This window comes from Tachypleus tridentatus, chromosome 5 (assembly GCF_004210375.1).
Source record: "Tachypleus tridentatus isolate NWPU-2018 chromosome 5, ASM421037v1, whole genome shotgun sequence".
NCBI lineage: Eukaryota > Metazoa > Arthropoda > Merostomata > Xiphosura > Limulidae > Tachypleus > Tachypleus tridentatus.
In genome coordinates, this window is record NC_134829.1 from 57,120,334 (window position 1) to 57,254,097 (window position 133,764).

General features: G+C 34.6%; 1 protein-coding gene across 1 annotated transcript; it reads right to left on the bottom strand.

The window, feature by feature from the left end:
- Positions 1-21,278: 21,278 nt before the first annotated feature.
- On the bottom strand, positions 21,279-104,371 carry LOC143251222 (uncharacterized). The gene is made up of 4 exons (XM_076502667.1): positions 104,165-104,371; positions 83,532-83,737; positions 32,110-32,245; positions 21,279-21,822 (listed from the first exon to the last, which is right to left on the bottom strand). Exons 1-4 carry the CDS (start codon positions 104,208-104,210, stop codon positions 21,680-21,682), a joined length of 531 nt encoding a protein of 176 aa, XP_076358782.1. The 5' UTR covers positions 104,211-104,371; the 3' UTR covers positions 21,279-21,679.
- Positions 104,372-133,764: the final 29,393 nt, after the last annotated feature.

A 133,764-nucleotide genomic window follows, 5' to 3' on the forward strand; every position in this document is an offset into this window, starting at 1 on the left:
CTCCGAAGAGCGGATCTCTTTCCTATGCAACGAAACGCAAACCACGAACCTTCCGGTTTAAAGCCTAAGTGCGCTGCTTGTCATATCACACTCTGGCTATTTAGATTTAAAGATGTTTTTCGACATTTTTTTAAGTAACTAAAATCAGTTTCGCTTTTTGTTGACCGACCGACTAGATTTTAACTCTGCTCGAGCTAGTGGTTGGTTGGTTGACGTCACGTGTATCTCTACTGCTCGTCAAAAGCTACTAAAAAAAACCGATTAATGACGTAAGAGCTTTAACTAATGTCACATTTTCGTAATATCATTTAAGAATTATACACAGAAGTTTCTGGAATGTTTTTAAAAACATGAAGTGAGTTAAAGGTCAAGAGAACTGATCAGAAACAAGCGATTAAAATTAACCGAACTTCGCTTGATAACCTTGTTCACCTAATACACAGTTTCAGTACAGCCGGTTTATCATTTTGTGTTTAAATACATGAATAATTAGAATAAGCGGTGAAGTTATTTTTAAGTTATTTTCACTTCTGAACTACACATCATTTACCGCACACGTTATCAGATTTAAAAAAATAAACCTAAGATAAGAAGAGAAAATCGTGTGAATTTCAGATGTTCTGAGACAAAATAAAATTGAAACGCTTTACCAGTTTATTCGAAGTTCAAAAGTAATTACCTTGTAATGTTCAGAAATGTTTTACAACTAACAAGCGAAGAGATTAAGACATGAAGCGACCGTTAAAAATAACACCGAGAGATATAAAATAATAAAGGAAAGAACCAAACAAATTCATCCCTCATTAATAAGGTCTGTACACCAATGTTTCGGGTTTAGATTGACCAACTGCCATATGTATTAATCACTATTGCTAATTTGCAGCTTATAGGCCTCATCGCTAAGAGTTAATTATCTACCGTCAAGGGTTTCATGGGTCATCGTTGTACACAAATCTTACGGATATATAGCTTTACCATATTAACATGTTCAGATTAAAGTAGGTTTCGAATATTACTACCTGCGTGCTTAAGCGAGAAACTTCCCTTTCAACCCCAAATACGTATGTAATTTATAATCAAGAGAAATTACAAATAGACACATATCTAGATTTGTATTTATAGCAAAGTTGCCAGAGACATTCGGTCAGTAGCAACCGACTACCAACCATTCACGCCAAGAGATTGTTTGTCATACTTATAACGCACCTATAGCCGACTCATAAGTTCAGAAATCCAAAGCTTTATCACGGGGCCAAACCCGCGCTCAAAGCACAAATGCAGTTTTGTCATTGTAGGGCACACTCTAATTGTTCATCAAAGTGACATTTTAAATATCTTGTCAATAGACCATCAATACCTTTACAATACTATAGAGTGTTTATTTTTATAACAATATCTATGTAATAACAAGTTCTGGAATGTCTTTAACACTCATAGAAAAACGTTTATTCTCCCTAATTCCACTTATTTTATATCACACGATAACTGAAATAAACCAAAACAATAGTATCAACCAATTCCGCTAAGGTAACGTACTTACAAACAGTTTTTATAGGTATTACTAACTGGTAGTAATTTAAAAATCATAACTCTGGTGAAAACGATGTTACCATTACCCCTTGAAGTTTGCTTTTGTACAGACATGTAATGTTCCTTTGAAAAGCTTGCTACAGGGTAAAACAGGAATTACCAGCCAATAATAGATAAACGATAAATATCATAATTGAAATATCATTGTGTTATAAATATAACCTTCCTATGTCTATTAAAACACTTCATTAAAAATAAGCAAAGAAGTAAAGAAAACTTTTTATAACAGGAAGTGAACAAAGGATGGCTAACATCAGTCTTTCAGAAACAATTAAACAAGATGGAAGACATGGCAGAAAGTGAACAAAGGATGGCTAACATCAGTCTTTTAGAAACAATTAAACAAGATGGTAGAGATGGCAGGAAGTGAACAAAGGATGGTTAGCATCAGTCTTTCAGAAATAATTAAACAAGATGGTAGGGATGACAGGAAGTGAACAAAGGATGGCTAACACCAATCTTTCAGTAACAATTAAACAAGATGGTAGGGATGGCAGGAAGTGAACAAAGGATGGCTTACATCAGTCTTTTAGAAACAATTAAACAAGATGGTAGAGATGGCAGGAAGTGAACAAAGGATGGCTAACACCAGTCTTTCAGTAACAATTAAACAAGATGTTAGAGATGGCAGGAAGTGAACAAACGATGGCTAACATCAGTCATTTAGAAACAATTAAACAAGATGGTAGAGATGGCAGGAAGTGAACAAAGGATGGCTATCATCAGTCGTTTAGAAACAATTAAACAAGATGGTAGAGATGGCAGGAAGTGAACAAAGGATGGTTAGCATCAGTCTTTCAGAAATAATTAAACAAGATGGTAGGGATGACAGGAAGTGAACAAAGGATGGCTAACACCAATCTTTCAGTAACAATTAAACAAGATGGTAGGGATGGCAGGAAGTGAACAAAGGATGGCTGACATCAGTCTTTTACAAACAATTAAACACGATGGTAGAGATGGCAGGAAGTGAACAAAGGATGGTTAGCATCGGTCTTTCAGAAATAATTAAACAAGATGGTAGGGATGACAGGAAGTGAACAAAGGATGGTTAACATCAGTTTTTCAGAAACAATTAAACAAGATGGTAGAGATGGCAGGAAGTGAACAAAGGATGGCTAACATCAGTCTTTCAGTAACAATTAAGCAAGATGGTAGAGATGGCAGGAAGTGAACAAAGGATGGCTAACATCAGTCATTTAGAAACAATTAAACAAGATGGTAGAGATGGCAGGAAGTGAACAAAGGATGGCTATCATCAGTCGTTTAGTAACAATTAAACACGATGGTAGAGATGGCAGGAAGTGAACAAAGGATGGTTAGCATCAGTCTTTCAGAAATAATTAAACAAGATGGTAGGGATGACAGGAAGTGAACAAAGGATGGTTAACATCAGTCTTTCAGTAACAATTAAACAAGATGGTAGAGATGGCATAAAGTGAACAAAGGATGGCTAACATCAGTTTTTCAAAAAACAATTAAACAACATGGTAGAGATGGCAGGAAGTGAACAAACGATGGCTAACATCAGTCATTTAGAAACAATTAAACAAGATGGTAGAGATGGCAGGAATTGAACAAAGGATGGCTATCATCAGTCGTTTAGAAACAATTAAACAAGATGGTAGAGATGGCAGGAAGTGAACAAAGGATGGTTAGCATCAGTCTTTCAGAAATAATTAAACAAGATGGTAGGGATGACAGGAAGTGAACAAAGAATGGCTAACACCAATCTTTCAGTAACAATTAAACAGGATAGTAGGGATGGCAGGAAGTGAACAAAGGATGGCTAACATCAGTCTTTTAGAAACAATTAAACAAGATGGTAGAGATGGCAGGAAGTGAACAAAGGATGGTTAGCATCAGTCTTTCAGAAATAATTAAACAAGATTGTAGGGATGACAGGAAGTGAACAAAGGATGGTTAACATCAGTTTTTCAGAAACAATTAAACAAGATGGTAGAGATGGCAGGAAGTGAACAAAGGATGGTTAACATCAGTCTTTCAGTAACAATTAAACAAGATGGTAGGGATGGCATAAAGTGAAAAAAGGATGGCTAACATCAGTTTTTAAAAAAACAATTAAACAACATGGTAGACAATGGCACTCGACTCGTGATCCGATGATCGCGGATTTGAATCCCCATCACACCAAACATGCTCGTCCTTTCAGCCGGTGGGGCATTATAATGTGATGGTCAATCCCAAGCTTCGTTGGCAAAAGAGTAGCCCAAGAGTTGGCGGTGGTGGTGATGACTAACTGCCTTCCCTCTTGTCTTACACTGCTAAATTAGGGACGGCTAGTACAGGTAGCTCTCTGATAGACTAGAGGAAAGGTATACAGTCAATATCTTACATCATCAACACGTAGGCTGCTCTTGTCTGATGGGATATTGTGATTTGACTATCACTCTTATAACACTCCAACAGCTCCGAAGAGCGGATCTCTTTCCTATGCAACGAAACGCAAACCACGAACCTTCCGGTTTAAAGCCTAAGTGCGCTGCTTGTCATATCACACTCTGGCTATTTAGATTTAAAGATGTTTTTCGACATTTTTTTTTAAGTAACTAAAATCAGTTTCGCTTTTTGTTGACCGACCGACTAGATTTTAACTCTGCTCGAGCTAGTGGTTGGTTGGTTGACGTCACGTGTATCTCTACTGCTCGTCAAAGCTACTAAAAAAACCGATTAATGACGTAAGAGCTTTAACTAATGTCACATTTTCGTAATATCATTTAAGAATTATACACAGAAGTTTCTGGAATGTTTTTAAAAACATGAAGTGAGTTAAAGGTCAAGAGAACTGATCAGAAACAAGCGATTAAAATTAACCGAACTTCGCTTGATAACCTTGTTCACCTAATACACAGTTTCAGTACAGCCGGTTTATCATTTTGTGTTTAAATACATGAATAATTAGAATAAGCGGTGAAGTTATTTTTAAGTTATTTTCACTTCTGAACTACACATCATTTACCGCACACGTTATCAGATTTAAAAAAATAAACCTAAGATAAGAAGAGAAAATCGTGTGAATTTCAGATGTTCTGACACAAAATAAAATTGAAACGCTTTACCAGTTTATTCGAAGTTCAAAAGTAATTACCTTGTAATGTTCAGAAATGTTTTACAACTAACAAGCGAAGAGATTAAGACATGAAGCGACCGTTAAAAATAACACCGAGAGATATAAAATAATAAAGGAAAGAACCAAACAAATTCATCCCTCATTAATAAGGTCTGTACACCAATGTTTCGGGTTTAGATTGACCAACTGCCATATGTATTAATCACTATTGCTAATTTGCAGCTTATAGGCCTCATCGCTAAGAGTTAATTATCTACCGTCAAGGGTTTCATGGGTCATCGTTGTACACAAATCTTACGGATATATAGCTTTACCATATTAACATGTTCAGATTAAAGTAGGTTTCGAATATTACTACCTGCGTGCTTAAGCGAGAAACTTCCCTTTCAACCCCAAATACGTATGTAATTTATAATCAAGAGAAATTACAAATAGACACATATCTAGATTTGTATTTATAGCAAAGTTGCCAGAGACATTCGGTCAGTAGCAACCGACCACCAACCATTCACGCCAAGAGATTGTTTGTCATACTTATAACGCACCTATAGCCGACTCATAAGTTCAGAAATCCAAAGCTTTATCACGGGGCCAAACCCGCGCTCAAAGCACAAATGCAGTTTTGTCATTGTAGGGCACACTCTAATTGTTCATCAAAGTGACATTTTAAATATCTTGTCAATAGACCATCAATACCTTTACAATACTATAGAGTGTTTATTTTTATAACAATATCTATGTAATAACAAGTTCTGGAATGTCTTTAACACTCATAGAAAAACGTTTATTCTCCCTAATTCCACTTATTTTATATCACACGATAACTGAAATAAACCAAAACAATAGTATCAACCAATTCCGCTAAGGTAACGTACTTACAAACAGTTTTTATAGGTATTACTAACTGGTAGTAATTTAAAAAACCATAACTCTGGTGAAAACGATGTTACCATTACCCCTTGAAGTTTGCTTTTGTACAGACATGTAATGTTCCTTTGAAAAGCTTGCTACAGGGTAAAACAGGAATTACCAGCCAATAATAGATAAACGATAAATATCATAATTGAAATATCATTGTGTTATAAATATAACCTTCCTATGTCTATTAAAACACTTCATTAAAAATAAGCAAAGAAGTAAAGAAAACGTTTTATAACAGGAAGTGAACAAAGGATGGCTAACATCAGTCTTTCAGAAACAATTAAACAAGATGGAAGACATGGCAGAAAGTGAACAAAGGATGGCTAACATCAGTCTTTTAGAAACAATTAAACAAGATGGTAGAGATGGCAGGAAGTGAACAAAGGATGGTTAGCATCAGTCTTTCAGAAATAATTAAACAAGATGGTAGGGATGACAGGAAGTGAACAAAGGATGGCTAACACCAATCTTTCAGTAACAATTAAACAAGATGGTAGGGATGGCAGGAAGTGAACAAAGGATGGCTTACATCAGTCTTTTAGAAACAATTAAACAAGATGGTAGAGATGGCAGGAAGTGAACAAAGGATGGCTAACACCAGTCTTTCAGTAACAATTAAACAAGATGTTAGAGATGGCAGGAAGTGAACAAACGATGGCTAACATCAGTCATTTAGAAACAATTAAACAAGATGGTAGAGATGGCAGGAAGTGAACAAAGGATGGCTATCATCAGTCGTTTAGAAACAATTAAACAAGATGGTAGGGATGGCAGGAAGTGAACAAAGGATGGCTAACATCAGTCTTTTAGAAACAATTAAACAAGATGGTAGAGATGGCAGGAAGTGAACAAAGGATGGTTAGCATCAGTCTTTCAGAAATAATTAAACACGATGGTAGAGATGGCAGGAAGTGAACAAAGGATGGTTAGCATCGGTCTTTCAGAAATAATTAAACAAGATGGTAGGGATGACAGGAAGTGAACAAAAAATGGTTAACATCAGTTTTTCAGAAACAATTAAACAAGATGGTAGAGATGGCAGGAAGTGAACAAAGGATGGCTAACATCAGTCTTTCAGAAACAATTAAACAAGATGGTAGAGATGGCAGGAAGTGAACAAAGGATGGCTAACATCAGTCATTTAGAAACAATTAAACAAGATGGTAGAGATGGCAGGAAGTGAACAAAGGATGGCTATCATCAGTCGTTTAGAAACAATTAAACAAGATGGTAGAGATGGCAGGAAGTGAACAAAGGATGGTTAACATCAGTCTTTCAGAAATAATTAAACAAGATGGTAGGGATGACAGGAAGTGAACAAAGAATGGCTAACACCAATCTTTCAGTAACAATTAAACAGGATAGTAGGGATGGCAGGAAGTGAACAAAGGATGGCTAACATCAGTCTTTTAGAAACAATTAAACAAGATGGTAGAGATGGCAGGAAGTGAACAAAGGATGGTTAGCATCAGTCTTTCAGAAATAATTAAACAAGATGGTAGGGATGACAGGAAGTGAACAAAGGATGGTTAACATCAGTTTTTCAGAAACAATTAAACAAGATGGTAGAGATGGCAGGAAGTGAACAAAGGATGGTTAACATCAGTCTTTCAGTAACAATTAAACAAGATGGTAGAGATGGCAGGAAGTGAACAAAGGATAGTTAACATCAGTCTTTCAGAAATAATTAAACAAGATGGTAGGGATGACAGGAAGTGAACAAAGGATGGCTAACACCAATCTTTCAGTAACAATTAAACAAGATGGTAGGGATGGCAGGAAGTGAACAAAGGATGGCTGACATCAGTCTTTACAAACAATTAAACACGATGGTAGAGATGGCAGGAAGTGAACAAAGGATGGTTAGCATCGGTCTTTCAGAAATAATTAAACAAGATGGTAGGGATGACAGGAAGTGAACAAAGGAACGTTAACATCAGTTTTTCAGAAACAATTAAACAAGATGGTAGAGATGGCAGGAAGTGAACAAAGGATGGCTAACATCAGTCTTTCAGTAACAATTAAACAAGATGGTAGAGATGGCAGGAAGTGAACAAAGGATGGCTAACATCAGTCATTTAGAAACAATTAAACAAGATGGTAGAGATGGCAGGAAGTGAACAAAGGATGGCTATCATCAGTCGTTTAGTAACAATTAAACACGATGGTAGAGATGGCAGGAAGTGAACAAAGGATGGTTAGCATCAGTCTTTCAGAAATAATTAAACAAGATGGTAGGGATGACAGGAAGTGAACAAAGGATGGTTAACATCAGTTTTTCAGAAACAATTAAACAAGATGGTAGAGATGGCAGGAAATGAACAAAGGATGGTTAACATCAGTCTTTCAGTAACAATTAAACAAGATGGTAGGGATGGCATAAAGTGAACAAAGGATGGCTAACATCAGTTTTTCAAAAACAATTAAACAACATGGTAGAGATGGCAGGAAGTGAACAAACGATGGCTCACATCAGTCATTTAGAAACAATTAAACAAGATGGTAGAGATGGCAGGAAGTGAACAAAGGATGGCTATCATCAGTCGTTTAGAAACAATTAAACAAGATGGTAGAGATGGCAGGAAGTGAACAAAGGATGGTTAGCATCAGTCTTTCAGAAATAATTAAACAAGATGGTAGGGATGACAGGAAGTGAACAAAGAATGGCTAACACCAATCTTTCAGTAACAATTAAACAGGATAGTAGGGATGGCAGGAAGTGAACAAAGGATGGCTAACATCAGTCTTTTAGAAACAATTAAACAAGATGGTAGAGATGGCAGGAAGTGAACAAAGGATGGTTAGCATCAGTCTTTCAGAAATAATTAAACAAGATGGTAGGGATGACAGGAAGTGAACAAAGGATGGTTAACATCAGTTTTTCAGAAACAATTAAACAAGATGGTAGAGATGGCAGGAAGTGAACAAAGGATGGCTAACACCAGTTTTTGAGTAACAATTAAACAAGATGGTAGAGATGGCAGGAAGTGAACAAAGGATGGCTAACACCAATCTCTCAGTAACAATTAAACAAGATGGTAGGGATGGCAGGAAGTGAACAAAGGATGGCTAACATCAGTCTTTTAGAAACAATTAAACAAGATGGTAGAGATGGCAGGAAGTGAACAAAGGATGGCTAACATCAGTCTTTTAGAAACAATTAAACAAGATGGTAGAGATGGCAGGAAGTGAACAAAGGATGGCTAGCACCAGTCTTTCAGAAACAATTAAACAAGATAGTAGAGATGGCAGGAAGTGAACAAAGGATGGCTAACATCAGTCTTTTAGAAACAATTAAACAACATGGTAGAGATGGCAGGAAGTGAACAAAGGAATGCTAACACCAGTCTTTCAGAAACAATTAAACACAATGGTAGGGATGGCAGGAAGTGAACAAAAATGGCTAACACCAGTCTTTCAGTAACAATTAAACAAGATGGTAGAAATGGCAGGAAGTGAACAAAGGATGGCTAACATCAGTCTTTCAGAAATAATTAAACAAGATGGTAGGGATGACAGGAAGTGAACAAAGGATTGCTAACACCAATCTTTCAGAAACAATTAAACAAGATGGTAGAGATGGCAGGAAGTGAACAAAGAATGGCTAACACCAATCTTTCAGTAACAATTAAACAGGATAGTAGGGATGGCAGGAAGTGAACAAAGGATGGCTAACATCAGTCTTTTAGAAACAATTAAACAAGATGGTAGAGATGGCAGGAAGTGAACAAAGGATGGTTAGCATCAGTCTTTCAGAAATAATTAAACAAGATGGTAGGGATGACAGGAAGTGAACAAAGGATGGTTAACATCAGTTTTTCAGAAACAATTAAACAAGATGGTAGAGATGGCAGGAAGTGAACAAAGGATGGTTAACATCAGTCTTTCAGTAACAATTAAACAAGATGGTAGAGATGGCAGGAAGTGAACAAAGGATAGTTAGCATCAGTCTTTCAGAAATAATTAAACAAGATGGTAGGGATGACAGGAAGTGAACAAAGGATGGCTAACACCAATCTTTCAGTAACAATTAAACAAGATGGTAGGGATGGCAGGAAGTGAACAAAGGATGGCTGACATCAGTCTTTTACAAACAATTAAACACGATGGTAGAGATGGCAGGAAGTGAACAAAGGATGGTTAGCATCAGTCTTTCAGAAATAATTAAACAAGATGGTAGGGATGACAGGAAGTGAACAAAGGAACGTTAACATCAGTTTTTCAGAAACAATTAAACAAGATGGTAGAGATGGCAGGAAGTGAACAAAGGATGGCTAACATCAGTCTTTCAGTAACAATTAAGCAAGATGGTAGAGATGGCAGGAAGTGAACAAAGGATGGCTAACATCAGTCATTTAGAAACAATTAAACAAGATGGTAGAGATGGCAGGAAGTGAACAAAGGATGGCTATCATCAGTCGTTTAGTAACAATTAAACACGATGGTAGAGATGGCAGGAAGTGAACAAAGGATGGTTAGCATCAGTCTTTCAGAAATAATTAAACAAGATGGTAGGGATGACAGGAAGTGAACAAAGGATGGTTAACATCAGTTTTTCAGAAACAATTAAACAAGATGGTAGAGATGGCAGGAAGTGAACAAAGGATGGTTAACATCAGTCTTTCAGTAACAATTAAACAAGATGGTAGGGATGGCATAAAGTGAACAAAGGATGGCTAACATCAGTTTTTCAAAAACAATTAAACAACATGGTAGAGATGGCAGGAAGTGAACAAACGATGGCTCACATCAGTCATTTAGAAACAATTAAACAAGATGGTAGAGATGGCAGGAAGTGAACAAAGGATGGCTATCATCAGTCGTTTAGAAACAATTAAACAAGATGGTAGAGATGGCAGGAAGTGAACAAAGGATGGTTAGCATCAGTCTTTCAGAAATAATTAAACAAGATGGTAGGGATGACAGGAAGTGAACAAAGAATGGCTAACACCAATCTTTCAGTAACAATTAAACAGGATAGTAGGGATGGCAGGAAGTGAACAAAGGATGGCTAACATCAGTCTTTTAGAAACAATTAAACAAGATGGTAGAGATGGCAGGAAGTGAACAAAGGATGGTTAGCATCAGTCTTTCAGAAATAATTAAACAAGATGGTAGGGATGACAGGAAGTGAACAAAGGATGGTTAACATCAGTTTTCAGAAACAATTAAACAAGATGGTAGAGATGGCAGGAAGTGAACAAAGGATGGCTAACACCAGTTTTGAGTAACAATTAAACAAGATGGTAGAGATGGCAGGAAGTGAACAAAGGATGGCTAACACCAATCTCTCAGTAACAATTAAACAAGATGGTAGGGATGGCAGGAAGTGAACAAAGGATGGCTAACATCAGTCTTTTAGAAACAATTAAACAAGATGGTAGAGATGGCAGGAAGTGAACAAAGGATGGCTAACATCAGTCTTTTAGAAACAATTAAACAAGATGGTAGAGATGGCAGGAAGTGAACAAAGGATGGCTAGCACCAGTCTTTCAGAAACAATTAAACAAGATAGTAGAGATGGCAGGAAGTGAACAAAGGATGGCTAACATCAGTCTTTTAGAAACAATTAAACAAGATGGTAGAGATGGCAGGAAGTGAACAAAGGATGGCTAACACCAATCTTTCAGTAACAATTAAACATGATGGTAGAGATGGCAGGAAGTGAACAAAGGATGGCTAGCATCAGTCTTTCAGTAACAATTAAACAAGATGGTAGGGATGACAGGAAGTGAACAAAGGATGGTTAGCATCAGTTTTTCAGAAACAATTAAACAAGATGGTAGAGATGACAGGAAGTGAACAAAGGATGGCTAACACCAATCTTTCAGTAACAATTAAACAAGATGGTAGGGATGGCAGGAAGTGAACAAAGGATGGCTAACATCAGTCTTTTAGAAACAATTAAACAACATGGTAGAGATGGCAGGAAGTGAACAAAGGAATGCTAACACCAGTCTTTCAGAAACAATTAAACACAATGGTAGGGATGGCAGGAAGTGAACAAAAATGGCTAACACCAGTCTTTCAGTAACAATTAAACAAGATGGTAGAAATGGCAGGAAGTGAACAAAGGATGGCTAACATCAGTCTTTCAGAAATAATTAAACAAGATGGTAGGGATGACAGGAAGTGAACAAAGGATTGCTAACACCAATCTTTCAGAAACAATTAAACAAGATGGTACAGATGGCAGGAAGTGAACAAAGGATGGTTAACATCAGTCTTTCAGTAACAATTAAACAAGATGGTAGGGATGGCATAAAGTGAACAAAGGATGGCTAACATCAGTTTTTAAAAAAACAATTAAACAACATGGTAGAGATGGCAGGAAGTGAACAAAGGATGGCTAACATCAGTCTTTCAGTAACAATAAAGCAAGATGGTAGAGATGGCAGGAAGTGAACAAAGGATGGTTAACATCAGTCTTTCAGAAACAATTAAACAAGATGGTAGAGATGGCAGGAAGTGAACAAAGGATGGCTAACACCAGTTTTTCAGTAACAATTAAACAAGATGGTAGAGATGGCAGGAAGTGAACAAAGGATGGCTAACACCAATCTTTCAGTAACAATTAAACAAGATGGTAGGGATGGCAGGAAGTGAACAAAGGATGGCTAACATCAGTCTTTTAGAAACAATTAAACAAGATGATAGAGATGGCAGGAAGTGAACAAAGGATGGCTAACATCAGTCTTTTAGAAACAATTAAACAAGATGGTAGAGATGGCAGGAAGTGAACAAATGATGGCTAGCACCAGTCTTTCAGAAACAATTAAACAAGATAGTAGAGATGGCAGGAAGTGAACAAATGATGGCTAGCACCAGTCATTCAGAAACAATTAAACAAGATAGTAGAGATGGCAGGAAGTGAACAAAGGATGGCTAACATCAGTCTTTTAGAAACAATTAAACAAGATGGTAGAGATGGCAGGAAGTGAACAAAGGATGGCTAACACCAGTCTTTCAGAAACAATTAAACACGATGGTAGGGATGGCAGGAAGTGAACAAAGGATGGCTAACACCAGTCTTTCAGTAACAATTAAACAATATGGTAGAGATGGCAGGAAGTGAACAAAGGATGGTTAGCATCAGTCTTTCAGAAATAATTAAACAAGATGGTAGGGATGACAGGAAGTGAACAAAGGATGGTTAACATCAGTTTTTCAGAAACAATTAAACAAGATGGTAGAGATGGCAGGAAGTGAACAAAGGATGGTTAACATCAGTCTTTTAGAAACAATTAAACAAGATAGTAGAGATGGCAGGAAGTGAACAAAGGATGGCTAACATCAGTCTTTTAGAAACAATTAAACAAGATGGTAGAGATGGCAGGAAGTGAACAAAGGATGGCTAGCACCAGTCTTTCAGAAACAATTAAACACGATGGTAGGGATGGCAGGAAGTGAACAAAGGATGGCTAACATCAGTCTTTCAGAAACAATTAAACAAGATGGTAGAGATGACAGGAAGTGAACAAAGGATGGCTAACATCAGTCTTTTAGAAACAATTAAACAAGATGGTAGAGATGGCAGGAAGTGAACAAAGGATGGCTAACACCAGTCTTTCAGTAACAATTAAACAAGATGGTAGAGATGGCAGGAAGTGAACAAAGGATGGTTAGCATCAGTCTTTCAGAAATAATTAAACAAGATGGTAGGTATGACAGGAAATGAACAAAGGATGGGTAACATCAGTCTTTCAGTAACAATTAAACAAGATGGTAGGGATGGCAGGAAGTGAACAAAGGATGGCTAACGTCAGTCTTTCAGAAACAATTAAACAAGATGGTAGGCACTCGACTCGTGATCCGATGATCGCGGATTTGAATCCCCATCACACCAAACATGCTCGTCCTTTCAGCCGGTGGGGCATTATAATGTGATGGTCAATCCCAAGCTTCGTTGGCAAAAGAGTAGCCCAAGAGTTGGCGGTGGTGGTGATGACTAACTGCCTTCCCTCTTGTCTTACACTGCTAAATTAGGGACGGCTAGTACAGGTAGCTCTCGTGTGGCTTTGCGCGAAATTCAAAACAAATGAAAGAAACCAATTTGACCTCTCTAATACTTATCTCAGAGAGAAAAGTTTAAATACAAACAAACATGCACGGTATTTCGTAAAATAAGTAAATGTAAATATTTAATACCATTATTCCAAAAAAGTTAAATAGTATTACAATTTTTTTTAACCTGCTTTATTTCTACATATGTAGAAAATTTTAAAAAATAGTTAATTGATTATATAAGAAACTCTCACGTAAATATGGCGATGCGTCCTTACAGAGAAGCTACACAATGGGAATCGAATCTCTAAATTCAGAGCTGAAAGTCCCCTAAGTTACCACTGACTCAAGGTTTCATTTAAAGGAAAACAAAACCAAAACCAAAACAAAATGGTTCAGGAATGTTTGAGTACCTTTAATAAGATTTTTTTAAACGTGTGAACTTAAGTAGTTCAAAATATGATACAAAAGCTTCCTAAATAAGCCACTAGGTAATTTTATTCGGTTTGCGTTTCGGTTTCCGTACATCTAGTTAAATAATTTAACTAATTATTTCAACCAATATTTTGGTTATTTATTAGTAACATTATGCATAACGTACATTCTTTGGATTACGACATACATTTATTCTGTTTTACTGTGGTGACTTATTTATCATTATTCGGTACGGAAAGGAAGGAAAACTATTATTATGAAAATATTTACCTAGATAATCACTCCAGTATTATCCTATCGTACGAACTGGCTTAAGGAAATTTTACTTTACTCTAAAATATAACTTTCAAATATCTTCCACTAACAGAGAAACCAAATCCTTGGGCCTCCAGTGCAATATTGTAGGCTTATCTTCATTCTTATGAGACTTTTCTCAAGATACTTAGCTTCAAGTGCATTGATTTATCAGCTATCAAGACTTGCAAATGTCAATAAAAGTACAGGAAGGCGGATTCTTAACCATAAGTTATGTTTGACGAAGTAATATTCTACAAATTTTCATCCCAAATAAAACGAAAATATATGTTGTTATATTTTCTGGCCGCCAGATTACAGTTCTTAATGCAGTTTTTTTAAAATCTCATAAATTATATCTATTTCCTCAAATTCCACTGTTCAGTCGTCTTCTTTGGTGGGTTAGTGTTTCATGAGATTCTACTAGCCACATGCAGTTCAAGTCACTATCAAGAGGGAAAACTTTAAAATATCAATTTGAATATTTTGGGGACCAATTCTTGTGAATGCATACGATATTTTAGTTCATCGTTTTACTTTGTTTGCTAATAAAAAGTCTAGTAGGTACATATGTGTATTTCTTATTGTTATGTAAGGCTTTCCGTTTATCACTAGAGTTTTTTATAAGGCTTAACCATCATGAACATCATGTTTGTTTTGTTTTGAATGTCGCGCAAAGCTACACGAGGGCTATCTGCGCTAGCCGTCCTTAATTTAGCAGTGTAAGACTAGAGGGAAGGCAGCTAGTCATCACTACCCACCGCCAACTCTTGGGCTGCTCTTTTACCAACGAAGCATGGGATTTATCGTCACATTATAACGCCCCCACGGGTGAAAAGGCGAGCATGTTTGATGTGACGGGAATTCGAACCCGCGTCTTTCGGATTATTAGTCGAGTGCCTTAACCACCTGGCCATGCTGTGCCCTACATCATGTAACTCACGTTGTTTTAGTGAGTACGTAATATGTAGTTAAAACTTGTGTTTTCTGATTGAAATTAAATTTAACTGGTGACAAATAATTATTGTTAACACTAAATAAAACACAGATCCGGGTCAAGTAACTTAAATCAAAATTACTATTCAATTTTTGAATCCTATGGAATCTGAAAACCTCTGTTCGTATGTGTCAACAAATATTATCAAATTGTACAGCAGTTTCAGTTTTTATTATATCAAGTCATTACATTGATAAAGTTGATTATATTGGGTGTTCTCTGTGATTAGGACCAACTTTTGAATTATGTAAAAATCAAATAACATCGATGTAAAATCTGCCTTATGGAAACACATTCCGTTAATGTGTGCGTTTCTTTCAGCAAAGCCACATCGGACTATCTACTGAGTGCACGGAGGAGAATCAAACCCCTGATTCTAGAGTTGTAAATCATTAGACTTTTACTGCTGTACTAGTTGGGGCTATTCCGTAAGTACTTGAACAGTTAGGAGCTATTGTCGTTCTGCGAAATGCGTGTAATGATAGATTATAGTTTAAAAACGATAAAAGCAGTTCACGTGATCTCGTGATGATAGGCTTTCACCGTGATTTAAAAATGATTTTGTTTGAAATAAATAAAGAATTGTTAGTTAATGAAATGAGATCAGTGAACACGTAGCGACATCTAGGTTAATAATAAGATTCATATGAAACTAAGTAATCCATAACCAATTCTTGGGTGACATACAGTTCGAAATGTTTCAGGCAGTGAGTTATTGTATACTGTGTTCCTTTAATTAAAAGTCGTTTAGCTTCTTATAGTTTGGTTTGTGCAGAACACGAATCTGTGACAGATTGTATTGACACCGTTTATTCGCACAGATCATGGTTGAAAATTAATAGAAGTTTCAGGGTTATTTGACTACGTTCTAGGAAATTTTCTCAGTCCTAATTCAGGCTTAAGTAGGTTATTAAAAAAACATAAATATTAAATTATATAAGTCTTATTCATTCTTTTTTTGTTTTAATAAAAGAGAGAGGAAAAATAAAACTATCTTCTCATATAATTAAATAAATTTATCTCTCTTTGTTTATACAGTTTGTTTTGTAATATTTGATTTTTGCTAAGCGTAAAGCCAAACATTATGCGCGTTATGTCCACCAAGCTGATCAAAACTCAATTTTTTGTGTTATAAAACATAAGCCCGTTGACCTGTAGATGAGCCACTGGGAAGCCGTTTCTTAACGTAAGAAAAGGTATTCCCATTGGCTACCTAGCTAGTTAGGAATATAAGACAAGGTGTTCCATTGGCTACCTGGCTAGTTAGTAATATAAGACAAGGTGTTCCATTGGCTACCTAGCTATTTAGTAATATAAGATAAGGTATCCCATTGGCTACCTAGCTAGTTGGTAATATAAGACGAGGTACCGCATTCGCTACCTAGCTATTTAGTACTAAATGATAAGGTATCCCATTGGCTACCTAGCTAGTCAGTAATATAAGACGAGTTATCGCATTGGCTACCTGGCTAGTTAGTAATTTTTTATTCACTTTCCATATATTCCGATCTGAGTGTTGTAAGATTTAGTTAATTTGTATTTATGTCGAAATATATGCGTTTTACATACCACATTTACCAGTAGGTGGTTTCGAACCTCGTCTTTATGAAAGAACTAATACAATGATTGACAGAATTCGAATCTCATGGGTTTCATGTACGAACATCTAAGGTCACTAAGGTCTAATTACGTTTCCTTTTATTCAGTATCTCTTGGACGTGACCCAAAGATGAAAACGTGACATTTTTTGAATGTTTGCATGGCAGATAAATAATGTTTGTATATAGAATGCTACCTAACAAAAATGCATCCACACGAGAGACAGATAAATAATTCGTCACTGACGTTTTTTTCTGAGCTACGGGACGTTTAGATAACTTGGTTTTGTGCAAATTGTTATTTGAACTTACTCATAATGTATTGATTGATTAACCAAAGTGATCTATTTTTGCACGTGCAATAATCAGCAACACGAATTGGTCATCTTTCAAAGACAGAGCTTACACAAAAGACAACACTTTCTAATTTATATCATTAGCACATGAGTAACATTTAAATTAATTAACTGATTAAAAAATGTTCCGTAGCTCGTGATTTTGTTGTGTATACTGTCGTAGTAAGACCACTTCGTAGCAAAATCGCTAAGCCACTCCACGAAATACTTGACATAGCACAATTCAACGTGACATGGAGCTCTCCAGAAAAAATCACTTTCGTTTAATAATTAGATAGATAATAGGAAGGAGAGATAGACAAACAGTCGGAGGATACACAAATAGATGGACAGAAGGAAGGACGAGTGAATAGACAGATAGACAAAAAGGCGAATGGATGGACAGATATTGAGACAGGAAAAGTACAACCTTAAGGACAGAAAAATAGGCACACGGACCGTTAGATAAACTGATACATGGATAAAAGAATAACAAATATTGGCGTTACTTGTGGATACCTGGAAGAGAACGTTGTACCTTGACTGAAAATGTCATAGTTTTCTGATTGGAGGTTTCCTCCACAGGAAAACGGAGTTATTGCTTCCTCATATGTTTGCTCCATTAGCTGCAGTTTTAGTTTTTCCTGTTTTCTACGAACATGGGTAGGTTATTCAGTATGATCACTTATGCTATTTTCTTATTTTAAAAAACAAATCCCTCGTTATGCCTGACTTCTAGTTACTTTACGATCAGTATATTTCTTCAGTAGTGTTGGCACGAATAAAAATTAAACCTCGTTTGAATATTCAGACATGTACTTAACTAGAATATTCAGACATGTACTTAACTCGAATATTCAGACATTTACTTAAGTTGAATATTCAGACATGTACTTAACTTGAATATTCAGACATGTACTTAACTAGAATATTCAGACATTTACTTAAGTTGAATATTCAGACATGCACTTAAGTTGAATATTCAGACATGCACTTAACTTGAATATTCAGACATGTACTTAACTCGAATATTCAGACATGTACTTAACTCGAATATTCAGACATGTACTTAACTTGAATATTCAGACATGTGCTTAACTTGTATATTCAGACATGTACTTAACTCGAATATTCAGACATGTACTTAACTTGAACGTATTTGAATGGGAAATGGTTTAAACTTTAAGTAATTTGGGTTACGACAAGTATTACAATGTCATTATCCGTTTTTAGGTATACGTTGTCACTTCAAAACGTGAGTAATTGAGTAATTGCGTAAACTTCCTCAAATTCATTCTGAAAAAAACATGAAAGACAGATTAGTAACACGCTATTAGAACGTGTCTCAACTGATAGATGGTTGATAGTGTCTTGTATGTTTGTTTTCTTCACACTTTCCTTGGAGAAAAACGTCTTTATTGTTCCTTATAAATTCATTCTACAAGTATTTATAATCACAGTAAGAGGAAACCGACAAAATCGTTACAACTATTTCTTACAAGGTGTATCTTTACTCAATTGGTTTTAAGTCAAAATTAAAGGAACAATGTATTCCATTTAGATAATCGATCTACTATCATCGCTCTTTGTGTCTTTCATAGAAATATTTTGTTTTTTGCTGTATAATAGTGAGGTTTAGATATTTAGACAAAAAAAGTTAAAGAATAGAAAACACATGAATGATCTTTTACTCTCCAGGTGGTAATAAAACCTTTTATTTCAACGTTTCGCCATTTCGGTTTCATTAGGGCATGTAGTCAAAAAGCGTTTGATATGGAAATTTTGTTTTTGATTCTTCTAAGAAAAGCAAAATTAATTATTGAGCCAAAAAACATTTGTAACGCACTACGTGTGTTTCACGTTCACCACTCGCGCACTTCTAGAATCAGTAATCTGGACAGTAACTTGTTATTTACATCAAATATATGAAATGATTAAACTAATTATCATGCACGAGGGGTGAGGAAAAGGGTGGATAAAGTTTGTTTGTTTTCAAATGTCAGTTTCAATAACAACCAAGATAGGTAATCTTCAACTGAATAAACTGATTGTAAATCAAGGATAAAACATCAATAATTAGTATGTTTACAAGTTAAACTGTACGTATTCGTCACAGTAAATTTTGTCTGCTTACTATATTAAGTTTGAATTCGAGGTTCAGGGGCTGCAACCTCTCTTTGGCGTCACACCACGTCTTGTTTATTTAGTAATCTTATTTTCTAGTTCAGTTAAAGTGTACAAAACACAACGATAACTAATGTTTATTAAATAAAGTTTTCCTTCAATCTTCACTAATATGTTGGAACATTCAAGAAACAATTTCATATACGAAGCTATGAACTATGTTTTCAATTTCCAGAAGAAGGAAGCTGAGGGCTGTAGTTTCACTTCTGCAGTAAAAAAAGTTAAAAACTGTGGTTTGAAGTTCCACGTGTAGAGATTTAAGTACTATGTTTTAAAATTCCTTAGATAAACATTTAGACACTGTGTGTTAAAGTTCCATGTAGACATGTAGGTACGATGTTTTAAAATTCTCCATATCTACATTTACGTACTATACTTTCAAATTCAAAAAGTACACAATAAGGTACTCTGTTCTAAAATTCTACAGATAAACATTTAGGTACTGCGTTTTAAAATTCTACATATAAATATTCAGGTACTGTGTTTTATAATTCTCCATGTATACATTTAGGTACTGTGTTTTAAAATTCTACATGTAGAAATTTAGGTACTGTGTTTTAAAATTCTACAGGCATACATTTAGGTACTGTGTTTTAAAATTCTGCAGGTAAACATTTAGGTACTGTGTTTTATAATTCTACATGTAGACATTTAGGTACTGTGTTTTATAATTCTACATGTAGACATTTAGGTACTGTGTTTTATAATTCTACATGTAGACATTTAGGTACTGTGTTTTATAATTCTACATGTAGACATTTAGGTACTATGTTTTATAATTCTACAGGTATACATTTAGGTACTGTGTTTTATAATTCTACATGTAGACATATAGGTACTGTTTTATAATTCTACATGTAGACATTTAGGTACTGTGTTTTATAATTCTACATGTAGACATTTAGGTACTGTGTTTTATAATTCTACATGTAGACATTTAGGTACTGTGTTTTATAATTCTACATGTAGACATTTAGGTACTGTGTTTTATAATTCTACAGGTATACATTTAGGTACTGTGTTTTATAATTCTACATGTAGACATATAGGTACTGTTTTATAATTCTACATGTAGACATTTAGGTACTGTGTTTTATAATTCTACATGTAGACATTTAGGTACTGTGTTTTATAATTCTACATGTAGACATTTAGGTACTGTGTTTTATAATTCTACATGTAGACATTTAGGTACTGTGTTTTATAATTCTACATGTAGACATTTAGGTACTGTGTTTTATAATTCTACAGGTATACATTTAGGTACTGTGGTTTGAAATTCATTGAATAAGAAGGGTTTTTTTAAGTTTTGCAGGTATGTAGTTAGGATCTGTGGTCCAAGATTCTACCTTTATAGTTACTAAATAAGAAACTGAATATTGAACTTTAAATTATTAGCACTCGCCAGAGATAATAACTCGTGTTAAAGATTGGAGTATCTGAGCTCGATAGTTTTACTTCACTGCTTTTGTTTGAATGTAATTATTTAGCAATAGAAGTGAGTGCAGAGGGAGTAAGACATCACGGGAATATCTTGCGAAGTTTTTTTTTGTTTTTCCTATTACTACAAACTAAATAAAAATATGAAAGTAAATAACGCCTATTTCCCTAGAGTTCGAACCCTGATCTTCTGTGAAGCGTGCAAGTCGGTGAACCGGATAAAAGAACATGGGTAATGATTATTCAGTAGATCAATGTCCATGAAATACACAAAATCGATTTCAAAGCTGGCATGTTTCCCTTTTGTGTTCCAGTTTCCAATGTGGTTTCAATTGTAAGCTTTTATACAAATATATCATGTGAGAAAGTTCACTAAATACACGAAAACAGAACAAGTTTTCATAATGATTTAATTCTTAAACAAACATCCTAAACTTACAATCGATAAAGAAGTTATACAGCAAGAAACACGTAAGCCTTTCATTCACTCGTCGGTTTAAAGAGCATTATTTCTGGCATTTCAATTTCAACTTAAAATGAAAATCCAACATAGATTTTATTCGTCTCTTACGTTTGTTGTTCATTTTTTTTCAGCTTCTCTCTTGGATTCCGGTGAAATGAACAACTAACTATCTGCTTTGGCCTCATGAGTCCTTTAAGAATGTGAGCCACGCATTCATAAACATCCACACGGATAAATAAATCAATTGGTATTTTTCAAGCATTATAAATCCATGTGATAACACAGAGTCCACAAACTCTTACTTCTTAGGGACTGGATGATAGTGACTTAGGAAACACAACAGCTCTTGAGATACCAAGGAGAAGAAGTCAGCAGAACACACACGTTTCGTAGTTCTAACAACTGCCACATGATGGACAACAAGAAGAGCGTGGCACTGGATTGTCGTTTGCCACTCGCTCGAGAGTTTGCTATGTATATAAAAGAAAAGATCAAAAGTGAAATATTTATTAAGTATTATTGGAAAAACCACAATAAAACAAAATAAAAATTACCCCAAACTAATTTATTTTATACACAAAAGAATACTTAAGTGTACTCTAAACCATATGTGCTCTGAACCAATGGCTGCTAATTCAACTCGTATTTGGCAGCAAATATGTATGTAGTTTTGATTTAAGTTTCAATGAATGTATACAAAACAAGATATTTTTATATATTTTGCTTCTCTGTATACTCTGTGGTAGCAAAACAAACTTTTGATTTTATGTGTTCGAAGTTATTTTGTGAATTCGATAACATATCTTTATGGATTAAAGATCGGTATGTATTATCTCCGTCTTCATCAGGAGAAGAATCAGTTCTGTTGCTTACATCAGTATGTATTATCTTCATCAGGATAAGGATCAGTTCTGTTACTTACATCAGTATGTATTATCTTCATCAGGATAAAGATCAGTTCTGTTACTTACATCAGTATGTATTATCTTCATCAGGATAAGTATCAGTTCTGTTGCTTACATCAGTATGTATTATCTTCATCAGGATAAAGATCAGTTCTGTTACTTACATCAGTATGTATTATCTTCATCAGGATAAGTATCAGTTCTGTTGCTTTCATCGGAATGTATTATCTTCATCAGGATAAGGATCAGTTCTGTACTTACATCAGTATGTATTATCTTCATCAGGATAAGTATCAGTTCTGTTACTTACATCAGTATGTATTATTTTCATCAGGATAAGTATCAGTTCTGTTACTTACATCAGTATGTATTATCTTCATCAGGATAAGTATCAGTTCTGTTACTTACATCAGTATGTATTATCTTCATCAGGATAAGTATCAGTTCCGTAACTTACGTAAGTATGTATTATCTTCATCAGGATGAGTATCAGTTCCGTTACTTACGTAAGTATGTATTATCTTCATCAGGATAAGCATCAGTTCTGTTACTTACATCAGTATGTATTATCTTCATCAGGATAAGTATCAGTTCTGTTACTTACATCAGTATGTATTATCTTCATCAGGATAAGGATCAGTTCTGTTACTTACATCAGTATGTATTATCTTCATCAGGATAAGGATCAGTTCTGTTACTTACATCAGTATGTATTATCTTCATCAGGATAAGGATCAGTTCTGTTACTTACATCAGTATGTATTATCTTCATCTTCATCAGAAAGAAAATTTAATTCTATGTGTTATGAGATATGTAATTAGATTCAGAGGTAAACGGTGGCCATTTCGGTTTTCTACTTTTGTGGGTGAAGAAACAACTGGCAGACAAGAGAAACGTTTCGATTCCGCATCCTAAAATTGACCAAATTCAATTATTTGCCATAAATTAACCACAAATGTTTGATTCGTCTTTTGAAGTATCTTTTTGCTTTTGGAAAAAATGAACCAGACATGATGGTTTGATAAATCTATATTGACAAGTTATAGTATGGTAACAATGATACATATATAGACAGACTTAAAACCACAAGAAAGGTTTTGAAATACTTATATAGCAACAATAAAATACGTTTTGACATTATTTCAATAATGTAAGTAGAAAAATCACATCATGTCAACTAAGGCTGTTAACTGTTGAAGTTTTACTAGCCTTAGGTTTACTGCCCTTATACCATTCACTTTGTCATCAATGAAGACTAAAAATATCACTTGATGACTTGTCATAATGCATAATACTATAATCTAGTATCCTCTATATTACACTGCAGAGTAAGAAAGACCTCAAGAGTTTTGTTTACAAAAATACTAAGGAAGAAATCCCGGAAAAGATGTTACGTTTAAATAAGCAATTAGAAGAAAGCATGTTTTTGTGTTTGTTTCAGATATTAAAGGAAAGGAAGCTTGTCTGAATCACCCACCGCCAACACTTTTGGCACTATAATCAAGTTTGTATATTTTACCATCACTCATATCTTACTTACGGACCATAGTGCGAAGAACTGATTAAATGGAAGGAAGCTAGTCTAAATCACCCACCGCCAACTCTTGGGTTACTCTAATCCAATTTGCATACTCATAACGTACCAAAGATAAAAGTGCGAAGTGCTGTATTTTGGCAAGGGACGTGATCCGTACGCTCATTAATACATAGTTTAGCGAGCTGATCATTTGGCGATGTCAGGGCAAGATAAGTCAGATACTTCAAGTTAAAATGAGTATTTATTGAAACAATCCCGAGCTAATTAATATTTCGATTAAAACTATAGCTGCTCTGGTGGTATTAATCGAAATGAAAAAAGCCAGATGTTGTAACCTTAAAGTTATAGAAAAAACAACATCAGTGTTATTAATATTATGAACAGCACTGTCATCTGTGATATTTTTGTTGACGAACTTGGAAAAGAAATCAGATTTTATACAAATTTATAGAATAAAAACGTGATTAAAATATTCATGTGTCGAATGAGAGCTCGGTTTTGATCTGAGGTGTACATTTCATGTTCAGTAATTACAATAAATTTCATCAAGAAGTCTAATATTGAGCACCAAGCCACCTACAAATGTGTATATTAAACACCAAACCACCTACAAACGTGTATACTAAACACCAAATCACATATAAACGTGTATACTAAACACCAAACCACCTACAAACGTGTATACTAAACACCAAACCACCTACAAGCGTGTATACTAAACACCAAACCACCTACAAACGTGTATACTAAACACCAAATCACATATAAACGTGTATACTAAACACCAAACCACCTACAAGCGTGTATACTAAACACCAAACCACCTACAAGCGTGTATACTAAACACCAAATCACATATAAACGTGTATACTAAACACCAAACCACCTACAAGCGTGTATACTAAACACCAAACCACCTACAAACGTGTATACTAAACACCAAACCACCTACAAGCGTGTATACTAAACACCAAACCACCTACAAACGTGTATACTAAACACTAAATCACATATAAACGTGTATACTAAACACCAAACCACCTGCAAGCGTGTATACTAAACACCAAACCACCTACAAGCGTGTATACTAAACACCAAACCATCTACAAACGTGTGAAGTAAGCTTACAAATGGATTAAACAACAAATCACCTACAACTTGTAATATTAAACGCCCACCCACCAAAAACTAGTAGACTAAACACTAAACCACCTACAAGTTTCTATTATAAAACATCAAACCACATATAAGCTTGTAATATTAAAAATCAAAAAACTCCTAATTTGTAGATGAAACGTCAAACCACCTAAGAAAGCTTATAGTGAAAGACATCAAACCACCTAAAAAAGCTTATAGTGAAAGACATCAAACCATGCTTTAAACCTATTATAAATTTGGAACACTTAATATCAAACCATCTACAGACTTGTCAAAACATCTACAAACTTGTTTGTTTGTTTAGAATTTCGCTCAAAGCTACTCGAGGGATATCTGCGTTAGACGTCCATAATTTAGCAGTGTAAGACCAGAGGGAAGGCAGCTAGTCATCAACGCCCACCGCCAACTCTTGGGCTACTCATTTACCAACGAACAGTGGGATTGACCATCACATTATAACGCCTCCATGGCTTGGAGGGCGAACATGTTTGGTGCGACCGGGATTCGAACCCGCGACCCTCGGATTACGAGTCGAATGCCTTAACACGCTTGACCATGCCGGGCCACTACAAACTTGTAGATCAAACATCAAACAATATTATAGCACTAAACATCAAATTACTTTAAAAATAGCTTTGAACAAAAACAAATCGATGCTTCTACAAGTTATTAGAAGCCAGTAACTTAACTGTAAGAGTAACAGTTGATTAGTTGGTATTTAAAATTCCAGGAATTTCTTTTCTGAAATAAATATAATTTAAAAATAAGAATTATTTGTTTTAATTATTTTCAGTTTTTGTTTTTCAACTACTTTTTATCTCACAATTTGTGGCGCGTATCTCTTCATGATTTCAAAGAAGACCGACCCAGACCTTCATAGTATTGACTCAACGAATCCAGTGAGTCAAAAATATTGCTGGTGGTTTGTAATAATGTTATTAACAGTCAAGAAGTCATAAAACTTCATTTCTTGCTTTATTGGCATGGTTTCCTGTAAACTGGACCACTGCGTTTTCAAATCTGCACAGCGTAACAAAATCATTACGTTTCTAGCGAAACTTCGCTAACATTTCTAGGCTTGCGTGCGCGTTAGCGGTTTTCGATAACCAATATTCAGGCAGAAAATGCCATTAAATCTTAATTTTAAATCAATATTTATTTAGATGAACTATATATATATTTAAAACAAGGTGTGCGTTGAGCTAGTTTCAGGTAATAAAACACGCAAGTCTTTAAAGTTTTAATAACATTCAATAAAAGAGTTTATATCTCTGAAAATAATTTCTGATGAAAGTAATATATAATAATGTATCAGTTTTGTAAAATGTCACGGTAAGACTTTTAATTAGTAGTTTTATAATATATTTTTTATGTTAATAAAGGCATTTTATAAACGTAATGTAATAGGCAGTAGCTATTCATTATAAGTTTGTTTATTTGTTTTTTTAAATTTAGTGCAAAGCTACACAAAAATTATCTGCGCTATCCGTCTTTACTTCAGCGTTGCAAGACTAGAGGGAAAGCAGCTAGTCGTTACCACCCACCATCAACTCTTGGGCTATTCTTTTACCAATGAATAGCGTGCTTAACCGTCACATCATAACATCCCAACGGCTGCAAGAGCGAACATCTTTAGTGTGACAGGGATTCGTACCGACAACCCTCAAATTACGATTCGAGCGCCCTAACCACTTAACTATGCCGTCCACTGTAAGAATAAATGTCTTGTGATAAAGTCGATCACCCACTGCCGGAGTCCTCGCATGACCAGGTTAATCACTCGACTCGCAATCTGAGGGTCGCAGGTTCGAATCCTCGTCATCCCAAACATGCTCATCCTTTCAGCTGTGGGAGCGTTATAAAGTTACGGGTTAATCCCACTATTCGTTGGTAAAAGAGTAGCCCAAGATTTGGCGTGAGTGGTGATGACTAGCTGCCTTCCCTGTAGTCTTACGTTGAGTTAAAATAGGGACTGCTAACGCAGATATCTCTTGTGTATCTTTGTTCGAAATTAAAAAAAAACAACAAAGAAATTCTTTGCCAGTGTTTAGGTGTTAATGTTGAGGGCTTATACTGCAAAAATATGGGATTCGATCTCTTATATGGGAACAACACTTGTAGCTCCTTGTTTGATATACAGCGTGCTTCTTTACGTGGGTGTTTGTCACCTTCTTTACCGCTAGATGGTGCACCCGTCTCTTGTACGGAAGTTATGTAAATTTAGGGTTAATAAAAGTTTATCTTAGGTCATGAAAATTTGCTTCGCTTATATGTTATTGTGAAAAAGATAAAGTACATCAAACTGCAAAACACAAAATATGAAACTGCAAATTTGAATTATCTTTCATGGACTCAACAAACCTTCATGATAAATTTGGTGAAGATCCATCATGGGCGAAGTAGTAGTGGTAAAAAACGCCCATAAAAACTGTAAAATACAAAATTGAAAATTTGTACTTATTTTCTTATGAGCCCATTGTATCTCCATATCAAATTTAGTAACGTTCCGCTTAGATATGGTAAAGTAGAAAGTAGAAATGCACATAAAAACTGTAAAAATATAGGTATTTCCACGTGGATCCTTTAAACCACCATATCAAAATTGATGAAGATTCATCCATACCCTGAGAAGTAGTTACGTGGACATACAACAGAGAGTACTATTATATTAATATAGATAAAGAGTGAGGTTGACATACAACAGAGAGTACTATTATATTAACATAGATAAATAGTGAGGTGGCCATACAACAGAGAGTACAATTATATTAACATAGATAAAGAGTGAGGTGGACATACAACAGAGAGTACTATTATATTAATATAGATAAATAGTGAGGTGGACACACAACAGACAATACTATTATATTAACATAGATAAATAGTGAGGTGGACATACAACAGAGAGTACTATTATATTAATATAGATACAGGAAATAACAAATATCATAATAACGTGCGAACAGAATGTAAATGTGATTTGTGACAAAGTTTGAAAATGTTTTATTAGTATGGAAGAAGTCTAAATGATATGGGGTAAGTTTGGAAGACATTTCTATCATATTAAGAACGTTTTGAAAAAGTTCCAGTAATATAGAGTAAAACAATTCTTAAATACAGTTTGTTCTTTATTTGAAACTGAAGCATGATTTTATATAGAACGTTGGCAAATACATAAAGAGACTATAGTTCAAACTTACAAGGTAATCTTCTGGATATAATGGACTGGAAATGGACAGTTTTTAAATGAACGTTGGTATCGATTACTTAACGTACGTAATTTCAAACCACGTACTTGAAAACGTTTTTTTCTTCATTTGTTAATATCAACTACTTGGGCCTAAAGACATAAACAAGTCAATATAATACGACCCGCACCATCGAAATGGTCAATTTATACAAAAAAAAATAAACCACGCGTGGTGCATTTTGTGACCTGACTATTGTGTGTTCGTGTAGAATTAGAATCTCTCTGTTAGTAGAAACCCAATATTAAAAGGCTGGCATTTTACAAGTTATGGCTTCGATACGCCTTTTGTCTTTGGTTAATAATAAGTTAGTGAAAAGATACATTTTAACGACAGTTAAGTGAAACAGCAGGTTTATTGTATGGACTAAATTATTATATTTTTTCAGATGAGGAATATGTATTTTGTGAGAATCTTCTGTCCGAACCTAAATATGTGGATGTTTGAAAAGAATTGTCACAATGATACATACAGTTCTTACGTACACATTAAATAGACGGTTGACCATTCAGTCCTTGTGTATGCATTCCTTGGCTGGAAGAATGTTTGACCTCTTTAATTTTTAATGGATGAGAATAAGACATAAAATGGCTTACATTACACAGACCAATATCAAAATTACCTCTTGTCGAGGCCGTTCTATTCTTAAATACTTGTTTTTTAACATAATGTTTTTAATACAGTGCTGAGTTTTAGCGAATGTATAATTCAGTATGTGTGGTTTTTCTGTGGATGTCTAGTGATCTTGAGGTTAATAAACGCTATTTGGTCAGTTTTTTTCCTGTTCACAGGTGAACTGAAGAGTTTAGACGTAAAGAATTAACGTGGTTGAAAATACTAAGTGTGTGTTCTGTAGATGTTTTTGTTTGTTCGTTTTTGAATGTCGCTACTCGAGAGCTATCTGCGCCAGCCGTCCCTAATTTAGCAGTGTAAGACTAGAGGAAAGGCAGCTAGTCATCACCACCCATCGCCAACTCTTGGGCTACTCTATTACCAACGAACAGTGGGATTGACCGTCATATTATAACGCCCCCACGACGAGCATGTTTGGTGCGACCGGGATTTGAACCTGCGACCGTCGGATTACGAGTCGAACGCCTTAAGACACTTGACCATTCCGGGCCTTATGATTATTATATAACATCTGACCATGCCGGGCCTTATGATTATAATATGACATCTGACCATGCCGGGCCTTATGATTATAATATAACATCTGACCATGCCGGGCCTTATGATTATAATATAACATCTGACCATGCCGGGCCTTATGATTATTATATAACATCAGTTAACAAGTGAAATCAAAGATTATTCATCAGTCCTGTAGATCTTAATCCAACAGTGACTTAGTACACGAAACAAAACAAAAACTTAACATATCAATAAACCAAATAAACACAGCCACAACACTATGTTCACCTGATAAAATTAACGATGAAGTAAACAAAATAAAACAACACTTCATCAACATCAACAAATTTCCTAAAAAAACCGTGAAAAAAAATTATACACACACACCTAGAACAAAAACAAATAAACAACAACGGTAAATCCCAAGATACAACAAACTACAAAACCTAATACTGCTGCATACCACATGTTCCTGACATCAGTGAAAAAATAACCAATATTTGGGAAAACTTAAAACAAAACACAACATTCCAGTAAACACCAAATTTATTCAAAAACCACGTACAAAACTGAAGTCCATACTATGTAAAAACTAGACTGACAAACACAACACCAACATAATTTATAAAATACAATACAACAACTGCCGCGACTTCTATATTGGGAAACAAGCAGGAAAATAGAAAATAGATTGAAAGAACACAAAAAACACCTTCACACGTTTTTGAACACTGCATATCAAATAAACACAACATAACCATAGAAAACACCCCGATACTAAATAGGGAAACAAATATAAACAAACGCGAAATCAAAGAAGCCTTACTTATACAGCAACTAAAACCAAAATTAAACCAATATAAAGGACGACCTTTATACCTATAGTAATTAATAATCTAACATACACCTGCAACGCCCTCTACAATACTTTACCCGTTTATACTTTCGTCCTTTAGACGTGCGCCCGGCAACGGTCAGTTGCAAACACTTTCTTTGTTAACCTAAAGATGACCTAGGAAGTTCGTAACGTTGTTCTCCCCTTATCAATAATAGTGTTAATATCCATGCCAGCCGTTCTGAGACACATTTTTATTTCAAGTGGGTTTCTGGTCATCAAGAACTACTTAACCACACTTGTATTTTATAATACATTTCAATAGAAAAACAAAAACTAAATATCTGCCTCGTAAAAGTCACATTCTGCTAATTTCAACCCTCATTAGTTTAATTTTATATTTAGTTCACGTTTTGTGTTTACTCTTAGTTTTATATTTAGTTTACGTTTTCTACTTACTATTAGTTTTATATTTAGTTCACGTTTTGAACTTACTCTTAGTTTTATATTTAGTTTACGGTTTGTACTTACTCTTAGTTTTATATTTAGTTTTAGTTTTTTGCTTACTCTTAGTTTTATATTTAGTTTACGGTTTGTACTTACTCTTAGTTTTATATTTAGTTTTAGTTTTTTGCTTACTCTTAGTTTTATATTTAGTTTTAGTTTTTTGCTTACTCTTAGTTTTATATTTAGTTTACGGTTTGTACTTACTCTTAGTTTTATATTTAGTTTTAGTTTTGTACTTACTCTTAGTTTTATATTTAGGTTTAGTAATACTTGGTCTTAGTTTAATATTTAGTTTTAATTTTTTACGTTCTCTTAGTTTTATATTTACTTGAGAAATTATTAAACTATTAAATATTTCATCTGGTGTATTTGGGGATACATATCTAAATCATAACCTCTTTTGAGTAATACAAATATTTTATAGTTACAAATTAACCATGAAACTTGATTATAATTATCTATACTAATTTCAGTGATTCTAAGCTAGAACCAAGGGTGAACATAAAATATTACAAACTAAAATGTCTTCATGGTTAATACCACTTTAGTCTTTACTGTTTGTAAGCATTCAGACTTTTACATATCGCAAAAAATTCAAAATGTGTTTAGTCGGTCTTGTAAATGTATCTATTCTATTGTGTTGTCTTCCTAACTTGTAAATCTATTTATTCTTTGAGGTTGTCTTACCAACTTGCATATCCAGTTACCCTTTTGTGATGTCTTTCTAACTTGCATATCTAGTTATCCTGTTGTAATGTCTTCCTAGCTTATAAATCCAGTTATTTTTTTTGGTTGTCTTACTAAGTTGCATATCTAGTTACCCTGTTGTGATGTTTTCCTAACTTGCAAATCTAGTTACCCTGCTGTGATGTCTTTCTGATTTGTAAATCTAGTTCTTCTGTTGGGTTGTCTTTCTGATTTGTAAATCTGGTTATTATGTTGGCTTGTCTTTCTAATTTGTAAAACTAATTATTCTGTTGGTTTGTCTTTCTGATTTGTAAATCCAGTTATTCTGTTGGTTTGTCTTTCTGATTTGTAAATCTAGTTATTCTGTTGGCTTCTCTTTCTAATTTGTAAAACTAGTTATTCTGTTGGTTTGTCTTTCTGATTTGTGAAACTAGTTATTCTGTTGGTTTGTCTTTCTTTGTATTTTCAAATATTCTGGCGAAATGCAAACCACAAACTGGAAAACAAACTAAGAAGTTAATCAGTTACTCCCTGAAAGAAGAGTGGTTTATTCTGAAAAATCGAATCAAATGATTGTTGTTAATCTAGTACATTGTTTGTTAGTATTGTATATTCTGCATTATATCAGTTATTCCTTCATCTTTATTTTGTGACAGAAAGTAGCACAGAATACGACTTTAGGGCTACTCGTTCAACTCATATTACGCTAATGGAGTATCAGATATTACATATATTATTATCTTACCTTTCACTATCATATATTTTTGCGCTGACACTGTCTGAAATGACGGAGCATCGGCTGAAACTTCACAACGAAAAAGTCCATCTGTTGATGGATTTACTCCACGCATAAATACCGCACGCTCATCGGAAAGACTGACCTGTTTAAAAATGATCCAGATAAGTTGTATTGATTCCACCGTTTGTCTCGTGTCTAGGCTACTTTTCAATTTCTACAAATATATTGCAATATTATACGTTTTTATAAGACTGTATTTTCTTTGAACCATTGTTCATTGAGAAAAAAAAATCACACCAGCATATCTTTGAGTCCTTACGTTCGAATGTGCAACTAATTTTGTATTTAAAAAGTTTTATCTGAACTATGCCACATTAAAACATGGTTCTGGAGATATTACCGAATCTGTTAGCAAACAATAGACGCGTATATAGATGAAAATATTATCGTTCTGCGCTCTTTCACGTAAGAGAAGTGTGGCCTGCGCAGTGAACAAACAAGCAAGCAAACAAAAATAGAGATTTTTACTTTTTTTACATGTAGACGATCAATCTGCAGTGTTACAATGATGCTATAAAGATGTAATACAATATATATAATGAACCTGCAGTGATTTTAATGTTTGGAAAGATATAATGATATCCTTTGTATCTAATATAATTATTGGATTAATAAATTAATTATAATTTAAAAAAAGGAAAACTAAACATAAAGTAGATTGACCCTAAGGCTATAGTATTATTCTGAATATTAAAAAAGGTACATGTAAAGGGGAACAGGTCTCCACTGAGAACCTTTGACATGTTATCTGTGTTACATTTTCACAGATTAAGCTCGAACGAAACTGCCATCTCGCAGGTTTCTTTGACTTATTTGAAAGAGATGATTTGGTTACTTAATCAATAGGGTAGGTTAAAGATTATTGTTATAACAGGTTAACTCTAAATTAGTTTAGTTTCCCATTTCACTCGATAAGAACACGTGTGATGACCCTGTCATGTTGCTAATTAACAATTAATTAATCCATAATTAAACTTGTCTTCTACAGAAGTTATCGGTATCGAACCAGCTTTTGTTTTCAACAATTATGTATCATCAGTATTCTACTTGTTTGTCACAACTAGCTCCTTCCTCTTGGTTCTGTATCAGTTTACCTTACCACAAATTACTTGTGTAGAGATTTTAAATTGATGTTCAAAGTATGTACAATATTTTTTCAGACAGATATCAACGTTGTACAAACAATGTTATTTTATATAGAATGGAGTAACGTTTTGAATTTTTTAAAAAAAGTGTACACCTTTTTCCGTGCGAAAACTTAGCATGATCTTCGTGGGATATAAAAACATTATTTAGTCTCGAAAATGAAACAAGTTGGGTTTGTATTTCACGCAAAACTACTCGAGGACTATCTGCGCTAGCCGTCCCTAATTTAGCAGTGTAAGACTAGAAGGAAGGCAGCTAGTCATCACTACACACCGCCCACCACCGCCAAGTATAGTAACACCATCACCACCCATTGACCGTAACATTATAACGCTACCACGGCTGAAAGGGCAGGCATGTTTGAGGTGACAGGGATTCGAACCCGCGTCCTTCGGATTACGAGTCGAGTGCCTTAGCCACCTGACCATGCCGGGACAATGTAACAAGTAGAGAAGCCATTATAAAATGTTTTTACAATCACTAGTTTGTTTCTATTAATTTTAGTACTATATTATGCAAGGCTGCAGTGAAATTGGCCACAGGCTTCCTTTCACGGCTCTTTGTTCTTTAATTTATGCAAATATAATAATTAGCTTTTTCACAAAATTTACATTTTTTATTTCAATATTCAAACCTAAACCTCCTGAAGAGAAAAGCTATTTAAGTAAAGTATAGAAATGTTTGAACCACAGCTGAGATGATTGTTTACCTGTTCGAGGCGTGTTGGTCGCCATATCTAAACTTTTAAACCAAGAGGTCAAGGTAAGAGTCCCGTTCCAACGAAAACAACCTGTTGATCACAGTAAGAGACCATAGATCTTTTATAATAATATTATCCAAATTCAACTGTTCGATTAGATAACTCAACTGTTGGTGGTTGGTGCTGTTGATTATTTGTTTTCTTTCTAATCAACCACTTCAAAATTAAGGACTGCTATTTGTATACAGTTTTACGCAGCTTTGGGGAAAAATCTGACGTAATTATGATTCATTTTAGTCACATGTCGATCCAACAAAATGAGAAACAAAATGTGCTTAACGAATGTGTTGCTGCGTTTCCTTATAGCAATAAGTTACCTGCTGTGGTGTTAACAGAAGGAAATCGAACCCCTGATTTTAGCGTTGTAAGTCTCAAGACTTACCGCTGTCCTGGGATAGCAAGAGAATAGCAAGTAATGTCACTATATTAACACTTCACAACAAGAGAATAGCTAATAATGTTAGTATAGTTACACCTCACGACCAGAGAATAGCTAGTAATGTAAGTACATTAACACATCACGACGAGAAAATAGTTAGTAAGGTTAGTATAGTAACGCCTCACGACGAAAGAATAGCCAGTAATATCAGTCTAGTAACACCTCACAACATCAGAATAGCAGGTTATTTTAGTATAGCAACAATTCACGACGAGAAAATAGCTAGTAATGTCAGTACTGTAACACCTCACTACGAGATAATAGTTAGTAATGTCAGTTTAGTAACACCTCACAACAAGAGAATAGCTAGTAATGACAGTTTAGTAACACCTCACGACGAGAGAATAGCTAGTAATGTTAGTATAGTAACACCTCACGACGAGAAAATAGCTTGTAATGTTAGTAGAGTAACACCTCACAACGAAAGAATAGCCAGTAATGTCAGTATAGTAACACCTGAATACGAGAGAAAAATTATTAATGTTTGTATTCTAACACCTCACGACGAGAGAATAGCATGTAATGTCACTACTGTAACACATCAAGACGAGAGAAGAGCCAGTAATGTCCCTATAGCAACACTTCACGACGAAAGAATAGGTAGTAATGTTAGTATTGTAACACCTCACAACGAGAGAATAGCTAAAAATGTCACTATAGTAACAGCTCACGACGAGAGAAATCTGGTAATGCTAGTATAGTAACACCTCAAGACAAGAGAATAGCTTGTGATGTCACAATAGAAACACCTTACGACAAAAGAATAGATAGTTATGTTGGTATAGTATAATCTCACTTCAAGAGAACAGCTTGTAATGTCAGTATAGTAACACCTCACGACGAGAGAAGAGCTAGTAATATCAGTATAGTAACACCTCACGACATGAGAATAGCTAGTAATGTTAGCAGAGAAAGACCTCACTACGAGAGAATACCCAGTAATGTCAGTCTAGTAACACCTCACAACTTAAGAAAAGCTGGTAATGTTAGTATAGTAACACTTCACGACGAGAGAATAGCTAGTAATGTCACTATATTATTACTTCACTACAAGAGAATAGCTAGTAATGTTTGTATAGAAACTCCTGACGACGAAAAAATAGTTAGGAATGTTAATATAGTAACACCTCACAACAAGAGAATAGCTAGTAATATCAGAATAGTAACACCTCACGACGAGAGAATAGCTGGTTATGTTAGTATAGTAACACTTCATGACCCGAGAATAGCCAGTAATATCAATATAGTAACACCTCAGGTTGAGAGAATAGCTTAAAATGTTAGTATGATAATACTTCACGACGAGAGAATACCTAGTAATATCAGTATAGTAACATATCACGAGGAGAAAATAGCTGGTTATATTTGTATCGTCACATTTCACGACGAGAGAATAGACAGTAATGTCAGTATAGTAACACCTCGGGACGAGAAAATTGTTTTTAATGTAAGTATAGTAACACATCACAACAAGAGAACAGCTGGTAATGTCAGTCTAGTAACACCTCACAACTTAAGAAAAGCTGGTAATGTCTGTATAGTAACACATCACAACGAAAGAAGAGCTAGTAAGGTTAGTATAGTAACACGCCACTACGAGAGAATAGCTAGTAATGTTGGTATGGTAATACTTCACGACGAGAGAATATCTAGTAATATTAATATAGTAACACCTCACAACAAAAGAATAACTAGTAGTGTTAGTATAGCAACACATCACGATGAAAAAATAGCTAGTTATATTTGTATAGTCACATTTCAAGACGAGAGAATAGCTTGTAATGTCAGTATAGTAACATCTTAAGATGAGAGAATAGCTAGTAATGTCACTATATTAACAATTAACAACGAGAAAATAGCTTCTTATATTAGTATAGTAACACTTCATGACCAGAGAATAGCCAGTAATATCAATATAGTAACACCTCAGCACGAGAGAATAGCTTGTAATGTTGGTATGGTAATACTTCACGACGAGAGAATAGCCATTAATGTCAGTCTAGTAACACCTCACAACTTCAGAAAAGCTGGTAATGTTAGAATAGTAACACTTCACTACGAGAGAATAGCTAGTAATAATTGTAAAGAAACACCTGACGACGAGAAAACAGTTAGAAATGTTAATATAGAGAATAGCTAGTAATGTCAGTATTGTAACACCTCACGACATGAGAATAGATAGTGATGTCAGTATAGAAATACCTCACAACGAGAGAATAGCTGGTAATGTCAGTATAGTAACACCTTACGACGAAAGAATATATAGTAATGTGGGTATAGTATAATCTGACAACAAGAGAATAGCTGGTAATGTCAGTATAGTAACACCTCACGACGATAGAACAGCTAGTAATGTTAATATGTTATCACCTTACGACGAGAGAATAGCTGGTAATGTTAGTAGAGTAACACTTCATGATCAGAGAATGGCCAGTAATATCAATATAGTAACACCTCAGGACGAGAGAATAGCTTGTAATGTTAGTATGGTAATATTTCACGACGAGAGAATAGCGAGTAATATCAGTATAGTAACACATTACGAGCTGAAAATAGTGAGTTATATTTGTATAGTCATATTTCTCGACGAGAAAATAGACAGTAATGTCAGTATAGTAACACCTCGGGACCAGAAAATAGCTTGTAATGTCAGTATAGTAATATTTCACGACGAGAGAATAGCTGGTAATGTCACTATAGTAACACCTTATAACGAGAGAATAGCTAGTAATGTTGGTATAGTAAGAAGTCACTACGAGAGAATAGCTAGTAATGTCAGTATTGTAACACCTCACGATGAGACAATAGATACTAATGTCAGTATAGTAACACCTCACGACAAGAGAATGCTAGTGATGTCAGTATAGAAATATCTCACAACGAGAGAATAGCTAGTAATGTCAGTATAGTAACACCTTACGACGATATAATAGCTAGTAAGGATAATATAGTAACACCTTACAACAAGAGAATAACTAGTAATGTTGGTATAGTAACACCTCACGACGAGAGAATAGCTAGTAATGTCAGTCTAGTAATACCTCATAACTTCAGAAAAACTGGTAATGTTAGTATAGTAACACTTCACAACGAGAGAATAGCTAGTATTGTCACTATATTAACACTTCACGACGAGAGAATAGCTAGTAATGTTTGTATAAAAACACCTGACGACGAGAGAATAGTTAGAAATGTTAGTATAGTAACACCTCACAACAAGAGAATATCTAATGAAGTCAATAAAGTAACACCTCACGACGAGAGAATTGCTAGTAATGTCAGTATAGTAACACTTCACGACGATATAATAGCTATTAATGTTAATATAGTAACACCTCACAACTAAAGAATAACTAGTAATGTTGGTATAGTAACACCTCACAACGAGAGAATAGCTAGTAATGTCAGTATAGTAACACCTCACAACGAGAGAATAGCTAGTAATGTCAGTATAGTAACACCTCATAAAGAGACAATAACTAGTAATGTCAGTTTAGTGACACTTCACGAAGAGAGAATAGCTACTAATGTTAGTATAGTAACACCTCACTACAAGAGAATAGTTTGTAATGTAAGTATTGTAACACCTCACAAATAGAGAAGAGCTAGTAATGTCAGTATAGTAACATTTCACGACGAGAGAATAACTAGTGTTTAGTATTATAACACCTCACGACGATAGAATATCTATAAATGTCAGTATAGTAACACCTCACCACGAGAGAAGAGCCAGTAATGTCACTACAGTAAGACTTCACGACGAGAGAATAGCTAGTAATATCAGTATAGTAACACCTCAGTACGAAACAATAGCTATTGATGTTACTATAGTAACACCTCACGACTAGAGAATAGCTAGTAATGTCAGTATAGTGAAACCTTACGTCAAAAGAATAGATATGTTGGTATAGTATAATCTCAGAACAAGAGAATATCTGGTAATATCAATATAGTATCACCTCACGACGAGAGAATAGATAGTAATGTGACTATAGTAATACGTGGCCACGAGAGAATAGCTTGTAATGTTACTATAGTAACCCTTTACGACGAGAGAATAGCTATTAATGTTAGTAAGTAATACCTCATAGCGAGTGAATAGTTAGTAATGTCAGTATAGTAAAACTTCACGACGAGAAAATTGCTAGTAATGTTAGTATAGAAAGACCTCACAACGAGAGAATAGCCAGTAATGTCAGTATTGTAACACCTCACGACATGAGAATAGATAGTGATGTCAGTATAGAAATACCTCACAACGAGAGAATAGCTGGTAATGTCAGTATAGTAACACTTCACGGCGAAAGAATAGCTGGTAATGTCAGTATAGTAACACCTTACAACGAAAGAATATATAGTAATGTGGGTATAGTATAATCTGACAACAAGAGAATAGCTGGTAATGTCAGTATAGTAACACCTCACGACGATAGAACAGCTAGTAATGTTAATATGTTATCACCTTACGACGAGAGAATAGCTGGTAATGTTAGTAGAGTAACACTTCATGACCAGAGAATAGACAGTAATGTCAGTATAGTAACACCTCGGGACCAGAAAATAGCTTGTAATGTCAGTATAGTAATATTTCACGACGAGAGAATAGCTGGTAATGTCACTATAGTAACACCTTATAACGAGAGAATAGCTAGTAATGTTGGTATAGTAAGAAGTCACTACGAGAGAATAGCTAGTAATGTCAGTATTGTAACACCTCACGATGAGACAATAGATACTAATGTCAGTATAGTAACACCTCACGACAAGAGAATGCTAGTGATGTCAGTATAGAAATATCTCACAACGAGAGAATAGCTAGTAATGTCAGTATAGTAACACCTTACGACGATATAATAGCTAGTAATGATAATATAGTAACACCTCACAACAAGAGAATAACTAGTAATGTTGGTATAGTAACATCTCACGACGAGAGAATAGCTAGTAATGTCAGTCTAGTAATACCTCATAACTTCAGAAAAACTGGTAATGTTAGTATAGTAACACTTCACAACGAGAGAATAGCTAGTATTGTCACTATATTAACACTTCACGACGAGAGAATAGCTAGTAATGTTTGTATAAAAACACCTGACGACGAGAGAATAGTTAGAAATGTTAGTATAGTAACACCTCACAACAAGAGAATATCTATTGAGGTCAATATAGTAACACCTCAAGACAAGGAAATAGCTAGTAATGTCAGTATAACAACACCTCACGACGAGAGAATTGCTAGTAATGTCAGTATAGTAACACTTCACGACGATATAATAGCTATTAATGTTAATATAGTAACACCTCACAACTAAAGAATAACTAGTAATGTTGGTATAGTAACACCTCACAACGAGAGAATAGCTAGTAATGTCAGTATAGTAACACCTCACAACGAGAGAATAGCTAGTAATGTCAGTATAGTAACACCTCATAAAGAGACAATAACTAGTAATGTCAGTTTAGTGACACTTCACGAAGAGAGAATAGCTAGTAATGTTAGTATAGTAACACCTCACTACAAGAGAATAGTTTGTAATGTAAGTATTGTAACACCTCACAAATAGAGAAGAGCTAGTAATGTCAGTATAGTAACATTTCACGACGAGAGAATAACTAGTGTTTAGTATTATAACACCTCACGACGATAGAATATCTATAAATGTCAGTATAGTAACACCTCACCACGAGAGAAGAGCCAGTAATGTCACTATAGTAAGACTTCACGACGAGAGAATAGCTAGTAATATCAGTATAGTAACACCTCAGTACGAAACAATAGCTATTGATGTTACTATAGTAACACCTCACGACTAGAGAATAGCTAGTAATGTCAGTATAGTGAAACCTTACGTCAAAAGAATAGATATGTTGGTATAGTATAATCTCAGAACAAGAGAATATCTGGTAATATCAATATAGTATCACCTCACGACGAGAGAATAGATAGTAATGTGCCTATAGTAATACGTGGCCACGAGAGAATAGCTTGTAATGTTACTATAGTAACCCTTTACGACGAGAGAATAGCTATTAATGTTAGTAAGTAATACCTCATAGCGAGTGAATAGTTAGTAATGTCAGTATAGTAAAACTTCACGACGAGAAAATATATAGTAATGTCAGTATAACAACACTTCACGACGAGAAAATTGCTAGTAATGTTAGTATAGAAAGACCTCACAACGAGAGAATAGCCAGTAATGTCAGACTAGTAACACCTCACAACTTCAGAATAGCTGGTAATGTTAGTATAGCAACACTTCACGAAGAGAAAATAGCTAGTATTGTCAGTACTATAATACCTCACTACGAGAAAATAGTTAGTTATGTCAGTTTAGTTACACCCCACAATAAGAGAATAGCTAGTAATGTCAGTTTAGTGACACCTTTCGACAAGGTAATAGCTTGTAATGTTGGTACAGTGACACTTTACGACAAGAGAATACCTAGTAATGTAAGTATAGTAACACCTCACGACGAGTGAATAGCTAGTAATGTTTGTATAGTAACAACTCACCAGAAGAGTATAGCTGGTAATGTGTGTATAGTAACACCTCACGACGAAAGAATAGCCAGTAATGTCAGTCTAGTAACACCTCACAACTTCAGAAAAGCTGGTAATGTTAGAATAGTAACACTTCACTACGAGAGAATAGCTAGTAATAATTGTAAAGAAACACCTGACGACGAAAAACAGTTAGAAATGTTAATATAATAACACCTCACGACGAGAGAATAGCTTGTAATGTTAGTATAGTAACACCTTTAAGCAAGAGAATAGCTTGTAATGTTCGTATAGTATCAAGTCACTACGAGAGAATAGCCAGTAATGTCAGTATTGTAACACCTCAAAAATAGAGAAGAGCTTGTATTGTCAGTATAGTAACACTTCACGACGAGAGAATAGATAGTAATGTTAGAGTAGTGACACCTCACACCGAGAATATAGCTAGATATGTTAGTATAGTAACACCTCACGACGAAAGATTAGCTAGTAACGTCAGTATAGTAACCTCTCACAACGCGAGAATAGCCAGTAATATCAGCATTGTAACACCTGATAACGAGAGAATAATTAGTAATGTTTGTATAGCAAAACCTCACGACGAGAGAATAGCTAGTAATGTCAGTATTGTAACACCTCACGACATGAGAATAGATAGTGATGTCAGTATAGTAACACTTCACGGCGAAAGAATAGCTGGTAATGTCAGTATAGTAACACCTTACAACGAAAGAATATATAGTAATGTGGGTATAGTATAATCTCACAACAAGAGAATAGCTGGTAATGTCAGTATAGTAACACCTCACGACGATAGAACAGCTAGTAATGTTAATATGTTATCACCTTACGACGAGAGAATAGCTGGTAATGTTAGTAGAGTAACACTTCATGACCAGAGAATGGCCAGTAATATCAATATAGTAACACCTCAGGACGAGAGAATAGCTTGTAATGTTAGTATGGTAATATTTCACGACGAGAGAATAGCGAGTAATATCAGTATAGTAACACATTACGAGCTGAAAATAGTGAGTTATATTTGTATAGTCATATTTCTCGACGAGAGAATAGACAGTAATGTCAGTATAGTAACACCTCGGGACAAGAAAATAGCTTGTAATGTCAGTATAGTAATATTTCACGGCGAGAGAATAGCTGGTAATGTCACTATAGTAACACCTTATAACGAGAGAATAGCTAGTAATGTTGGTATAGTAAGAAGTCTCTACGAGAGAATAGCTAGTAATGTCAGTATAGTAACACCTCACGACAAGAGAATGCTAGTGATGTCAGTATAGAAATATCTCACAACGAGAGAATAGCTAGTAATGTCAGTATAGTAACACCTTACGACGATATAATAGCTAGTAATGATAATATAGTAACACCTCACAACAAGAGAATAACTAGTAATGTTGGTATAGTAACATCTCACGACGAGAGAATAGCTAGTAATGTCAGTCTTGTAACACCTCACAACTTCAGAATAGCTGGTAATGTTAGTATAGCAACAATTGACGAAGAGAAAATAGCTAGTAATGTCAGTACTGTAATACCTCACTACGAGAGAATAGTTAGTTATGTCAGTTTAGTAACATCTCAGAACAAGAGAATAGCTAGTAATGTCAGTTTAGTGACACCTTTAGACAAGGTAATAGCTTGTAATGTTGGTACAGTGACACTTCACGATTAGAGAATATCTCGTAATATAAGTATAGTAACACCTCACGACGAGTGAATAGGTAGTAATGTTTGTATAGTAACACCTGAAAACGAAAGAAGAAGTAGTAAGGTGAGTATAGCAACACTTTACGACGAGAGAAGAGCTAGTAATGTCAGTATAGTAACACTTCACGAGGATATAATAGCTAGTAATGTTAATATAGTAACACCTCACAACAAGAGAAGAACTAGTAATGTTGGTATAGTAACACCTCACGACGATAGAATAGCTAGTAATGTCAGTTTAGTAACACCTCACAACAACAGAATAACTAGTAATGTTGGTATAGTAACACCTCACGACGAGAGAATAGCTAGTAAAGTCCATATAGTCACATTTCACGACGAGAGAATAGCTTGTAATGTCAGTATAGTAACACCTTACGACGAGAGAAATGCTAGTAATGTTAGTATAGTAAGACCTCAAAACAACAGAATAGCAAGAAATATTAGTATAGTAACACCTCACCTTAAGAGAATATCCAGTAATCTCAGTCTAGTAACACCTCACAACTTCAGAAAAGCTGGTAATGTTAGTATAGTAACATTTCACGACGATAGAATAGCTAGTAATGTCACGATATTAACACTTCACGACCAAAGAACAGCTAGTAATGTTTGTAAAGAAACACCTGACGACAAGAGAATAGTTAGAAAAGTTAATATAGTAACACCTCACAAGAAGAGAATATCTAGTTATATCAGAATACTAACAACTCACGACGAGAGAATATCTAGTAATGTTTGTATAGAAACAACTAACGACGAGATAATATTTGGAAATGTTATATATTAACACCTCACTATAAGAGAATAACTAGTAATGTCAGTATAGTTACACCTCCCGACGAGAATAGCTAGTAATGTCAGTGTAACAACACCTCACTACGAGAGAATAGTTAGTAATGTCAGTATATTAACACCTCAGTTCGAAAGAATAGCTGTTGATGTTAGTATTGTAACACCTCACGACGAGAGAATAGATACTAATGTCAGTATAGTAACACCTTACGACAAGAGAATGCTAGTGATGTCAGTATAGAAAAACCCCACAACGAGAGAATAGCTAGTAATGTCAACATAGTAATACTTCACGACGAAAGAATAGCTGGTAATGTCAGTATAGTAACACCTTACGACAAAAGAATAGATAGTAATGTTGGTATAGTATAATCTCACAACAATAGAATATCTAATAATGTCAGTATAGTATCACTTCACTACGAAAGAATAGCTAGTAATGTCAGTATAGTAACACGTGACAACGAGAGACTAGCTATTAATGTCAGTATAGTAACACCTCATAGCGACTGAATAGCTAGTAAAGTCAGTATGGTAACATTTCACGACGAGAGAATGGATAGTAATGTCAGTATATCAACCCCTAACGACGATAAAATTGCTAGTAATGTTAGAATAGAAAGACCTCACAACGAGATAATAGCCAGTAATTTCAGTCTAGCACCCTCTCACAACTTCAGAATAGCTGGTAATGTTAGTATGGCAACACTTCACGATGAGAAAATAGGTAATAATGTCAGTACTGTAATACATCACTATGAGAGAATAGTTAGTTATGTCAGTATAACAACACATCACGACGAGAGAATAGCTAGTAATGTTAGTATAGTAACACCTCACGACGAGAAAATAGCTTGTAATGTAAGTATAGTAACACCTCACAGCGAGAGTATAGCTAGATATGTCAATATAGTAAAACCTCACGACGAGAGAATAGCTAGTAATGTCAGTATATAAACACCTCACGACGAGAGAAGAGTCAGTAATGTCACTATAGCAATACTTCACGACAAGAGAATAGCTAGTAATGTCAATATATCGAACCCTAAAGACGAGAGAATTGCTAGTAATGTTAGTATAGAAAGACCTCACAACGAGAGAATAGCCAGTAATTTCAGTCTAGTACCCTCTCACAACTTCAGAATAACTGATAATGTTACTATAGCAACACTTCACGACTAGAAATTAGCCAGTAATGTCAGTACTGTAATACCTCACTGCGAGAAAATAGTTAGTAATGTCAGTTTAGTAACTCCTCACATTACACAGAATAGCTGGTAATGTCAGTTCAGTGACACCTCTCGACGATAGAATAGCTAGTAATGATAGTTTAGTAACACCTCACAACAAGAGAATAGCTAGTAATGTCAGTTTAGTGACACCTCACGAAGAGAGAATAACAAGTAATTTTAGTATTGTAACACCTCACGACAAAAGAATAGCTAGTAATGTCAGTATAGTAACACCTCAGAACGAAAGAATAGCTATTCATGTTAGTATAGCAACACTTCACGACGAGAAAATAGCTAGTAATGTCAGTACTGTAATACCTAACTGCGAGAAAATAGTTAGTAATGTCAGATTAGTAATTCCTCACAACAAGAGAATAGCTAGTAATATCAGTTTAGTGACACCTCACGACGAGAGAATAGCTAGTAATGTTAGTATAGTAACACCTCACAACGAGAGAATAGCCAGTAATGTAAGTATAGTAACACCTGATAACGAGAGAATAATTAGTAATGTTTGTATATCAATACTTCACGACCAGAGAATGACAAGTAATTTTAGTATTGTAACACCTTACGACAAGAGAATAGCTAGTAATGTCAATAGAGTAACATCTCACGACGAGAGAATAGCTAGTAATATCAGTATAGTAACACCTCAGTACGAAAGAATTTCTAGTAATGTTAGTATATAAAGACATCACAACGAGAGATTTGCCAGTAATGTCACTCCAGTAACACCTCACAACTTCAGAATAGGTGGTAATGTTAGTATAGCAACACTTCAAGACGAGAAAATAGCTAGTAACGTCAGTACTGTAATAGCTCACTATGAGAGAATAGTTAGTACTGTAAGTTTAGTGTCACCTCACTACGAAAGAATAGATAGTAATGTTGGTATAGTATAATTTCACAAAAAGAGAATAGCTTGTAATGTCAGTACAGTAACACCTCACGACCATAGAACAGCTAGTAATATCAATATAGTAACACCTCAGGACGATAGAATAGCTTGTAATGTTAGTATGGTAATATTTCACGACAAGAGAATAGCTAGTAATATCAGTATAATAACACATCTCAAGAACAGAATAGCTGGTAATACAAGTATAGTAAAAACTCACGATGAGAGAATAGCTTGTAATATTAGTATAGTATCACCGGAAGACGAGAGAATGGCTTGTAATGTTAATATAGTAAGACCTCAAAACAACAGAATACCAAGAAATATTAGTGTAGTAACACCTCACATTAAGAGAATGGCCAGTAATGTCAGTATAGTAAATCCTCACGACGAGAGAATAGCTACTAATGTCAGTATACTAACACCTCATGACGAGAAAATAGCTAGTAATGTCAGTATAGTACCACTTCACGACGAGAGAATAGCTAGTAATGTCACCATATTAACATTTTACGACGAGAGAATAGCGAGTAATGTTAGTATAGTAACACCTCACCCGAGAGAATAGGTAGTAATTTTAGTATAGTAACATCTCATGACAAATGAATAGCTAGTAAAGTCAGTATAGTAATTGATTTCACTACGAGAGAATAGTTAGTAATGTCAGTTTAGTAACATCTCACAACAAGAGAATAGCTCTTAATGTTAGTATAGTAACACCTCATAACGAGAGAATAATTAGTAATGTTTGTATAGGAACATTTCACGACGAGAGAATAACTAGTAATGTCAGTATAGTAACACCTTACGACAAGAGAATAGCTAGTAATATCACTAAATTAACACTTTACGACGAGAGAATAGCTAGTAAAGTAGTATAGTAACATCTCATTACGAGAAAATAGCTTGTAATGTCAGTATAGAAAAACCTCATGACGAGAGAATAGCTAGTAAAGTCAGTATAGTAACATTTCACGACGAGAGAATAACTAGTAATGTTTGTATAGTAACAAGTCACTACGAGAGAATAGCAAGTAATGTCAGTATAGTAACACCTCAGAAGGAGAGAATATTATATGTCAGTATAATAACACCTCATAACGAGAGAATAATTAGTAATATTTCTAAAGCAACACTTCACGACGAGAGAATGTCTATTAATGTCTGTATTGTAACACCTCACGACGAGAGAATAGCTAGTAATGTGATTATAGTAACACTTAACGAAGAAAGAATAGCTAAAAATGTCAGTATAGTTACACCTCAAAACTAAAGAATAGCTAATTATGTTAGTATAGAAACACTTCACGACGATAGAATAGCTAAAAAGGTAAGTATTGTAACACCTCACAACAAGAGAATAGCTTGTAATGTGAGTATAGTATCACCTCACGACGAGAAAATAGCTTGTAATGTCAGTATAGTAACAAATCACGACGAGAGAATAGCTAGAAATGTCACTCTAGAACCACCTCACATCTTCAGAATAGCTGGTAATGTAAGTATAGTAACACTTCTCGACGAGAAAATAGCTAGTAATGTCAGTACTGTAACACCTCACGATTAGAGAACAGCTAGTAATGTCACTATATTAACATTTCACGACGAGAGAATAGCTAGTAATTTCAGTATAATAGCACCTCACGACGAGAGAAAAGTTTGTAATGTCACTATATTAAATCTTCACGACGAGAAATTAGCTGGTAATGTAAGTATAGTGACACAACATACCGAGAGTATAGCTAGATATGTCAATGTAGTAACACCTCATGACGAGAGAATAGCTAGTAATTTTACTATAATAACACCTCAGAACCTGAGAATTGCCAGTAATGTCAGTATATTACCACCGCACCTGAGAGAATAGCTGGTAATGTTAGTATAGTGACATCTCATGACGAGAAAATAGCTTGTGATGTCAGTATAGAAACACCTGATGACGAGAGAATAACTTTTAAAGTCACTATAGTAACATTTCACGAGATGAGAATAACTAGTAATGTCATTATTGTAGCACCTCACGACGAGATAACAGCTGGTAATGTCACTATGTTAATACTCACTAAAGAGAATAGCTAGTAATGTCAGTTTAGTGACACCTCACGACGAGAGAATAGCTAGTAATGTTAGTATAGTATCACCTGACGACGTGAGAATAGCTTGTAATGTTGGAATGGTAATACTTTACGACGAGAAAATAGCTAATAATATCAGCATAGTGACACTTTACGATGAGAAAATAGCTAGTTATATTTGTATAGTCCCATTTCACGACGAGAGAATAGACAGTAATGTCAGTATAGTAACACCTCAGAACGAGAAAATAGCTTGTAATGTCAGTATAGTAACACATCACATCAAGAGAATAGCTGGTAATGTCAGTATACTAATTCTTCACGTTGAGAGAATAGTTTGTAATATTAGTATAGTATCACCGGAAGACAAGAGAATAGCTAGTAATGTTAATGTACCAACACCTCAAGACCGGAGAATAGCTTGTAATGTTAGTATAGTAACAATTTACGACGATAGAATAGCTGGTAATGTTTGTATAGTAACACCTGACGACGAGAGAATAGCTAGTAATGTTGGTATAGTAACAAGTCACTACGAAAGAATAGCTTGTAATGTCAGTATTGTAACACCTAACGACTAGAAAAGAGCTCGTAATGTTAGTAGAGTAACACCTCACCACAAGAGAATAGCTTCTAATATTAGTATAGTCACACCTTACGACGAGAGAATAGCTAGTAATGTTAGTATAGTAACACTTAACGACGAGAGAATAGGGAGTAATATAGTATAGTAACACCTCACACAAGAGAATAGCTAGTAATGTTAGTATAGTAACATCTCATGACGAGAAAAATAGCTTGTAATGTCAGTATAGTCAGACCTCATGACGAGAGAATAGCTTGTAAAGTTACTATATTAACACTCACGACGAGAGAATAGTTAGGAATGAAAGTATAGTGACACCTCACACCGAGATTATAGCTAGATATGTCAGTATAGTAACACCTCAGAACGAGAGAATAGCCAGTAATGTCAGTATAGTAACACCTCATAACGAGAGAATAATTAGTGATGTTTCTATAGCAACACTTCATGACGACAGAATAACTAGTAATGTCAGTATTGATACACCTTACGACGAGTGAATAGCTAGTAATGTCAGTATACTAACAGTCACGACGAGAAAAGAGCCAGTAATGTCACTACAGTAACACTTCACGACTATAGAATAGCTGGAAATGTAAGTATAGAAAAACTTCACGACGAGAAAATAGCTATTAATGTCAGTACTCTAACACGTCACTACGAGAGAATAGCTTGTAATGTCAGTTTAGTGACCCTTAACGACGAGAGATTAGGTAGTAATGTTAGAATAGTAACACTTTACGACGAGAGAATTGTTTGTAATGTTAGTATAGTAACACTTTATGCAGAGAGAATAGCTTGTAAGTTTAGTTTAGTAACATCTCACGACCATTGAAGAGCTAGTAATGTTAGTAGAGTAACACCTCACCACGAAAGAATAGCTTGTAATGTTAGTATAGTATCCCTTTGCGACGAGGGAATAGCAAGTAATGTTAGTATAGTCACACCTTACGACGAGAGAATACCTAGTAATGTTAGTATAGTAACACCTCAGAACAAGAGAATAGCTAGTAATGTTACTATAGTAACACCTTACAACTTCAGAATAGCTGGTAAAGTAAGTATAGCAAAACTTCACGACGAGAAAATAGCTAGTAATGTCAGTACTGTAACACGTCACTACGAGAGAATAGTTAGTAAAGTCAGTTTAGTAACACCTCACAACAAGAGAATAGCTTGTAATGTCAGTTTAGTGACCCCTAACGACGAAAGAATAGCTAGTAATGTTAGAATAGTAACACTTTACGACGAGAGAATAACTTGTAATGTTAGTATAGCAACACCTTGCGACAAGAGAATAGTTTGAAATGTTAGTATAGTAACACCTGACGACGAGTGAATAGCTAGTAATGTTGGTGTAGTAACACCTCACGACGAGAGAAGAGCTCGTAATGTTAGTATAGTAACACCTCAAGACGAGAGAATAGCTAGTAATGTAAGTATAGTGACACCTCACGCCGAGAGTATAGCCAGATATGTCAGTATATTAACACCTCACGACGAGAGAATAGCTAGTATTGTCAGTATAGTAACACCTCAGAACGAGAGAATAGCCAGTAATGTCACTATAGTAACACTTCACGACGAATGAATAGCTAGTAGTTTCAGTATAATAATACATCACAAGGAAAGAATAGCTAGTAATGTTAGTGTAAAAATACCTCACGAGGAGAGAATAGCTAGAAATGTTAGTATTGTAATACCTCACAACAAAAGAATAGCTAGTAATGTCCGTATAGTATAACCTCACGACGATAAAATAGCTAATGTTGTCAGTATAGTAACATTTCACGACGATAGAATAGCTAGTAATGTTAGTATAGTAACACGTCACAACAAAAGAATATCTAGTAATGATAGTATAGTAACACCTTACGACGAGAGAATAGCTAGTATTGTTAGTATAGTAAAACTTCACGACGATAGAATAGCTAGTAATGTCACTATATTAAAACTTTACGACGAGGGAATAGCTAGAAATGGTAGTATAGTAACACCTCATTCGAGAGAATAGCTAGTAATGTCAGTATAATAACATTTCACGACGATAGAATAACTAGTAATGTCAGTTTAGTGATGAGAGAATAGCTATTAATGTTAGTATAGTAAAATCTCACGACGATTGAGGAGCTAGTAATGTTGGTAGAGTAACATCTCACCATGAAAGAATAGCTTGTAATGTTAGTACAGTAACCCTTTGCGACGAGGGAATAGCTAGCAATGTTTTTATAGTAACACCTGACGTCGAAAGAATAGGTAGTAATGTTGGTATAGTCACAAGTCACTACGACAGAATAGCTTGTAATGTTAGTTTAGTAACGCCTCACCACAAAAGAATAGCTTCTAATGTTAGTATAGTAAACTTAAGGTCGAGAGAATAGCTAGAAATGTTAGTATAGTAACATTTTATGACGAGAAAATAGCTTATAATATCAGTATAGTAACACCTCATGACGAGAGAATAGCTTGTAAATTCAGTATAGTAACATTTCACGACGAGATAATAACTAGTAATGTCAGAATAGTAGCATCTCACGACGATAGAACAACTAGTAATGTCACTATATTAACACTCACGACCAGAGAATACCTAGTAATGAAAGTATAGTGACACCTCACACCGAGAGTATAGCTAGATATGTCAGTATAGTAACACCTCAGAACGAGAGAATAGCCAGTAATGTCAGTATAGTAACACCTCAAACGAGAGAATAATTAGTAATGTTTCTATAGCAACACTTCATGACGAGAGAATAAGTAGTAATGTCAGTATAGTAACACGTCACGACGAGAGAAGAGCCAGTAATGTCACTACAGTTACACTTCACGACGAGAGGATAGCTAGTAATGTCAGTATAGTAACACCTCACAACGAAAGAATAACTAGTAATAATAGTATAGAAACACTTCACGATGAAAGAATAGCTAGAAATGGTTGTATTGTAACACCTCACAACCAGAGAATAGCTAGTAATGTCAGTATAGCATCACCTCACGGCGAGAAAATATCAAGTAATGATAATATATTAACACGTCACTCCGAGAGAATAACTTGTTATGTCAGTATCGTAACCCTTCACGACTAGAGAATAACTAGTATTGTCAGTATAGTAACACTTCACTTCTAGAAAATAACTTGTAATGTTAGTACAGCAACACTCCACGACGAGAGAATAGCTAGTAATGTTAGTACAGTGACACCTCAAAACGAGAGAATAGCTAGTTGTGTCAGATAGTTACACCTCACGACGAAAGAATCGCTAGTAATGTTGGTATAGTAACATTTCACAACGAGAGAATAGCGAGTAATGTTAGTACAGTAACACCTCACCACTAGAGAATAGCTAGTAATGTTAGTATAGTAACACTTCACGACGACAGAATAGATAGTAATGTCACTATTTTAACTCTTAACGACGAGAGAATAGCTAGAAATGTCATTATATTAACACTTTACGAAGAGGGACATGCTTCTAATGTTAGTATAGTAACACTTCACGATGATAGAATATCTTGTAATGTTGGTATAGTAAAACCTACCGACGAGAGAATTGCTAGTAATATCAGTATAGTAACAGCTTATAACGAGAGAGTTATTAGTAATGTTTGTATAGCAACACTTCACGAAGAGAGAATAAATCGTAATGTCAGTATAGTAACACCTCACAACTAAAGAGTAGCTAGTAATGTTAGTATAGAAACACTTCACGACGAGAGAATACCCAGAAATGTAAGTATTGTAACACCTCACAACCAGAGAATAGCTAGTAATGTCAGTATAGTCACTCTTCACGACGACACAATAGCTAGTAATGTCAGTACTGTAACTTCTCACGACGAGAGAATAGCTATTAATGTTTGTATAGTAACACCTTACGACGATAGAAAAGGTAGTAATGTTGGTATAGTAACAAGTCACTACGAGAGAATAGCTAGAAATGTCAGTATAGTAACACCCGACGACGAGAGAAGAGCTATTAATGTTACTATAGTAACAACTCACTACGAGAGAATAGCTTGTAATGTTAGTATAGTAACACTTCACGACGTGAGAATAGCTAGTAATGTCACTATATTAACACTTTACGACGATAGAATAGCTAGTAATGTTAGTATAGTAACACCTCACCCGATAGAATAGCTAGTAAAGTTAGTATAGTAACATTTCATGACGAGAGAATAGCTAGTAAAGTCAGTATAGTGACATTTCTCGACGAGAGAATACCTTGTAATGTCAGTAGAGAATCACCTCACAACAACAGAATAGCTAGTAATTTCATTATAGTCACACTTCACGACGAGAGAATAGCGAGTAATGTTAGTATAGTATCACTTCATGACGAGAGATAGCGAGTAATGTTGGTATAGTAACACCTCACGACGAGAGAATAGCGAGTAATATTAGTGTAGTAACACCTCTTGACGAGTGAATAGCTAGTAATGTAAGTATAGTGACACTTCACACCGAGAGTATAACTAGATTTGTCAGTAAAGTAAACTTCACGACCAGAGAATAGCTAGTAATGTCAGTATAGTAACACCTCAGAACGAGTGAACAGCCAGTAATGTCACTATAGTAACACTTCACGACTAGACAATAACTAGTAATATCAGTATAGTAACACCTCAAGAGGAGAGAATAGCTAGTAATGTCAGTATAGTAACACTTCACTTCTAGAAAATAACTTATAATGTTAGTATAGCAACACTTCACGACGACAGAATAGCTAGTAATGATAGTATAGTGACACCTCAAAACGATAGAATAGCTAGTTGTGTCAGATAGTTACACCTCACGACGAAAGAATAGATAGGAATGTTAGTATTGTAACACCTCACGACGAGAGAATAGATAGTAATGTTAGTATAGTAACATCTCACAAAGATTGAAGAGCTAGTAATGTTAGTAGAGTAACACCTCACCACAAGAGAATAGCTTCTAATGTTAGTATAGTAAACCTTTAGGACGAGAGAATAGCTAGTAATGTTAGTATACTAAAATTTCACGACGAGAGAATAACTAGTAATGTCAGTATAGTAGCACCTCACGACGAGAGAACAGCTAGTAATGTCACTATATTAACACTCACGACGAGAGAATAGCTAGTAATGAAAGTATAATGACCTCTCACACCGAGAGTATAGCTAGATATGTCAGTATAGTAACACCTCAGAACGAGAGAATAGCCAATAATGTCAGTATATTAACACCTCAAACGAGGGAGTAATTTATAATGTTTGTATAGCAACACTTCATGACGAGAGAATAAGTAGTAATGTCAGTATTGTAACACCTCACGACGAGAGAGTAGCTAGTAATGTCAGAATAGTAACACTTCACGACGAGAGAAGAGCCAGTAATGTCACTATAGCAACACTTCACGACGAGAGAATAGCTAGTAATGTCAGTATAGTAACACCTCACGACGAAAGAATAGCTAGTAATGATCGTATAGAAACACTTCACGATGAAAGAATAGCTAGAAATGGTTGTGTTGTAACACTTCACAACCAGAGAATAGCTAGTAATGTCAGTATAGTATCACCTGACTACGAGAAAATAGCTAGTAATGTCAGAGTAGTGACATTTCACGACGATAGAATGGCTAGTAATGTTAGTATAGTAACACCTCAGAACAAGAGAATAGCTAGTAATGTTACTATAGTAACACCTCACGACGAGAGAATAGCTAGTAATGTCAGTATAGTACCACCTCACAACTTCAGAATAGCTGGTAAAGTTAGTATAGCAAAACATCACGACAAGAAAATAGCTAGTAATGTCAGTACTGTAACACGTCACTACGACAGAATAGTTAGTAAAGTAATTTTAGTAACACCTCACAACAAGAGAATAGCTTGTAATGTTAGTATAGCAACACCTTGCGACAAGAGAATAGCTTGTAATGTTAGTATAGTAACACCTGACCACGAGTGAATAGCTAGTAATGTTTGTATAGTCACAACTCACGACGAGAGAAGAGCTTGTAATGTTAGTATAGTAACACCTCACGACGAGAGAATAGCTAGAAATGTTAGTATTGTTATACCTCACAACCAAAGAATAGCTAGTAATGTCCGTATAGTATAACCTCACGACGATAAAATAGCTAGTATTGTCAGTATAGTAACACTTCACGACGATAGAATATCTAGTAATGATAGTATAGTAACACCTTACGACGAGAGAATAGCTAAAAATGTTAGTATAGTAACACTTCACGACGATAAAATAGCTAGTAATGTCACTATATTAAAACTTTACGACGATGGAATAGCTAGTAATGTTAGCATAGTAACATCTCATCCGAGAGAATAGCTACTAATGTCAGTATAATAACATTTCAACATTTCACGACGATAGAATAACTAGTAATGTCAGTATAGTAGCACCTCACGACAACAGAATAGATAGTAATGTCACTATATTAACACTTGACGACGAGAGAATAGCGAGTAATGTCAGTTTAGTAACACCTCACAACAAGAGAATAGCTAGTAATGTCAGTTTAGTGACGAGAGAATAGCTATTAATGTTAGTATATTTAATCTTACGACGATTGAAGAGCTAGTAATGTTGGTAGAGTAACACCTCACCACGAAAGAATAGCTTGTAATGTTAGTATGGTCACACCTTACGACGAGAGAATACCTAGTAATGTTAGTATAGTATCACCTCACAACGAAAGAATAGCTAGTAAAGTCATTATAATAACACCTGACGACGAGAGAATACGAGTAATGTTAGTATTGTAACACCTCATGACGAGAGAATAGCTAGTATGTAAGTATAGTGACACCTCTCAACGAGAGAATAGCAAATAATGTCAGTATAGTAACACCTCATCACGAGACAATAATTAGTAAAGTTTGTATAGCAAACAAGACGATGTTTGTATTGCTTCTAATTTTAGTGTATACTAGCACCTCACGACTAGAGAATAGCTAGAAATGTCGGTATAGTAACGAGAGAATAGCCAGTAATGTCAGTATAGTAACACCTCATCACGAGAAAATAATTAGTAATGTTTCTATAGCAACACTTCACGACGGGAGAATAACTAGTAATATTAGTATTTTAACACCTCACGACGAGAGAAGAGCTGGTAATGTCAATATATTAACACTTCACGACGAGAGAATACCTAGTAATGTCAGTATAGTATCACCTCGTAACAAAAGAATAGCTAGTAATGTCATTATAGTCACACTTCACGACGAGTGAATAGCGAGTAATGTTAGTATAGTATCACCTCATGACGAGAGAACAGCTATTAATTATAGTATAGTCACACCTCACGACGAGAGAATAGTGAGTAATGTTAGTATAGTAACACCTCATGACAAGACAATAGCTAGTAATGTAAGTATAGTGACACTTCACACCGAGAGTATAACTGGATATGTCAGTATAGTAACACTTCACGACGAGAGAATAGCTAGTAATGTGAGTGTAGTAACACCTCAGAACGAGAGAATAGCCAGTAATGTCAATATAGTAACTCTTCACGACGAAAGAATAGCTAGTAATGTCAGTATAGTAACACATTACAATAAAAGAATAGCTAGTAATGTAAATATAGTAACGAGAGAATAGCTAGTAATGTCAGTATAGTAACACATTACAACAAAAGAATAGCTAGTAATGTAAATATAGTAACGAGAGAATAGCCACTAATGTCAGTATTGTAACACGTCACGACGAGAGAATAGCTACTAATATCAGTATAGTAACATCTCACGACGAGAGAAGAACCGGTAATGTCACTATAGTAACACATCACGACGAGAGAATAGCGAGGATTTGAGTATAGTAACACCTCATGACGAGACAATAGCGAGTAATGTCAGTATAGTAACACTTAACGATGATAGAATAGCTAGTAATGTTAGTATAGAAGCACCTCACAATAAGAGAATAGCTAGTAATTTTAGTATAGTGACACCTCACGACGAGAGAACAGCTTGTAATATTAATATAGTAACACCTTACCACAATAGAATAGCTCGTAAAATTAGTATAGTAACACTTTACCACGAGAGAATACCTAGTAATGTCAGTATAATAAAACTTCACGACGAGAGAATAGCTAGTAATGTAAGTATAGTAACACCTCACAACGAGAGAACAGCTAGTTGTGTCAGATAGTTACACGTCACAACGAAAGAATAGCTTGTAATGTTAGTATATTAACATCTCACAACGAGAGAATAGCGAGTAATGTAAGTATAGTAACCTTTCACAACGAGTGAATAGCTAGTAATGTTAGAATAGCAACACTTCACGACGAGAGAATAGCTTGTAATGTCAGTATAGTAACACCTCATGTCGATAGAATAGCTAGTAATATCAGTATAGTAACATTTCACGAATAGAGAATAGCTGGTAATGTCAGTATAGTAGCACCTCACGACGAGAGAACAGCTAGTAATGTCACTATATTAACACTTCACGACGAGAAAATAGCTATTAATTTCAGTATAGTATCACCTCACAACGAAAAAATAGCAAGTAATGTTATTATAGTAACACTTCACGACGAGAAAATAGCGAGTAATGTCAGTATAGTAACACCTCACGACGAGAGAATAGCTAGTAATTTTAATATTGTAACACCTCACGACGGGAGAATAGCTAGAAATGTCAGTATAGTAACACCTCATGACGAGAGAATAGCTAGTAATTTCAGTATACTAACTCTCCACGACGAGTTAATAGCAGGTAATGATAGTATAGTAACACCTCATCACAAAAGAATAATTAATAATGTTTGTATAGCAACACTTCACCACGAGAGAATAGCTCGTAATTTTAGTATAATGACACCTAACACCGAGAGAATAGCGAGTTATGTCAGTTTAGTAACACTTTACGACTAGAAAATAGCTAGTATTGTTAGTATAGTAACACCTCACATCGAGAGAATATCTAGTATTGTTAGTATAGTAACACCTAACGACGATAGAAGATCTAGTAATATTAGTATAGTAGCACCTCACATTGAGAGAATAGTTTGTAATGTCAGTATAGTAACACCTCACGATGAGAAAATATCTAAATGTCAGTATAGTAACACTTCACGACGAGACAATAGCTAGTTATGTCGGTGTAGTAACACCTCACAACGAGATAATAGCTAGTAATGTCAGTGTAGTAACACTTTACGACGAGAAAATATCTTCTAATGTTAGTATTGCGATACGTTACTACGGGAGAAGAGCTAGTAATCTTGTTATAGTAAAACCTCACGACGAGAGAATAGCTAGTAATGTCAGTATAGTAACACTTCACGACGAGAGAATTGTTAGTAATGTCAGTATAATAACATGTCACAACGAGAAAATAGCTAGTTATGTCAGTATAGTAACACATCACGACGAAAGAATAGCTGGTAATATTAGTATAGTAAACTTCACGACGAGAGAATAGCTAGTAATGTCAGTATAGTAACACATGACGACGAGAGAATAGCTAGTAATGTCAGTATAGTAACACTTCACGACAAGAAAATAGCTAGTTATGTAAGTATAATAACTACTCTCAATGAGAGAATAGCTAGTAAAGTCAGTATAGTAACACTACACGACGATAGAATAGCTTGTATTGTCAGTATAGTAACACATTACGACGAGAGAATAGCTAGTTATGTAAGTATAATAACTACTCTCAATGAGAGAATAGCTAGTAAAGTCAGTATAGTAACACTACACGACGATAGAATAGCTTGTAATGTCACTATATTAACACTTCACCATAAGAGAATAGCTAGTAATGTCAGTATAGTACCACATTACGACGAGAGAATAGCTAGTAATGTTAGTATAGTATCCCTTCACGACAAGAGAATAGCTAGTATTTTTAGTATAGTAACACTTCACAACGAGAGAATAGCTAGTAATGTCAGTATAGTAACACCTCACATCGAGAGAATATCTAGTGTTGTTAGTATAGTAACACCTAACGACGATAGAAGAGCTAGTAATATTAGTATAGTAGCACCTCACAACGAGAGAATAGTTTGTGATGTCAGTATAGTAACACCTCACAACGAGAGAATAGCTAGTAATGTCAGTGTAGTAACACTTTACGACGAGAAAATACCTTCTAATGTTAGTATTGCAATACGTTACTACGGGAGAAGAGCTAGTAATCTTATTATAGTAACACCTCACGACGAGAGAATAGCTAGTAATGTCAGTATAGTAGCACTTCACGACCAGGGCATAGCTAGTAATATTAGTATAGTAACACCTCACAACGAGAAAATAGTTTGTAATGTCAGTATAGTAACACTTCACGATGAGAAAATATCTTTTAATGTCAGTATAGTATCACTTCACGACGAGAGAATAGCTTGTAATGTCACTATATTAACACTTCACTATTAGAAAATAGGAAGTAATGTTTGTATAGTAACACCTGACGACGAGAGAATAACTACTAATGTCAGTATGGCAACACGTAATTACGAGAGAATAGCAAGTAATGTCAGTATAGTAACACATCACGACGAGAGAAAAGCTGGTAATGTCAGTATAGTAACACTTCACGACGAAGGAATAGCTAGTTATGTCACTATATTATCACTTCACGATAAGAGAATAGCTGGTAATGTTTGTATAGTAACACCTGACGACGAGAATATAGCTAGTAATGTTAGTATAGGATCACCTCACAACGAAAGAATAGCTTGTAATGTAAGTATAGTAACACTTCACGACTAGAGAATAGCTAGTAATATCAGTATAGTAACACCTCTTAACGAGAGAATAGCTAGTATTGTTAGTACAGTAATACCTCACGACGAGAGAATAGCTGATAATGTCAGTAGAGTAACACCTCATGACGAGAGAATAGCTGGTAATATCACCATATTAAAAACTTAAACAAGGGAATACCTAGTATTTGATTTCTACAGTAAACAGTAGTAAACTTAGGAGATGAACATGTTGTGTTGTTGTTTTGTCAGATTCATGAAACTGTTGTAAGTTTTTGACTCCCACAGTACACAGTAGTAAACTCAGAGAAGTACGTGTGATGTTGTTGACTTGTTAGAGTTAGTGAAATTTTTGTAAATTTTTTGATTCCTACTGTACACAGAAGTAAACTTAGGAGATGTACTTGTAGTGTTGTTGACTTGACTGAGATCAGAAACAGTTTGTTGTGTTCTTGGCTGTTTGTTCCTATTTTCACAGTAATTTTCACAATTACCATCACTTTGACAAATACTGCTGTACAGCTTTCAGTACAGCTCACTTACAGTAATGGTATACATATCTTACTTTTGGTTCTAGGTGAAACCCAGACTTCAGTTCATAAAAGTGCCATCTAGCTGTTTTAAAAGCTTGTCCCCAATCTTCAGTCTCTCTAACTTTGAATTTCATCAACAAACATAGCAGTACAAGTACAACTTGTCTTTAAATACATTTCTCTGATGAAGCTTGTTGTACATGTTGGGAAGATCAGAATAGTTTTGTATCATCAGATTTCTTACAAATGTCTTTTCTAATCACGTTCATAAGACCATCTGGTTCTCCTGGGAGTAACATCGTGTATAGAATCCTTAATACAGTCATGCAGAACGTAAGTAATCGATTATTCTTGTCAAGAGCAGTGAAACTTGATGCCTTCTGTCCAGCATCTTCATTTGGAAAGTTTGATGTCACTCTAGACTCGATACCAAAGAACTGCGAATTAAAGGACATTGTTCCCTCCCAGTATTGGAGCACTACAACAATGTCTTCCTTTCACATTTCAATTCTTGGATGATCTGGTGTTGTTTCTTCTGCTCACAATATCCAAGGGATTCTCAGAAGTTCAGCTGGACATTTCATGTTTATCATCTTCTAATGGAATGTTGTAACCAGTCCTTCCTTTTTTCTTTCTTTAATTTGCTCTGTGGCTGTTTCCCATCTGTTTCTCATACCATATTGACCTTTGGGCCTAAAGTGCTGCATCTACACCTACGTCGAGTGCATTTACCTAAGGCCATTTTCTACTTTTCCTATATTAACATTGTTTTATCAATACAAGATCAGTACACTCACTCAATCAATGTCAGTAGTATATCGATATCTTTTTTGTGGCCAGCCGTGGACCTGGTTTTCACAAAGGGAGCGGTAATCGCTTGCTTTTTATCCAATCAGGTTTTAGTAAATTTTAGTAAACGTTTTAACCACCAATAAACAAACGATCCGAAATTAGTCGAAAATTATTTTCTACAAAATCTGTAAATATAAGAATTTAACTAGCCATCAATATCCCAGTTTTTAAATAAAGTTTTTGTGCACTGTTCTAACAATTCATTGATTTTTTTAAAACACGAGCGACGTTTCTAATCCTTTCAGAGTTTTAGCCAGTTTGAGACTTTGAGGTTTTGACATTTCAATCAATGTGGTTTCAACGCATTTGGACTAAAATAAGAAATCGTTTCGTTATCATTCAAAATGAGATATTAAAAATAGACGTGAAGATGTTTTTGAATTATACCAAAATGTATACTTTTTAAATAATCCGTTAGAGAAAACTGGTTACAACAGCGATCCCTTTATTTGTGTTTCTCTAATAAAGGAAAACTTTAAATAAATCGAAATCTAAAGTATTACTGACATAAAACTATGATATATACATATATCACACAATATCATATTAAACCGCTACTCTAATTTAGTACAATATGCTCAACAATAGATGTTCTATTGTTGTAAGGATGCTTACGACAAAGTCCTAAAACACAACGTAAGTAATAGTTAATTCCAATAGATGACACGAATAAAAAACATGTTTTTTATAAAGTGTGTTGGTTTAGATATAATGTAACGACATCAACTAACTAAAAGCCTTTAAGGGTTTTATGTCTTGTCATCCACACCTCGTGAAGAGGAAATGTTCGTCACAGTTCGGCCGGAACTGCTCTTCCGATGATCAAACACCTCCAGGAGATATTTTAACAAGAGTGAGAGAAACAAACAAAATCAGTTGTGTTTTTCTCAAGTTTCTACTTTCTAAGTTTAGATGTTTCATGAAGAAAAACTAGATTGTTAAGTTACAAAACAATAACATAACACATTCGATTGTTGTGGAGTAATAACACAAGTTGGATATTTACGTTATGTTGTTCGTGAGCAGTTAACAAAAGCCAAAGTCTTTTTTATGGTTCTGCATTCAGCGAGGTCTCTGGTAACAAGTACACACCATCTAAACAGACGATTGTAACACTGAAAGGAAGAACGACCTTACAATGACCTCCATATTTACAGTAGGTTAACTGACTTGACCTTTCTATTTGCGAAAGGATAATTGATGTGAAAATGACATTACACTTTATAATAGATATATTTTTTAAAAATGCTGCTAATTACAGTTTTTATATTAGACGTAGAATAACAAGGAGTCACAACTCAGAAGTATTGTTCTTACTTAAGTTTTAATGAGAACATTAAATACTAAGCAATTGAAATAAACTATGTACATTTTCTCACTTGGTATCGCTACTTTATTAGTAGCAAATTTTACCACCACCTATTAACCTTTTCAGACAAGTGTTAATCGCTATTATGACCATTCTCGACCTGTAAGGTTAAAAACAAGGCAAACAAATCAATAATGTTCGTAGTTGTTGACTTCAATGCATATCAACTTTATACAACAACAAAATGCAATAAATGAATGATTATTCTTCTTAGTGACTAATGTCTCGGGCTGTAGATCATGAGGTCCAAGGTTCGCCTGTAATAACACTCAACACGCTTCTCACTTTTAACTGTCTTTTCGCTGTAAAAGTGACAGTCAATTTCGTTATTAGTTTCACAGTCGGGCTAAGCCGTGGTGGCGACAGGTGTTGCTAACTCGTCACCTTAGTTCAAGTCAGTAGTTTAAAAAAGGAAAAGCTATACTTCATCACTAGGTGTCTCTGGTGGCTTGGTTGTATGTGATACAAGAGAGAATTTTGGTAATAATAGCTGAGGAAAAAATAACGACACACTAAATTAAGATCACGTAAAATCTGACGAAATGTGTAAGAAAGAAGAAGTTAAAATGTGCAAAACGGTGAACTTTCAAATTGGAAAATCAGATATGTGTGATTTCAATAGGGAAAATCTGGCTTTTCCTCTACCAGATATTAGTGGTAATAGCTGAAGGATACACTGTATATTTTGAGGATTGATGTATTATAATCCAAAGGTAGTATGTACTTTCAGAATGCTCTGGATTTAGAAATCCATTTCTTTAGGTGAACGATAAGCTTGAAACTAATGTTTTAAAAGATGTCCTTTTGTATCATTTACGCTGTGACCATGACGGGTATCGAGACCCAGTTTTTAGCGTTATATGTCTTGAAAACAAAAATGCCATAAAGTTAAATGATTGTTCATAAGGGTAGAATATTTTCTTAGATTATTGTCTAAACGGCCCTAAGGTGCACAATAACCATTTATCACTTTAATCCAGAGAAGGCAGTGAACCAATATCATTCAACTCAATACCATCTTTCTTGGTTCTTTAAAAATGAACACCACAATTGGGAATCATTTTAATAACTCTTCCCTAGTTGAAAGTACTTGGTATATTTATCAAGAACACATCTTAAGCTTGGGGTCTACGTATCACTGAGCCACGCCCAGCCCTCACAAAGAGGGAGGATAGGGACTCTTTAATCTAGAATACAAACCTCACTTTTTGTGGTAGACCATGGATGACAGCTATGGATACATGATGATGATACACGAGGGAAAGAGAAACAAAGATTACTGATTTCCAATAGATTGACATGCTGTGTGTTAAAACACAAAGTTTGGAAACAGAAAACCACAAATCATATCAATCGTTTTTCACATTAAAGAAATTTAAGGACGTATATGCTGGATGAACATCTTTCATGTTAGTTTGTCGTGTTCCGTTACAACTTACAAGTTTACTGAATCATGACGACTCGGCATCGCCAGGCTGGTTAAGGCATTCGACTCGTAATCTGAGGGTCGCGGGTTCGAATCCCCGTCGCACCAAACATACTCGCCCTCTCAGCAGTGGGGGCGTTATCGTGTGACGGTCAATCTCACTATTCGTTGGTAAAAGAGTAGCCCAAAAGTTGGCGATGGATGGTTATAAAAAATACAAATATTGATAAAATATTCATTGTGTCGTAGCTTATAGTTAATATAAATAAGAGCATTGAGTACATTATATTCAAATTACTTTAAACATGCAAACCTGCAAATCACGTGACAACTATGTCCAATAGAAAGTATTTGTAGAACGGTACATATATATATTTTTATATCAGGTCTATATTTTGTTTGGCATTCATAAATAGCGTGAGTCCACTGAAAATATCCGTACACTCAGAAAATATAAATCAGTTCAGATTGGGAATATAGAATTTCAAAAATAGGTAACTTGGTGGGTTTAGAAATAAATAACTATAGATCATCTTGGGGTACCAGAACCATTTAGAAAAAGATTCATGACAAATTATACGACAGCCATGGAAAGCAAAGTGCAATGTCTTGTAACAGCTGAGGATCTACGAAACCAAAATTTAATGTCAAAACCCGCCCATGTACCCAGGCAACAGTAAAAAAATATAATAAAGAAGGAACTCTGTTTAAAATTCAACGAAACTAACGCGTAAGCAAGTTACTTTGCCGACACAGCTAGTCAATAATTGAATACCTGAAGTCGCTGGACAATAAAATCGGTATTCACATTGGTCAAGTCGCTTAAGAATTTTTTATGTTTTATTTTGTAATCAGACTATTGAAACAAGCACTAAGAAATCATCATTCTCTTACATTAGGCAGATTATGGAAAGCAAACAGGGACTAGTAGTGAGCTTTGGGAACGACAGTATTACAATGGAGCCTTTTCTAATAAAAACTACACTACAGATCTAGTGTTTAGATCCAGGGTTATTAAATGGGACATAACTTAATGTGGTAACATGGACTCGAAAGACGTGAAATCAGAAATAACGTATTAAACCTCTTTGCTGGTAAACATATTGTGACAATTAACAAAATTATAATAAATAGTAATGGGGAATGCCCATAATGATAAACAAATGTGCAAGTAACCTGCTTCATTTAGATTACTCTATAGCACCAATTTTAATGTTATAAAACTACGCTGCTTCCATGGTGAATATTAATAACGAAACATGATAAAAGTTTGTTTTTAATTTATTAAAAAAATTGAATACCTGAATGGAATTGAAGTTGTAAGGTGAAAAGAAAAAAACCATGAAATTATACAGATAAAACGAGAGACCCCAAAATTACTCAACAAAAAGGTTCAAAGGTCATCAGAGGTCATGGATGTGTCTCAGGATTTTGATTTGGTTCTGCAATTAATCACTTTCCTTTCCGCTTTAGCTAATCAGTTTTTACATTAAATGAAGTTTCAAACTACATATTAGAAACTATAATTTTTGGAACTAACGTACCTTGAGTATTGCCATAGAAATGTCGGTCGTATCCTGCTGTCTTTAAATATGGTACTTTTAATCTATTGATACAAAATATAGTGGTAATATTAAATAGTATGGTAATTATACTTTGACCTCGGAAGAATGTGGTGGCTATATATTACACCTCATCAATATAACGATTATATATGTTAATATTCACAAGTAAAACGGTTATACATTATTGTCCATAAACATGACAATTATGTACTACTTTCAACAAGAATGGAGGTTAAAACATATTCTAGAGTTACCAAGTAGGGAAAAAAAAATTGATAGAATTTTCCATTAAAATCAAAGAAATTGAATAATAATCACGTTGTTGAGTTTAACCACAACAAATATACTAAAATACTTTCAAGCTTCGACACACAAAACTGTCGAAACTGGATGTATATGATAGACATTGTTAGCAATATGTACAAGTTGTTTTTATGTAACCAAAGCTCTACACACTGAGTAACAATACTGTAAAAAAGATACTGTTTCTCCTCAGTGATAAGTACAAACAAATAATTGACACCCTCGAGTTAATATTCTACACTTAAGAGTGATCGAATGTTTACTAAAATTATCATTCAAAATAAGAATGAATGAAAGCATTATCCATCTCAAAGAATTCTCGTGGCAGATGTATCCCGTCCTTTTTTTATTATGATATATTTATCTTGTTCTCTTAATTGGATAAGTTTGTTTTGTTTTTTGAATTTCGCGCGAAGCTATATGAGAGCTATCTGTGCTAGCCGTCCCTAGTTTAGCAGTGTAAGACTATAGGAAAGGCAGCTAGTCATCACTACCCACCGCCAACTCTTGGGCTACCCTTTTACCAACGAATAGTGGAATTGACCGTCACATTATAACGCCCCCACGGCTGAAGGGGCAAGTATGCTTAGTGCAACGAGGATTCGAACCCGCGATCCTCAGATTACGAGTCGAGTGCCTTAACCCACCTGGCCATGCTAGGCCTATATTTGGATAAAGCATTGCTTATTTAATAGAAGAAAAGTAAGTTGTGTGTTATGAAAGAAAATCAGTTGTTTTTGTTATATTTTCATAGAATAGCGTCGTTACTTTTGAAAGTGGGTCGTAAGAAAGATGAAGACATTGGAGATGTAGTATGTTTATGTTTTATAGAGATTTGTGAAAATAAAATAAAAACAAAGTAAAATAGACAAGTCGTTTCTCACAATCACCATATTCTCCCGAATGGCAAATTATGATACAGGGTTTGTTGTATTTACTGTAATTCAGTTATGATATAGGCCTTCATGTATTTACTGTATTTTAATTATGATACAGGGCTTGCCGTATTTCCTGTATTTTAATTATGATACAAGAGCTCACTGTATTTACTGTGTATTGTTTATGATACAAGAGCTCGCTGAATTTAATGTATTTTAATTATGATAGAGGACTTACTGTATTGATTGTATTTTAATTATTATACATGGCTTGCTGAATGTATTGTACATGAATTGTGATACAAGAGCGTGATGTATTTACTGTATTTTGATTATGATACAGGAACTTGTTTGAATGGTAGTAAGCTGGGCAGCAACTCTTCCATTCTATATAAAAACAGTCATTTCCAGTTTTAAAGTGTTATTTGCTGAAACGTTACTAAGAACGAAGAAAAACAACATGTTCTTGTCTTAAACGGATACAAATAACCGTATTTCAGTTATAATATCTTTGATACAAGAGCAAAAAGTATATTTTATTTATATCAACTGTATTGTCTTTATATTATGCATAAATATTAAATTATTCAACCTGCAGATCAAACTTCAAGCCTGGTGTATATCACACGTACGTCGGTGTTTGTTTTAACAGTGTCGTAAAGCCCTCTATCAAAATTCCGCATGGTTTGAAAAAGACAGAAAAAATTGTAATATAGGCCTAAGGAATGAATTTTTAAAAGAAATCGTCTAAATATTCATGAACAATAGACTTGTACTTAATCGGTTCTTTAAAAAACAACAAGTCCTTCTGCATGTTCTGTTATGACCTTTGGGTCATAGCCTTAAGTAGAACCTGAAAAATGTCAAAGGTGAGAACTGAAAATATAAAAATTCTACCATCTGACCTTTTTTTACAGCTATTTGAGCAGTTCTAAGCCTAGTAATAATAAAACAGCTGACAATTATTCAATAGTAGTGGATGAAAGCCATCGTTTAATAAGTTCTATCACTTTCGGCACCTCTGACAGTTTTAAGGCCCCAGGTGTATCGCAGACTTCTAAGATCTGGTTGTGAAGTTTCATTCTACAGTAATTGTCATCAATAAGTTAGAAGTAGCACCGACACTGCTTTACCGCCAGTACTGAGAGAAGGGAACTCTCACCAGTTTCTGATGTGACACTTAGTTCTGATGTTTGTCATAACATCAAGAGTGGAAGTATTTAGTTCTGATGTTTGTCATAACATCAAGAGAGGAAGTATTTAGTTCTGATGTTTGTCATAACATCAAGAGTGGAAGTATTTAGTTCTGATGTTTGTCATAACAACAAGAGTGGAAGTATTTAGTTCTGATGTTTGTCATAACAACAAGAGTAGAAGTATTTAGTTCTGATGTTTGTCATAACATCAAGAGTGGAAGTATTTAGTTCTGATGTTTGTCATAACAACAAGAGTGGAAGTATTTAGTTCTGATGTTTGTCATAACAACAAGAGTAGAAGTATTTAGTTCTGATGTTTGTCATAACATCAAGAGTGGAAGTATTTAGTTCTGATGTTTGTCATAACATCAAGAGTGGAAGTATTTAGTTCTGATGTTTGTCATAACATCAAGAGTAGAAGTATTTAGTTCTGATGTTTGTCATAACATCAAGAGTGGACGTAAAGTTTTCATCACGATGAATTAATTAAAACCAAAACAACGAACTTTTATGTTACTTTCATACATGAATCAGTAATAAATATCTTGCTTAACTTATAGAACACAGCATGTTACATGAACAAGCAGTCCTTACTTTATAGAACACAGCATGTTACATGAACAAGCAGTCCTTACTTTATAGAACACAGCATGTTACATGAACAAGCAGTCCTTACTTTATAGAACACAGCATGATACATGAACAAGCAGTCCTTACTTTATAGAACACAGCATGTTACATGAACAAGCAGTCCTTACTTTATAGAACACAGCATGTTACATGAACAAGCAGTCCTTACTTTATAGAACACAGCATGTTATATGAACAAATAGTCCTTACTTTATAGAACACAGCATGTTACGAGAACAAGTAGTCCTTACTTTATAGAACACAGCATGTTATATGAACAAGTAGTCCTTACTTTATAGAACACAGCATGTTACATGAACAAGCAGTCCTTACTTTATAGAACACAGCATGTTACATGAACAAGCAGTCCTTACTTTATAGAACACAGCATGATACATGAACAAGCAGTCCTTACTTTATAGAACACAGCATGTTACATGAACAAGCAGTCCTTACTTTATAGAACACAGCATGTTACATGAACAAGCAGTCCTTACTTTATAGAACACAGCATGTTACATGAACAAGTAGTCCTTACTTTATAGAACACAGCATGTTATATGAACAAGTAGTCCTTACTTTATAGAACACAGCATGTTACATGAACAAGCAGTCCTTACTTTATAGAACACAGCATGTTACATGAACAAGCAGTCCTTACTTTATAGAACACAGCATGTTACATGAACAAGCAGTCCTTACTTTATAGAACACAGCATGTTACATGAACAAGCAGTCCTTACTTTATAGAACACAGCATGTTACATGAACAAGCAGTCCTTACTTTATAGAACACAGCATGTTACAAGAACAAGTAGTCCTTACTTTATAGAACACAGCATGTTACATGAATAAGTAGTCCTTACTTTACAGAACACAGCATGTTATATGAACAAGTAGTCCTTACTTTATAGAACACAGCATGTTACATGAACAAGCAGTCCTTACTTTATAGAACACAGCATGTTACATGAACAAGCAGTCCTTACTTTATAGAACACAGCATGTTACAAGAACAAGCAGTCCTTACTTTATAGAACACAGCATGTTACAAGAACAAGTAGTCCTTACTTTATAGAACACAGCATGTTACATGAATAAGTAGTCCTTACTTTACAGAACACAGCATGTTATATGAACAAGTAGTCCTTACTTTATGGAACACAGCATGTTATATGAACAAGTAGTTCTTACTTTATAGAACACAGCATGTTACGGGAACAAGTAGTCCTTACTTTATAGAACACAGCATGTTATATGAACAAGTAGTCCTTACTTTATAGAACACAGCATGTTACATGAACGAGTAGTCCTTACTTTACAGAACACATGATTACACAAGGATACATGGACGAGTAGTCCTTACTTTATAGAACACAGCATGTTGAACGAGTAGTCCTTACTTTACAGAACACATGATTACACAAGGATACATGGACGAGTAGTCCTTACTTTATAGAACACAGCATGTTGAACGAGTAGTCCTTACCTTATAGAACACAGCATGTTACATGAACGAGTAGTCCTTACTTTACAGAACACATTATTACACAAGGATACATGGACGAGTAGTCCTTACTTTATAGAACACAGCATGTTACATGAACAAGCAGTCCTTACTTTATAGAACACAGCATGTTACATGAACAAGCAGTCCTTACTTTATAGAACACAGCATGTTACATGAACAAGCAGTCCTTACTTTATAGAACACAGCATGTTACATGAACAAGCAGTCCTTACTTTATAGAACACAGCATGTTACATGAACAAGCAATCCTTACTTTATAGAACACAGCATGTTACATGAACAAGCAGTCCTTACTTTATAGAACACAGCATGTTATATGAACAAGTAGTCCTTACTTTATAGAACACAGCATGTTACATGAACAAGTAGTCCTTACTTTATAGAACACAGCATGTTACATGAACAAGTAGTCCTTACTTTATAGAACACAGCATGTTACACAAGACACTTTATAGAACACAGTCATGAACAAGCAGTCCTACTTTATAGAACACAGCATGTTACATGAACAAGCAGTCCTTACTTTATAGAACACAGCATGTTACAGCAAGTTACATGAACAAGCAGTCCTTACTTTATAGAACACAGCATGTTACATGAACAAGCAGTCCTTACTTTATAGAACACAGCATGTTACATGAACAAGCAGTCCTTACTTTATAGAACACAGCATGTTACATGAACAAGTAGTCCTTACTTTATAGAACACAGAACATGTTACATGAACAAGCAGTCCTTACTTTATAGAACACAGCATGGACGAGTAGTCCTTACTTTATAGAACACATCATGTTACATGAACAAGCAGTCCTTACTTTATAGAACACAGCATGTTACATGAACAAGCAGTCCTTACTTTATGTTAGAACAAGTTACATGAACAAGCAGTCCTTACTTTATAGAACACAGCATGTTATATGAACAAGTAGTCCTTACTTTATAGAACACAGCATGTTACATGAACAAGTAGTCCTTACTTTATAGAACACAGCATGTTTTATAGAACACAGCATGTTATATGAACAAGTAGTTCTTACTTTATAGAACACAGCACGTTACATGAACAAGCAGTCCTTACTTTATAGAACACAGCATGTTACATGAACAAGCAGTCCTTACTTTATAGAACACAGCATGTTACAAGAACAAGCAGTCCTTACTTTATAGAACACAGCATGTTACAAGAACAAGTAGTCCTTACTTTACAGAACACATGATTACACAAGAATACATGGACGAGTAGTCCTTACTTTACAGAACACATGATTACACAAGAATACATGGACGAGTAGTCCTTACTTTATAGAACACAGCATGTTACATGAACGAGTAGTCCTTACCTTATAGAACACAGCATGTTACATGAACGAGTAGTCCTTACTTTACAGAATACATGATTACACAAGGATACATGGACGAGTAGTCCTTACTTTATATAACACAGCATGTTACATGGACGAGTAGTCCTTACCTTATAGAACACAGCATGTTACATGGACGAGTAGTCCTTACTTTATATAACACAGCATGTTACATGGACGAGTAGTCCTTACCTTATAGAACACAGCATGTTACATGAACAAGCAGTCCGTTTTCTATTACATTTATTAAACCTTTGTTCGTGACGTACAAAAATAAGATTCTAAAAAGAAACGCCATTGTCAGTTTCATTTACAACTTTCCTCGACGTTTACGTAAGATATGTTTCAAAATTGTCAACCTCCAGAAGTAACCGATATGTTGGTCCCAGTATGGGGTATGTGTATAGGGTTGTCAATAAATATTTTTGGTAGATACACATGGATGAGATGTGGAGGAAACTTTGCGGACTACATTTTTACTAGTTGGTGCATGTGCGTAAAATCAATTAAGGAAAATAACGATATGCGGCGCTGCATGTTTCCTTATGTACAAAAAACAACGATATGTGGCGCTGCATGTTTCCTTCTGTACAAAAAACAACGATATGTGGCGCTGCATGTTTCATCTCAGTACTACAGTCGTGTGAACGAAGTCACTTTAAAAATTATCTAAGGACGACTGTAGAGGTATTAACACTTTTACTAATAAAGCAGAGGTCGAAACGTTGTTAAAAGATGGTAACCTGAAGATGACATAGGAAGGTCGAAACGTTATTCTCTGTTTCATTAGTAAAATTGTCAATACCCCATACCAGCCGCCCTGAGATACATTTTTATTTTAACTGGGTTTCTCATCATCGCGAAACTCACATTCGATGTTCAAACATCCTCTGTCCATTTAAACATCAGACTTCGGACAAGGTTCGGAATTTGCTGGCGAGCAGCCCGATACAAGTGGTGTTAGATATGACATTTTTGTTCTTATTCGACTTTTAACTGTCTTGCTGCAGATGATATATGAATGGCATCACGTGACGAGCAAGTACAGTTTCAGGATTGCCGTGCAACTATATTCATGATGATGGTTTTACAAACCATGTGTCTGTACCACTTGGCAAAGTTCTAGGCTATGTGGTCCTCACTTCTTCTCCCTTTGTGGCCGGCCCATCGTATGTCTGAGGACTTACAATGTGGAGCACAGATAGTACATTGGGTAGCTTAATGCTGAATTACAAACAAACAAACTCACCAGTTCTATGTTTACACCTAGACTTATTTTCTACCAGTATTTGAATCAATGTCGAACCGCAAAGAAATTTAATATATCGTGTTTCTTCATTGTAAAACCAGAGAAGTCTCTTCGCGACGTGACATAATATTAGTAGAAACGTAATAAAACTTTACTGAAACAGCATTTGTAAACACAATAAAAAACAGTGTGGTACAGACAGTGTAGGACAAGTTTCTGTTTATTATATGCCCTGTAGCCACGTCGTTAAAGTGTATTTTCAGAAAGTTCATGTTACTCTTTGTATTTTTTCTTATCTTTAGACCATGAAGAAAAATTTCGTGATTCGATATTTCAATCCTCCAAGAACTTGTTGAGAATTTTGAGGTATAAATCTAAAATCCAGAGTTCGATTCTTCCGCGGTGATATAACTGGGTAGCTCTGCGTATAAAGGATATTTGCAAGCTTTATTAATGAAACTAATAATTTTGTGCTTGAATAATAGAACTAGAGCCTAAAGAAAGATACCTACAAAAAACACAACGCTACTGGCAAATTATCACGTCGTAACTTATAGTTTTCACAGATATGTGTGAGAGAAATATTGTTTAAGATTTGATGAAATGCTCACTACTGAAAGTGTCGTCACAGATGTATGGAAACAAGCTGATCACAGACAATAAACACTAGTTGACGCTAGGCCTGGTTGACAAATTCTAGGCATATGTCATTATTAAAAAAACGGTTATGGTGTAACTATTTTTTCAAAGTTTCTCTTGCTACTTTAAAAAATTGAGTAATATTTCAAGGTATAATTGTAAGCACGTATATAAATGTTGGTATTAAAACTAGTGTTATAAAAACCTTCAGGATATACCAATATTTTAATTAATAAGATAAGATTCAGTTCTTCTCAATTTACAGGAGTTTTGTATTAATCCACATTAAAACATTGCTCTATCTACATCTAGCTTTTCCAATAAACTTTTCTCTATCTCTATTGAAAATAATAACGAAGACTTGGATAATAGACTTCCTTATCTCAATAGGTTTTAATTTACTGTATAAAACTATCAAACCACAACCCTATAATATGATAACGAAGACTTGGATAATAGACTTCTTTATCTCAATAGGTTTTAATTTACTGTATCAGACTATCAAACCACAAACCTATAATATAATAACGAAGACTTGGATAATAGACTTCCTTATCTCAATAGGTTTTAATTTACTGTATAAAACTATCAAACCACAACCCTATAATATGATAACGAAGACTTCGATAATAGACTTCCTTATCTCAATAGGTTTTAATTTACTGTATAAAACTATCAAACCACAACCCTATAATATAATAACGAAGACTTGGATAATAGACTTCCTTATCTCAATAGGTTTTAATTTACTGTATAAAACTATCAAACCACAACCCTATAATATAATAACGAAGACTTGGATAATAGACTTCCTTATCTCAATAGGTTTTAATTTACTGTATAAAACTATCAAACCACAACCCTATAATATAATAACGAAGACTTGGATAATAGACTTCCTTATCTCAATAGGTTTTAATTTACTGTATAAAACTATCAAACCACAACCCTATAATATGATAACGAAGACTTGGATAATAGACTTCTTTATCTCAATAGGTTTTAATTTACTGTATCAGACTATCAAACCACAAACCTATAATATAATAACGAAGACTTGGATAATAGACTTCCTTATCTCAATAGGTTTTAATTTACTGTATCAGACTATCAAACCACAACCCTATAATATAATAACGAAGACTTGGATAATAGACTTCCTTATCTCAATAGGTTTTAATTTACTGTATAAGACTATCAAACCACAACCCCATAATATAATAACGAAGACTTGGATAATAGACTTCTTTATCTCAATAGGTTTTAATTTACTGTATAAAACTATCAAACCACAACCCCATAATATAATAACAAAGACTTGGATAATAGACTTCCTTATCTCAATAGGTTTTAATTTACTGTATCAGACTATCAAACCACAACCCTATAATATAATAACAAAGACTTGGATAATAGACTTCCTTATCTCAATAGGTTTTAATTTACTGTATCAGACTATCAAACCACAACCCTATAATATAATAACGAAGACTTTAGTAATCGACTTCTTTTCTTTAAAAATGTTAATTATTTTAGAAGTCACAGTCTTCCAACTAACAAATATGTCGATAATTGATTTCTTTAACTCCAATAATTTTTATTTATTTTATAAAACTATGGATTTAATGCACTTAATATGATCCATAGTAATAACTTACCAGTTTGTATATTTTATGATTCTAGAGCTCACAAAAGAACGGTTAAAACAGTAAGTACAGTTAGCTAAGACAAGAACAATCAGGCCTAAGTTCACATTTAGTAATAACTACTTTACCTGCCACCAGAGAGAGCTGGTAGTTAACAGTTTACATTGATAGTCTAAGACTTTCATTTTGTATCTTAATTATAGCACTTAATTAAGTGTTTTGGTTGAATTGGTCTTAAAAGCAACTGAAATATTATTTGTTTTACTAATGCTAAGGTGTGTTCTGATGTAATCGATTATGATAAGAAACGAACCTACACCAAATTTAATTATCTATCTATTTACATAGCAAGAGACAGGGAGAATTGAACAATAAATGTAACATATTTGCTCCTCAAAGGCATTTAGTAAAACAAGGTTAGGTTCAGAGTTTTTTTGTGTATTAGACACTTACTGTTGACGACCAAACTAATTGTAAGAAGCAGTACTTGTCTGATGTAATCGAAAAATGCAATTTGTTCTGAACGTTCGTGAACATTTCTGGTTTCCTCAGTAAGATATTCGTTCACTGTGGGTCTGCCTATCATTGCTTCTTCCTTAGATAAGCTGGATTATTCTTCTATTACTACTGTCTACTGTGGCGAGGCCTTGCTGTTTCGGCTCATCCAATCATAGCTAAGCGTCTACTGTGGTGCGATCCAACAGTACATTTTTGTTGGGCTTTTTGCACGCCAAAATCGGTTCCATATTAATAAACATTTTAAAAGTTGGTCTACAGCACAGAAGGTGAAAATCCTGGCCAACATTATGATGTTTAGATGTTCTTAGTTTCTAAAGATGCTTATTTCTCCATATACACTACAAATATCTTGAAACTACGTCTCCAAAATGTGCTTCAAATTCAACTCTCGTTTTAGGGTCCGAATGTTGTAGAATTTCCATGTTTTAACTAAAGGGAGGACAAGAAGCCAGTAGAACTATTTATTTCATATATATTTATATATGTTTAAAGCATGTATACGGTATAACCTGACAGGGTATATATATATGTGCATTATATATCATTTAAATCAGAAATTCTCCGTTATAAAAACTCGATGCATACACGTCTATGTATTTCGTATGCCTTTAAAGAGGAATAACCGTAAGACATTGCAGAATAAATACATATATGTTTTGTGTGTTTCTCTTATAGTAAAGCCACATCGGGATATCTACCTGGTCCACCGAGGGGTATCGAATCCCTGTTTTTAGTGTTGTAAATTCGTAGACTTACCGCTGTACCAGCGGGAACTTTTGTTTGGTAATTGTTTGTAAAGCAGAGCACCTGGTGGCTAAGGTTTACTTCAACTTAAACAGTACTGCCTTTCCTGCCTTCATTATTAAACAGTAGTGGAGATAGTGTTTGAGTTGTTAACACTGAGCAAATGGTGTCAAGGTAAGCTAAAGAATCTAATCAGTCTCTCTACTACAACTCACAATATTTACACGTTCTCAACATAGTGTACAAATAACTTTATCGGCTCACATATGTCTCCTTCTGGTATTTTAAGATGTTTACGAAACATCCTTAAATATGTATAAAACCCACATACACTCAGATTCAGGCCAGCCCAGCTAGGTTATATGTAACCAAACCACGCGTAAACAAAATTCAACAAAAACACACAGAGTTCCTAGATACACAAACACAACGTTCTTCCTTAATTATACAAATATTCTGATGTTGTCAGGAGGTAGGCTTCAGAATACGTTAGTTCTGGAAAAATCTTTACAAAATTAAAACCACTGCGTCATACGTGACGATAGTGAACAGAAGTATCTCTCTCATCAGTAAATGTAGTAGACGCCTTATGTTAATTTTATTTGAAAAGGGGTTTATTTATGCGCTAATAGGATTAATAGTATTCCTTTCCAATTGATATTTATGAAATTATTTATATGAACAAAACTTTCTATTGATTATGAACAAAAAAAAAGTTTATATCATAAGACTTGAAAAATCGACATTGTACATTTACGGCCAGAAAAGTCACTCACGTGTCCAAATTACGTGATGACATCATGCAAGAACACGTATTCTACTGAAGAACTTTGTTTTGAATTAAATTTCGCGCAAACCTACACGAGGGCTATCTGCACTAGCCGTCCCTAATTTAGCAGTGCAAAACTAGAGGGAAGGCAACTAACTAGTCATCACCGCCAGCCGCCAACTCTTGAGCTGCTCTTTTACAAACGAATAGTGGGATTAACCGTCACATTATAACGCCCTCTCCCGGTTGAAAGGGCGAGCATGTTTGGTGTGACGGGGATTCGAATCCGCGATCCTCGGATAACGAGTCGAGTACCTCAATCACCGGGCCGTGCCAGGCCTATTGAAGAAGTAATGTGGACTTCATCCAACACTCACGAATCAAATCAGTGGTCAAACAAGGAAGCAGGTAGAGGTCAAGGTGTGCCTGAACCTTCCAGGTCACCCGTGACCAAATGAAACAACGCGTTGGTGGTTCACGATACAGTTTTGTGATGAACTCAAAAAATCGTGCACAAGAAAATATAAACTCTGAAATTATTCATTCTTAATCCAGTTTAAAACAACATGTCATTCGATGGGACAATGCTAAAGGATTCTCGCTGTGGAGGGAGCAGGCAGTCCAGTGTTTCTTTGCTCGAAAACAACAACAACTAACAAATATATCGTTTTCTTTAAAAGCAAGACTTCAACAGCCTAAGGAACATTAATCTTAACACGAATATTTAGCCTATCTTTCCTTATTCCAATTCGCGCCTCATCTTTTATCATCATCATGTTTTGATTTTGTAATAACTCGCTCTGCATGTGAACGGTATAACTCACGTGGCTTATGACGTTTTAGATACGTCGTATATCTTTCAAAAAACTCATGTTTAACTATGTGAACAGCTGGTGGGAAAAAGAGATTTTTATAGTCACCGAGACTTAAAACCACATGTTCATCCTATTACGCAGATGAACGAACACACGGAAGACTGAAAACTCATTACGGTCAACTGGTCTTTGATGAAACGCAAATGTCGCAAGCTGAAAATCACGTGCTTTAAAAATTCATTGCTTCCTCGTTTTCTGACAGCGAAATCGTTGGGTTTTTTTTTTTTTGTAGAAAGTTTCATAAAACTTTAATATTATGCACATTTCGGACCACAACTCAGTGCATAACGTTACCGACATTGTTATGCCTGTCGATTTGGGATAAACCTGAATTTGAGTAATTCGATTGTAGTTTTGTTACGTTAGAGGTCTCGTTTCTCCAATGCATACAAATATATAAAAACAAACAAATATGAAAATATTATATTCACCATTGTAAAACAGCGTGGTGTATTTTACTTTTCATAATTATTACGTCTCTTTATTATGTTTCAAAGGTTTTTAACCTCTTATCAGAACAACATTAGAATTAAAACTCACAAAGGTTTGTTTAACATTAACCTCTTATCACAGGATTGTTACAATTATCGATTTAGAAATAAATATAGCTAGTTTAGTATCCTGAATTCATCACCTAGAAACTCTAGGTTTTTTATTGGATTTTACACACATAATTGCACGAGGGCTATCTGCGCATGTCAATTTTCAAACTACTGAGTATTGTCAGAACTAAATGATGTTTTATAAAATTAATTATAACTAAGATAAAGTATCGCAAAAACATTACTAAAACTTACTTGTAGGATAAACAGTAGCAAAACAAACTTATAATATAAACAGTATTAAACTAACTTGTAACTTAAACAGTGTTAAAATGCATACTACTAAACTCCAAGGATTAGGAGTACCAATGGAAACTTATAAGGTGCGTAATCTTAAAACAAACTTTCGTGAAGCATGGTATTAAAAGACAAATATTAGGAGGGGAAAATTGCGAAATGGTTTAATATAAATATGGTAATGCTATGTACCTATAGCCTAGAGTGAAGTGTACGAAAGGCAAATAGTTCTGGTGTGGCACGTGACGACATGCTCTCTTACCGTAAGATTTACATAATACACAGAAGGTTTGAGCTACCCAAACCACTTGTATTCTTGAGGCTAATATAATTACTACAATATGATCGCATGATGTGATTATTTCAATGTTAAACATAAAGCTAGATACAGAATGCTTTATACGTACTGTGCCCTTCACGGGTATCGAAACCAGGATTTTAACCTTAGGAGTCTTCGACTTATGTGGTTTTATGACGTTATCTGAGTTCTAACGTAAGTTATATATGGTGTTATAGCGTCATTTCAGTTGTAACGTAAGGTTTACATAGTATTATGGCTTTATCTGACTTGTAAGGTTTATGTGGTATTATACCGTTATTTGAGTTGTAACGTAAGGTTTATATGGTATTATAGTGTTATCTGAGTTGTAACATAAGGTTTATATGGTATTATAGTGTTATCTGAGTTGTAACGTAAGGTTTATATGGTATTATAGTGTTATCTGAGTTGTAAAGTAAGGTTTATATGGTGTTATAGTGTTATCTGAGTTGTAACATAAGGTTTATATGGTATTATAGTGTTATCTGAGTTGTAACATAAGGTTTATATGGTATTATAGTGTTATCTGAGTTGTAACATAAGGTTTATATGGTATTATAGTGTTATCTGAGTTGTAACATAAGGTTTATATGGTATTATGGCGTTATCTAAGTTGTAACGTAAGGTTTATATAGTATTGTGCCGTTATCTGAGTTATAACGAAAGGTTTATATGATATTATGGCTTTATCTGACGTGTAAAATTTATGTGGTATTATACCGTTATTTGAGTTGTAACGTAAGGTTTATATGGTATTATAGTGTTATCTGAGTTTAACATAAGGTTTATATGGTATTATAGTGTTATCTGAGTTGTAACGTAAGGTTTATATGGTATTATAGTGTTATCTGAGTTGTAACATAAGGTTTATATGGTATTATAGTATTATCTGAGTTGTAACATAAGGTTTATATGGTATTATAGTGTTATCTGAGTTGTAACATAAGGTTTATATGGTATTATACCGTTATCTGAGTTGTAACATAAGGTTTATATGGTATTATACCGTTATCTGAGTTGTAACATAAGGTTCATATGGTATTATAGTGTTATCTGAGTTGTAACATAAGGTTCATATGGTATTATAGTGTTATCTGAGTTGTAACGTAAGGTTTATATGGTATTATAGTGTTATCTGAGTTGTAACATAAGGTTTATATGGTATTATAGTATTATCTGAGTTGTAACATAAGGTTTATATGGTATTATAGTGTTATCTGAGTTGTAACATAAGGTTTATATGGTATTATACCGTTATCTGAGTTGTAACATAAGGTTTATAGTGTATTATACCGTTATCTGAGTTGTAACATAAGGTTCATATGGTATTATAGTGTTATCTGAGTTGTAACATAAGGTTCATATGGTATTATAGTGTTATCTGAGTTGTAACATAAGGTTCATATGGTATTATAGTGTTATCTGAGTTGTAACATAAGGTTCATATGGTATTATAGTGTTATCTGAGTTGTAACATAAGGTTTATATGATGTTATAGTGTTATCTGAGTAATAAAGTAAAGCTTATCTGATATTATGGCGTCATCGAGGTGTAACGTAGGATATATACGGCATTATAGCGTATTTTGGTTTGTAACATAAGATCTGTATGGTATTATAGCGTATTTTGGTTTGTAACATAAGATCTGTATGGTATTATAGCGTATTCTGAGTTGTAAAGTACATATCAAGTGTTGGGCTATAGTGTAAGGTATAAATACAGTCGTATTATGACATCTGTGATATAATATAAAAATAATCTGATAACGTCATTTTAATGTAAGGTTTGTACCGTACTCCTACGATTACTGGATTTTTTTAGGCTTATATATAGACGTATTGATAGAGCTAGATCACAGTGTAAGGTATATACCTCGAAAACTAGGTTATAAATATTGAGAGTTATACAGTATTCTCAGTACCACTGTATTATAATTAAGGATTACATAGTATTCTCAGTACAACTGGGTTATAGTTAAGGTTCATACAGTATTCTCGGTACAACTGGGTTATAGAGAATTGTCACTAAAGCAGAGAGTTCGAACAAAAACATCACGTGATGCTGTTTGGAGTCCCACAAATTGCTGAAGACTTGAAATGTCTCCCAAACACTCTCATATCTCATTACTTTGTACCTACCATGAAGCAGAGGGAAGGGTATCTTTATGTTGAAGCAACGAGAGATACTTACAAAAGAAATGGAATTATGGCCAGCCCAAGTATCATCACATATTGATGGTACACGGTATACGTTGTGGTTTGTGTATTATTGGTACAGGATTCTACTATCAAGCAGTGTTACAATTATAATTTATTTCTGATGAGCCTTTAGTTTATGTGTTATGTATTACTGTTTCACATAGCCTAAAACAGGTTAAATTGTAATTTAGATTTAGAAGTTAATTAAATGTAAAGATATATCAAATATATGATGTTTACCAACAAGATTGACACACACTTTTCTTTATCAATACAAATATATTTAAATATACAAACAATTATACAATTTATAATAAAGTTTATTATAATAAATTATTACAAATAATAAACTATATACAAAGGCTTCAAAACCGTACAAAAATAGTGAGTTTTTTTGTTTTTTTCTGGTCTGGATATTTTATCAGCGGTTCACGATGGATGAATTAATTTCGAATTGATATCGGCACAGTTCACTTAACGGGTGGCTATCTAGTTCTTCGCTGATCACACGTGAGTTTTTCACCAAAGTTATCTGATGTTTTTGTAGAAATAGCAAGATAAAAATTTGATAAATCCAAAGTTAATTCCGGAGAAACTTTATGGGAGTGTAACAGAGACATGTGGAGAAAAATCTCAAAGGTCACTTTGATTAAATATGGTGCAACAATACCTGAAAAACTGTTTGCAGGTATTTTAATAACTGGAGACACCCAAAATATTAACTGTTAGCTAAACTCAAACATATTCTCCGAGTTTCTGTTGTAATAAATATGGAAATTAACATAATTTTTATATTTCACAATATGATTTACCTTCCCTTGTTCTAGTACTGTATATTGAAGTAAGAATTATATAATAGTATAGCATGGTTATAAAATGAAGGTTATAAACTCTTAGAGTGATAGTTCTATATTGAAGTAAGAAGTATACAGTAATATAGCATGGTTATAATATGAATATAAACTCTTAGAGTGATAGTTCTATATTGAAGTAAAAACTATACAGTAATATAGCATGGTTATAAAATGAAGGTTATAAACTCTTAGAGTGATAGTTGTATATTGAAGTAAGAATTATACAGTAATATAGCATGGTTATAAAATGAAGGTTATAAACTCTTAGAGTGATAGTTGTATATTGAAGTAAGAATTATACAGTAATATAGCATGGTTATAATATGAAGGTTATAAACTCGTAAAATGATAGTTCTATATTAAAGTAAAAATTATACAGTAGTATAGCAGGGTTATAATATCAGTGTTATATAATATTGTTTTTTAAAATTAATTATAACGTAGTTTTTACATTATTATGGTCGAGACTATGATTTAAATGCTATTTAAAGTTTAATTTAACATTTTTAAAGTATTACAGCTACAGCTGGGTTTTAATTTATGATCTACCCAGCATCATAAAGACAACTGAGTTTAAATATTACAACTGGGTTTTAATGTAATATTTACCCATTATTATAACGTCAGCTTCGTTATAATGTAAGATGTATCCAGTATTACAACGGTAACTAGGTTTTAATGTAAGATTAGCTCAGAGTTACAAAGACGGTTGGGTTTTGACGCAATATTTACCCAGTATTACAACGACAGTTGGGTTAGATGAAAGTTGCATCACCTGTATTTTAATGTTTAATTTTTACAGTATTATGGGAACGATTGATTGTTTTATAAGTTTTGCAGAAATTTACATCAAGAAATATGATATTACAATGACAATAACTAGGTTATTATGTAAAGTTTATACAGCGTCATAACGACAATATGTTATAACATAAAGTTTGTATAGCGTCATAACAACATCTATGTTATAACATAAAGTTTATACAGCGTTATAACGACAATATGTTATAACATAAAGTGTGTATAACGTCATAACGACAACATGTTATAACATAAAGTGTGTATAGCGTCATAACGACAATATGTTATAACATAAAGTTTATACAGCGTCATAACGACAATATGTTATAACATAAAGTTTGTATAGCGTCATAACGACAATATGTTATAACATAAAGTTTGTATAGCGTCATAACGACAACTATGTTATAACACAAAGTTTGTATAGCGTCATAACGACAATATGTTATAACATAAAGTTTATACAGCGTCATAACGACAATATGTTATAACATAAAGTTTATACAGCGTCATAACGACAATATGTTATAACACAAAGTTTGTATAGCGTCATAACGACAATATGTTATAACATAAAGTTTATACAGCGTCATAACGACAATATGTTATAACATAAAGTTTATACAGCGTCATAACGACAATATGTTATAACATAAAGTTTGTATAGCGTCATAACGACATCTATGTTACAACATAAAGTTTGTACCACTAGGGGTTCTGTAAACATTTCTGTAATAACAGCGACAATGTTTATTAAATAATAAATTATTTGATATTCCAAGGACTCTGTTTCCTATCATGAGTGAATTACAAATCTCTAAATGTATCAGGATTGAAAGAAACAATAGTTGTTATTCAAATATCATTTGTATAGAGATTTAAACACAAAAATTATTTTCGTAACCAACACCTTTGTTTAATATCAAGTGTTTTTATAGAACTGTAAACATTGAGTTAGATTTGTATAGCCAACACCTCTGTTTACCATCAAATATTACATCTGTGGAACTAGCCTTGGTAATAAAATATACAGTTCTTCCAAATGACAAAAGAGGGCGCTGTACATCATGCCTTTTGAAATCACGGAAAATGTCGTGTGCTCTTACTAAGTATGAAAAGATAAACGTTGAAACTGATAGGTTGATTGATGACTGAAAACGTGGGAGATACAGATAGATAGATAAACAGTAAGATAGACAGATATGCTTTTAAATGTTGAAGAGATAACGAAGGGCGAGTTAGAAGTGACGGTAATGACAGGCAAAGCCCCGTGTTTTATAAAGATATATAGTTCAGTGATGCAGGGACAAGCCACCTAGTTTAAACTATCTACTAATAGCAGAGCATAGATCAAGGAAAAGTACCATTTAAAAGATAAACTTACATCAACGTCAATGCCTTCGAGCGGGAAGAACTGTTTAGGTGGATTATCTCGAGGCACGAACCGGAAGAACTCCATATCATCACGGTACCACTTGACTGAATAAAGACTCTCTTCTTCTAAGTTGTAAATACATCGCAATATGAGGTCCGTGCCGAACTCTATGTCGTCCGGGAAGTCCAACGACATTATCCGGACTTCGCTTGTAGCTGTTGAAGAAGAAAATAGCTCGTTTAATTTGAAAAACAGCCTGTTTCGGTTTCTATACTTGTATGGTTGAAACAACTGATTTGGTATAACCTACACGACATGATTTATCCACTCTGGTTCTAACAAATAAGATTAGCTTACCAGGAGTGTACTAATTAGATATGAAATAAGCCTTAACGAAGGCAGTTCTTGTACAAAGTGGTTTGATAAACCTGTGCACTAGAAGGCTGAAAGTTTGCCATATTTAGACGAAATAAAATCTTTTCTCTCACACTCGATATTTCTTTTCGATCGAAAAAAACATTTCTGATTTTGTTTTACAAAGCAGTACGAAAATAGGAATAAGTGTTAATTTCACAAACGTGTGTTATTAGGTTTACAAGTAATGGTATAAAATGAAAATTTAGGTTTAGCCTAAACTAGCATATGTTAGAACAGCTTAACGTATGAACTTGAATTGGTCTAAGCTATTAATAAATTTGGATTAGAATGCTTCAGACAGATAAAAAACGCACATCTTTGTTGATAGAACTTCTGATATGTGGCTTAACCATGACATCTACCTTACACCGCAATGACTTAAAGTCTACCTTAAACCGCGGTGTTTAATAAAGTGAAGCTTACAGAAACATTAGAGTGACTTCTAGTACAAAAGTGTCTAAAGTTGTAAGCGTTTGGTTGCCTAAGTTATAACTGTTATCTCGGCCTAAGTTATAACTGTTATCTCGGCTTAACTTATAACTGTTATCTCGGCTTAAGTTATAACTCTTATCTCGGCTTAAGTTATAACTCTTATCTCGGCTTAAGTTATAACTGTTATCTCGGCTTAAGTTATAACTCTTATCTCGGCTTAAGTTATCTGAAAGTAAACTTTTCTTCATCTACTGGCCAGGTGGTTAAGACACTCTACTCGTAATGAAAGGGTCGCGGGTTCGAAACCTCGTCACACCAAATATACTTGCCCTTTCAGCCGTTGGGGTGTTATAATGTGACAGTCAATCCCCCTATTCGTTGGTAAGCCCAAGAGTTGGCGGTGGGTGGTGATGACTAGCTGCCTTCCCTCTAGTCTTACACTGCTAAATTAGGGACGGCTAGCGCGGATAGCCCTTTAGTAGCTTTGCGCATAATTAAAAACAAACAATCAAAACAAACCAAACTGTATCTTACAATTTCTTCACAAGGACTTATAACCAAATATTAATAATTTGTTATTGAACTTACGAGTAGTCCTCTACGTGTGAATACAAAGCTGCATATTTACTGTAACAAAGTATGATTGGAATTCAATACATTTGATTCAATGTGATTAAAGACAAAAAATGGTTTCACATCAAGAACGAGTAGTAACTTTTATACAAAAATATAGGGGTCGCTTTTTGACGTCATTTGGCAGCCAGGAACTATAATTTATCCGAAGAACCCAATGAAGTGAAAACTCTAATTTTGATATATTTCTTTTTTCTTAATTAGCCGACGAGAAAGTTAATGTATAATTCTGAAGTCAGTTCTTTCTTCACAATATGCATTATTGTAATAAGTAAAATCATCTTTTGGCCAGTTTGCTTATTTGTTTTGTGTTTAAGTACAAAGCTATACATGGGGCTATCCCTGCTCTGCCCACCATGGTTATCAAAACACCGTTTCTAGCAGTAAAATTCCGCAGACATTCCGCTGTGCCACTTGGGGCTCTTATGGCCAGATAATTACATTTCTAATATTTTATTAAAGAAAAAATGTTTAATAGAACCTAAGCTGATTTTTACTTTGACGATATATTTATCTTCAAATGAGTGGAATCGCATGGTGGACTCTATAAGAGGGAAGGGGAAGAACGACTTACTAAAATGCCCAAATATGAATTGGAACTTCTGGATGGGTGACCGTGAAGAACACCAAGAGGAAATGTGGTGTTTAAATAAGTAAGCTTGCAGCTTATAAATATTTTACTGCTTCGATTGCAAATATAATTAATATAATATAATATAATTATGTCCGTCTGAGTATCGGTGAGTACGTGGATGAAATGACTTTTGAAAACTGTGGATGAAGATTTTGTTTTCTAAAGGGTGTTATAGTCAAATGATAAAGTGTGTTATATTCTAATGATAAAGTGTGTTATAGTCTAATGATAAAGTGTGTTTTGTTTAATGATAAAGGGTATTATAGTCTAATGATAAAGTGTGTTATAGTCTAATGATAAAGTGTGTTTTGTTTAATGATAAAGTGTGTTTTGTTTAATGATAAAGTGTGTTATAGTCTAATGATAAAGTGTGTTATAGTCTAATGATAAAGTGTGTTTTGTTTAATGATAAAGTGTGTTTTGTTTAATGATAAAGTGTGTTATAGTCTAATGATAAAGTGTGTTATAGTCTAATGATAAAGTCTAATGATAAAGTGTGTTATAGTCTAATGATAAAGTGTGTTTTGTTTAATGATAAAGTGTGTTATAGTCTAATGATAAAGTGTGTTTTGTTTAATGATAAAGGGTATTATAGTCTAATGATAAAGTGTGTTATAGTCTAATGATAAAGTGTGTTTTGTTTAATGATAAAGTGTGTTATAGTCTAATGATAAAGTGTGTTATAGTCTAATGATAAAGTGTGTTATAGTCTAATGATAAAGTGTGTTATAGTCTAATGATAAAGTGTGTTTTGTTTAATGATAAAGTGTGTTATAGTCTAATGATAAAGTGTGTTTTGTTTAATGATAAAGTGTGTTTTGTTTAATGATAAAGTGTGTTATAGTCTAATGATAAAGTGTGTTATAGTCTAATGATAAAGTGTGTTTTGTTTAATGAAAAGTGTATTATAGTCTAATGATAAAGGGTGTTATAGTCTAATGATAAAGTGTGTTTTGTTTAATGATAAAGTGTGTTTTGTTTAATGATAAAGTGTGTTATAGTCTAATGATAAAGTGTGTTATAGTCTAATGATAAAGTGTGTTTTAGTTTAATGATAAAGTGTGTTTTGTTTAATGATAAAGTGTGTTATAGTCTAATGATAAAGTGTGTTATAGTCTAATGATAAAGTGTGTTATAGTCTAATGATAAAGGGTGTTATAGTCTAATGATAAAGTGTGTTTTGTTTAATGAAAAAGTGTGTTATAGTCTAATGATAAAGTGTGTTATAGTCTAATGATAAAGTGTGTTTTGTTTAATGATAAAGTGTGTTTTGTTTAATGATAAAGTGTGTTATAGTCTAATGATAAAGTGTGTTATAGTCTAATGATAAAGTGTGTTTTGTTTAATGATAAAGTGTGTTTTGTTTAATGATAAAGTGTGTTTTGTTTAATGATAAAGTGTGTTATAGTCTAATGATAAAGTGTGTTATAGTCTAATGATAAAGTGTGTTATAGTCTAATGATAAAGTGTGTTATAGTCTAATGATAAAGGGTGTTATAGTCTAATGATAAAGTGTGTTTTGTTTAATGATAAAGTGTGTTTTGTTTAATGATAAAGTGTGTTATAGTCTAATGATAAAGTGTGTTATAGTCTAATGATAAAGTGTGTTATAGTATAATGATAAAGTGTGTTTTGTTTAATGAAAAGTGTATTATAGTCTAATGATAAAGGGTGTTATAGTCTAATGATAAAGTGTGTTTTGTTTAATGATAAAGTGTGTTTTGTTTAATGATAAAGTGTGTTATAGTCTAATGATAAAGGGTGTTATAGTCTAATGATAAAGTGTGTTTTGTTTAATGATAAAGTGTGTTTTGTTTAATGATAAAGTGTGTTATAGTCTAATGATAAAGTGTGTTTTGTTTAATGAAAAGTGTATTATAGTCTAATGATAAAGTGTGTTATAGTCTGATGATAACGTGTGATATAGTCTGATGATAACGTGTGACATAGCCTAATGACACATATATTAATGTTTAGTTTTAAGCAACATTCACAATCATCAATAACCATCAGACGTAACTGACCTAACCTAACTTAACCTAACCTTAACTTAACCTAACCTTAACCTAACCTTAACTTAACCTTAACTTAACCTAACCTTAACCTAACCTTAACTTAACCTAACCTAACCTTAACATAACCTTAACATAACCTTAACCTAACCTAACCTAACTGTGATTTCTCTTGTTAATGTTTCATATGAAAGCTACACAATGGTCTATCTCTGCTTTGTCTACCGCGGAAAATTGAACCCTAAGTTGTAGCATTGTTTGCCTGTAAGCGTATTGGAAACTCTGTGTTGCGTAGTAAGGAGTTCAAGAAACATTCTCTCGTGCTGAAGATAGGTATTCCGTGTTTGTTGTCTTTTTATAAGAAAACTGCAGTAACCCTAACTGACGTTTGTTGGACTCTGTAGTAACGTATGACATTTAGTAACTAAAGACATGTAAGAAAACTTGAATCATTTGATAAACTGTTCTTTGTTAAACAAAATACTTTTTGGAAAGTGTTTAGTTGTTTTCACGATTTTATACTAAAGACAAGTCTGTAAAAACGGTTGAATAGAAAGGAAAGTTATTGTCAAATAAAGAACAGTTCAGTAACCAAGAAGTAATTATTACTTACTTATAATCTTCAAGTATCATATATAATTCTTAGAAATATTCACACAACGAGAGCTTATCTTAAATATCCACACAACGAGAGTTTATCTTAAATATCCACACAACGAGAGTTTATCTTAAACATTCACACAACGAGAGCTTATCTTAAACATTCACACAACGAGAGCTTGTCTTAAATATTCACACAACGAGAGCTTATCTTAAATATCCACACAACGAGAGTTTATCTTAAACATTCACACATGGAGAGCTTATCTTAAACATTCACACAACGAGAGCTTATCTTAAATATCCACACAACGAGAGTTTATCTTAAACATTCACACAACGAGAGCTTATCTTAAACATTCACACAACGAGAGCTTGTCTTAAATATTTACACAACGAGAGCTTATCTTAAATATTTACACAACGAGAGCTTATCTTAAATATTCACACAACGAGAGCTTATCTTAAATATTCACACAACGAGAGCTTATCTTAAATATTCACACAACGAAAGCTTATCTTAAATATCCACACAACGAGAGCTTATCTTAAACATTCACACAACGAGAGCTTATCTTAAATATTCACACAACGAGAGCTTATCTTAAACATTCACACAACGAGAGTTTATCTTAAATATTCACACAACGAAAGCTTATCTTAAATATTCACACAACGAAAGCTTATCTTAAATATCCACACAACGAGAGCTTATCTTAAATATTCACACAACGAGAGCTTATTTTAAATATCCACACAACGAGAACTTATCTTAAATATTCACACAACGAGAGCTTATCTTAAACATTCACACAACGAGAGCTTATCTTAAATATTCACACAACGAAAGCTTATCTTAAATATTCACACAACGAGAGCTTATCCTAAATATTCACACAACGAGAGCTTATCTTAAATATTCACACAATGAGAGCTTATCTTAAATATCCACACAACGAGAGCTTATCTTAAATATTCACACAACGAGAGCTTATCTTAAATATCCACACAACGAGAGCTTATCTTAAATATTCACACAACGAAAGCTTATCTTAAATATCCACACAACGAGAGCTTATTTTAAATATTCACACAACGAGAGCTTATCTTAAACATTCACACAACGAAAGCTTATCTTAAATATTCACACAACGAGAGCTTATCTTAAATATTCACACAACGAAAGCTTATCTTAAATATTCACACAACGAGAGCTTATCTTAAACATTCACACAACGAGAGCTTATCTTAAATATTCACACAACGAAAGCTTATCTTAAATATTCACACAACGAAAGCTTATCTTGATTCTTTTTTCTTTATCTCGATTTGTTTATTTTATTTTAGTGAAAGAAATATTAAACAGAATATCTCTATAAATTGCCCGGCATGGCCAGGTGGGTTAGGGCGTTTTATTTGTAATCTGAGGGTCGCAGGTTTGAATCCCTGTCGCACCAAACATGCTCGCCCTTTCAGCCGTGAGGGCGTTATAATGTGACGGTGAATCCCACTATTCGTTGGTAAAAGAGTAGCCCAAGAGTTGGCGGTAGGTGATGATGACTAGTTGCCGTCACTCTCGTCTTACACTGCTAAATTAGGGACCGCTAGCGCAGATAGCCCTCATGTAGCTTTGTGCGAAATTCAAAAAAAGAACAAATCTGTAAATCCAAATGTAGGTTTTGAAAATAGGAGGGGGGGACACAAAACTTGTTGAAGCATGACTGAAAGTGAAAGAAATGGAAGCGTCTACACAGAGAGGTTAGACACAGTAACCGCTGAAATAGATCCCGATTTGTTAGAAACTGATTCAAGAAGGGTAGTAAGATATTTGATAATATTATCTAAACACCACACTTATAAAATAGTCTTATCGGTTTTGACGGTTTTCATCGATACACGTGAGCGCGTGTCTCTTTCCGCACCTGTCACGGTATAAAGAAATGATCTTTAAATTCGAAGGAAAGCAGTTTCCTCAATATCCCTGTTTCGAAGAAAGGAAACTGATGCTGTTTATTTATTGTCAAATAAATATTGGTTAGTTTGTTAAAGATCCCTGGTTGTATCACACACTGAAAGTTGTGAATCTTGATAAGTTTCAGTAGGACTACACGATAAATTATGTTAATTTACTGATCTGTCGAAAGGACTACACACTGAACGTTGTGAATTTCAACAACTATCGGTAGGATTACAGTATAAATTATGTTAATTTAATGATCTGTCGAAAGGACTACACACTGAACGTTGTGAATCTCAACAAGTATCGGTGGGATTACAGTATAAATTATGTTAATTTACTTAAACGCGAATTTCCCAAAATGAATATCAGTGTAGCTGATTTAGTGTATATTAATATTACTGTAGCTGATTTAGAATGTGTAAATTTTGTTTGAACAATGAAAATAATTGAACTGATAAACAATATTTTTATTTTATTAAGTTTTCGTGCAAGTGAATTGAAGGAAAGATATATCTACAATAATAGTTTGAGCCGCTGAACAAATATTGTTTCAGAGGATAAATAAAGATATACAGACAGATGGGTGTTTAGAAAAATAGACAGATGAAAGGATAACGAAAAATATAAGTAGTAGAAGAGAAAGCAGCTAACTAGTTAGAAAAAATTATAGACAAGTAAAATAAATTATTACCTTATGAATACTTATTTAGAGTGATAGATTCGCTGAAAACAAATAGAAAGATAGGTAAATTGGTAGGAAGATGATTTTCCAACGAAAGCTAAAAGTCAAGCGAAACCACTCGAGTTGTGGATGTCTTTTGAAAACCATTATAACGTTTGTTCTTGATGTCACGTTTCTACCAATTCGACTTAAATTATTTTTATTTTTATTTGGAAAACTGGATTGATGCCTATTTCTCCATTTCGGATTATTCCTCTTGAATTCCTTTTTATTGGATAATATCTTTCTTTCAGGCATGGCATGGCCAGGTTGTTAAGACACTCGACTCGTAATCTGAAGGTGGCTGGTTCGAATCCCCGTCACAGCAAACATGCTCACCCTTTTAGTCGTAAGTGTGTTATAATGTGACGCTCAATTCCACTATACGTTGGTAAAAGAGTTGGCCAAGAACTGGTGGTGGGTGGTGATGACTAGCTGCCTTCCCTCTAGCCTTACACTGCTAAATTAGGGACGGCTAGCGCAGATAACCCTTGTGTAGGTTTGCGAGAAATTCAAACCAAACCAACCTTTCTTTTAAAAGTTTACTTTTTGTGCCACATGTAAATTAAAGAAAAACTCTGTGAAAGAAGATATCGCAAACTGAGATAATTGCATCAAAAGAAACAGTTTGAAGTGATCTGTTTATTTTTTTTAATGCATCTATCTGATCTTACATTATGTGCAAAAAAATATACCAGAAATTTTATTTTTTGTTTTTATATAAACCACCGATTTGACTGTAAAACCTCATCTGAATTTTTTTAATGTCCGTACATCCATCAAGGCGTGAAATTTATGTTCGATATTAAACTTCTTTGAGATTATTAACTTCTGATCAAAGCAAAACTACCTACAGCGATCAGAGCTACCTAGGCAGATCAATGGCCCCCGTTAGTAAAGCGGTAAGTCTACGGATTTACAAAGCTAAAACCAGGGGTTCCATTTCCCTCTATGAACTTAGCAGATAGCTAGATGTTGGTTTGCTATAAGAAAACACACACACACACATAGATCAACATTACCTAAAGAGATCACATACCTACATAGATCAGAACTACATAAGTGGATCAAACTTATCCATACAGATCAGAACTAAATACTAACTCAGTGCTAAATATACAATTAATTTAATATCAAAGTTAATGTTTCTGATTATTATACAATAAGTATGTGTTGATATGAAACTACTTTTGAAGATATTCCTGACTTCTTGGCCATATGTTCTAAAATTCGTGTTCCAATACCGGTGTTGAGTGGAGCACAGATGTCCAGTTGTGCAGCTTAACAACGAACAATTGATGCGTTTTAGCAGCTTTGATCTTGTTGGACGAGCAAGGACTCCAATGGAAAATTAAACATCCTGCTGGACAAGGCACACATTTCAGTTAATATGTAAACAAGCATTGCTGACGGCAATTAAAACTTACTTTATCAGCAACGAATCCATTTTGACATTCTACTCAACGACAGCACGTGCTCTTCAAAACGCCGCCAGTGTTAGAAAATGTTGTGGAAATTGAAACAGACCTTGTTCTAGCGTGGTTTCGGTCCGTTTGTCTCTCAATTTCAAGGCGGAATTAAAGCTGTCATAATATGAACTCATCTCTTTAAATGAAAAACTATTGGTTTATCGTGGAATGAGCCGAGTTGGACTGTATTAGTTCTGGTCAGAAAGCAGAACATTGTTAATGTTGTGCCAGTAAGGAGACATGCCAGTAATCTCAGCAAGATAAACTATGTAACCATACACAGAACGAGAGGTTTCACTGGTGTTTCACAGCAATGATTTCTCAATGGAACAAGAGCCTTTAGACGGTGAAATCAGTAGGATTGTTTGTTTGTTTGTTTCGAATTTCGCACAAAGCTACTCGAGGGCTATCTGTGCTAGCCGTCCCTAATTTAGCAGTGTAAGACTAGAGGGAAGACAGCTAGTCATCACCACCCACCGCCAACTCTTGGGCTACTCTTTTACCAAAGAATAGTGGGATTGACCGTCACATTATAACGCCCCCACGGCTGAAAGGGCGAGCATGTTTGGTATGAAGGGTATTCGAACCCGCGATTCTCAGATTACGAGTGACACGCTTGGCCATGCCGGGCCTGAAATCAGTAGGAACCACTACCTTTATTCCACGTAGCGACCAATTTGGGTATAATTGTATTTATTTCATACCCGTAACAAGAGCAGCCACAATACAAACAATGTTAACCAAGAGTTTTGTATTTATTGTATTAACATACGATATGAGTATCAATACAAAAAGGGGGTTGACTTTTACACTCTCGTCAACAAGTTCTCAAAAGGGGAGAACACTGTGTTTAACAGGTCCTCAACGACGGATGTAGTTTTCACAATGTCCTTAATACGTCCTCAGCTGAAGTTTTTGTCCTTAACATTGTCCTTAACAGGTTCTTGAGGTTGGTTACTTTATTTTTACAGAGTTTGATAGACATAAGACTTAATCTCACTGTGGCCCGGCATGGCCAAGCGTGCGACTAGTAATCTGAGGGTCGCGGGTTCTAATACCCTTCATATAACATGCTCGCCCTTTCAGCCGTGGGGGCGTTATAATGTGACGCTCAATGCCACTATTCTTTGATAAAAGAGTAGCCCAAGAGTTGGCGGTGGGTGGTGATGACTAGCTGCCTTCCCTCTAGTCTTACACTGCTAAATTAGGGACGGCTAGCACAGATAACCCTCGAGTAGCTTTGTGCGAAATTCCAAAACAAACAAACTAATCTCACTGCATCTGCCCCTAGTGGCACAATCTATGCACTTAATAAAAGTAAAATTATTTTCTCAGATCAACAATTTTCTATACATGAAATTAGTAATTAACTTTACTAGTTTAAAAAAAAACAACAAACGAAGTCTGATGCATCACCGAACGTTCTCATTATAATGTTATGTGTTTTCTTACAGCAAAGTCACATCGGGCTATCTGTTGAGCCCACTGAGAGGAATTGAACCCCTGATTTTAGCTTTGTAAATCCGTAGACATACCACTGTACTAGCAGGGGGAATATTATAATGTTTTGTCAATCCCACTAACGGCCCGGCATGGCCAGGGGGTTAAGGTGCTCGACTCGTAATATGAGGGTCATGGGTTCGAATCTCCGCTGCACCAAACATGCTCCCCTTTCAGCAGCAGGGGGGTATAATGTGATGGCAAATCCCGCTATTCGTTGGTAAAAGAGTAGTCCAAGAGTTGACGGTGGGTGGTGAGGTCTAGCTGCCTACCCTTTAGTCTTACACTGCTGACTTAGGGACGGCTAGCGCAGATAGTTTTCGTGTAGCTTAGCGCGAAATTCAAAAGCAAACATTATACCACTATTCGTTGGTAAAGATTAATCCCAGAGTTGGCGGTGGGTGCTGTTGAATAGCTACGTGCCTTATAGTACGTTACTTCAAAGTTAGGGGAACTTAGTACGGAATCTGAAAAACAAAATAAACAGTTCTCACCAAAACTAAATTAATTATGCTTCGTGAGAGAATTACGTCGTAAAAATCCGATAGATGTGAGGTTTCAAAATATCTGTTACAAAAATTAAAGAAATCTATTAGAACTGAAACACCTACATTAATAAAGAATACAACACCGGAAATGAGCCTTCAATATAAGAATATTGTTATCTCACGTAAAAATACAAGTCATAATCTACTGTTATTTTTTATCATTGACATAAAATTCTCAGATTTCGTTAAAAGGTGCTAATCTATAAGTTTCGATATGTGTTATTAGTGTCAAAGTTACGTCGTGAATAAAACTTATCACGTTTTAATGGGCGAAAAGTTTCTGCAGAAGGAAAAAAAAAAGAAACCGAAACATAAACTTCGATAGGCGTAATCTTTACTTCCTCAGAGAATGGTTAAAATACAATTTTCATACATTATTCAACAACATCATCAATTCTACTATTTAACGACCTCCAGTCGAGACGAAAAATTTTGCCCAATAAATATTATGTTGGTTACTATTGCTCCATACCTAAAGAAGTAATTTCTCTGATCTCTCTCGGCCTTTTAGATTGATCCTTCGCAGAATATGTCGTTTCTTTGATAAAAAGAAACTTCGTAATTGCAAAGCACATAGTGTTATATACACGGAGAGATAATCGACAGGTTCATATATCGTATAAAATTCTGAAGCGTTATGTCAGGGACAGAACAAAATGCAAACCATTATTCAAACACCATCTTATGTCTTTGATGTTATGAGAAATTCATGCAAACACGTATAATAAGGTAATATTTTGAAACAAAAAAACACTGTACGTATCTTGCCTGCTAAGACAACTTTTCTTTGTACCAATATTGGTGATCGTTGTGTGCTGTCCAACCATTTATTTTTACTGAAAATAATAACCAGATTAATTTTGACTCCAATAATGCCAAGTAAGATACGTTGAAACACATGTTACGAACTCTATGCTTTTACGGGATAATCAAGCGATAAATGTTAAATACGAATAATGGTTTATTACAGTACTAGTTTAGGAAGCATGTACATGTAAAAATATTACACAAAAATTATGGTGGCTTCATTCACAGCTTGGTCATAGTTTTCAGTGTCAAACACATTTAAATTAAGATTACGTAACTTAAAAAACAAACAAAAACACCTAGGCCTTGAATTTTCGATCAAGTGTTTTTAGTAGTCCTCGTACGATGATTTACAAACTGACGTAACATATCACGAAATCTAATGTATAAATTTTCACTTTGATCTCTGTGTTTCTGCAAGAATTAACCGTTAGTTTAACAAGGAATCAAATAGTGATCCTCTAATCATATGTGTAAATCCTTTCTGGGAAAAGTAGGTATTACGGGTCTCCCTTAAGAGCAGAACCCGTTTCAGGTCCTAATTATCTTTAGCTCTGTATGCTGGCGAAACGTATAACATGAAGATTGAACTGGTCGTCCTTTGATCCGGCTTGAAGAATTATATGATGTCCTTTGATCAAATCTCATTTGTATCACCGTTAGTTGCGTTTCAACATATGAAGAAAATTTAACACTCTAGAAATAATATAGCTTTAGCACTTTAGACATAACAGAGTTTTATACTCTATTGTTAATACGTTTCAACACTCAAGAGAAGAGGTAATAAAATTTTGATACCTATAGGTAATAGAGTTTAAAATTCAAGAGGTACTAGAATTTTAACACTGTACAGATGACAGGCTTAACACTCTAGAGATGATAGTGTGTTAACACTAGAGATAATAGTTTTGACACATTAAAAGTATAACCAGTTCTGATTATTAGTCGCCCCTTTGTTCATCGTTTCATTAATTCCTTTTTAAAAAATAAATTTACTCTATCGTCAGGTAGCTGGTCGATTCGATCGATCTCGTAACCATTGTGTATCTACTATAGTTTCCATATTATAGCTCTTGCAATAGAATATGTAAGTACACATCTTTTTTGTAAACATTAAAAACCTTTTGCACACGTAAATTCAATGTTTGTAACGAAATATGTTTCATAACGATTCGTCTATGAATGTACGGAGCATTTTCTTCGACTAGTTTGAAACCAAAGTGATATTCATGTTAAAATAAAAAATACTTCACTTCGTGTCAGAAATCTCAAGTTTCACTGAAATAATCTGACTCTTTTGTTTGAAGGAAACTCACCAGTGAATTTTTAATTAAATTCCTTGCTGGTTTATTATTCTGAAAATTCTCGAACACTGAAGGCCTATAGCAAGACAAATCTACCCCTAATACGGCGTTCAAACAAAAAAGCATGAGCTTTTCAAAAGTAATTTGTTCGTGACTTTTACTCCACTGGTAATCGATGCTGTGAGAGCCATGACCTTCCTGAGAAAGCACTGTTACTCCTCGAGAATGTCTCTATTCATCCAATGAACCTTGACCTCTTAACATCAGAAATGAAAGTTGAAGTCGTGTTCTTACATTTAACATGACATCCTTATTGTAGTCCGTGAATCAAAGGACAATCGAGGACTTGAGGGCAAAATACTTGCGGCGTAAATTTTTATAGCTCATCCAGGAGAATGACGGTGAAGGTGGCGTATTCTGACACAATTATAAAATCATGAAGGTAGTGAAAAATATTGAAGAGTTATGGAGATAGGTGACTGTCATGAGCAGTGTATGGACAAAACCCCGTGACTTAACATCCAGTGGCGGCGTCAGAATATTTTCGTTACGGGATTGAGGTAAACTATGGAGCCAACAGCCGATAAATTATGCTTCTAAACGTACTTCAAACTAAAACAAAACACCAATGACAATAAAATGTTGATAAGAGCAGTGGCGGCGCTAGGAGAATTTCGTTGATGGGGCTAAGGGTGGCTGAGGTAAACTGTGGAGGGGCTTCCCAAAATACCATCAATATGAAGTATAGATGGTAAATTATAATAATGTAAATACCAAGGTACATTTCAGAAAGGTGTGCTATTTTGAACTGTGTTTTCATTGGAAACTCATACTCTGATTAATAATTCATTATTACAAATTAGAAATAATCTGTTTATGAAAATATGCGTATATGTAAAACAGGAAGCTCACCTAATTTTTACTCAAGGTAATACATAATATTAAAGAAAATCAAGATTAGCTTAGATTTAACATTTAATATACCATCAAGAGTAAAGGTACAAATAAAAAGAAATATAACATAAAGATATAGTTTACATAGCAGAAACGAATTATCCCATGTGAAGTTAATACACTCTGAGGAAAAGTAAGGTCACTATAAGGCTAACTAGTTTCATCATGTTGTGTTTATAGTCAATATTACATCAAAACAATGCGCCTGTTCTGGTGATTGGCAACAAATATGTCTATAACAGTATCAATATCAAGTTGTTTTGTCCTCCTGGAGTTTACTGATATGACAGCAAGATTGCTGGTGCGGTTGTTACCACTGCTGTTGAACAAGTATGTCTTGAGAAGCTTCAGACATGAGAAACTTCTCTCACAGGCAACTGAAGTGACAGGCAGGGTCACAGCGATACATACAAGTTTGTGGAGATCCATGAAGGAATCCTTGTATGGCTCCAGCATGGTTGCAAGCTCCAATAGTGTGGATACTTCCTGCTCCTTGTCTTTCTTCCTAGCAATTAGCCGGTTCAACTGGTGGACCTCCATTGCAAGGTCATCCTCTGCCACACCATAGTTTGCTGCCATTCCTAAGAGTGCTTGCTTGTACAGAAATGTGGAATGTTTGGGGTTCAATGCTATGGGATGCATGACACATACTTCCGTGTTAATGAAGACGTTGGGTTCTATAGATCTAAGTCTTTTTGATGTTAATTGTTAAGCAACAACGACGATTGTGTTTTCCATATTTTATGAATATATGTATGTAACAATATTTGGGGGACTGAGGGGAGCTCAAGACCCCCTTGGCTGACATCGTTAGTTTTGAATCTGAAATACCTCATCTTCAACACAACATTGTACATCTCGTACAACATGATGACTTCAATGAAATTCTTGAGGATGATGAGGAAAAGTCACTAATTTGTCAGGAGGAAAGTCTAACAAAGTCACCGAGCTGACCCAACGTGCAGAAGACGAGGCTGCACGTACTGATGCTGAAGACGCTTCACCAGTGAGAGCTTTAACATCCAAAGTACTCTCAGATATCTTTAATGGATGTCGCCTCTAACAATTAGCCTGACGTTAATCTGTGTAGTGCAGTGAAAAATAATAAGATGTAAGGTGGAAGTTTTTCTTATAAAATAACTTATAAACAAAGATAGAAACAAGACAACTTACCACCATAACTTTCATTAAGAAACGGGAAGATGCGCATGCATCCATAGAGGAGGAGGCGAATGTTGCACTCCCCACTCCTCCGAAAGCTTCGAGCCCATCATTAGTAGTGTAACGTATAAACTATCTTCAAGATACATTTTTTATAAATTAAATTTACTAGTAATGTTTTTAATCAGGTAATATTGTAGATTAATACTGTAAAAATTGTTTATTGTAGACACATTTTCGTCATCATAACATATCTTCCATGCCCTACATCAGTGGTTCCCACCCTTTTTTTATGCCCCGCACCCCTAAAAAATTTTAATATGTTCTCGCACCCCTCACAGTAATTATTTATTTAAGAATAAAGGTAAAGATGGCCAAGAAAATGCTATCTCGCCTCCCCAAGGGGCGCGAGCACCCCTGGCTGGTAACCACTGCCCTACATATAAGACAGTCAGTGGGTTAGTGGGCCTCGTTCTTCGTTGTGTCTTTTAGGAACTCGTCTACGACAAATAACGAAAACTGGCTACAACAGGCTTTTAGTACTCTGGAGATAACAGGTTTAACGCTCTGGGGATAATAGGTTTAACACTCTTGGGATAACAGGTTTAACATTCTAGAGATAGTAAATTTAACATTCTAGAGATAAAAGGTTTGACAATCTGTAGATAGTAGATTTAACATTCTAGAAATAATACAGTTTTAACACTAGAAGTAATACATTTCAATACTAGAGAAAACAGGTTTAACACTCTAAAGGTAATACAATTTTAATACTCTAGAGGTAATGCAGTTTAACAACACTCTAAACGCATATTCAACGCAGAGTTTCAAAGTTGTAAGTATATATAGAATGATGTACTTTATCCTAACTAACACTTTAAGCTTATAGGAGTGTGCAGTGAAACCTGATGTTGTATTGATAGAGAAAACTTAATTAAATCTACAATTGTGTACTATTACAAAATGTAGTTAAGCCTGAAAACTGTGTATTGGTGTTAACTAAAGCACGTTAATATATTATATTAAAAATACACAGTTAAGCCTAAAAACTGTGTATTGGTGTTAACTAAAGCACGTTAATATATTATATTAAAAATACTTCTCATAATTATAATGATTAGAAAGCAATGTTTCATTAGTAAGAAACTCTCGCAGTATTTTCATAATATAAACTGAAAAGCAATGTTTCATTAGTAAGAAACTCGCAGTATTTTCATAATAAAAAACTCAATAAGGCCTAACATATTTACCTGTTAGTTTGTTTTTTAAATTAATCACAAAGCTACATAATGGGCTATCTGTGCTTTGCCCATCACAGATATTGAAACCTAATTTCTATCGTAGTAAGTTCGCAGACACACTGTTGTGCCATTATGGGAGGGCAACTGCATATTAATAGGAAAATATATTAAAGCCTATCATCGTATGCTCAGAGAGAAAAATAGTTTAAACCTATGTTTAAATTTTATATGAAAACGCGTTAAAACTCAATGCTATATACTAACACTACAACTCAGTAAAAATTTAACACCGACTATTTATAGAAAAACGTAGTCAAGCTCAGTACTGTTTCTGTGTTTATAAAATAAAGTTTTGGGGCTGTTTAAATTACTGCAGTGAAAAGTTGAATGAATAGCTGACTTCATGTCGGGACCGTAACATGACATTCCCAAAATAAAGTTTACGTCTTGACAAGTTTTACAGTTTCAGATCTGTAAAATATAGGTCTTATTTAGAGAGACTAGTATGGACAGGTGCTTAAATTGATCGACTCGTAATGCGAGGGTCGCGAGTTCAAATCCCCTCGCACCAAACATGCTCGCCCCGTTTTCAACCGTGGGGGCATTATAATGTTACGGTCAATCCCACTATTCGTTGGTTAAAAGAGTAACCCAAGAGTTAGCGGTGGGTGGTGATGACTAGCTGCCTTTCCTCTAATCTTTCACTGCGAAATTAGGAACGGCTAGCGCAGATAGCCATTTGAAAGAAATTCGAAAGAGATTATGTGAAAATAGTGCTATTAATAATAAAAATGGTCAAAGAAGAACACATATTTTCCACTAGTGATGATATGTAATTCATAATATGCTGTGTATGACAATCTAATATAAATCTTGCTAATGTCTTATCTGTAAGCACAGTTATGGGGCCTTAACCTTAGCAGAGTAAGACACACATTAGCACAAAGTAACTTAGTAGATTCGTAGCGACTCATTCACCTCTGTTTAGGAGGAATAACAGAACCAAAAGAGTGAAATTGATATCGTACTTCAAACAAAGGGGTGAGCAATACTAAAGATATTTACAGATAAAATCAAATTTAATATTTGGACAACAATAAACAATAGTTTATCCTATAGCAGCGAGTATCACATCAACATACAACAAGTTCACTTATCAACATACAACAAGTTCACTGAAGCATGTAGAGGAGCAGGAGTAGATTCACTTCAACAAGAGAGATCTGTTTATAACTGATGGCTACCTGACTGCTGACAGGTACAGGTTTATTATTATCTAAACAGTTATGCTGTCAGGCACAAAGTCTCGATATAAATATTAGTAATGCAGTATGTAATTACACGGAGATATAAGAAGTGAAACAATAACATAATTGCTAGTTAAATTTTGTGAAATAAAAGATGATATTTGAACATATCACCAATATACACTGATAAACTTATGTAAATATGCTGCTTATTTGTGAGTGAGCACAAAGCTACACAATAATTTATCTGTAATGTAACTAGCATACTAGTTATCTGTACTGTAAGTAGTTATACTGGTTATCATAACTGTAGGTAGTTATACTAGTTATCTGTAATGTAGGTAGTTATACTAGTTATCATAACTGTAGGTAGTTATACTAGTTATCGTAACTGTAGTTAGTTATCCTAGCTATCATAACTGTAGGTAGTTATACTAGTTACCTCTACTGTAGTTAGTTATACTAGTTATCATAACTGTAGGTAGTTATACCAGTTATGATAACTGTAGGTAGTTATACTAGTTACCTCTACTGTACTTAGTTATCCTAGTTATCATAACTGTAGGTAGTTATCCTAGTTATCGTAACTGTAGTTAGTTATCCTAGTTATCATAACTGTAGGTAGTTATACTAGTTGTCATAACTGTAGGTAGTTATACTAGTTGTCATAACTGTAGGTAGTTATACTAGTTATCATAACTGTAGGTAGTTATCCTAGTTATCATAACTGTAGGTAGTTATACTAGTTATCATAACTGTAGGTAGTTATACTAGTTATCATAACTGTAAGTAGTCATGATACCTCAGGATATGGCAGTCATGGAAACTTATTCATTTGTACACACTAGATGAAATTAAATACTTTTTCATTTGAATTTTCTAAGAAATTATTATATTTTTATTATTATTATATTTGTATTAGAAAACTGCGTCTTCGTTTTTGCGCTTCTAAACTCGAAAAAAAAAGACATTAACGATCAAACGCGATCACAAACTCCAGGTAAACAAAGTTCGATACCCGACCGCTCTTTCTTAATGGCTAATTCTGAACCTGTTCGATACTCGACCGCTCTTTCTTAATGGCTAATTCTGAACCTGTTCGATACCCGACCACTCTTTCTTAATGGCTAATTCTGAACCTGTTCGATACTCGACCGCTCTTTCTTAATGGCTAATTCTGAACCTGTTCGATACTCGACCGCTCTTTCTTAATGGCTAATTCTGAACCTGTTCGATACTCGACCGCTCTTTCTTAATGGCTAATTCTGAACATGTTCGATACTCGACCACTCTTTCTTAATGGCTAATTCTGAACATGTTCGATACTCGACTGCTCTTTCTTAATGGCTAATTCTGAACCTGTTCGATACCCGACCACTCTTTCTTAATGGCTAATTCTGAACATGTTCGATACTCGACCACTCTTTCTTAATGGCTAATTCTGAACATGTTCGATACCCGACCGCTCTTTCTTAATGGCTAATTCTAAACCTGTTCGATACCCGACCGCTCTTTCTTAATGGCTAATTCTGAACATGTTCGATACCCGACCGCTCTTTCTTAATGGCTAATTCTGAACATGTTCGATACTCGACCACTCTTTCTTAATGGCTAATTCTAAACCTGTTCGATACCCGACCGCTCTTTCTTAATGGCTAATTCTGAACATGTTCGATACCCGACCGCTCTTTCTTAATGGCTAATTCTGAACCTGTTCGATACCCGACCGCTCTTTCTTAATGGCTAATTCTGAACATGTTCGATACCCGACCGCTCTTTCTTAATGGCTAATTCTAAACATGTTCGATACCCGACCGCTCTTTCTTAATGGCTAATTCTAAACATGTTCGATACCCGACCACTCTTTCTTAATGGCTAATTCTGAACCTGTTCGATACCCGACCGCTCTTTCTTAATGGCTAATTCTGAACCTGTTCGATACTCGACTGCTCTTTATTAATGGCTAATTCTGAACCTGTTCGATACCCGACCGCTCTTTCTTAATGGCTAATTCTAAACATGTTCGATACTCGACCGCTCTTTCTTAATGGCTAATTCTGAACCTGTTCGATACTCGACCGCTCTTTCTTAATGGCTAATTCTGAACCTGTTCGATACTCGACTGCTCTTTATTAATGGCTAATTCTGAACCTGTTCGATACCCGACCGCTCTTTCTTAATGGCTAATTCTGAACCTGTTCGATACCCGACCACTCTTTCTTAATGGCTAACTCTGAACCTGTTCGATACCCGACCACTCTTTCTTAATGGCTAACTCTGAACCTGTTCGATACCCGACCACTCTTTCTTAATGGCTAATTCTGAACCTGTTCGATACTCGACAGCTCTTTCTTAATGGCTAACTCTGAACCTGTTCGATACTCGACCGCTCTTTCTTAATGGCTAATTCTAAACCTGTTCGATACCCGACCGCTCTTTCTTAATGGCTAACTCTGAACCTGTTCGATACCCGACCGCTCTTTCTTAATGGCTAATTCTGAACCTTTTTTCAAACCTATCATACTCATGTTGAAGTTTACTACTGACTTGGGTTTTACGTCCTAATATTACCGTCTAAATCTTCTCATACTCATGTTGAAGTTTACTACTGACTTGGGTTTTACGTCCTAATATTACCGTCTAACTCTTCTTCAGAAGAAATGAAGCGATAATTAAGCACTCATTTTCCAACCAGATCAGTGGATTAAAATTTAAATTTATGTGAAATTTGATAATATTTTTAACATGTGAACAGAGACCCTGAATAACATCCAGACACAGCTGTCACTGATTAATAGTCCTGAAGTCCGTGAAACATTTCAAAGTTATTGTATAAATGTTGTATAAGTTACCCAATGTATTATTGTTGTTGTTCTTTAGTTTCCTAAAAAGTGATAAATATTTATATACAGAAACCAATACTTTTATTACCTGAAAGCAGAGTGGAACACTTATAACAATTTCTTTGCTTCGATTACTTATATTTCCTGCTAAAGACTTACCACCAACACACCACAATGCTAGAATTAGCCCCTGTAACTGGTACATGGCAGATGCCTAAATGTTAGAGACAACACTTTCAAGTCAAGATCCGTTAGAACACAGTGAAACAGGCATGAATGAGCGCATCACTACACAGAAATAGGAAAGATTCGCTCTCACCAACAAGAGAAACAGACAGATAAGGGAATGCGAAGTCTGCTGGTTTAGGTCACATGAAACTGACTGTATGCACTGGCGCCACGAGTGGCGAGTAGGCGACCGTAAAAATTGATTCGTTGAGAAATAACATTCAGGTATAAATACACACTTTGTGTGCTCGAACGACAGAGGGTAACGTCCACGTGATGTTGAAAGCTATTTTAAAATAATAAACCCGTAAAAAAAAAACAACCCGAAACCCTTTGAAAAATCAGATAACAACTACAGGACTTTTAATTTTTTTTCAAGTGCAGACTGTAGAACTACCATGAGAAGTGATGCAGAATTCAGATTACATTTCAAAGAGCACGAAGCAGCCTTGTATCAATTTTCACAGATTTGTAATAGAATCAGAATATACATTTAACTATCGCCCTCTATGTTCAAAATTACCAATTAATGATGATTAAATGAAAGTGTTATCAAACGTTTTAAGGATATATACATATATTTAACAAACAAATGGACTTGACTAGTTCCATAAATATGCTCATTTTGGTTACATTAGGTTACTTTATTTTTCCTTCGTTTAGTACAGAACCCGAGATTTTTCACGCGTCAAGAAAACTGCGAGCTTCTGAAATGTTCCTTAATGTTATTAATGTTACTAGTGCACGTATATAAGTAACAAAACAAATGAGCATGAAACGAAAATTATACGTTTATTTCAATATTAAAATAAAAATAAAATATTGAACACGTGTCTTTAATTTGTTTATTTCACTTGCAAATACTAGTGAAATTAAAATACATTTTCAAAATAAAAGGGAATAAACATTGGTTTTGAATATAAGGCTTTGGTTTTAGACAGACACTTTATTCTTATGTAGCCGATCAAACTAGTTTATCATTTGTTCCAAATTTCAGATATTATTTCTAAGAACTGAGTCAAGTTATTTAACGGCCTTTTGATCTTTATAGGCTTTACATAAGCCCGTACAGCCTCAAAATTAAACGTATGGGAACTGAATGTAGACCAAACCATGGCTATTGCCATTAGAGTTCCCTTGGCATTTTTACTGTCAAGGCATCATTTCGCCAAATTTGTTGTAGGTTTGGGATTATTGTCCTGAAAGAAAGTGAAGCCCCATCGGATATCTTGTGCTCAGATCCCCAACAATGAGGGCTGAGATGCAGACCCAAATCTGTATCGATCCCAGATCATAGTTGCTATAAGTTGAATATGGTACCATTCTCCACTCTATCGTCTAACAAGTCATCAGTAATTATATTTAAACTATTACATGTTCCGTTCATACCTTTAACTTTCTGACTATAGGAGGAGGGACACCCACTAAACCGCACCCATCAAAGACAGGATTTATCTGGCTCATTAAACGAAATAAAAGGATTACATCTCACTGCACACACACTTCGAACTTTTGACCCGGTACGTTAACCACCAGTCTGTGCCAGCCCAAGTTTAACAAGAAGAAGTGGAAACAAAATGATAAGAGTGGAAGTATAGGTCACGAGATGTCTGAGTTCTACTGTGTGCTTTAGCTAACAAGAAGTCTTAAAGAAAAACTAGCTTTTGAATTCACCTTGTATACTTTGACGCTCAAAGAATATTAAAAGTCGAGTAATTTTCGTTGAGAGACATGTTGTCAGAGAGATTAATTTGTTGTTTTATAAAACAAAGTTTAATCACAAATAAACAACTGTTTTAGAGAATGACGCCCTGCTATGTCGCTAGCCTAGAATGACGCCCTGCTATGTCGAGACACGTCAGCAGTGCTTGTCTTCTGGCAAAGAAAATTGTGAATCGACTCTTAAAAGGTGTGGAATCTTATGTATAGATGTTATAGAACAGTCAGCTCCAGGGTATACTGTGACAAGCTCCGAACACTTAATTATCACAAAGAAGATTCTAGCTTTATGTTCTTCAGTCTACTTTAAGATTACTGAAAGTGACACATGATAATTGAATTCTATTGGTCTTTAGGGCATTTAATAAAAGCTAAGACACCCATGTACACGTGATTCACCCTCTAGTAAAGAGCAAACATAGGGCAAACTCTTCTATCTTCGAAGTTTAGAAGTGAAAAGCAGATTAAGGATATGTATTTCAGGGTTCATACCCTACTCCAAGGGTCTATACACGAAATATAATTCTGAGAAATAATGGTTGGCTGTAGCTTTGTATGATATACATATGACAGGTTTGTAAGTGTTGTAATAACATCTTACTAGTTTGTAAGTGTTGTAATAACATCTCACTGGTCTGTAAGTGTTGTAATAACGTCTTACCAGTTTGTAAGTGTTGTAATAACGTCTCACTGATCTGTAAGTGTTGTAATAACGTCTCACTGATCTGTAAGTGTTGTAATAACGTCTTACCAGTTTGTAAGTGTTGTAATAACGTCTCACTGGTCTGTAAGTGTTGTAATAACATGTTACTTGTCTTTAAATATTGTAATAACGTCTTACTTGTCTTTAAGTATTGTAATAACGTCTTACTTGTCTTTAAATATTGTAATAACGTCTTACTTCTATATGAGTGTTGTGAAAACGTCTTATGATCTGTAAGAGTTGTAGTAACGTCTAACAGGTCTCTAAGTGTTGTAATAACGTCTTACCAATTTGTAAGTGTTGTAATAACGTCTCACTGGTCTGTAAGTATTGTAATAACGTCTTACCAATTTGTAAGTCTTGTAATAACGTCTCACTGGTCTGTAAGTGTTGTAATAACATGTTACTTGTCTTTAAATATTGTAATAACGTCTTACTTCTATATGAGTGTTGTAAAAATGTCTTATGATCTGTAAGAGTTGTAGTAACGTCTAACAGGCCTCTAAGTGTTGTAATAACGTCTTACCAATTTGTAAGTGTTGTAATAACGTCTCACTGGTCTGTAAGTATTGTAATAACGTCTTACCAATTTGTAAGTGTTGTAATAACGTCTCACTGGTCTGTAAGTGTTGTAATAACATGTTACTTGTCTTTAAATATTGTAATAACGTCTTACTTCTATATGAGTGTTGTGAAAACGTCTTATGATCTGTAAGAGTTGTAGTAACGTCTAACAGGTCTCTAAGTGTTGTAATAACGTCTTACCAATTTGTAAGTGTTGTAATAACGTCTCACTGGTCTGTAAGTATTGTAATAACGTCTTACCAATTTGTAAGTGTTGTAATAACGTCTCACTGGTCTGTAAGTGTTGTAATAACATGTTACTTGTCTTTAAATATTGTAATAACGTCTTACTTCTATATGAGTGTTGTAAAAATGTCTTATGATCTGTAAGAGTTGTAGTAACGTCTAACAGGTCTCTAAGTGTTGTAATAACGTCTTACCAATTTGTAAGTGTTGTAATAACGTCTCACTGGTCTGTAAGTGTTGTAATAACATGTTACTTGTCGTTAAATATTGTAATAACGTCTTACTTCTATATGAGTGTTGTGAAAATGTCTTATGATCTGTAAGAGTTGTAGTAACGTCTAACAGGTCTCTAAGTGTTATAATAACGTCTTACCAATTTGTAAGTGTTGTAATAACGTCTCACTGGTCTGTAAGTGTTGTAATAACATGTTACTTGTCGTTAAATATTGTAATAACGTCTTACTTCTATATGAGTGTTGTGAAAATGTCTTATGATCTGTAAGAGTTGTAGTAACGTCTAACAGGTGTCTAAGTGTTGTAATAACGTCTTAATAGTTTGTAAGTGTTGTAATAACATATTACTTGTTTGTAAGTGTTGTAATAACGTCTTGCTGGTCTGTAAGTGTTGTAATAACATCTCACTGGTCTGTAAGTGTTGTAATAACATGCTACTGGTCTGTAAGTGTTGTAATAACATGTTACTTGTCTTTAAATGTTGTAATAACGTCTTACTTCTATGTCAATCTTTTAGTAACGTCTTACTTTCATGTGAGTGTTGCAATAACGTCTTACTGGTCTGTAAGCATTGTAACAACGTCTTATGATCTGTAAGAGTTGTAGTAACATGTTACTTGTTTGTGAGTGTTGTAATAACGTCTTCTTGGTCTGCAAGTGTTGTAATAAAGTCTTACTTGTATGTGAGTGTTGTAATAACATGTTACTGGTCTTATGTGTTACTTCTATTGAATGTTGTAATAACATCTTACAGGTTTCTAAGTGTTGTAATAACATGTTACTGGTCTTATGTGTTACTTCTATTGAATGTTGTTATAACGTCTTACAGGTTTCTAAGTGTTGTAATAACATGTTACTGGTCTTATGTGTTACTTCTATTGAATGTTGTAATAACGTCTTACAGGTTTCTAAGTGTTGTAATAACGTCTCTCTGATCTGTAAATGTAATAAAGTCTTACTAGTCTGTAAGCGTCGTGGTAACGTCTACTGGTCTTACTTAATGAAACTTGTGGAACAGTCCCTTGTTACTGCGACACATCCAAACTTATTAGACATTACAGGAGTACTAGGCTCGGCAAAGCCACGTGGTTTAAAACATCCAATAGCGAAATTGAATCAAATTTTGTTGTAGTTATAATAACTGTTTCATAAATCACAAGTTTTTCGTAATAAGGTTTTGAAAGATACTTCAGAACACTGAACACATTGATAACACTGTATCTTAAGGCACTCGACTCTTAATCCGAGGGCAGCTGGTTCGACTACCCTTCATACTAAACATGCTCGCCCTTTCAGCCGTGGGGGTGTTATAATGTGACAGTCAATCAATCACACTATTCGTTTGTAAAAGAGTGGTCCAAGAGTTGGCGGTGGGTGGTGATGATTAGCTGCCTTCCCTTTAGTCTTCACTGTTAAACTAGGGACGAATAAGTGCAAATAACCCTCGTGTAGCTTTGCGGGAATTTCAAAAAGAAACAAACAAACTAAAGTACTGACATACTATATAATATTTAAACCATTATTAACAAACTATCAGTGATGACTAAGAAGTTTCCAAGTGTCGTAGTAAACTATCAGTGATGTCTAAGAAGTTTCCAAGTGTCGTAGTAAACTATCAGTGATGTCTAAGAAGTTTCCAAGTGTCGTAGTAAACTATCAGTGAAGTTTGCAAGTGTCGTAGTAAACTATCAGTGATGTCTAAGAAGTTTTCAAGTGTCATAGTAAACTATCAGTGATGTCTAAGAAGTTTCCAAGTGTCGTAGCAAACTATCAGTGATGTCTAAGAAGTTTCCAAGTGTCGTAGTAAACTATCAGTGATGTTTGCAAGTGTCGTAGTAACAACTCGCTACTCCACAAGTTTCTGCAAAACAAGGTTGGAGGTTCGAATCCCGACGGCCTCAGTTTTCACTCTCTATTATACAAGTTAGAGCTTATGATGTGGGTTGCAGTTGGGACTGGTACACACCATCCACTGAGACGAAGTGTGCTCATATAGAAGTTAAGAATGACAGCCCACGAGTAACTGTCGCTCTTTAAAATCTCCCATTTCTCTTAGGTGATACTCCATATCAACACCCATCAGTAAACTGCCTCTGTGTTTGTTCCATACGACTTTATAAAGAATCCAATATACGAATCCTGCCAGCTCCGAACGACCACTTTGTTCCAATATGTAACACTTTTAAATATTTAGAATATTTGCCATGTGCTTCTACAAAGATAAAAACAGCACTTGCTACATATTCGTTGTTCAATTAATGTGTAGGCTGTTTGTTTGTTTGTTTTGAATTTCGCGCAAAGCTACTCGAGAGCTATCTACGCTAACGGTCCCTAATTTAGCAGTGTAAGACTAGAGGGAAGGCAGCTAGTCATCACCACCCACCGCCAACTTTTGGGCTACTCTTTTACCAACGAATAGTGAGATTGACCGTCACATTATAACGAACTCACAGCTGAAAGAGTGAGCATGTTTCATTTTCGAACCCGCGAAATTACGGGATTACGAGTCGAACGCCTTAACTCGCTCAGTCATACCGGGCCATGTGTAGGCCGTAGTAACGATTGTATGTCAAATTGTTTTTACCCTTTTTTAAAAGCGCGGCCTGGCGTGGCCAGGTGGTCCAGGCACTCGACTCGTAATCTCATGGTCGTGGGTTCGAATCACACAAAACATACTCATCCTTTTAGCTGCGAGGGCGTTATATTTTGACGAACAAACCAACTATTCATAAAAGAGTAGCCCAAAGTAAAAGATGGTGGTGGATGGTAAATACCAGCTGCCTTCCCTCTAGTCTTACACTACTAAATTAGGAACGGCTAGCACAGATGGCCCTCGTGTAGCTTTGCACGAAATTCAAACCAAACAAACTAAATAGCGCTTGTTGTCTCCTTCCTTCTTCAGTATACCCCGAAATACGTTTTCATTTCCTTTTAAAGCTACAGTAAGATATATTATAAAACATTTTAGTTAAGCTTAAAGCATATTTTAACTTGGAGACAAACGATTCCGTTTATTTAAATCAACATTTTAAATGTTTTAATAAAATATACACATGATTACATGAATGACAGTTGTCACTTGTGTCACTATATAATGAATCACAGTTGTCACTTGTGTCACTATATAATGAATCACAGTCGTCTCTCCTGTCAATATATACATGAATCACAGTTGTCACTCGTGTCAATATATACATAAATCACAGTTGTCACTAGTGTCAATATATACATGAATCACATTTGTCACTAGTGTCAATATATACATGAATCACATTTGTCACTAGTGTCAATATATACTTGAATCACAGTTGTCACTAGTGTCAAAATATACATCAATCACAGTTGTCACTAGTGTCAATATATACATGAATCACAGTTGTCACTAGTGTCAATATATACATGAATCACAGTTGCCACTTGTGTCAATATATACATGAATCACAATTGTCACTCGTGTCAATATATACATGAATCACAGTTGTCACTCGATTCAATATGTACATGAATCACAGTTGTCACTAGTGTCAATATGTACATGAATCACAGTTGTCACTAGTGTCAATATATACATGAATCACAGTTATCACTAGTGTCAATATATACATGAATCACAGATGTCACTAGTGTCAATATGTACATGAATCACATTTGTCACTCGTGTCAATATGTACATGAATCACAGTTGTCACTAGTGTCAATATATACATGAATCACAGTTGTCACTAGTGTCAATATATACATGAATCACAGATGTCACTAGTGTCAATATGTACATGAATCACAGTTGTCACTAGTGTCAATATATACATGAATCACAGTTGTAACTCGTGTCAATATATACATGAATCACAGTTGTCATTAGTGTCAATATGTACATGAATCACAGTTGTCACTAGTGTCAATATATACACGAATCACAGTTGTCACTTGTGTCAATATATACATGAATCACAGTTGTCACTAGTGTCAATATATACATGAATCACAGTTCTCACTAGTGTCAATATATACATGAATCACATTTGTCACTAGTGTCAATATATACATCAATCACATTTGTCACTAGTGTCAATATATAAATGAATCACAGTTGTCACTGGTGCCAATATATAAATGAATCACAGTTGTCACTCGTGTCAATAGATCCCACTGATCAACTGGCAGAATCCATTGTGATGAAGAGAAATATATATCAGAACGGCTGGTTTGGTATTAACACGTTTACTAATAAAACAGAGAGAAACGCTTTGAGGTTGTCCCCTGATTTATTAGTAAAAGTGTTAATACCCACATCAGTCGTTCAGAGATACATTTTTACTTCAAGTAGGTTTTTCGTCATCAAGAAGGGAAAATTAAGTGTACTCATCAAAGGTTCAGGATAAAGAGTCAAGCTAATGGACAAACCGTCCGATTTTTGTAGACATTTGAATTTACCACTTTTATGCCACAAATGAGGGGTCAACTGAGCGAGAAAGGCGAAAGTAACGCGCGTGAAGCCGACGGCAAATGAAAGTTTAATTCTGCACGTAGCACGTGCACCTTTGGAACGGGCGAATAGTTCGTGTGCTATAGCTGGAAATAGCGGAGGTAAATGACCCACGTGCTTTATTATATCATTACCTGGTAAAATCGCTGGTATCTCCAGCAGTAGAAAAACTTCAAGAAACAGAATAAACCAGAGGAAAAACAAAATGTAAGATAAAACTCAAATATAGATTTGGTACTTTGAAAGAAATTCTAAGATGGGACGTATAATACTTCAGGTAGTTCAGTAATATAGGGGCCATATTTCAGGGACCCGGCATGGCCAGGTGGTTACGGCACTCGACTCGTAATCTGAAGATCGCGGGTTCGAATCCCAATCACACCAAATATGCTTTGCCCTTTTTCAGCCGTGGAGACGTTAAAATATTACGGTCAATCCCACTATTATTTGGTAAAAGAGTAGCCTAAGAGTTGGCGGTGGGTGGTGATGACTATCTGCCTTCCCTCTGGTCTTACACTGCTAAATTAGAGGGCTAGCGCAGATAGCTCTCGTCTAGCTTTGCGCGAAATTAAAAAAAAACCAAACTAAACTTATTTCAGTATCAACAGGACCAATAAATTATTTAAAAAATTACTCATTAATTTTATTTAATAATATTTTTAATTAATATGTCTTTCTTACCTTTTGTTTCATTTTATCTCCCACGCAGGGTCATTTGGTCAGTACCGCCTAGATATCATCTTGGGACATGAGGCTCATTCAAAGTTATGGCTTCCTTTGTCCAAACAATATTGGAGTAAGGCCCTGAATAAACGAACAAATTATTATTTCACTTATTATGTTATGGCTTCAATTAGTAATCTAGTTCATTATATCATTATATGTAATAACTTATGGACTGGTTTAGTTTCAGTCCTACTGTATCTTTTGTTCCCTGAGATTTCTTTCTTCTGGTTTATATAACCAATACTTTTATTGTAGAGAACAAGATAAACCAAAATGAACCAAATACAGTTTTGAACATAAACATCATAATTATAGCTGACCGTTTTTGTTGTTTTTTTTACTTCTGGTCACTTAGTTGCCAGGTGCAGCCAAAGATAAAACGCCTTAAGATGATTTTCTTTCGATCATCATCAACGTTTCTGGAAGACACAAACTCGAAGTCAATTCTATCATTGGGTTTGTTCAAGTTTTGCCAAAAGTCGTTTATCTGTTGCTTCTTTCCTTATAAGATACCATATTGGCCCAGAATGACTCGATTCGAAGTCTGAGGGTCGTGGGTTCGAATCCCCGTTACGCCAAGCATGCTCGCCCTTTCAGCCGTGGGTGCGTCATAATGTGATGGTTAATCCCAATATCAGTTGGTGAAAGAGTAGTCCAATAGTTGGCGGTGAGTGGTTATGGTTAGCTGCCTTTCCTCTTTTCTTTCACTACCAAATTCGGAATAGATAACTCAGATAAGACCTTCTGTAACCCTGTACGAAATCCATAAAAATAAACCATACCCGGAAGGAAAGTAACAGATAATGACAATTACCCATTACTCAACCTCAGCTGGAAAGGAAAGGAAGAGTACCCTTAACGACCCATTGATATAATTTCTTGCATAATTGGAAAGGAATTACGGGGTAATTAATTGATGTTTCTTATCTTAATTATAATCTGGTTAGGGTTAGTTCACTGATTCTTCGTTGTGTTAAACTGCTGAATGTAAATGCGTCGCTGCTACGTTTATAAAAGAATATCTTTCAGTGATGTCGAGAAAACCCAATTGTATAGAAAAATATATGTAAACAAACAGAAAGATGGAAACCAGATTCAAAGAACATAAAAAGTCATAACCATAATAACCATAGAAAACACTCAAATACTAAATAAAGAAACAAACATAAACAAACGCAAAATTAAAGAAGCCTTACTTATACAACAACTTAAACCCAAAATAAACCAATATAAAGGAACGCCTTTATACACTATATTAACAATAATATAATAAATAACAATAATAAAATAAATAATATAAAATTATATATTCAAACATCTAAGCACGCCCTCTACATTCCGACACTCAGTTGCACAACCCCTTTCAAACATGTGGTCAGCTTTCGGTCAGTTACCTCTTTCATTCTTTGTGAATTTGACGATGACCGAAGGTCGAAGCGTTGTTCGCTTCTCTATGTAAAAAATTTTCTCAACCCAAACGCCCCCGCATTGCCAAGCGTGTTAAGGCGTGCGACTCGTAATCTGAGGGTCGCGGGTTCGCATGATGGCCTTTTCAGCCGTGGGGGCGTTATAATGTTACGGTCAATCCCACTATTCGGTGGTAAAAGAGTAGCCCAAGAGTTGGCGGTGGGTGGTGATGACTAGCTGCCTTCCCTCTAGTCTTACACTGCTAAATTAGGGACGGCTATTGCAGATAGCCCTCGAATAGCTTTGTGCAAACTTCAAAACAAACTGAGCCCAAACGAGCGGTTTTTACATATATAAAGAATATCTTTGACATTTACAAGTTTGTTTGTTTTTTTTTAGATACACATATAAATTATTTATCTATAGCTTCTTTAGTTTGCTGTAAGACCAGAAGTATTTTCAGAGACAATTACCTGAAACATTTCACGCAATTTTCATGTGGAAAATTCCACAATATATGAACTTTTTTTTATTTTTTGAGTTTTTATATACTATGTGTCGGGTGTGAGTACTTCGATGTGGCTGACGCATTGATGGAATATGAATTTATAACGGCCTCTGGTGAGTAAAAATATATAAACATTTAATTAAATATTACTAAATAAATGAAAATGATGAAAACAAAATATTAAAAGAAAATAAAAATCTGAAGATAAATACAAATATTAATTAAAAACTAGGTGTAGTTAATTAATGTTACTGTTCGTTTACGATGTAAACAATTTACGGATGAGACACTAGTCTCGTAACTGCAGAATCATTAATATATTAACAGTATAAAAAAAATTCTTTGGAATTAAGCACAAAGCTCCATAATGAACTATCTGTTCTGTGCGCAGCACGGGTATCGAAACTCAGTTTTTAGCGATATAAGTCGGCAGACATACTGCTGTGTCACTGAGGAGAGTATAAAAAATAAACGTAAGTGTATATATAAAGTCGTTTGGAGACATTTTTAACCAACTCACAGTCACTGAAATATTTTTAAATAATTTATCTTTGTTAAGAAACAGAAATCAAAGTGAGAAACAAAGAGCTAAAGAACAAATTATTTTATCGTCTTGGAAACTTCAATCTGCTCACTTTTACATTCTTTATTATGGTTTAATTATTTTTATTTGTTAATATACATTAGTTACTTCTATATAATTTAATACTTTAAATTTAATATTTATTTATCTTTACACACTAGAGGGCAATACGAAATCATTATCCATCAAAAATAGACAGTACTGATGTTCCCGTTGGGAAAGTGATAAGTTTACGAACTTACAATGCTCAACTCTGTGGTTCGATTCCCCCCAGTAAAAGCAGCGGATAGTTCAAGTGGCTTTGTTTAAAAATAAACAAGACAGACAGCCACAGTTCTAATCACATAATTATGTCAATATACACGAAACGTAACATACTTTAAAATACGTTTTCTTTGCTACATGATGCAGCTTTGAACAAAGCAACAAACAAGGGAAAAATAGTAGACATTAGAATTATAATCACAAATGTTTTCTCAAAAGACAAATATAACAAAGTAAACATATTGTATTCCAACCTATATTAACAGTTCTCCTATCTTGTTATCTCTCTCAACAAGGCCTAATCTTTAACACTTTTATAATTATAGAATTAGAACCATTTTAAGGAGAGTTAAGGCTTCTATAATTACCGTGATTAATGACGTTACTACGCTGATAACGTTATTAGTAATGAAATTTAAAGAAGGATTTCTTAGAAAGAATCAACGTAGAGAGAAACAGGCTTACCAATAGACATAAGAACACCTGCAATTATAAAAATTAACTTTTATTTTTATAACAATTTTTTATCGAGTTAGCTGTTGATGGTGAATTAGATATCCGTGTTATGCTTTACCCTCTAATTTACTTATAGTATAATGTGGATTCTTTGTAAATTATTAACGAACATAACGTGACGGCGAGTATCTCGATAAATATAATAACCTTGAGTTACTTATACACTTGGTGCTAAGTTCCCTTTTACATCTTTTAGAACTTCGTTCTTTAATCGACTCAACAGAATATTCCAGCTAACCTATAGGCTACAACCATCATAATTAAGTATATTATAATGTAATAAACGTTCACATAAAATTGTGTAATAGGAATATGTAATAAATAGTCACACGAAACTCTGTATGTGTGTGTGTGTTTTCTTATAGCAAAGCCACATCAGACTATCTGCTGAGCCCACCGAGGGGAATCAAACTCTTAATCTTAGCGTTGCAAATCTGCAGACTTACCGCTGTACTAGCGGGGAGCAGAACTCTGTACTAAGAATATGTAATAAAGAATGATATTAAATACTGTAATAGTGTACCAATGTTGAACGGAAAATCGAGTACTTTTATGTGGTATGTTACCAGTGAACGGTTCAAACGTGTTTATATTTCGTTTCATGTTGACGAATTAGCAATACAGAGTTTAAAGAAATTTTAAATTTTCTTTGATGCTCAGTTAGTTCACAATGAAATGTTAAAACTTTCTGGAATTTGATTAGCTGTTCAACCAGTTAGCGGGCATGGCGTGGCCTGGTGGTTAGGACACTCGACTCGTAATCTGAGGATCGCAAGCTCGAGTTCTCTTTACTTTCACTACTCAAGTGTAAACATTTTGTGGTTTATAAAAATATCGGCTGACGTCAAATTTATTAGATTTAAAGTCGTAAAGAAAAATGAACAAAATATCCAGTTAGTAACAGAGAGTATTTGAAACCGTATTTGTTGTTGGACCAATTAGTAATATAGAGATTTAAAAAATGTTTTAAAGTACAATGCTTGTTTTACACTGCATATAACGTTTGAAGTGTTTTATCCGTAGCTTGTTTCAACACTTAATGGATTCAAAGTGTTGATAATTAAACCTTTTCTTACAAAGACATCAACATTGTCTACCCATCATTCATTCCTTATTTTCCATGTAATTGTGAATGATCCTACTGGTTATACAGTCGGATATATGAGGTCTCCGGTCGCGAAAAACCGATTAAAAGTTAGGGGGAAAAAACGTCAGAGTCGAAAAACTAATTTGAAGTACGTACCAGACTTCGTAATCCAACAATACAATATGAAAACTTGTTCTTCTGATTGAAGAAAACATGAGTGAAACCTGTAAAAAATGTCTTGACAGAAACATAGAAAGAAAGATGCTGTTACCTGTGCTAGCCGGTCCTAATTTAGCAGTGTAAGACAAGAGTGAAGGCAGCTAGTCATCACCACCCACCGTCAACTCTTGGGCTACTCTTTTACCAACAAATAGTGGAATTTATCGTCACATTATAATGCCCCATGGATGAAAGGTCGAGCATATTTGGTGTGACGAGGATTCGAACCCTCAACTCTCGGATTACGAGTCGAGTGCCTTAACAACCTGGCCATTCTGGGCCATCTACCCTTGGATTCATGGTTGGAATAAAACAAATCATATTAATTAGAAACTAAGAAATAATGTTGAAATGGTGAGAGAAAAGTTAAAAAAAGGATAAGTGCCTATGATGTCAAAATCGAAATATATTATTACTGCATTACTGATTCTGAAAAATATGGAAACGCTGAAACCTCTAAAACCATTACTGCTATATACAACTGTTTCTTTTTTCATAATTCATAGATTTTATATGTGAAACAAATATTCTCAGTAGTAAAAAGTAGTTGTTTATTTCTGCTAATCAGCGCCATCTGGGGTATAATATTTCAAAATTTGGCGCAACGCTTAGTGGGTTCGGTTTTTTTTTCGTGGCCTGGACTAAAAAGTTTAGAGCTGGTTCAGGTGAAGTTCACTGAAACACAAGATGGAATGAGTATGTTATCGGACCTTCGCAATGAATTAAGTTGTAATTGTAATTATGTAGATAGCTTGTTCTAATAAATATTATTGATAATTATCGTGATAAATACGAAGATTATTGTAATAATTAAATGATGTGACGAAAGAGGGTCAAACTCTGATGCATAAGTAGTCGTGTTGGGAGTCTCATGTGCTACCTCTCCATTCTAGAATTCTTCAAAATTCAAATTATATAAGTTAGTGTACTGAGAGGAAAAACAGTCTCACAACCATTGGTTGGTAAAAATGAAGCGAAACTTTAATTTCGAATTTATATTATTAACTTACACAGATGTAAGTGTGTATGTGTTTTCTTATAGCAGAGTCACATTGAGCCCACCAAGAGGAATCGAATCCCTGATTTTAGCGTTGTAATCCCGTAGACTTACCGCTGTAATAGCGGAGGCCACACATTTATATGATACAAAAAAAAAATCGAACCCGTTAATGGGGATAACTAGTTAGATATAATCTTCTTACGTTCGTACTTATAAAGACTGAAATTGTCTCATCAGTTAGGTATCGTAGCTCATTGCGATATTTTCTACCGTAAACCCAATAATATCTCACGAAATTAGACCTAAATCCATACATAAAACATACTTTATAAATAAAGAACAAGTGTAAAAAAAAACAACTGTAAATAGGAAAATGAGGAAGTAGGAATAAAAACACCATAAAATAAGAAAACAAGGTAGGAATGGGAGAGAAAACATTACAACACTTAGTGGTATTTCGTTATTGTTCAAATTATGTAGCTAAATTCCTCTGATGTCAACTGTGTTTCAGCAACCAAGTGGAGATACACGTATATAATGAAATTACGTGATCCCAACCAAATACATGGTAGTATAAGAGAGGTTTTCGATGTCAAAAGTGAGAAAAAGTATTCAGTCGTCATACCTCGATCATGTGAGACTATCTTATTGGTCAGAGGGGGACCAATAAAATACTATAAAAACAACCGACTTTCGAAATTTGTTGAGTGTTTAGAAAGAATTAGGTACTAATGAAACTCGATTCAAGTCAACAGTTGGATCAAAGCTCAAAGTAGGAATATGTGGAACGATGAGATTGCACTGTGTACACCCACTTTGATATTGCACTGTGTACACCCACTTTGATATTGCACTGTGTATACCCACTTTGAGATTGCACTGTGTACACCCACTTTGAGACTGCACTGTGTACACCCACTTTGAGATTGCACTGTGTACACCCACTTTGAGATTGCACTGTGTACACCCACTTTGAGATTGCACTGTGTACACCCACTTTGAGATTGCACTGTGTACACCCACTTCGAGATTGCACTGTGTACACCCACTTTGGGATTGCACTGTGTACACCCACTTTGAGATTGCACTGTGTACACCCACTTTGAGATTGCACTGTGTACACCCACTTTGATATTGCACTGTGTACACCCACTTTGAGATTGCACTGTGTACACCCACTTTGAGATTGCACTGTGTACACCCACTTCGAGATTGCACTGTGTACACCCACTTTGGGATTGCACTGTGTACAAAACCCACCGTGTATTGCGACGCTACCCTGAACATTTTGCGTGCATATAGATTTGCATAAACTAAAGACACGAAAGGACAATGTCTTCACAACACTGTTAATCCGTTAATCTGTCAGATAGTTAGATTCACATATTTTGGGTTTTATTATACTTTTGTTTTTATTCTAAAGACTTTTTCGAGTGTTTTTGTGACTCGTCACTCTGCGGTTGGTTCGTCTGTTACTTAATAGTGTGTGTAAAGTCCTTACAACGTTCTGTTTACATGCTTTGTGCAGTGTACTTGAGAGTTTGAGATTTTAATTTTTATTGCACATACTGAACATCTAGTCTTTTCCAACAATAAGTGCTAACATAGTTATGATAATGGAAATTATGAAACTATATATTTTAAACACTATAGCCAGTACTGTTAGTCATGGTAAAATTAAAGTAAGACTAGAGACTACTTTACATACAGATCATCACGTGTATTGAAACACGATGCCCAGAGTAACAAGTCCGGAGACTTGCCGCTGTGCCACTAGAGGGCGCTAGCTTCAAGTACTAGGGTAAATTTAATGTAACATCAGATTAACTAGGTAAAAGATAACAGAGCTTCTTACACTTCGTTTGTAAACACCCTAAACATTCATTCGTTATGTATCTTTTGAATAAGCTGAATTTCTTCAGTCCATATGAGACAGCTTTCTGTTCTGAATAAGTATGTTATGCCAATAACATGTCTTTTGGCCCGGTGAGTTAAGGTGTGCGACCCGTAATCTGAGTGTCGCGGGTTCACATCCCTGTCGCGCCAAACATGCTCGCCCGTTCAGCCGTGGAGCGTTATAATGTGACGATCAATCCTACTATTCGTTGGTAAAAGAGTAGCCCAAGAGTTGGCGGTGGGCAGTGATGACTAGCTGCCTACCCTTTAGTCTTACACTGCTAAATTAGGGATGTCTAGCGCAGATAGCTCTCGTGTAGCTTTGTGCGAAATTCAAAAACAATCAAACAAACATCAGACCACATGTCTAACAAATTCTCCGAAATAGCTTCAACACAGTAACGTGTCTCATACATACAAGAAGGTTTGTTTGTTTGCGAACTTCGCGCAAAGCGAAATAAGAGCTATAGGCACTAGACGTTCCTAATTTAGCAGTTTAAGGCTAGAGGAAAGGCAGCTAGTCATAACCACCCACCGTCGACACCTTTACCAACAAATAGTGGAATTGACAGTCACATTATCACGCCCACACGGCTGAAGGGGCAAGCGTGTATGGTGTGACGGGGATTTGAAACCCTCAACTCTTGGATTACGAGTCGAGTGCCTTAACCGCCGGGCCCATACAAATAGGTCTGTTAAAATGTTTGTGATGGTCTGTTAAAATGTTTGTAATGGTCTGTTAAAATGTTTGTAATATAGAACTCATACTTTTATACAGAAGTTTATTGCACTGTTTTATACAGGAAAGCCTTATTACATCATTTTATACAGAATTTTATTACAACTTCCATATAAAAGTTGATGTCACCATTCCATAAAACAGTTTATTACACCTTCTTTTCAGAAGTTCATTACACTGTTACATAAAACAGTTTATTACACCTTCTTTTCAGAAGTTCATTACACTGTTGCATAAAACAGTTTATTACACCTTCTATACAGAAGTTCATTACACTGTTACATAAAACAGTTTATTACACCTTCTATACAGAAGTTCATTACATTGTTCCATAAAACAGTTACTATATCTACTACACAGAAGTTCATTACACCGTTCCATAAAACAGTTTATTACACCTTCTATACAGAGGTGTAATAAGCTACACAATAGATATACTGAGCATGATTGGTAGTAATTCTAAGGTAAACCATATTTTATTTTATAAATGACACAATTAATATTTTTTTTATTTACAATATAACAAATGATAACTCGATAAACATATTATTAATTGGATTAGACGACTAATTCTGATTTGGAGGTTCATCTATCGACTCTGTAACGAATCCACATGAGATTTAAATGATCACGAATTGGAACCATTTGTTAGATACCCTGTACCTTTAAATGATGTTGTAATGTACCTGGAACTTCCAAAGTTCTGAAATTAAACGAGGCCTTATCAACGTCCGTTACGCACCTTTTGTGCAAAAATTAGACACTATTGCGATAATTATTTATCTTCGGATCTAATGGCAGTACCATTCGACTTTATTGTTAACTCAACTGTTATTAACTGTCTTCACTTAACTTCAACATTAAAACAGTCTCACTTAAACTGCCCCTTTAGCTTAAGTAATAGATTTGTTCGCAAGTCCTAAATTACACAGGATAATTCTGAAGTAGTTAATACAGGAAACTTGTGTGACAAAACTTACGTTCTAAGCCAAAATAAATCAAATATATTCGTGAACGTAAATTATCACTTTGCAAATAATACGAGCGAGTTAAATTTGTTATGTTGTGATTTGAAGATTGTGTTTTTTCAGTCAACAGTTGTAGCGAACTCGTGTTCGTGGATCTCTGAAACCTACGAGTTCAGTTTTAAGCTGATAAATCAGCCATTTTTAGATTTCAAACAGAAAGCGAAATTACGGCTTTGGTACACTAATGAAGCTATTAAAATTAAAGGATGCTATTCACTTATATCACTTGTCAAATTTTGTTGACAAGTTACTTAGTCACGTGTTTTGGACATATTCAAATCTTATAATAACTGTACGAATGAGCTAAAGAAACACCAGGAAAATACAGAAAGTTGAAAATAAAAACAATTTTTAATTTTATCAAGTAATTTAAATTAATGTTCATGTATTTACAAAGGAAATAATTATTAATTAATTTAAATGTTGTGTTTGTAGTTAAGCACAATACTGTATGTGTGTTTTCTTATAACAAAGCCACATCGAGCTACCTGTTGAGCCCACCGAGGGGAATCGAACCCCTGATTTTAGAGTTGTAACTCCGGAGACATACCGCTATACTAGCAGGGATCTAACACAATGCTACACAATAAATTACCTGTGTCGTGTTAATCACAGGTATCGAAACCCTGGTTTTAGCGTTGCAAACCTTGAGACTTTCCGATGAGCCACTGTAAAGGTCAGTTTAAGGAGAAAATACATTAAGATGCTGTAAACAGTATAGTAAACTGCGAACAGTATGCTGTAAACAGTATAGTAAACTGCGAACAGTATGCTCTAAACAGTATAGTAAACTGCGAACAGTATGCTGTAAACAGTATAGTAAACTGTGAACAGTATGCTGTAAACAGTAAAAAATATATATAAATGTCAATTTATTAGATCAAATGAAGTAAAAATATTCTCACCCTATGTAGATATTCAGAGTTAGAGGTCAGACTATAAATGAAAGAAATGGTTCAAGCGTTAGAGAATCATTATTTTAATTTCCATAAGACCGAAGTGGAAGAAATGACGATCCCATATCTATGTATTACACCGCTGATACAAGTATTAGTTGTTCCAGGTACATAACTAGATTTTCTGATTTCAAAGTTGCACGCAAAGCTATTCAAAGGCTGTCTGTGCTAGTGTTTTCTAACCTTGAAATCAAAGCAACAAGTCTGAGGACTTACAATGCTAAAATTCAAGGTTTGATTCCCTGCGGTTAACACAGCAAAGAGCCTAATATGACTTTGCCCTAAACACACACACACACAACAACAAAGGATTTAGCGACATCTACTGGCAACTTTTGCACCTATTAGTGTCTTATCAAATAGTGAGATATTATCGCTGCTCGTATAACACACCCAACGTCCTAAAATGCAATGGAGTGCTAATCGTGAAACGTTGAATTCTGGGATACGCATAATCCTAGGTTTAATTTCAAGGTTTGTTTAAAACTTAAGAAAACATACACTGGTTTCTGAAATAAATATAGAAAAACAAGTGCAGAGATTATTTTTTACACTTCCATCATTTCCTGTTATATTTATTACTTGTTGAATTTATACAGAGTGAAAGAAACCTATGTATGATAAAGTAAAGTTACTACATTAACACGTCAAACTCAGCACATCTAATAAGCGAGTCTAGATCCATAACTCGTGCGGAAAGATTGTATTATTTAACTTTGTAATCGTTGTTTGTTTGTTTTTCTTTTAGCAAAGCCACAAAGACTATCTGCTCAGCCCACCGAGGGGAATCGAACCCCTGCTTTGTAATCTATGATTTGGTTTGTCTTGAATTCCGTGCAAAGCTACACGAAGGATGTCTGCGCTAGCCGTCCCTAATTTAGCAGAGTAAGACTAGATGGAAGGCAGCTAGTTATCACCACCCACCGCCAACTCTTGGACTACCCTTTTACTATTGAATAATGAGATTGAGCATCACATTATAACGCCCCCACGGGTATAAGAGCTAGCATGATTGGTGGGATGAGAATTATGTTTACTTATAGAACAATATTTTATATATAGTAAAATATTTTCTATTCAAACTCTCCTTGTCACAGAACTTTAAGTAATTATTCACTATGTAACACAAATTTTATTCCTAGGTAGTATGTGTTATTTCTTCTTCTTTTGTGTTGTAAAAGTACAGAAAATGGTCATTATTCCCTTCAACTTTGATTTTGTGACCTGGATAATGAAATTTACAAATTAACCTATTTTCTATGTAAAAACGAGCAAATTTTTATTTACATAAGGTCTGAATAAAAAAAAAACACCATATGAATCAAGATTTACATGTATTTATATTAAACTTATACAAAAATAAACAAAAATGTTTAGAAGTGAGTAGTTTTTCGAGATTTACAACTGTGATGTAAATCACTTTCAACCACCAAATACAGTCTCCCATCATGTTTGCATTATACGCTCCTTGGTAGCGGCGTTCAAAATCCAGGAAATCTTGGTGAAAGCGCTCGTCTTGCTCCTCTGAGTATGCTCCCATGTTCTCCTTGAGCTTGTCAGGATGAACGTCAAGGATATGGACTTTCAGGGACTCGTAATCTGATTGTCACGGGTTCACATCCCTGTCGCGCCGAACATGCTCGCTCTTTAAGCCATGGGGACGTTATAATGTGACGGTCAGTCCCACTATTCCTTGGTAAAAGAGTAGTCCAAGAGTAGACGGTCGGTGTTGATGACTAGCTGCCTTCCCCGTAGTCTTACACTACAAAATTAGGGACGCAGATAGCTCTCGTGTAACTTTACGCAAAAATTCAAAACAAAAAACAAACAAAACCACCCCTAACGCCCCCCAGTGGCTCAGCGGTGTGTCTGCGGACTTACAACAATAAAAACCGGGTTTAGATACCCGAGGTTGGCAGAGCACAGATAGTCCATTGTGTAGCATAATACAAAACAACAACCACCCCTAACGGATCAGCGGTAACTCAGATGGCTTATAATTATAGAAATCGAGTTTTTATACCCGTAATGGACACTGGTAGCCCATTTTATAGTTTTGTACCGAACTGCATGTGATATTTATCTACAGTCTAAATATTTCGTGAATAAAAAACAACAAGAGAAACTATTTTAAGGAGTTTGTGGTTTAACTGAGTATAATCTTGTGTAAATCATTCATAACACTCGTGTTTAGTGAACCCCCCCAGCGGGACTCGTGGTGGTCAGACCAATGAAAGCCCATTGTGTAGGTTTGTGTTTAACTACAAACAAATAAATTTGGTGAAAGTGTAGTATAAGAAACATAAAATTCTATGTGTTTACAGTTCTTCTTTAGTGAAAGTGTAGTATAAGAAACATAAAATTCTATGTGTTTACAGTTCTTCTTTAGTGAAAGTGTAGTATAAGAAACATAAAATTCTATGTGTTTACAGTTCTTCTTTAGTGAAAGTGTAGTATAAGAAACATAAAATTATATGTGTTTACAGTTCTTCTTTAGTGAAAGTGTAGTATAAGAAACATAAAATTCTATGTGTTTACAGTTCTTCTTTAGTGAAAGTGTAGTATAAGAAACATAAAATTCTATGTGTTTACAGTTCTTCTTTAGTGAAAGTGTAGTATAAGAAACATAAAATTCTATGTGTTTACAGTTCTTCTTTAGTGAAAGTGTAGTATAAGAAACATAAAATTATATGTGTTTACAGTTCTTCTTTAGTGAAAGTGTAGTATAAGAAACATAAAATTCTATGTGTTTACAGTTCTTCTTTAGTGAAAGTGTAGTATAAGAAACATAAAATTATATGTGTTTACAGTTCTTCTTTAGTGAAAGTGTAGTATAAGAAACATAAAATTCTATGTGTTTACAGTTCTTCTTTATTATCATTAAATAAATAGCTTTCGATGTAAAACTTTGAGGTAGAAATTTGACTGCAATAATAATACGCCAACTAATATTCTACCTCAGAGTTTTGCAGTCGAGGTCAAACTCCATTTTGACATAATTCTAGCTCGGTTGATTCAACTCCTGAAACTTCCGTCAGCGAACTATTTGCCCTCTGATAAAACTATACAGAACTATCTGTCTCAAATGGCATTCAAAACCATTACCCCACAATGCAGAGTTCGATACCCTCTCTCCTCGAGCCCTCAGGCGCCACCATCCTTTGAATGTTTTATTTTTGTACTAACTACTCAGCTTGGAAGATCCAGAAATCTGTTATGTTGAATCAAATCACGAGATATATCATCTATCGTGCACAATACCAAATAAAATAAACAAGGCTTCGCTGCTATCGCTCTCTGGTGGTTTAGTTCGGGCTTAATATATCAGTAAAAATAACTCAGCTATAACTTTAACGATTTAACTGTGAAAACGATGAGTTTTTTTGCAGGACAACAGAACAGATATGCAATCTTGAAAATTAAAGAACTCTACAAATAATGATTAAATGCATTAAGTACACATCAATAGAATGTGTTGGATCAAAGTAAGCAAGTCAAACGTAATACAGCTCAGTGGGGTTTGATTTCTTTTTGTCAAAATGGGATTTATATCGATTTCCTGTCATTCGCATATCTTAAAAATGTTCTTTTTTCACATTGTTTGCCTAATGCGATGTGTGTTTTTTTGCACGAAAATTCATGCATTAATAGTAGATCTATAGCACCTTCTGGACACCAGATGGCCTGTCCTAATGGACATTCCCATGTAAAAATACTGAAAAAGGACAAGTGAAGAGAAAGAATTCACTTTAAAAAATCAGAAACATTTTCTGTTTGAAATGAATCTTTCGAACGAAAGAAATATCTCAGAATTATTTCAACGCGTCTTTCTTTACGTGTAGAAGACGAAATGTTGTTAACCGTAAAGCTGCACAATAAGGTATATCGCACTATGTACACAGCAGTATTCGAACCTAAACGTTTAACATTATCAGCACTCAATTTTACCTCTAAGCCACCAGGTGGCTATTTGACAGAAAAATTAATTTAAGTGTTCAAAATTTAATGATTAATAAATATATTTCAACAGTCTCGTAAACGATGGATATAAAATAATAAATTTTGTTTATCACGTCTTCTATTATTAGTTTCTATTCATTACGAATAATTTCTCAAGTGTCAGTGGAGACAGCTTTTATCAGTCTACAGTGAGAAGAGACAGCCTTTATCAGTCTACAGTGAGAAGAGACAGCCTTTATCAGTCTACAGTGAGAATAATTTTGAAGTGAAGAATTACCTAGTTTATATCATATATTTGGGGAACTTATGATACGTGCTACTTAGGCGTAACCTTAAACTGCGGACCGTTCTGCGCCCTTTCCGTCATAACGTTAACACTATTTTGACGTTGTTTCGAGTGCATGACGTAATACTGTTATAGATGGATGTACAGGAATAGTTCTCGGTCAATACTTACGTCCTTTCAACTTCCTTCTTGTTTCTTTTTCTTCCATGACATTCCTTCCATTTAAAGACACAACAAATGTGTTGTAAGGACAGTAAAACACCATCAAAAACATTACCTCTTCACTCCCCCTTTTGCCCTCCGCTAGTACAGCGGTAAGTCTCCGGATTTACAACGCTAAAATCAGGGGTTCGATTCCTCTTGGTGGGCTCAGCAGATGGCCCGATGTGGCTTTGCTATAAGAAAAACACAAACACAAAACTACTCTTACCAAATACAGAAGCCTCACAACACAGAAAAAATTAAGAAAGTCGGATGGATTTAAAACTTGTAATCAACAGAGGCTAAAGAAACGGACTTCAGTAGGGGATTCCCTGCTTTTAGGAAATGCATTGAGGTGTCCCTGAAATTGACAATACTTTGAATATATTCATACAGAATTTTGTTAACATACACAACTTGACACACGCATGCGTGATTGGCTTGTTTAGTTAGCAAAGGTGTATTTTGATTGAAAAATAAAATTGGGACGGAGGTGTTACGTCATTTAGGGTTTTGAAAGCATTAATGATTTTGAAGGTCGGTTATACAAAAGGTTGAGTACGTTATATTAATATTACTTTAAGTATAAAAACTAGCAAGTCACGTGACAATCACAGTCTACACAAAGTCCCTGTGGAACGGAACATATGACAAATAAATGACAGAACCCGTGAAACGAAATGTATGACGAATACATCTTGACATTGTTTGACCTTTCGTAAGTAATGTGATACTACCGAAAAACTGGTCGTTTTTGATTGGTTTAGTTTGTTTTGAATTTCGCGCAAAATTATCCGAGAGCTTTCTTCTCCAGACGTCCCTAATTTAGCAATGAATACTAGAGGTGAAGCAGCTAGCCATCATCATCTATAGCCAACTATTGGACTAGTCTTTTAACAACGAATAATGGGATTGACCGTTACATTATATCGCTCCCACATCGGTCGTTTTTTGAGAAGAGTATGTAACAGCCCTTTCTGGCACACTTATAGGTACATTCAATTCATAAAGATATTTTTAGATTGATGGTTTATAATTTCCCAGACGTGGGAATCCATTGTACTTGACATTGGAAGATGGAAGATGGATTAACTTAGAGTACCTAGACTATCCAGAAAGAGAACTGCAACAAGTCTCAACCAAATTCTAAGGAGCAAAGTGTCGTCTTTTAACATAAAAAAAACAACACACAAATACCAGAAGTAAGATCGTCCATGTATCTCATATAACAGTGTGTGATATAATGAGGAAGGACCTTCGTTTGGAAAAGTGATACAAATAATGTGTACGCCACCTGCTTGCACGAAATATCTGTTCAACCGTCATGTACTTCAAGCAACTGAATAAAGAAACGGGTATTCATTGAACGGTTAACTCATCAGATGAAGTACAAATTAATTTTTGTGCGGTTTTACTGTTGAAACAGCTACTGGAACATCTTCGTAATTCTACACCTGATATATTATGCAAAGCAGCAGGTGTGTGCTTTATACACGACAGTCTTACTGCAATTGTTTCACTTTTACCACTAGTCTAATTGTGCAATATCTTTGTATACGTACATGTACACACGCTCTATCCTAAAACTAACACATTTAGGTTTTTCTCATAATATTGATAACAGCATGTATTGCAAAAATATAATATTTGTAGTTTAAAGTTTAATCCTTTAAAAAAAACTTTATATGAAAATTATTTACCAAATTTCTCTAAATTTAATGCATTCGTAATCTTCGTACGTGTCGACATATACTGTAACAACGTGGCAACGTGGAGAAAACAGAATATTAACATGTCTCTTTGTTGGTATACGTATTGGAAACCATGTTAGGCTTGCGTAGTTTATCTGGCTTTTGTTAAATGCTATCAACAGGATTCCTGGATCTATAAACCGGTAAAATTACCAGTAATAAACGTCTATCATGTATATGTCATTTGTCAAGTACCTAAATCTAAGACACTCCCTTCACTAGCAAATCATGAAGAACACAGCAGAGCATTTATCGTAGGCGATTCACATGATGAATTCAAGAGTTAAAGTGTAATCTGTTAAAGACAAGAGTAAGTAGAAACACCTTGTTATTATCAGTAAGTTACATATAAATAAATATTTCTGTATGTATGTATATCCTTATATATGGACGTGTGTGCATGTGCTTGTTTGTATTTGTGTAAAAATATAAATCACCAATAACATCGTTGTTGTTTTGAATTAAGCACAAAGCTACACTATGGGCTATCTGTGCTCTGCCCACCACGGGTATCGAAACCCAGATTTTAGCATTGTAAGTCCGCAGACATTCCGCTGAGCCACTGAGGAGCCGCCAATAATATCCTTTCCAGTTTTGATAAGGAATGTATATTCTACGCATGCTAAAAAAGATTTATTGAAACGGTTTTCTATTGTAATTAACTATATTGTAATATGTTCAACCACAGCTAAGAGCTGGTAAATAAGGAAAATAATTATTCAAGAAATTTCTGACATTTGAAACCAAAATATTTGTTAAACCGTGATTTTGTTCAACCAGAACAGCAAACTTTAATGAACGTTACTTAAACATACTTTATTCAAAATAAAAAATAAAACATTTTTCGATGAAACCGATGATGCGTGTTAGTTAAGTTTGTAGTTTCACTTAAATGACCAATAAACTGAAAATTTTCGAAGGATTGATTAAGATAAACTCGTGATTGGTTAATTAAAATGTTTTATTATAGTTACTGAGACATAAAATATTGATATCTTTACGGAAGTTTCCTCCTGAAACTAAAATAAAATATTTTGATTTATCCAAGACCTTTCTCTGAAACCATTAGAACTATACTGAATATCAGCCTGGAATGACCAGGTGGTTAAGGCACTCGACTCGTAATCCGAGGGTCGTGGGTTCGAGTCCCCGTAACCTCAAACATGTTCGCTCTCTTAGCCGTGGGGGCGTTAATATGTCACTATAAATCCCACTATTCGTTTGTAAAAGAGTAGCCTAAGAGTTGGCGGTGGGTGGTGATGACTAGCTGCCTTCCCTATAGTCTTACACTGTTAAATTAGGGACGGCTAGCGCAGATAGCCCTCGTGTAGCTTTGCGCGAAATTCGAAACAAACCAAACTGATCATCTAAGAATTTCATCGCGTAAGTAAAAAGAAATTTCATGACTTACTGAATAATTAATTTTTTAAACCAGATATTAGATTAATTTCATTAGAAGTTTCTTACTTAGAATATTTCGTACTAGATATATATATATATAGAGAGAGAGAATATGGCAGGAAGAATGCGAAACTATAAAAATAAAGAAACTTTAATTTTGTGGTTATTTAACCTTCATTCTAATATTTGTATTAACGCACAATGTATCATTCTACACATTATAAACAACAGAAAACCATTAGAACTATTTGTCTTCTACAAACGTAGCAGACGGTAGTTAGGGCTCACAGACATTTAAAACAAAGCTTCCCAATATTTTTATTAGAAACACAAAATGAAAAGTTTTCGTAATGTCCGAATGCCTCCTTTTCCAGCGTCACGTAACAAACGAGATAGAGTTGAAATAATATCATAACTTTATTCTTGTAAAACCTTAATGGGCCAGTGAATAATAAAGTGAGTTATATTATAACCAGTAGTGCCTTGATATTATAGTTCCCACATATTAGTACCAAATGTCAAGCTACGCCTTCTAGGAAGCTCTACACCCTGAATCATTTGGTATTATGAACGAGTTATATAGATGGCTTTGGAAAGTAATATTTTGTTAAATGTTATAACCTACTAAAGTTGGCGGATTGTACAATAGAGTGAGCGACCTTGTTCGTAATGAATTAGGGTTCAGGGTGTCAGAGAACTATTTTATGCACACAAGCCTCTAGAGTGCTTAGAGCAAAATATCTGTGGGAAGTTGACGTAGGAAAAATAGAAACGATAGGTAAATTGTAGGTAGGGTTAAGTAAGAGTGTTGTCCACAGAAACATCAGTTAAAATACTATTGATATGATATATTGAAACCTCACATGGACCTGTAAAGAATGGTGTGATTTAAATTATTACCAACGATCTTGTGATATCGTTTCATAAATAAACTTACTTTACTATTAAGCCTAAAAATCTGTTACAACTATTTACTCAATTTACACTATATTATTCTTAAGATTATTAATAGGTTAAAATTAAATAATATCCGTATAAAACCAATTGATAATGTTGTTGTAGTTGCTGTTTTTTTAGTAAAATGGACTACCTGGACCTAATCCACAACAGGAAATCTAAATACACATTTTAGCGCTATGAGTCCATAAGTTTACTGATGACCGAGGGCGAAATAGACATGAAAGTTTTTGTATTAAAACAATTTATTTTAATTATTATTGTTGAATTTTATTAGCTTTGTTGGTAAAAGTTATTATATATATAATCATCCAGGTGGCTAATCCACTCGACTCGTAATCCGAGTTCGAATCCCCGTCGCATGAAACATTCTCGCTCTTTCAGCGTTGGGGGCATTATAATGTTACATTTAATCCCACTATTCGTTGGTTCAAAAGTTGGCGGTGGGTGGTGATGACTAGTTGCCTTCCCTCTAGTCTTACACTGCTAAATTAAGGAAGGCTAGTACAGTAAACCCTCGAGTAGCTTTGCGTGAAATTCAAAAATAAACAAACATATACGCGTTGAATTATATCAGTTTTCTAGCCGAGAAATAATGTATACAGTGACCAAACTACTTGGACAACAAATGTGTTATCCAAAGAGAGCTGGAAATAAAGAAGAGATAAGATAGAATTAACAATTTGAAAATTATTCACTTTAAAGGTAGCGAAAATTGTAACAATAGAGAAGCAAAAGCTCAGTTTATCCATAACATCCGAAATCTGAAACACCTTCCAAAAATAACTTTAAGGCCATGACCAAAAGCGATTTTTTAATTAATAAAAGTTAACTTTAAAAGAGTAATCTGCTAAGTTAAGTTTAATACAATAGAAAATGTTAATAATTAGGAGACGTTTGTTTACAATTTTAAGAGTTCATTAAATTAGCATTGCTTTCTAACCCTAAATAACTAGATACATCATAGAGCTGAACTCTATATTTTGTGAATTTTCAGGTAAAAATAACCAATGTTAGTGATATGGGTAGTGATACTTGAAGTTAATAAGTGATTTCTGCTAGGTTTTATTACATTTATATCCTATTCGGTAAAAGCTAATTGTCGTAAACTAAATGAAATAACATTCTATAGTAACCCGGTTAGGGTTATTTGTCACTTTGGTAACTTAACGCATATTTAAATAATATGTAATCTTTGGTTGATAAAGCAACATAAAGCAAAATACTACCGTATATTTTAATGAATATTATATTCTCGAGGATCAAAAGTCAAAACTACTGTAAAGTTTAGTGATAATATTATTCTCGAGGAAAAAAGTGAAAACTACTGTATAGTTTAATAATAATAATATTATAGAGGATTAAAAGTCAAAACTACTGTATAGTTTAATAACTATTATATTCTCGAGGATTAAAAGTCAAAACTACTGTAACTTTAATAATTATATTCTCGAGGATTAAAAGTCAAAACTATTGTGACATTAATAATTATATTATCGAGGATTAAAAGTCAAAACTACTGTAACTTTAATAATTATATTCTCGAGGATTAAAAGTCAAAACTATTGTGACTTTAATAATTATATTATCGAGGATTAAAAGTCAAAACTACTGTGACTTTAATAATTATATTCTCGAGGATTAAAAGTCAAAACTACTGTAACTTTAATAATTATATTCTCGAGGATTAAAAGTCAAAACTACTGTAACTTTAATAATTATTTTCTCGAGGATTAAAATTCAAAACTACTGTAACTTTAATAATTATATTCTCGAGGATTAAAAGTCAAAACTACTGTGACTTTAATAATTATATTCTCGAGGATTAAAAGTCAAAACTACTGTAACTTTAATAATTATATTCTCGAGGATTAAAAGTCAAAACTACTGTAACTTTAATAATTATGTTCTCGAGGATTAAAAGTCAAAACTACTGTAACTTTAATAATTATATTCTCGAGGATTAAAAGTCAAAACTACTGTAACTTTAATAATTATATTCTCGAGGATTAAAAGTCAAAACTACTGTAACTTTAATAATTATATTCTGGAGGATTAAAAGTCAAAACTACTGTAACTTCAATAATTATATTC

Excerpts from the sequence above, each read along its gene's own strand:
- LOC143251222 (XM_076502667.1), bottom strand. The coding sequence starts at position 104,210 with ATGTACCAGTTACAGGGGCTAATTCTAGCATTGTGGTGTGTTGGTG. Across the intron at positions 83,738-104,164 it reads AGCATTGTGGTGTGTTGGTG|CTACAAGCGAAGTCCGGATA; the intron begins GTAAGTCTTTAG and ends CTTCTTCAACAG. Across the intron at positions 32,246-83,531 it reads TCGAAGGCATTGACGTTGAT|GTCAGTCTTTCCGATGAGCG; the intron begins GTAAGTTTATCT and ends ATTTTTAAACAG.